This window comes from Vombatus ursinus, unplaced genomic scaffold, assembly GCF_900497805.2.
Source record: "Vombatus ursinus unplaced genomic scaffold, bare-nosed wombat genome assembly UNPS02014821.1, whole genome shotgun sequence".
NCBI classification, from domain to species: Eukaryota; Metazoa; Chordata; class Mammalia; order Diprotodontia; family Vombatidae; genus Vombatus; species Vombatus ursinus.
The window spans coordinates 15724745-15862658 of record NW_020954599.1 but is presented as its reverse complement, the minus strand read 5'-3'; the positions used below and the strand labels follow the sequence as shown (position 1 = coordinate 15862658).

Genomic DNA, 137914 nt, shown 5'->3' with positions numbered 1-137914 from the left:
GCGGGGGGGGGGGGGGGGGGGGGGGGGGGGGGGGGGGGGCGGGCGGGCAATGAATAGCTTGCCAGTTGTCATACCGAGGATGTAAACAAACGTGGGACTTCTTGAATTGGAAACCGTGTTTTAAGCTGTATTGTATCTCCTGAAGAGAACAACTTGCCTTGAGAAGAAATATTTTAAAAAATTTTTTATCATTCTATAATTAAAACATGCAGACGAGCCAACCATCCCTCCCAAAGATGGAGGCTTAGTAAGATTGCAAATGATTTGTGAGCCAAACAACACTTTCCAAAGCTGACATATGTAAGATACACTAAACCAGAAGATTCAAGTTTTTTAAACATCACTTTTGAAGAAGAAGCAAGCCTTTGGTAGGTGTGGAAGAGAGGGCATTTAACATTTCCTGATGCATTTCCATCTCAAAAACTCTTTTGTTTTTGTTTTTAGGGGATGCTGGACAAAATGTGACAGAAGTGGATGCCTTAATTGGAAGGTAATAGGTCTTTTTCTTGGTGAGGCAGTTAGGGTTAAGTGACTTGACCAGGGTCACACAGCTAGTAAGTGTCAAGTGTCTGAGTTTGGATTTGAACTCAGGTCCTCATGACTCCAAGGCCAGCTGCCCCAATAGGTCTTTTTCTAATAAAGACTCTTGGCTGGTGCTAATGGCAGAATGAGGAGAGGGTTTTAAAGGAGCCTGGGGAGATCAAAGCATTAAGAGCTAACTCTTGGAGCTGAGTAGAACCAAGTTTTATTAAATAGATGAGTTGTATAGTGGGTGAGTGATGATACTGCTGACCCCTTGGGAGTGAGAGCACTTTGTAAACTGAAAGTGTTCATAGTGTAATTATTAAATCCCACATCAGACACTTTGTAACTATATGACCCTGGATGAATCACTTAACCACTCTGCCTCAGTTTACTCATCTGTAAACTGTGATGGTTGGACTCAAGGCCATTCCAGTTCTTTGATCCATGGTCCAACGATGATGATGATGAACCAGCTGTTCTCATGGCAGATGGAAAACTAGCCTGACCCAGGCTTCCATGAGAGAAGAAAGCCTGGTATCTACAATCTGGGATGGGATAGTCCCACAGTAATTGATCCTGGCCAGACCATATCTGGAACATGTTTAGTTCAGGGCGCCGTGGAAAGACATTGACAAACGGCAGTGTGTCCGGACGACAGGAACTGGGAAGATGAGAAGGTTTAAAGATAGGTGACTGAGAAGGAACTAAAGATGGTTAGCCTGGAGAAGAAAGGACAATACTGTTAGAAAAGTGCAGCTAGAAGGAACATCAGGGGGCCCTCATTTTACAGATGAGGAAACTGAAACCCATCGAGGTTAAGGGTTGTCATGTGGAAGATGGATTAGATTTACTTCTGTTTATCCTCAGAGGGTAGAACATGGACCAATGAATAATGGATGGAATAGTAAATAATGATAATAATAATAATAACATTTATAAAGTACCTTAAGATTTTCAAACCACATTACAAATGTTATTTCATGTTATCCTCACAACAGCCTGGGGAGATAGGTGCTATTATTATCACTTTACAGATGAAGAAACTGAGGCATAAAAAGGTTAAGTGACTTGTCTAGAGTCACATAGCTAGTAAGTATGTGAGGCCAGATTTGAACTCGGATCTTCCTGACTCAAAAGCCCAGTGCTCTAACCACTGTGCCACCTAGTCAGCCAGGATAGAATCTCCAGAGAATCTCCAGGTGAATACAAGGAAAAACTTTAATCATTTCATTGTTCAGTCTTTTTCAGTCTTATATGACTCTTTGTGACTCCATTTGAGGTTTTCTTGGTAAAGATACTTGAGTGGTTTGCCATTTCCTTCTCTAACTCATTTTATGGATGAGAAAACGGAGGCAAATAGATCAAGTGACTTGGCCAGGGTTAAGCAAATACCCGAGGCAGTAATAAATAATACATACATACATACATAAAAAAGATGAGCCTTCCTGACTTCAGGCCCAGTACTTTATCCACTGTGCTCCTAGCTGTCCTTAAAATACACAGGGTTACAGAGAAATTCATTTATGTTGAAATGTGGTTATCAAATATTTTTAAAAATTCATTGACCTTTTATTAAGAACCCCTGCATTAGGAGCAGGCCTAATTCTTTGGCCACGGAAGTTATGAAGAAAGACAAGAATACAAAATGGATCTCAGTCCTTTGTGGCTCACTTCTGCTGTGACTGTGACAGAGTAGGAGGAAAGATGGGTAAAGGGTGCTAAGTTTCTGGCACTTCTTGAAAAGTTTGATGCAGGAGTTTTAACGTGTGTGTGTGTGTGTGTGTGTGTTCTGAACCTCTTTGGCAGTCTGATAAAGCTAATGGACCCCTTACAGATTCATGTCTTTAAATAAAATAGAAAGGATTGCAAAGGAAATAAATTATATATATTTTTAAATGATTTTTCCCCCAATTACATGTAAAAACAATTTTTAACATTTTTTTTAAAGTTTACAGTTCCAAATTATATCCCTCCCACCCATTCCCACCCCTGTCCCCTTCATGGTAAGCAATCTGATATAGGTTAAACATGTGTAATCGTGTAAAACATCTCCATAGTTGTCATTTTGTGCAAGAAGACTCTAACAAAAAAAGAAAGGAAAAAAGAAAGTATGCTTTAGTCTTTATTCAGACAGCAACAGTTCTTTTTTTGGAGGCAGATAGCATTTTTCATCATGAGTCCTTTGGAATTGAGAAAAGCTAAGTCAGTCACCGTTCTTCCTGGTACAGTATTTCTGTTACCATGTGCAATGTTTTCCTGGTTCTTTTCACTTCACTTTGTATAAGTTCATGTAAGACTTTCCAGGTTTTTCTGAAATCATCTTGCTTATTATTTCTTGTAGCACAATAATATTCCATCATAATCATACCACAACTTGTTTAGCTATTCCCCAGTTTATGGGCGTCCCCTCAGTTTCTAATTCTTTGCCACTGCAAAAAAGAGCCGCTACAAATATTTTTGTACATGTGGGTCCCTTTCCCTTTTTTATGATCTCTTTGGGATACAGACCTAGGAGTGGTATTACTGGGTCAAATGGTACGCACAGTTTGTTTGCCCTTTGGGCGTAATTCCATATTGCTCTCCAGAAACCGGTTGGATCAGTTCACAACTCCACCGACAGCACGTTAGTATCTCAGTGGAAATCAATTATTTTGAAATAGTTATCAGCATTTTTCTTTTAAGAATTCAGGACCCCAGGTTAAGGACTGCTTCTCTAAAATTATAAGTTGGAGAGAAGGTGCTGACCTACATTGGTAGAAAGTGTGTTTCCTTATCTTGGAGTTTCCCTGGAACAGGGAATTTACAGGTCCATTCCCAATCCCTATACTCTTTATTTGCTGTCTATCCTGATAGAATATAAGCTACTTGAGGACAAGGACTATTTCATTTTTTTGTTTGTTTGTTTGTTTCCCCACCACCTAACCCAGTCCTTGGCACGAAGGGCACTTAATCATCCTTATTGATAAATTAACTGACATTACTTGGTACAGGTACTGGGTGAATTTGACTCACACTTCTTATTCTTTGACTTTTCATGAACAGTGACTTAATTGATCCAGCAGAAAGGTACAAAATGGATCACAAGAGGAGAGGCATAGCTTTGATCTTCAATCACGAGCGGTTTTTCTGGCACTTGACTTTGCCAGAAAGGCGTGGCACCAGAGCAGACCGAGAGAACCTTAAACTAAGGTAGTCTACACATCTTATCCTATCTTCTATCAGAAACAAATTGTCATGTTGGAATGCGTGTCTTATAAAATTTCTAAGTGGCAATCAGATAGTAAGGCAGGAGAGAAGATGGCTCTTTTTGGTGAATAAAGATCATAGAATCATAGATTTCAAGGTGGGAGAGACCTTAAGGTCATTTAGTCTAACCCCCTAAGTATTACAGTTAAGGAAACTGAGGCATGAGGAGGCTCACTGCTTTGTCCAGGATCACCCACTGAATGGCAGAGTCAGGATTTGAACTTGGGCCTCTTCCTTCAGAGTCCTTTTCCATAGAAAAGGGCCCCCCTGTTCAGAAATAAGCTGGAAATGCTTTCTTTCATAAAGATGTCCCTATTTTATCTATTTAATTTCACTTTTAAAAGAGGTCATTATTAGCCTTAATTTGGGAAAAATTCCTTAAGCACCTATTAGGCCCTTTAGTAGGTGATAGGTTGGCTTCAGAGTGGTGAATTTTTCAACCAAAGCAACTCTTAAGACCATCTAGATAAATAGAAGAGGGGAGGGGTCAAGATCAGTGTCAGTTGAATGGGTTGAAATATTACTTATATTTATCAGTTGTTTGTTTTTACGGAGTTGATGTTGGTCTGAATTGTTTTCCTGATTCTTCCTACTTCACTCTTTATCAGTTCATACAAGTCTTTCCAGGTTTCTCTGAAACTGTCCTTTTTATCATTTCTTCCACACAGTAATATTCTATCATATTCGTATACCTAATTATTCAGCCATTCCCCAATAGATCAGCACTCCCTTAGCTTCCAATTCTTTGCCACCACAAAAAGAGTTGCTGTCGGTATTTTTGTATATATGAGATCTTTTCCCCTTTCTTTGATCTGCTTAGGGTTTCAGGCTTCATAGTGGTATCTCTGGGTCAAAAACCCGGTTAGTAACTTTGTGAGCATAGTTCCAAATTACTTTCCAGAATGACAACAGCTTCACCAAGTCCACACCCTCTCCAACGTTAATCTTGTTTTCTTTCTTGTCAGCTTGACCTGTCTGATGGGCGTGAGCTTTAATTTGCATCATTATCACTTTCTTAAGTTTAGACAATCAACAATAACAAATCAAGTCCTGATTTGTAGTATATGCTGATTTCTGAGGTCATAAGCTGGTCTGAGCAGGTTTCAGCACATCTCCCCCCCTCCATGTGCCCAGCCAAGTGCCTGAATGTGATTTGTTTTTTCATTCATTCATTCATTCATTCATTCATTCATTCATTCATTCATTCATCAATCAAATATTTATTAAACTCATCCCATATACTCTGCGTTATGTTAGGCCAGGGACAGGGGATAAAAAGCAAAGAAATAGGTCTTATCCTCAGAGGTTCAAGTGTGGTTGAGAAGTACAAGCTGTTTACACAGGAAAAGATAAAACTTTCATACTTCAGTCCCCTACGGACTGACCAAAGGTCTGATGAGGGAGGGATAGATAGCAGATGTTGTAAGTAAGTGAGCATCAGCGGGGAGGGACTGCGGCTTGGCAAAATTTGGTTTTCTCCCTTTCTGTTGAAATGAAAAGGATTTTCAAATAGTCCCCTGGGAGACTCCATGCATGGGCTTGGGGTCTGTAGCTGATTGCTTTTGTTGGCCACCGACAAAACTGTCCTTTGAAATTCTCATTTCCTTTCCCTGCAGTTTACTTCTGGAGAAATAGTTTCTCCAATTGCTTTAGATTAACCATTAAGATGGGCTCAGACACCATCTTCTGCAGGAGACTTTTCCTATTTCCCCTCCTTGTTAGTACCTTCCCCTCTAATGTGACCTTGGGTCCACTTCCCATCCTTCTTATATATACTGCTATGTGTACATGTGGTCTTCCCCCAGTAGAATGTAAGCTCCTGGAGGGCAGGGGCTTTTTTTTTTTTTTAATCTTTGCTTCCTCAGTCTTTGGCACATAGTAGGTGCTAAATAAATGTTTGTTGATTGATGGGGGCATGTGAAAGGAATAGTCGCTATATCAGGTAGACTAGTCTGGCAATTTCTTTATATATAATATCATTATATATGTGTGTGTATAAATATATATTTGTATATATAAATTATATTTGTATGTTACATATAATGTAAATATGTTTGTATGTCATATAACATGTAATATCTTATCATACGATATATTATATATATACTGTATTATACTATATATGCTATATTATGCTTTATATATTATATACACTATGTTATGCTTTATATATTATATATACTACATATACTATATATGCTATAGTATACTTTATATATTATATATACTATATTATACTATATATATTATACATACTATATTATACTATATATGCTATATTATACTACACGATATATTATATATACTATAGTATACTATATATGCTATAGTATACTTTATTACATATATACTATATTATACTATACTTTATATATTTATATATGCTACATATGCTATAGTGTACTTCATATATTATATATACTATATTGTACTATACTTTATATATAATATTATGCCATATATGTCATATTATACTTTATATCTTATATATACACTATATTATACTATACTTTATATATTATATGTACTATATTATACCATATATGCTATAGTATACTTTATTATATATGTACTATATTCTACTTTATGCATTATATATTATACTATATATTATAGGTATATAGATGTATATATAGATTTATATCCTCAGTACTTTAGAATGTAAGCTCATATTGAGTAGAGATGTTTTTATTCTTTGTGCTTATATCCCCAGCACTAGTACAGTGCCTGACATAAAGGTAGGTGCTCAACAAAGACTTGTTCATTTCCCAATCCAATAAACATTTGTTAAGCACCTGCTATGTGCCAGGCACTGCGCTAAGTGCTGGAGATACAATTAATAAAAAGCAAGAAAGTCTGTGCCCTCAAGAAGCTTACAGTCTAAGTGGGGAGACAACACACAGAAGAGGCCATGAAAACGGGGTGGGGAAGGGAGTGGGCACCGGGGGTAACCCCGCACAGGGGAATCTTGATCTGTGGAATTGAAACCAGGCAGGGCAGCAAATGCAAAGTAGAGTGGCCTGTAGTTGTTTAATTAATTGAGTTGTGTACTTGATAGTAGCAAGATGGTCCAGAGAGAGCTGGGGAGCACTGCGAGGGCTGCATGGAGAAAGGGGCACCTGAGCTGTTTCCTGAAGGAGGAGATGGATTGAGGGGACCCTAGATCAGGCCCGGGGACAGTTTATCCCAAGCCAAAAAGGCAGAATTGGGCAGGACCAGGTTAGAGAGCAGTGGAGTGGGGGTGAAGCGTGCACGAATTGGGGCTGGAAAAGCAAGTTGGAGCCTAACTATGGAGGGCCTGGAAGGTGTTTGGATTCCCTGGGCAGGACTTAACATTTCCCCTACTCTGTCTCCAGGCTCTCAAAACTGGGGTTTGAGGTGAATTGCTTTGATGATCTTAAAGCTGAAGACCTGCTGATGACCATTCATAAGGGTATGTGCTTTCTCCATCATATGTATCTCTAATTAGGAAGCAGCCCCATTGGAAGTTGAACCCAGGGGTGTGATAATAAATGTTTAACAACTGGATCTCTGTGGGAAAAAAAAGTATACAAGACATACTTTCAAATTTAATCTGCATCTATAATGTTTCTCCATTACTTTCTTAAGTCTAGGCAGTCAACAAGACAGTAAGTCAAGCCCTGATTTGTAGCATTTGGTCAAATTCCAAGGTGTAAATGCTCATACTGAAAATTTAACGTCAGCTCTCGTGAGCACACCCTTGCTTGAGCCCTGTCTGGAAAGAGCTGCTGCAAAGATAGAGGATGAAGCATGTAATGTATAGAAGTGCTAGAACTTGGGAGGGTTGGAGGGAAGGAGGAAGGGCTTTCATTGGATGTCTTCAGATACTCCCAAAGTTCTAGTATCATCAGAGCCACAGTCCCTCCACTGGTGCCTATTGCAGCCCTTCCACACCTTTGTAGATGGTTCTCATCAGTCACCATGACCAGAGCATTCCATCATCTGGTGGCAAACCTTCTGGGGACGAGACTGTTTTAACTGAGCTGGACAATAGACGGTGTCTTTCACTAGACCCACGTTTGAAACTTCGTATTTAGTAATCCCTACCTGAGCCTGAACTCAGCTGCCACAGGGAACCCTGGGTCACTTTACTGTCATGGTGAAATGCCAGGTCAGTTATTGGTAGAGTTTTCTTTGGATTGACTTTGTCCAAATCATAGTGGTCGGGAGACGGGGGTAGAATCCTGGGTTCATAGATTTTTATAGCTGGAAGGGGCCATCGAGGCAGCTAGATAGCATGGTGGATAGAGTCCTGGGTCTGGAGTCAGGAAGAGCTGAGTGTGAATCCTGCCTCAGACCCTGGGCAAATCACTTAACCTCTGTCTGCCTCAGTTTCCTCAGCTGTAAAATGGAAAAATAATAATGGCGTCTACCTCCGGGGGTGGTTGTGAGGATCAAGTGAAATATTTATAAAGTGCTTAGCACAGCGCCAGACACATCATAATAGTCATATAATAAATGCTTGTTTCCTTCCTATCCTCTTCTTTCCTTCCTCTCAGCCATCCGTTCTTTCCTTAGTGCTTAGCATAGTGCTTAGCATAGAACCTGGCACATAATAGGCATAGAATAAATACTTGTTTCCTTCCTTTCTTTTTTCTTTTCCTCCCTTCCTCCCTCTTTTCCTTCCTTCCTTCTTATTCCCCTTTCTCTTCTCCTTCCCCTTCTTTCTTTCTTTCCTTCCTTCCAGTCCAAGCCCTTCATTTTATAGGTGAAGAATGAAGCCCAGAGAGTCTTAAGTGACTCTAGCCCAGTATCACACAACTAGTAAGTGTCTGAAGAAGGATTTGAAGCCCAGGGTTTGCTGACTGCCCATTTCCGGGCTCGTGATGTACAGTTATGGTACTTTTTGGTTGCTGTCTCTGTGTTCACAGAGGATTAATACTGCCGGCCAGAATTGGGACTCTGGCAGAATAGCCCTTCACCTTGTTCCTCTCTGGCTTTCAGCATGAGTACTAGGTGTCCAGGCGTTTAGAGATAAGGGTTCTTGGCTCAAGGAATCTGATAGAAAAGGGATTTAACAACATGAAACCACTGACTCAAAAAGCCGTACTCCGGAACATTCCATTTCAGTGAGTAACTGTGAGTAATCAGTGAGGAGACTTGCTTATGAATGGCCTAAGTCCCTCGTTTTGAAACCTAAACATGTTCTCTTGTTTTATTTCTAGGAGAGTCGGAGAACAGCATAGGCATCACCGTTATATGAATTTTATAAACCTCATCTCTTAACCTGTTCTTCTCCTGGCTATAAATACCCCACTCAGGAACAGTGATTAGAACTGAAAGGTATCTTAGAGGCCATCTGATCCAACAGCCTGATTTTACAGGTTGGGAAACTGAGGCCCAGAGAAGTTGAGTCATCTCATTGTATGGTTGATATATGTCAATATATAGTTGATATATATCAATATATATCTGTTATAGAGTCGAGTGCCTGAGGTCACACAAGTTTGTAAATAGCGGAGCTGGAGCTAGAACCTTGGCCCCTTTTCTCCAAGTCCACTTGTCTTCACTGCGTTCTCCATTTTGGTTTTTCTTAATTAGTCTTTTTTCTTGATCCATAAATCATCATTTTGACTTACCTCATCCCTTTCAGGTTTTGGTGCCTGTTTATTCCCCCATCCCTCCTTCTTGTATGAGCTCCATGAGAAGTCTCCTTGGTTCTTGAGGCATCAAAGGGCGGCTTTTGTAACAGACTTCCAGCTACAGAGAGCATTATAAAACAGTCTTTTTTCCAGTCCCTGCCCCATTAAATAACTCCCTGCTGCTCCAGGGAGAGACTGGATGGCATTCCTGAAATCATGTGGTGGTGGCCCCCTCTCTCCCATTTCACATCTGCAGAATATCAAATGGTATCAGTTATATCTTCTTTTTTTTTTTTTTCTTGGTTCAGTGTTAATCAGTGTTAATCAGGGTTAAGTGACTTGCCCAGGGTCACATAGCTAGTAAGTGTCAAGTGTCTGAAGCTGGATTTGAACTCAAGTCCTCCTGACTCCCGGGCCAGAGCTCTATCCTCTTTGTCACCTAGCTGCCCCCAGTTGTACCTTCTTTCTTTTTCTTTTTCTTTCTTTTTCTTTTTCTTTTTTTTTTGGCTAGGCGATAGGATTAAGTGACTTACCCAGGGTCACACAGCTAGTAAGTGTCAAGTGTCTGCGGCTGGATTTGAACTCAGGTCCTCCTGACTCCAGGGCCAGTGCTCTATCCATTGCTCCACCTAGCTGCCCCCAGTTGTACCTTCTATAAGAAAAGTCAGTGAACTAAGTAAAAAGCTTGCTAATTGGACTCCACTCAAATCCAGTTTGTTATCAGACAATGGTATAAATGATTATTGCTGACTAAAATCTGAAATAATTTCATAAATGGAAACACTACTGACTAGAGTCAGGTGATGGCATTTCAATTCCTACTTCTGTGACCTTAGCTAGGTCATTTAATACTTCCTCACCCCCCCCCCCCCCAGTTTCTTCATCAGTAAAATGAGAGGATTGGATTAGAAATCCACTGAGATGCTGAAAACTGAAAATTAATTAATTAAAATTAAAAAAAAGAAAGAAAATAAAGGACGAACAACAATTAAAAAAAAAAAACACTGAGGGCCTTTCTAGCTCTGGATACATAATCCTGTGATTTATATGTTTAGGATACATTTTAAAATTAAATTTTTTCAGTTATGCATTTATTTTCTCTTCTCTCTTCCTCCCACCCCAGGCCCACACTAAAAGAAATAAAGAAAAAAAATAAAAGGAAACCCAAAATAAATTCCCACATTGGCCATGTTCAATGTCCAGATGTATGTCTTATTTGGCCCATGTCCATCTGTCTTATTATGGACTCTTATTGAGTCCATCACCTGTCAGGAGGTGGGTCACATAATTCCATCACTGGTCCTCTGGAATCTTACTTGGTCATTGTGTTGATCAGCCTAAATCTTTCAAAATTGTGTTTTTTTTTTTAATATATAATGTCAGTGTAATAGTATAAAAATTGTTCTGTTCTTTTTGCTCTGCATTAGTTTATACAAGTCTTTCCAGAGGTCTCTGAAATTGTTCCTTTCGTCATGTCTTAGGGGACAATAGTATTCCATTGCATTAAATTCCATATTTGCTCAGTCGTTCCTCAATTGATGGACTTTCATGATGTTTGTCATTATAATGCATTATTACATACTTCCCTCCAATGGTGTCCTACCCTGATGCCTCACTCGTACACGAGAGTAACCCTGGGCCTTGATGACTATGCCACTGAAGGGCAAATAAGTCCTATAAGATGGAAAAGTTTCTAATAAAGACTAATGATAGACTGTGTGTACATGTGTCGTCTGAGGACTAACTTTGCTAAGCCCATTCGGGGCCAACCAGTGGGCATAGTGGATAGGATGCTAGACTTGGAGTCACGAAGACCTGAATTTGAATCCTGCCTCAAACACTTACCAGCTGTATGATCCTGGGCAATTCACTTAGCCTCTGTTTGCCTCAGTTTCCTCATCTGTAAAGTGGGGGTAATAATAGCCCCTGCCTTTCAGTTGTTGTGAGGATCAAATGAAATAAGAGATGTAAAATGTTTGTTAAACCTCAAAGCACCGTATAAATGCTAATTTGTATCACCATATTGGCCCCTGGGGATGAATTTTTTGGCTCTGGCCAAACGCAGAGAGCATCTACTAGGTCACTGATAGATTGATGGCCTGTGCCGGTGGAGAAGGACCCATAGCAATGAAATCATAGATTGGTGAAGCATCACTTATGAGTAACTTATTTTCACAAGAGCGTAGATTTAGAACTGGAAGGGACCTGCTACAATCCAGTTAAAGGACCCAGTTTTATTTACATCAATAAGCACAGTATTGGAAAGCAGATTTTAAGATAACCCTGTATTTTTGCATTTCACTAAGCTAGATGATTTTTTCACCCCCTCCCACTCTATTCCAAATTACTGATAGATCGCCACTATTTTTTTTTTTTTTGGCGAGGCAGTTGGGGTTAAGTGACTTGCCCAGGGTCACATAGCTAGTGAGTATCATTGTGTGTCTGAGGGCTGGATTTGAACTCGGATCCTCCTGACTCTAGGACCAGTGCTCTATCCACTGCACTACTTAGCTGCCCCAGATTACCACTATTTTCACCCGTAGAATTGGATGCTTTGTTTTCCCTATCTGAGCTCTCCATGACCATTCCTTGCAGTGTCCACCTCTAGCCATGTGGATGCTGACTGCCTCTTGTGTGTGTTCCTGACCCATGGTGAAGGAAATCACATCTATGCTTACGATGCCAAAATTGATATTCAGAAGCTGACCGCCATGTTTAAAGGAGACAGATGTCAGAGCTTAGTTGGGAAGCCTAAGATATTCATCATTCAGGTAAGAGTAATGTCTGTCGTTTGGAAAAGTTCATGGTTCTAGTCATTTGTTTATGAAGGATTCACAAAAACCTTTTCAAGGGCAAGTGCCTTTTTCTAGATTTTCTTGATTTCTAGAATTTCTTTTTTCTTTCTTTTTTGCTGAGGCAGTTGGGGTTAAGTGACTCGCCCAGGGTCACATAGCTAGTAAGTGTCAAGTGTCTGAGGTTGAATTTGAACTCAGGTCCTCCTGACTCCAAGGCCGGAGCTCTATCCACTGTACCACGTAGCTGCCCCAATTTCTAGAACTTCTAGATTAGGAAGATCCCTGGTTAAACCTTACTATGTCTGGAAACCTTGCCGCCACCCCCAAACCGTACCCTGTTAAGGTTTATTTTTTTACTCAGTAGACTAGCTTCCCCAAAAGACCCCCTTCCCTTTTAGTTTATGTTTTCTTGTTATCTTTTGTTTTTACATTGCCTTCATTTCTTCATATCAATAACCCAAACAGAAAGCCATCCCTCTATCAAAGAATTTTTCTTAAAAGGAGGGAAAAATGCAATTTAGCAAAACCAGTGTCAGTCAAGTCTGACAGTATATGCAGTATTCTGTACTTAGAGACCCACACCACTGCAAATAAAGAGTGGAACTTTATTCTGTTCTCTTCTTTGGGCTCAAAATCTAAGCTCTCTACTTTCTTTTAAAAAATTTTTGTTATTCTGCAAACACTAACAAGCATGTACATTTCAATAAACAAAAGAAAAACAAAAAACATGAACATGAAATTAAGAATCTCTGCTATGAAATAGCTTTTTTTATTTTTTATTTATTTATTTATTTTTTTTGCTTTTTGGTGAGGTAATCAGGTTTAAGTGACTTGCCCAGGGTCACACAGCTAGTAAGTGTCAAGTGTCTGAGGCCGGATTTGAACTCAGGTCCTCCTGACACCTAGCTGCCCCTTGTTTCCTTTTTTTTTTTTGACTAGGCAATGGGGTTAAGTGACTTGCCTTGGGTCACAGAGGTAGTAAGTGTTATGTGTGGTATGTGTCTGAGGCTGGATTTGAACTCAGGTCCTCCTGACTCCAAGGGTGGAGCTCTATCCACTGAGTCACCTAGCTGGCCCTTGTTTCCTTTTTTGAAACTATATAATAGGGGCTGCTAGGTGGTGCAGTGGATAGAGCACTGGCCCTAGAGTCAGGAGCTGAGTTCAAATCTGACATTAGACACTTGACATTTACTACCTGTGTGACCCTGGGCAAGTCACTTAACCCCATTGCCCAGCCAAAAAAAAATTGTAAATAATGAGTTCAGAACATTCATTTCAAAGCTGTCCTACTCATCTCTGTCTCCCTCTGAACTGTCTTCTGTTCTTTTACATGCTTTTTCACTGCTCATAATTACATAATGCTTAGATTCAATTTTTTCTTGCTGTACTGTATTGAAGTTATTATGTATATTGTTTTCCTATTTCTGTTTATTTCTCTTTGCATTAGATCATGTAAACCTTTCCATGGTTCTCTGTATTCTTCTGTTTTATTATTTTTATTATCATTATTATTATTCTGTTCTGTTCTCTGTATTTGGGTCATCTCATAATGGCACATAATAGTCCCGTAAATTCAGTAACCACAATTTGTTTAGCTGTTTCTCAGTTGTTGAGAGCTCCCCACCCCCTCCCCCATTTTAACACAGAAAAAGTTAGCAAAACACATTGTCTGTAAGAATAGGCAACTTTTGATGTCTGTAGTCTCCCACCTCTAAGTTGTCTTCCCTATTAGAATGTATGTTTCTTTTTTTTTCTTTTTTTTTTGGTGAGGCAGTCCTCAGGGTTAAGTGACTTGCCCAGGGTCACACAGCTAGTAAGTGTCAAGTGTCTGAGGTCAAATTTGAACTCAGGTCCTTCTGACTCCAAGGCTGGAGCTCTGTCCACTGCCCCAGAATGCATGTTTCCTGAGGACAGGCACTGTTTGTTTTTTTGTTTGTTTGTTTGTTTGTTTGTTAATGTTTCTTTATATCCTCAATTCTCAGCACATAGAATTCATAAAGAATTAATAACCATTCAGACTACTCTTGGAAAGTATCAGTGTTCTCAGTTAGAACAATTTATACAATAAAAATAGTAATGTTAATGAAAACAGCACAAAAAGGCTTCTGGACTCAGATCAGACTTACGTTTGATCAATACCAGTTGGCATACAGTAAGTGCTTAAATAAATTTGTGTTGACTGACTGTTGAGGAACGTGGCATGTTTCATCACCTGTTCCTTGGAAACAGGACTGAACTTTGCATTTCATCTGAGCTGCCTCTTAGCATTGTCATTTTCATCTAAATGATTGCAGTTATTGTACGATTGTTCTCTTGAATTCCTGCCACTTCCTTTGCAAGGAAGAACCCTGAGCAGTTATTAATTCATTGTGAATTCTGTTGATATCTTGGTTTTAGCAAAACAAGTGCTTAGACTTAAAATATGGGCGACTCACAAAACTGCTCTTATGCTAATTCCCAGGCTAGTCCGAGGCTGAAGGCAAAGCAACCAAAAAGAATTGTCTGGTGGTTGGAACTTGACTGTTTTGGAAATGGATGAATGAGCATATCACAAATTTATCTTGGTTCTCTAGGGGCTACAATCATCACAGGCCCACTGGAAGAAAAGTTGATTAAAGAGCACAGACTTGTGAGTGCTTGTCTTTGCCTCGCCTCTGTTTTTTATTATTAATTATTAATATTTTAAAATTAATTTGAAAAGTGTTGCCCTTGTATTTTATTTTTTAAATATATTTTATCTCATTAAATATTTTCCAATTACATAAAAAAGTTTTAACATTCATTTTTTATAATTTTGAGTTTCAAATTCTCTCTCTGCTTCTGCCTCTACCCCACCCCTTGGGAAGGCAAGCAATATGACATTGATTATACTTATGAAATCATGCAAAATATTTCCCTATTAGCCATGTTGCAAAAGAAAACACATGCAAAACAAGGAAAATAAAGCAGTCAGAGTTCATCACTTCTCTGTCTATAGGTGGATAACATTTTTCATCATGGGTCTTTTGGAATTGTCTTGAATCATTGTATTTATTGATCGTAGTAGCCAGCTTTTTCATATTTGATCCTCATTACAACCTTGCTGTTAACTGTGTACAAAGTTCTCCTGACTCTGTTCACTTCACTTTGCATCAGTTCATATAAATCTTCTCAGGTTTTTCTGAAATCATCCCCCTTGTCATTTCTTGTTGCACAATGGTATTCCATCACAGTCATATACTACAACTTGTTCAGCCATTCCCTGATTGATTTGCTCCTGTATTTTAAACTATTTCTTGTGGGCTAGTCTGGAAGGAATAAGAAGGAAGTAAGTGGAAATCATTTTTTGATGGGGGATTTTTATCACAGTACACATAACAGGAACCACTCTTGCATTTGGGTCAGTTTAAACACTTTGGAGAGGTACTTTTTTTTTTTAATAATTTATTTATTTTTAGTTTTCAACATTCATTTCCATAAGATTTTGAGTTTGAAATTTTCTTCCCCTCCTTCTTCTTCCCCCCTCCCCAAGATGGCGTGCAATCTGACATAGGCTGTACTTGTACATTCACATTAAAACATATTTTCACATTAGTCATGATATAAAGAATTAGAACTAATGGGAGGAACCACAAGAAAGAAGAAACAAAACAACAAAAGAAAAGGAGAGCAAATAGTATGCTTCCATCTGCATTCAGACTCCTAAGTTCTTTCTCTGGATGTGGTACATTTTCTTTAAGCTTAAACTTGGTAATTTAAATTTGACAGCATTTGATTTAAATTCTTCCACTAATATTATTCCAGTTGTGTGTATTCTTTCCTTGATTTCTAGTTATTTTCCTTTCTCTCTCGTGCTTCATTGTAATCTTCTTTTTCATCATTTTTTACGGCGTAGTCATGTTCCATTATATTCATGTACCGCCATTCATTTAGCCTTTCACATGGGAGTTTTCTTTGGTGGCAATCTGCATTTGATCAATCAAGATTTCATTGTTTGTGTTAAAAAATTCTGGCTAAGTGGATGTGTGTGAGAGAGATTTTCTACAGTATTTCAGTGAGATAATCTGTTCTTTGGGAGACCCAGAGTCCTTAAATTATGTACATGTTCAGTCTTCAAAGTCAGTTGTTTTAGCTGCATGGGGCTCTCTTTCAAAGTTAACTGTGCCTTGCTTCTCTTCTGCCAGTTTTTCCTCTGCTTTCATATTTTTGACTTTCAAATCTGTTCTCTTTCTCAGAACTTCTGCTCCTTTGGGGAGCTCCTCCATTTTATTCTAAGGCGTCTGCTCTGATGCCGATCTTCCTTAATTCTACTTTTGAGAGCTTAGATTTCTGACCTAATTTCTAGCCCTCCTTCTGCAAGTTGTATTTCTCTTGGGAACTACCTGACTGTTATTCTGTGACCTCTGGGGATTCTGTAGGATTCTTAATCATTGAAGATTTTTCATTCTTTTTCTTTTGTAATAATATTCATAATAAATTCTTTTTTTACATATTTTTTTAAAATTAATGTTTATTTTTAAAGTTTTGAGTTCCAAATTCTCTCCCTCTCTACAGCCTCTAGCCCACCCCATTGGTAAGGCAAGCAGTATGATACGCATTATACATGTGAAGTCATGCTTAGTAATTTCATTGTGTTATTGCCCTTTAAAAAAAAAATCTCAGTGTTATTTTTGTGTTATTGCCCTTTTGAAAAATATTTATTCATTCTCTCTTTTGCCTTTTAGTCTCACTGATTATCTGTTTGGGAACCAGGCTTATTTCTAGATTCTTTCTCTTGGAGATATGTATATAGATAGATAGATAGATATAGATATAGATATATGCATTCTGCCCTTTAATGCTGAGATACTTTCTCCCATACAGACCCCTGCCATGGGGTATCTTTAGCCTCCCCTCTTTGGGGAATTTGGCGGCCTGACTGATGTCTTTCTCAGATTAAACCCTGAATAATGAATAAACTGAAAAATGAGTAAACCCTGTCAGTGCAGAAGACCGACTCTGGATAGGTTTATCATGCTGTTTTCCTTGGGCACAGAAGCCCTTTCCTCTTTAGCAGATTCTGCCTTACTTCATCTCATACCTACCCCCCACCCCTATCTCCCACCTCCAGTAGGACTTCCCTGTTCCATTGAATGGCTCGATAGAATCAGTGCCTTTTTTTTTTTTTTTTTTTTTAAAGAGGGGATGGGGGTGGGAGTGGTGAGAGAGCCTTAGTCATGACCATTGGGGACCTGGCAACTCCTTGAAACTCCAGCCTAGTTGCTGCCTTACAGTGACTGCCCCTCTGGCTGGGGCTGTCTGGAGACCAGGTTAGTTGAGTTGTTTTTTCAGTCATGTCAGACTCTTCATGACCCCATTTGGGGTTTTCTTTGAAAAGATACTAGAGCCGTTTCCTTCTCCAGTTCATTTTACAGATGAAGAAACTGAGGCAAACAGTTAAGTGACTTGCCCGGGGTCACACAGCCAGTAAATCTCTCAGGTCAGATTTGAACTCAGGGAAACGGGTCTTCTTATCAATCCATTGCACCACCTAGTTAACCTTGGTGAATAGGAACTGTAAATATTTAAAGTACTTGACTGTTATTTCATGAGTCATCCTTCTAGTTTGCATGGTGGCATATGTAAGGGTGTGCTTGTAAATGTTTAACAAGCAGCTCTCCAGGAAAAAAAAAGTGTTCCCAACACACTTTTAAGTTTGATCTGCCTTAAGATTTGTCTTTGTCACTTCCAGTTAAGTCTAGGCAGTCAACAAAACAATAATAAATCAACAAATCAAGGATTTCTGAAGTGAAAGACTGAAACAGTCTGCCACTAGTCTATTTCCAGCTGGTTCCAGCACACCCCTTGGTGTGTGTGTGTGTGTGTCTTCTTATCTTTCAGATTCAGCTTTATTTGCTTTAGATCTGGCTGTTTCCTTATTTTGAATTTTTTAGGTTGGAATACTGGTAGAAACAAATTCCTTTACTATCTGGGCAGTCACCTGACTTCCCATCCCCATCCCCAGAGGGGCATTTAGTAATTGTTTAATGTTTAGTAATGAACAATTTAGTAGTCATTCATTAGCTTTTTTTTTTTTTTAAGGCAATTGGGGTTAAGTGACTTGCCCAGGGTCACACAGTTAGTAAGTGTTATATGTCTGAGGGTGCTGATCTGACTCTTCTCCCTGATTCTATTAGGCATGTCGGGGAGACCAGCATGATGTACCGGTCATGCCTTTAGATGTGGTTGATCATCAGACTAACCAGGCAGATGTCAATGAAACAGAAATAGATGCTGCATCCATTTACACTCTCCCTGCCGGAGCCGACTTCCTCATGTGCTACTCTGTTGCAGAAGGTTTGTTAACTATTTCTAGGAGTGTTTGTTTGGTAGATTTTTTTTTAAATTTTTAATTAATTTACTGATTTATCAGCAATCACTTCTATAAGCTTTTGAGTTTTAAATTTTTCTCCCCCTCCCTCCCCAAGATGGCATACAATCTGATATAGGCTGTTCATACACATTCCTATTAAACATATTTTCACATTAGTGATGCTGTAAATAAGAATTAGAACCAGTAGGAGGAACCACCAGAAAGAGGAAACAAAACACAACAGAAGAAAAAAAAAAGGGCAAATGGTATGCTTCGATCTGCATTCAAACTCCATAGTTCTTTGGAGGCCTTTGGAGATGTCTTAGATCCTTGTATTGCTGAGAAGGGTTAAGTCTATCAATATTAGTCATCACACAACATGGCTGTTACTGTGCACGATGTTTTCCTGGTTCTGCTCACTTCACTCAGCATCAGTCCATACCAGTCTTTCCAGGTTTTTCTGAAGTCCACCTGCTCATCATTTCTTATAGCCCAGTAGTATTCCATTACATTCATATACCACAACTTGTTCAGCCATTCCCCAACTGATGGGCATTCCCTCAATTTCCAATTCTTTGCCACCACAAAAAGAGCTGCTATGAATATTTTTGTACATGTGGGTCCTTTTCCCATTTGTATGATCTCTTTGGGATACAGCCCTAAATTTTGATAGCCCTTTGGGCGTAATTCCAAATTGCTCTCCAAAATGGCTGGATCATATTGCAATTTGGTTGGTAGATCTTGCTCTTATTTTTGTCTCAGTTTCCATTTTGTGTGTTCTCCTTAGAAACTTTGAATCAAGGCTTTGTACCTAAATTGGTGAGTCACTGAGTATCATCGTCGTCATCTTGCCTATAGGGAAACCAAGGCCCAGAGACACGAAATCATTTGCCAAAGTAATGAAGATAGCAAAGTCCAGAGCTCTCTGATGCCCAAAGGCAGGCACTGGAATCCACAGACCAAAGTGAAGCAGCCCCTGTCCTCAGGGAGCTTTCACTTTAACAGGGGAAATAGCACATACACTTCTGTGTATATATGAGATATACAAAGTAGACACAAGGTGACCAAAGGGTGGGGGGAGGGGGACATCCTAGAGGTCATAGGGAACTGTTAGAGTATGTACTGAGTACACAGCTGATGCAGTTAGACCTTTGGTTCCATTTTGCCAACTGCTCAGAACTGTGTTGTCAAACTCAAATAGTATTTTCTTTTTTTTTTCTTTTTTTTTGGCTAGGCAACGGGGTTAAGTGACTTGCCTAGGGTCACACAGCTAGTAACTATAAAGTGTCTGAGGTCGGATTTGAACTCAAGTCTTCCTGACTCCAGGGCCAGTGCTCTATCCACTGCGCCACTTAGCTGCCCTGTCAAACTCAAATGGAAAACTGATCCCTGGGGCAAGTCACTTAACCCCAATTGCCTAAAAATAAAAAAAGAGTAGTGATAAATAGTACACCTGGAATTTGGCACAGAATTGAGACTAAAACATAATCTGGAAAATCACACGTGAAATCAGTTAAAACATCTAGTTTTAAATCAAGCCACAAACACAAACTACTTTAAACATGAAGTACTACTACTGGGTCCAGATAGCAGTCACCCCCATACATAGGCTATACTCCTACAAGGATATATCTATGACTGTTAGAAGATGTATCGGGGTGGGGGGAGAGTTGATCTATATTTGGACCCATGTCTGCATCTATGTTGTCATGAATGGCCTGTTTGCCAGTTACAGATGATGATGATCTCTTGGGGTCAGATTCTTGGAAAGCAACATCAAGACGGTAATGTTTCTCTTTGGTTCCTTGGCTCTGGAGCAAGAGATATCATGGACTCCTTTGGCCGTCTGGTGAAAACTCTGGATCCCCTTTCAGAATATTGCTTTTAAATGCATAAAATAAAGTAGCATTTCTTTTTTGTTTTGTTGTTTGTTTTGCTAGGCAGGGGGGTTAAATGACTTGCCAAGGGTCACACAGCTAGTTAAGTGTCAAGTGACTGAGGCCACATTTGAACTCAAGTCCTTCTGACTCCAGGGCTAGTGCTCCACCCACTGTGTCACCTAGCTGCCCCCATAAAGTAGCATTTCAGTGGAAGCCAATGACACCCAAATGGTTTTAAGAATGGATATTTGTTTTGTCTTTTTTTTTTTTTTTGTGAGGCAGTTGGGGGTTAAATGACTTGCCCAAGGTCACACAGCTAGTAAGTGTCAAGTGTTTGGTCTGAGACTGAATTTGAACTCAGGTCCTCCCGACTTCAGGGCCAGTGCTGTATCCACTGCGCCACCTAGCTGCCCCTAAGAATGGATATTTGTAACAGTTCATAGAATAGATCAATAACCCCAACCATAGAAGTAGGTCATCCTTGTCTCACTTTGTATTTCTCGGCATGGCACAGTGGATGAAGAGTTTGGCCACAAAACCAGGAAAACTTGGGTGCCAAGGCCAGCCTCTGACGTGTGACCCTGTGCATGGCTCCTAAGCTGTTCGGGTTCTAGGCAGTTCTTTAGGATTGTAGGTTGGAGAAAAAGTGCCAGCCTGCACTAGGTGCGAGAGTTTCCTCACCTGTAAATATCCAATTCTAGTTCCTCCCTATCCTGCTCACCTCAGCTTATATTAGTGCCCACCTGCCAGCCCTGGTCATTTTTTTAAAACAGTGAATTAAAATTAAAGGGAACGGATGCTGTCTTCTAAAGGAAATGACCTTACATTTACTCTGTATTTACTCTCTTCATATTGATTCTGTAAGTAGCGGTCTGTCTGTCCTTGTTGTCTTCCCGTTAGAGTAGAATCCCCTTGCAGATAGGGATTGTCCAATTTTCTTGGTAGCTGTATCCCTAGCATCTCACACGGCGCCTAACACATCAGTGAACATTTGTTGATCAGGTGATTGACTATGAAAGGACAGGAACCCCGAGATGGGCATCAGAGAGCTCTGCTCTTTGCTATCTTCATTACTTTGGCAAATGATTTCGTGTCTCTGGGCCTTGGGTTTCCCTATAGGCAAGATGACGATGATGATGTATAATAGCTAACATTTATATAGGGCTGACTATGTTCAATAGGGACAGCTAGACCCAGCAGATAGAACACTGGCCCTGGAGTTAGGAGGACTTGAGTCCAGATCTGACCTCAGACATTTACTAGCTGGGTGACCCTGGGCAAGTCACTTCACCCTGTTTGCCTCAGTTTCCTCATCTGTAAAATGAGCTGAAGAAGGAAATGGCAAACCACTTCATTGTCTTGGCCAAGAAGAACCCAAAAGGCATCACAAAGAGTCAAACACGACTGAGTCAACAACACTATGTACCAGGCACTGTGCTAAGTACTTTATAATTATTATCTTATTTGATCCTCAAAACAACCCATTTTACAGCTGAGGAAACAGGCAGAGAGAAGTTAAGTGACTTGTCCACAGTCACATAGCTAGATTTGAGGCAGGACTTGAACTCAGGGCTTCCTGACTGTAGGCCAGGGAACCTCTCCACTGGGCCCCCTTGGCTCAGCCGCCTTCTTCCTTTAAATCCCACGACTTCTATGATTCTGTCCCGCTTTACTCTTGAGCATTTAAGGCAAAATCAAACACTACGATGCCTCTTGAGAGCCACATAAACTTCTGACAAACCAAAGCTAGGCACCGTGCTAAAGTCTGGGCATTTTGTGTTTCTGTGTCTTTGCCAGGTTATTATTCTCATCGTGAAACAGTGAAGGGCTCCTGGTACATTCAAGACTTGTGTGAGATGCTGGGAAAGTACGGCTCCTCCTTAGAGTTTACAGAACTTCTCACACTGGTGAACAGGAAGGTTTCTCAACGCCGAGTGGATTTCTGCAAGGACCCGAAAGCCATTGGGAAAAAGCAGGTTCCTTGTTTTGCCTCCATGCTGACCAAAAAGCTTTTTCTCCTTCCAAAGTCTAACTAACGTCTGGGTGGCCACACGTTTTGGAGGTAGTCTCCTCCTCACTCTTTTTTTTTGTACAGTTAACATCTTGAGATGGGATCCAGTGCCTTTAAACTTTTTTAATCAGATGCCCATTTTGGGACAGAACCTCACTGTTCAGTGGCACAATTTTCAGTGGGAAACTGTTAACAGTTTTACCCAAAATTGGTACATCCATTAATCTTCATTTTTAGAGCTTTGGTCCTATTTGCAGATTAGCGTGTTGACAGCATTCTCAGGGAATATCAGGGAATCACCTTCCCAAGAGTTTATGACTCATCGACTTACATTCTATTAATCGGTAGCCTACCTAAATTATCAGGTGGTTCTAACTTGTACTTGTGGTATCTTTGTTTCTTGACCAAAGTCTGTTTTCTAATATTCATTCATAGCTTTTTTAGATCCTTGAGTGAAAAATAAAAACCAGCAAGTCATTTTCCACTAACATTTCAATTTAAAGGGAACACTTTTATCTTCTCTGGGACTTTTTGTATGTTTTTATATAAGACATTAAAAAAAAACATATTCTAGTTCAAATCCAGCCTCAGATATATAACACAAGCTGTGTGACCCTGGGAAAGTCACTTAACCCCATTGCTTAGTCCCCCCCCCCCCAAAAAAATGTTCTTACTTAAATCTCCGTGGTGTTTCATAAATGTATAATAACCACCAACACCCCTATCTCCCCCCCGCCACCTGCATACATACTTTCCAATAAATGGATACTTCCCCTGTCTAAACTTAAAGCTTGTGCCCCCAACCCATCAGAGAGCATTATCATTCAGCCTTTGTACATGTCTTCTCTTCCTTCTTGCCCCTCTCCCCGCCAAACCCCTTGGCTTCCCAGTGTTCTACACCTGAGACTGCCAAGGCGACTCCATCCCCATTCAAGACGCTTTTATTTTATGACATCATTCCTATGGGACCCACTTCCTGCTTTAATGGTGTTTCATCTGTGATCCTATTTTAGGGTAATGAATTTGTGATTATATAGACAAGGTATTTCTATAAGTTCTGTTCTCAGATTCTAAATTGTCAATTAATCATTGACAGGTTAAATACAATATATCTTGCAGAAGATTTTCATCATTGTAACTCCCCCTCCCCCAGATTTTCTAGTCAGTGTGCTGCAAATTTTAAATGAATCTTTGAAATTTTAGTGTTGCAAATTTGTAAACTTTTAAGATTCCTTTTCCCCCAGGACTTTCTTTAGATTAGACCTTTTAAAACATTTTTTTTTTTAGATAAAACACTATTTAGTGATTTAATAATTTAGTGATCACCTCTTTAGGTGGCCATACTAATACTGATTTCATTCACAGATTATCAAGTTAATGAATATATATTCTTTTAAACCACAGGTCTCTGAACCTTAAAGTGCTTTGCAAAACCAGCAACCTAGCTGTCAAAGGCTAAAGATGATTCATTTTGGTTTCTTATAATGTAGTTGAATATTTAAGCAGTAGTTTTCATGTCTTGTTCCAATTGGTTATTTCCTGGGAGAGGCTCTCCCACATGGCATTTAGGCACATACCTAATGGTCAGTGAGATTCTTGTCCTCCGTCCAGACCCAGCGGTTGGTTGGTTATCGGCAGCCAAAATGTTTCTGCCCTTCTCTTAATCTTAACTCCCCACCTCCTCTTCTCCCCCTCTCCCTGTGAAGGCATAATACTTATAGTCACCACTCTCCACTGACCCTGTTCCAAAGAGGCAACACCCCAGAATGTTTTAATTGGTGTACAGACCATGAACAATTTCCTGGGCTTTTGGGCAGATGTTATACATTTCTGATTGTCTCAGAGAAATTAAATGCTTTAACCACTGTACTGTCATTCTGTCTTAAATGTGATTATTTTAATAGTTTTTTACAGTAATGTACCCTAAGCTCAGTTGCTACAATAAGAACTCAGCTTTGGAAGCAATATGGATGGACAAAATTTTGTTTACATTTACTACATTGTTTTGATAATAATTGGGTGCTTTTGTAATAAAAAATTATGTAATTCTATGTTGATTCCTTTCATTTTCATTCCAATATGGTTGACTGTGGATCCCACCTGGGTAGAAAGAAGTTCTATCTTTTTTATCACCATACATTTCCATGGGGTCTCACAATCAGGCAGAACATTGTATTAACATACTCAGGGTAAGTGCCAAGTTTTCAATGCCCTAGGCTAGGCAGCTCACTCAAATTCTAAGTTGGAGAGGAGATAAAATTCTGAATTGATAGAAGTTGTCTCATACCAATGAAATCACCTGTCTAGTCCCCAAAAATATGTGTCCAGGTACTACTTGGAAGTTAATTTCATGAATGGGCTAGAAATTCAAATACCTTTACATATTTGGAATTTCTGGTGTCTTTCCTCTGTTGATTATCTCTAATTCATTCTGGATATATCTTGTTTGTATAGAAATATTTGCATGTTGTTTCCCCCATTAGACTTTGAGCACCTTTAGAGAGGTTTTAAAAGTTAATACTTTTATGCCTTTGTATCCCCAGCACTCATCACTCAGTAGGTGCTTAATAAATGCTTGAATTAGAAGTATCAAAATCTCATTGTTTGGGTCACTGAAGTCAAAAGAGCAGTTTACATCGATTGTAACTTACATCATGTCAGCATGCTAAAAACGCAAGTGGATGTTCAGGGGGGTGGTCCATTTACTTGGGGAAAGATAGAAACATTAAACACAGGACTGTCGGTGCTAGCATATTGGGTCTTGTTCTTGAATTGTGATGAGCGGTACCAGATGAGGACATGGGCTCAGAGATGGCGACTCGTCACAACTTTGTGCACCTCTGCCTCACTTAAATCCAATTTCATGCACACGGCAAGACATATCACCTGGGATGTCACTGGTCCTTAAACAAATAGTTGTAAATGCAGAGACAGAACCTGAATCATCAGATTGTTAGCTGGCATGAATTTATGCACCTTACTAATCTATCATTTTCATGGCAGTTTTTCAGGTTTGATATTTTGATCCCATCTATGGAGGTCCTCCTGATGCAGATTATAACTCAATACACACTCATCCAGAATGACTCTGTTCTTGTCTTCCCATAAATCTTTTCTAGAGCTTTTGATGTTACCTGGGTCCCACTAGACCACACAGGCTGTCCATGACCTCCCATCATCTCCTTTTCTACATCTCTTGGATTAGTGGGTCCGAAGGATTTATTAAGTACCTATTGTATACTAGGTGCTAGAGATAAGAGACAAAAATGAATAAATAATAGTCCCTGCACTCCTCAAATGAAAAAGTGATTTCATCGGGGCTAGAGGGAGTGGTAGTAGTAACCTGAGATTAAAAAAAGGCTGTTGTATGGCCAAAGCTGAGCTCTGAAGGAGATTTGAGATTCTAAGAGGTAGAGGTACCTTTTAACATCAGTTTTGATACACAATTCTTTGTTGGTAATATGCTGTGGCTCACCTGTGCCCACCATGTGTCTCACCATTGCTATTTAGATCACCTGTACCTTTAGTTTATGATTTTTTCCCTTGGTTGACCATCGCATATAGTAACACTAGAGAATATCAGTGTTTAAAACATGCATGTTTGGGGGCAGCTAGGTGGTGCAGTAGATAATCCAGAGTACTAGCTCTGGATTCAGGAGGACCTGAGTTCAAATCCAGCCTCAGATACCTGATCACTTGGTATTTACTAGCTGTGTAACTCTGGGCAAGTCACTTAACTCAACTGCCTTGCATTAAAAAAAAAAAACATACATGTTTGAGGGGAAAATTTATTAAAACTTCCTAAATGCAATCTAACCCATTCTCCTCTTACTTAGTTTCAAGCCTGTTTCAGTGTCCATCTTGGGAAGTGGCTACCTAAGACAAATGTACTAATGGACTATAGGCCTTTCATCCAACTGCATGATCATCATCTGAATAATTAGACATTCTCTCCCCCTCCCCCTCGCTTGGACTTGTCATGCGTTAATTGTTAGGCTAAACTTGAGTACTTACGAATCTTATTTAGGAGGCTTTGCAGGTTTCAGAAACTGGCACAATGTCTTTCACGTGTAGACATCCAGAGGCCCTCACCATTTACAAAGTTATAGGGTGTATGGGATGTTCAGGGAGGACGAGCACCTCTGGTGTGATGGCCTGCTGAGCCCTTTTCAGGGCTCTCATCCACCTTTGATGCCTACATGGCACTCAACTCTCACCTGTGGCTCCATTAAGCTGTAGCATGTGCAGCGGTCAGACCCTGGTAAAACTCAGCAGATGGGCTAAACCAGGTTGAGGGTAGCCAATGGGCCTCACACCTGTCAGCAAGTTAGGGGGTGTCTACCCCAAGTGTGTGAAGACCTCCCCTGATGGAATGGGCCAATGAGAACAATCTGTTCCCAATGGCCATGACGGTGGCTGAAGCAGGTGCTATGGGGCACTCAGAGCTTGGTCAAGCATCAAAGATGCCAAGGTCATCTACTGTGCCCTGGGCCATCACCAGTCATCCTGACTTTTGTCTTGCCATTGGACTTTGATGACTCTGGAAGACAGAGTGAGGCTGATGACTTTGTGCAACTCTGCCTCACTTAAATCCAATTCACACACAAGTCAAGACATCACTCTGTGAAGTCACTGGTCAGCTTTGAAAACAAAGGACAAAAAACAATTCTTTTGACTCAGCACTGGACAGCCTCCTTGACAATGGTAAACATCTGGCGCATACAACTCCCCGTCCTGTGCTCACCTAATAGTATTAAAATGTTAATCAAGAGAACAAGATATTAATATCAACCCAATCACTGAACAAAATCAGCTGGTTTTAAACATTTATGTGGCAGATACCTTCTTGAAGAGAAGGCTTTAAGGCAGAAATTTTTAAGCTTTTTTGTATCATGAAGCCTACAGACTCCTCAGAATAATATTGTTTTTAAATGCATAAAAATAAAGTAAAAAGCAAAGCAAACTAATTATGTTGAAATATAGTTATCAGCATAACTTTTTTTTGAAACAAAATTACTGCATGGACCCCAGGTTAAGAACTCTAAGGTCACATTTCTGTTCGATCAAATCCATTCTGTGAAACAGTCAAATAGTAAAGACTAAGGGAGTAGGGGAGGAGGTGGGGGATCCTTGTATTTATTTATTCTCTACCTTTCAGTCAAATACATGACTAAAAAGATACAGGATACTGGTATATCACTTACTACCTATTCTCAGATCTTTCATCAAGGATGCCCATGACACATGCATAGAGAAAGTCTCAAAGTTTTTGCAGAGATTGGGAAAGCAGGTATACAGATAGTAATTAGTGATATTTTCTTGATTTTCAGCTGTAATTACTTTCCAAGCAAGTTAACCCTGAAGTGCTCATTTAACCCTGGGCAAGTCATTTATCTCTCTGGGCCTCTTTCCTTATCTGGAAAATGAAGGAGTTGGACTAGCACAGGGGTGGGGAACTTGTGGCCTTGAGGCCATATGGCCCTCTAGGTCCTTGGGTGTGGCCTTTTCACTGAGTCCAAGTTGTACAGAACGAATCCTTTTATTAAGGGGATTGGTTCTGTGAAGTTTGGATTCAAAGGGTCACACTTGAGGACCCAGAGGGCCACATGTGGCCTCGAAACCACAGGTTCCCCACCCCTGGACACTAGAATGACCTCTGAAGTCTCTTCTAGCCCAGATCCTTGATAACCAAACACCTGTGTAATACCAGTTCAGTTGTGTCCAAGACTTCTGGAGTTTTCTTGGCAAAGATCCTGGAATGGTTTTGCCATTTCCTTCTCCAGCTCATTTGACAGATGAGTAAACTGAGGCAGAGTTAAGTGATTTGCCCACGGTCATACGGCTAATAAGTATCTGAGTCTGGATTTGAACTCAAGAAAATGAGTCTTCTTCACTCCAGGCTTGGCAGTCTATCCACTGTGCCACCTAGCTGCCCAGTGTAATACCAGACCTCTCATTAACTCATTAGAACTAAAATATCAAAACCTCATTATAAGATTTAGAATTCAGAATATTTCTATCTTCTAAAAAAAACTTCATTAACTAAAAAAGTTTATTTGTTCCTTATTGAAACATTCAAATCTATAATAACAGAGTCATTGACTATCCAGTTCCCAAGACAAAGTAATAAACATTCATAAAAGAATAAAAGCAGATGTCAATTCTTCCCTTTGATTTCCTGGATTGGTAACCGCAAATAGAGAGGCTGGCGCAGACGCTGCAGAGACTCTTCAGCCTAACAAAGTAAAAGACAGAAAAGGATGGAATAAAAGAATGAGAAACCCATCGGTAGCCTGTCTTGCGCTGGGACGTACCCACGTGTTCAAGGAATTCTTGGGCAAACTCAAAACGGCTTTTCCCCTGTACTGGGACAATGGCGTGTCATACTTTTCCTTGGCTGCATTTAATATGTGCCTAGTTTATCCTAAATCCATTACTGTATAATAAGCATCAGGGTTTTTGCGGCTATAAAGCAGAAGTCGAGGGACCTACAAACCTGGGGAGGTGTAAAGGCCTCCATTTCCCCTCCTTCATTTGTCCCTCTTTTACTATTCTGAAAACACACAATGGGTACCACCTGGAACCCTTCCCAGCAATACAAAGATCTAAGACATCTCCAAAGGCCTCGTGATGGAAAATGCTATCCACATCCAGAGAAAGAACTATGGAGTTTGAATACAGATCAAAGCATACTATTTGTTATTTTTTTTTCTTCTGTTGAGTTTTGTTTCCTCTTTCTGGTGGTTCCTCCTATTGGTTCTAATTCTTACAACATCACTAATGTGAAAATATGATTAATAGGAATGTATATGTATAGCCTATGTCAGGTTGTGGGCCATCTTGGGAAGGGTGGTGGGAAGGGGGAGAAAAATTTTAAACTCAAAAGCATATGGAAGTGATTGTTGATAAATCAAAATAAATGTTTATTTGACTTGAAAACTGCCATCTACACGGGGTCTTACTTTTAGGTTTAATATTAGTCCTGAAAGGCCACATGGTGTAATGCTTCTCAGTCTGGAAGGCCTGGGTTTAAGTCCCATTTCTGACACATTCAGGTTTTGTATCCCTGGGCCAGTCTCTTAAGGCTATGCTCTTCCACTCTTAAATTGTAGAACCAGTGTTGATTTACATTGGTAGAGAAAGCTGACTCACTGGGAGTTCCCTACACCAATGAAACCACAGCTCTATTTAAAAAAAAAAAAAATCTTATCTCATAGCAGGAAGAGCAATCCCTACCCTTCTAGGACTAGGATGCATTTGGTTAAAATAAACAACTCTTCACTGTTATCTTTTTCCTATAAACTGTACGTTTGCCCTGCTGCCTTAATTTTTTGTTTCAACTTTAAATTTTAAAGAGCCAGTTTGATGAGTTTTGGAGTTCTCTGCTAGCCAACATAATAGTGTAACACTTCCTCAACACCCTTTTAAGGGTGACTGTGAGTTAAAAGAGCTCGTCAGTTCTTTTATGATTTTGAGATAAGATGTGCCTAGCAGAAGAGTGGTGAGGAGCAATCTAAGAGCAATTAGCAGAGAAGATCCTTCATGTATTGCCTAAAAGGACTGATGACATCAAGACCACAGTTTTGAGTTACCCTGAGCGTATGGGATTTCCTCACTCGTGTAAGTGTGTGCTCACTCCTCCCTCAGACACTGACAGTAAAGTGTGACTCAGGTCTATGTGTAGACTTTGGTTTATTGATTATTCCTGAATTTGCTTTGAGTGAGTGCATGTGAAATTAAAATTATTATTATTGGGTGTTTTTTTTTTTTTTTTTTTTAGGAAATTGGGGTTAAGTGACTTGCCCAGGGTTACACAGCTAGTAAGAGTCAAGTGTTTGGTCTGAGGCCGCATCTGAACTCAGGTCCTCCTGACTTCAGGGCCGGTGCTCTATCCACTGCGCCTCCCAGCTGCCCCTAAAATTATTGTTATTGCTTTTATTTTATTGTTAAATAGATGGTTGTGTTTAGGATCTAGTGATTCTCATCACTGATTTTGTATAAATGGAGCACACCAGTGAGGGCTCAAGACCTCAAGTAGTAAGTACAGGGAGTATATTCTTGCCTAAATTACCTCTAAGAACTTGAGAAAGTATGAATAGAGGCATATGATGGTAGTCCTTATCTGAGAACTCAGTCTTGTCGTATAAGGCAGAATGGGATGAGAAAGCCAGCCCAGAGAGTAAACGGGTGGCCACCATCCCAAGTGAGAGAGTTACAGTATAGGGGGTGTACACCAACAGAACCATAATGTAAGGAAACACTGTAAAGTATAAAGCATCATTTAAATGTGAGCTATTCATATCTCTATGAAGACTATAAAACATGAGTAAATATAAAATTTTAAGACAAAAACCTGGGAGGAGGATAAATTGGTTTGGAGCCCCATTTTATATTTCAACATGTATCTTTTTAAAATGGGGGAAGAAACAACCCAAAATCATCTGGGAGGAACTTTGCAACTGGAAAGCAAATGACCGGATGACCCCGAGGCAAGCCATCACATATACACATCTGGCTTTGCGAACGTAGCTACAGATAAATGGAATTTTAAAGATACCTCTTCAAGATCCTCTTTTAACTTATTGTATTGTTGCACATCAAAATCTTTCTTCTTCAGTCTTTTGTGGAAGAAATAGAGGAACTGTCGGTTCTTAATGAGGGAGTAAGAATAATCCTAATAAAGAAAGAAAAAAGATTCCCCTCAATATTTTAATGAACTTCTGACTTCAATATTTGGCTTAATAAATATGACAACCACGGTAGAGAGAAGAATCAATGATTTGTTTTGAAAGTGGCATTTTTAAGCTAACATGAAGCAGCATGGGTTACTGAATAGAATGCAGAGGTTGGGAGTTGGGAAGATCTGTATTCAAATTCTGCCTCTGAAACCTACTAGCTGTGTGACCCAGGGCAAGTCACTTAACCTTTACATGCCTGAGAACTGCTGGGACACCTTTAGATCGAGGTCACAGACTGATTATGCTCCTAATATAGTAGAAGTTCTCTACTTTGATGAGATCTCTTAGGTAACACGAGGAGGTAATATCTGGCATCATTTCGGATCTACTGCTATTCTGGATGCTACTTTCCAAGACATACTTGGGAAAATAAGCTGACCAGTTTTGAAAAAGAGATTCTGGGCAAACGTCTTCATTATTACTGTGGTATTTTGAACTGAAGAGACCTCAAAGGTCATCTAGTCCAAGCCCCTCATTTTACAGATGAGGAGACTGAGGTCCAAAGGGATTAACTGAATTCTCCAAGATCACTCCTGGGTGTGAGCAGGAGAACAGGGATTTGAACCTAGGTCTTGAGACACTAGATGCAATACTCTTGACCTTATGCTCAACTGCCCCTATTCAATTTTATTGTCAAATGGAGGTGTAGTGAAAAAAATTGGAATTAAACTCGCCCTTTATGACAGTAATGGGTGATCTCTTCCTACCTGAGCATGGTACCTTAGCTAACGGAATTGCTTGTAGTTATTTTTTACATTAGATTTTGTATTATTAGTATTATTATTACGACTATTATTACCACCACTACTACTACCACCACTACCACTACCACTAATACAAGCTACCACCTCTAATACCACTACTACCACCACCAGCACCACTACCACAATAATAACAACAGCTACTACTACTACCACCACCACAATAACAACTACTATTACCATTACCACCACCACTACTACCACAATTACTAAAACAACAACTACTACTACTAGTTAGGATTTATATAGTATTTTAAGTTTTTAACGTGCTTTGCAAATACCTCATTTGATCCTCACAACAACCCTGGGAGGTAGGTGCTATTATTATCATCCCCCTTTTGCAGCTGAGGAAACTGAGGCATGCAGAGGTTAAGCGATCTGCCCAGGATCACACAGCTAGTAAATGTCTAAGGCCAGGTTTAAACTCAGGTCTTCCTGACTCCTAGTCCAGCTTTCTATCCACTTTGCCACCTCGCTGCTTGTTAAAGTGTGAAGGAACAAAAAATTAGCAAGCCTATCAAACCACTGAATCAAGCAGTCAGTGACTCAGATAATTTACATGAATAGCCGTTCTTAGCCATAAACAGACTGTCCTATCCAGAGACGCACCTGTCGAGTGAGCAGGAAATAAGCAAAGAAGGTCATGGAGCTGCCAAAAGTGATGAAGTAGGTCACGGGTTCCATGATGTCCCAGGAGTATACCCACCACGTGAGCCACGCCAGGATTCCACCCTGAGTGGACATCAAGGCCAGCCCCGTCCACAAGAGTCTGTTGGTTTTGGCCTCTGAGCCAGCTTCAATTTTAGCTTTCAGCTGAGGAAGAAAAAAAAAAAAACACCACCTGATTAATCGACTTACAATTGCAACACCTGCCCTTTTCTGGCCCAGAACCATGATTTTACTGGTGTAGGGCAATGGTTCCCATATATTTCCTTCATAATCCAAGGAGTTCGCGCTAAGAATTCTTTTTTTTTTTTTCAGTAGACTACTGATTCTAGTTGCTTGACTTTTAACATGACAGGGCAGGAAATTGTGAAACTTTTCTGCTGATGTATTTTATTAAGCTTTTAACATTTTAATTATTTTACTTCTATATCCATACTTCCCCAATATCCTCCCTTCTGCCCCTCCCAGAAAGTCACGCCTTATATCAAAGAATTAAAAAGAGGGAATAAACAGTTCAACAAAACGACCCACGCTAAGAATTCTTAATGATACCTTCAGAGTAAATACGTTCTAAGGAACTCTCAGTAAGAAAATGCCCTCTACTAATGCAAATGAGTACCTGGACTCCGACTTGTCTTAAGAGAACAGACAGGTGAACTTACTTGTCCATTATATCGTAAGTCCTTGAGGGCAGGCACTGTCTCTGGTCATTTTTTGTATCCCTAGCACGGGTGGGGAACCTGCAGCCTTCAGGCCCCATGTGGCCTTCTAGGTCCTTGAGAGTGGCCTTTTGACAGAACCCAGAAACATTATTTCAAATATTTATGGGAACATTTCTGTCAATTAAAGGCTAGGAACAATGACATGACCAAGGCACCATTTAAATTGGGCCATGCTAGGCCTTCTGAAGGGGTCACAAGGCCAAATGCATTCACGTATCCTTTTGCTCTTAGGTGATTTTGAACTTTGGCCAAAAGAGGGAGTGAAGAGCATTACAACAAAATTTAATATCTGAGATGGTAAAGTTTATTAAATGGATAATAAGGTCTATTATACTTGAAAGGCTTCCCATCTCCTCACTCCATGCCTTTGCAGAGGCTGAGCCCCCCACCTGGAATGCCATCTCTCCTCACTTCAACCTCCTGGAACTGTTCTTTGTGACTGAGCTCAGGTGCCATCTTCTTTAAGAGGCCTTTCCCAATTTCTCCAGTTGTTACTACCAGTCCCCACCCCCATCATTTTCTATTTATTCCATATATATTCTATATTTACCTATTACCATGTTGTATTATCTTACTGGTCTACAAGCTCCTTCAGGTCAAGGATTGTCTTACTTTGTATGCCTAGCCAGTCAAAAACATTTAATAAGAACAACAACAACAATTATAATAATTATATTATCATAGCTAGCATTTATATAGTGCTTACTGTGTGCCAGGTGATTTACAAATATCTCATCTGATCCTCACAACCACCTTGGGATACAGGCATGGAGAAAACTGAGGCAAACATAGTTAAGTGACTTGCCCAGGTTCATACAGCTAGTAAGTGTCTGAGGCTAGATTTGAACTCAGGTATTCCTAACTCCAGGCCTGGCACTCTCTCCACTGTGCCACCTGCTAGACATTTATTAAGCATCTGCTATATTCCAGGCACTGTGCTAAGTGAGGGTACAAAGAAAGGTAAAAGATAGTTCCCCAGCTCTCAAGGAGGCAGCTAGGGGGCTCCATAGTTCACAGAGCGCCAGGCCTGGAGTCGGGAAGACTCATCTTCCTGAGTTCAAATCTGGCCCCAGACACTTACTAGCTGTGCGACCTTGAGCAAATCACTTAACCCTGTTTGCCTCAGTTTCTCCATCTGTAACAGGAGCTGGAGAAGGAATCGGCAAACCACTCCTGTATCTTTGCCAAAAAAACAAAACAAAACCCAAATAGGGTCATAGAGAGTCAGACCCAACAGAAATGACTGAACAGCAACACTCTCAAGGATCTTACACTCTAACGGAGAGAGACAACACGCGAACAATTAGATAGAAACAAGCTATGACACAGAATAAATAGGAGATAATCAACAGAGAGAAGGCACTAGAGTTAAGAGGGCCTGGGAAAGGCTTCCTGTCATAGCAGGGGCTTATAAATGCTTATGTATAATTTATTTATATGTTTATATAGAATCATATTATATATATATAACCGATATTTTATTATGTAATATATTATACATAGAATATATTATGTAATATATGTAGAATATATTATGTAATTATATTGTTATATATTATTATACATTATATTATCTATATATTTAGTATAAAATAAATGCTTATTTATAACTTATCTTTAAATAGAATCATATCATATTTATATAACATATATTTTATTATGTAATATATGTAGACTATATTATGTAATTATATTATTTATTATATATTATTATATAATATCTATATATTTAGCATAAAATAAATGCTTGTTTATAAATTATATATTTATGTAGAATCATTTATTATGTTTATATAACATATTTTATTATGTAATATATTATATGTAGACTATATTATGTAATTACATTATTTGTTTTATATCATTATATATTACATTATATATAATGTATATTTAATATAAAATAAATGCTTATTTATAGTCAATACATTCCAACACCTACAACTAGAAAGGAGTTCAGAGGTCATCTCGTCTTTCCCCCTTACTTTACACGTGAGGAAATTAAAGCACATGGACTTGCCCAAGGTCACATAGCTATCAAATATCAGAGGCAGAATTTGAACCCTGGTCCTCCTTTGGTCTTGAGAACCAGCATATTTTCTACTCTTACATAACTCCCACATCAGGGAAGAGTCAACTGAAATGACTTTTTTCCTCTGCTAACATTCTGCTTGTACTATTTAGGTTATTAGAAAGCACTGGATTTGGGGCAGCTAGGTAGCACAGTGGTGACAGAAGGAAAGACAGAGAGAGAGAGAGAGGGAAAGAAAGAGAAAGAGAGAAGGAGAGAAAGAGAGAAGGAAAGAAAGAGGGAAAGAAAGAAGGAAAGAAAGAGAGAGAAAGAAGGAAAGAAAGCAAGAAAGAAAGAAAGAAAGAACACACATGCACGCACTGGATTCTCGGGTCTGATGCTGCTGTTGGCCTGCGCCCCTGGGGACCATATTCACAGCCCCTGCCCTCTGGACTGACTAGCTTTGGAAATCGCTGCTTGGCTCCCAGGTCTTGCCCGGCTCAGCAAAGGCCTTCTCTGTGGATTCTGACGCTCCGTGGGAATGGTCCCTCTCGCTGTCCGGCGAGCATGGCCAAGGGCTGCCTGGGCCCCTTGCTGGATGACCATCACCCACCTCCTCCATGGGCTGCAGCTGCTCCTTCAGTTCTTCAATCCTCTCTAGCAAGCTGTGTTCTGTCTTGACCTGATGCTCCTCCACGTGCAGGGCAGTAAACATTCTCTGTACCAAGGCCCTGATGTCATCCATGTCAGTCGTGTGCTCACTACTCAGTTTTTCTGAGAAAAGACACAACAGTGATCACCATCGAGGGACGATCACAATCACAAGTCAGGCCTGACGTACGCTGCCAGTCCAGGCAGCCAGTTCTCATTCTGACTCTGACAGCCCCAGGCCCTCGCCGCTGAACTGTCCCAACTCTTAGACAGGTACTTAAGGTACATTTCTCCTTTCTCCTCTCTCTTTCCCATCTCTTAAAACAAATGAAGAAGTGTTTCTATTGACTTCTTAGTTTTACCCCTCACAAAATAATTTATTTTCATTCTAATTTTAAATACCAAGGACGCTAACCATTCATATATAGTTCTACTTTCAATTTTTTAATTAACAAGCATTTTTTTAGTTTTTTTTTTTCTAAAGAACAAACATTTTCTCTTGCCTCATTGTGGGGAAAAAGCCTTATAACAAATAAAGCATTTACTTTCTCTCTTCCCCATCACTCTCTCTCCCCTGAACAAAGGAAAATCCCTTTGTAACATAAAAGATCAGGCAAATAGGAGGCTCTCTATTGAGAGCCAGGCTTGGAGTCAGGAAGACTCATCATTCTGAATTCAAGTCTAGCTTCAGATATTTACACGCTGTGTGACCCTGAGCAAGTCACTTAACCCTTCCCAAATTGGAAAGTCCCTAATCTTTCCTCCAATTAGAAATCAGATTATCTAATGTCCTAGTTGTTTCCTTTTATTTATTTGATCTTCTTTTATTACTTATTTGGCCTTATTTCATTGTTTTTAATGTATAAAAGTCTGTCGCCCCCCTTTTTTGGGGATCCTGGTCTAATGTGAGGAGGTCTGGTCCTGCCTTATTGGGTAATTGCCATGCACTGCTTAGTAAATCAATACGCTCGGAAGATTGAACCTTTGTTTCCTTAGTCATTTCATCTTTCACCTGTCACAGTATGTAGTATATAGGCTGGTTTACTGAACTGCATTTTTTTCTCTTTTGTTATTCTTGGTGACAAGAAACATCTCACTGGGTAAAAGTGGGGAGAAGGGAAGATGTATTCAAAAATAAAAGCAATATGAATATAACAGATATCTTTTTTTCCCCTGCTGTATTTTGGTCAAGTCTTTATTCATTAAAAAAAACAAAACTAGAATAATGAGTGTGTGGCAATGAAAAGGCATTTGGGGGAGCTGTATGAATGGCTAAATTAAAAATATGGGTAGGGAATGTTTAACTTTTGAGCACCTATAACAGTGCTTAATAAAATGCTCGTTAAATTAAATTGAACATATCATTTTTTAAGAGGGGAAAGTAAAGCAAACTCAAATGCCTCCTCAAAAAGTACATCCATACACACATACAGAAAAGAGATGTATAATTTTTCTGGTTTTTGGTTTTTTTTTTTTGGGTGAGGCAATGGGGTTAAGTGACTTGCCCAGGGTCACACAGCTAGTGAGTGTTTTGTGTCTGAGGCCGGATTTGAACTCAGGTCCTCCTGAGTCCAGGGTCAGTGCTGTATCAACTGTGCCACCTAGCTGCCCCAAAACCAGATTTTTTTTTTTTGGAGATGTATAATTTTGATGGCTATGGTGGGATGAGGAAGCCAAAGAGTTGGGATACTGTTCTCCTGGTGCTAGATAGCAGAGATGATAGCATCCATGGCCAGCAGAGGTCTCAAACCCATGAGCTAAGTCACTCGCTTGGCTGGCCAACAAGTATTTGATGAATATTTACTATACAGACACAATACAAACACTTGGAACACAAAGTATAATGATGAGATGTGTTCTCACTGTTGGAGGGGCTCACTTAATGTAAGAATTAATATAAATACACAATAAGTCCAGAAATAAACAAACAGACCTCCCGAGGAAGGGAAGCACAGGTTATGCTGCGATTAACGGGAATACCTTCTTAGAGAAGTGATGTCTGAGCTGCAATTTAAAGGAGAGGAAGGAAATCTAAGAGAATTCTGACCATCCCCACCCAACTGGATTACTGGAGGAAATAGGCAAGAGTCAAAGCCCAGGCTTTCAAAGTTAAAGTGGATAAGACAGGGTTTTTTTTGTTTGTTTGTTTGTTTGTTTTTGGATGAGACAGATTTTAAAGGACATAGGGTTGGGGAGGGAGGACAGTGAGGAACTATGTTTGGAAACCATTTTACACATAACTGGCTGAAAGTTATAAAAATATGGATTCTTCCAAGATCTCTCGATCATTTGATGAACCCAAACCACCTGTACCCCAAAGCCCCCCAAACTCAAGGCAAAAATGAAGATTTCTGGATGCCTGTGGCTTCTTACCTTTCCTAGGACACTGAACATCATATGTCATGTCATTTATCATCAGTTTAAAATCATTCATAAGCAAAATCTCCATTGGGGTTGAAGTTGGAATACTGTTCCCATCTGCAAAGAGAAAGACTTGAAAACCAGCTCCTTGAGTGAAAGCAAAATCAATTTTCCAGCTCAGAGATTTATTTTTACGAGTTCCCCGTAATAAGTACCCAGAGAGTAAAATAAATTAATCTGACACTCTTAATTACCTTTTGTAATCAATACTGAGAATGTTGTTTTCACGGCTAATCCAACACTGCTGACCTTGTCCAAAGTGGACTTTTCATTCTCAGACAAGATTTGTGCCTAAGAATGACAGATGAGGAAAACAACCCAAAGTAGAGATGCTGACCAAGCATGGGAGGCAGGAAAGGTTTTATTCTATGGGGAACTTCAAAATCTCAAGAGTTCATTTCAGAAGAAATGTTCTGCTTGCTTGGAAGACCTCTGTGTTTTGCATTATCTCCTTACACAAGAGGCAGTGTGGTATGGTGGAGAGGGTACTAAATTTGGGAGCCAAGAAGACTTGAGTTCAAATCCCACCTGACCTTGGTCAAGTCGCTTTAAATCTTTCTGAACCTCAGTTTCCTCATCAATAAAATGAAGGGGGTGGCCTTGATTTGATGACCCTTAAGGTCAGTTTTGTCTTTGATCCTATGATCACAGACAATGTCAGAGCTTGATGGAATCTCAGCTGTCTACTAGTCCAACCTCTTTCCTTTTTTTTAGAGAGGCTATGGGATGAAGTGACTTGCCCACGGTCACACAGCTAGTAAGTATCAAGTGTCTGAGGCCACATTTGAACTCAGGTCTTCCTGAATCCAAGGCCGGTGCTCTATCCACTGTGCCACCTAGCTGCCCCCAACCTCCTTCTTTTAAGAGGTAAAACCGAAACCCATCCAAGTGGAGTGATTTTCCTGAATCAAGTATAAGCTCGGTGGTAAAAAAAAAAAAAATAGCTAGCAGCTTTATTAAACAATGAAAAAAGAGATCCTCTGAAATTTCTCCACCCTCTTTATTCACTGCAAAAGTCTAACTTGTTAAATAACGTAATACTGAGAGAAAGGTTAAAAGAATATTATCTATAAGCTCATCATCCACAAATGAAAACAGAGAATCAAGAAACTTCCTTCAAAGATACTCATAGTGATGTTTGCACTGATGGAAGGCAGCTACTTTTAAGTTATAACATTCTAGTCATCTGTCCCTTTGCTGCTTATGCTTTATTCTTTCAAGGAGGCAGTAAGTCAAGTCTCCACCTGCCTCCCTCCTTTTGGACCGTCTCGTTTCCTGTTTGTCTGCTTTGGATGAGATTATAATACGCTCAAACTGCCAACTTACTCAACTGTCAACCCACACAATGGATAAAAAAAAAAATGCAGTAGGCTCAAAACACCAATTTCAAGCACAAATTAAATACAGAGGCAGACACCTTGCCTGTGCGGCTGGCCTTAAAAAAAAAAAACCAACAAAAAAAACCCCAACCCTGTGATGCCCTAATCTTTTCATCCGACTTTGCAGGTGACATTTAAAAACATTTCCATTTAAATGAGTTCCAACAGCCCTTTCAAAAGGATCTCACTAAAAGAAAGGAATAATTTGAATATGATTTATGGAGTGTATTACTACATTACCCTATCTGCTAAAGTGTGAGCACCAAAATCCCAAGAAAGCTCTTTTAAGGGGCCAACAATACATTTTTAAAAATAATTTTTCCTCTTTAGGAGAATGCAGGCTAAGACTCCACCAACAAGGAATTTGTTCTTAGTGCAAAACCCATATTAAGTTAAAGTGTAACCTGAAAAATGTCCAATATTTTCAATGTATTGATGGATTTTGCTGAATTTTGTTCCTCTTTTTTAATTAAATAAATTGTTAAAAGGGATGGCTCTCTAAGAGGAGTGATACAGGGTAAAAATCTAGGCAAATTTAGAGATGATGGGATTTGAATAGGTCGTCCTGACTCACAAGGCAGGTCATTCTTCTTCCATTATACATAGAAAAATGACTCATTTCACAAGAGTTAACCACCAACCCTGCCCTTCTGCTATATATTTCCTGACCACTCTTTTTAGTCAAAAACAGATTGTACTATAGTTAAAACATAGAAAAGATTAATAACCAAATCTGCATTTTGATTCTGTGCCAAGGACTTTAATTAATCAGCTTAACTTTATTTTATTTTCTAATGATTCAAGTATTGCTGCTTAGTTTATAAACTACCGGATAGTGCTACTGCCACACATCATCACCAGATTTTTCACTGACATAATACGCAGATGAAATCTTATTTAGTCATTGAAATTTGCATTATGGTCCTTTCAAGCAGATTTAGGGAAAGCTCTCAAGTCTGAGGGCCTCATTTCAAATCCTGCCTTTCACACTTGTCCTGCCCTCAGGGAGCTCACTTTCTAATAAAGAAGGCAACTATGCTAGCTCTGTGACCCTGGGCAAGTCACTTAAACCCAATTGCCTCACCAGAAAGTGGAAGAAAAAAAAAAAAAAGAAAGCAAGTATGTGGCCTTAGGCCAGTCACTTAATCTCCATAGGTCTTGGTTTCTTCATTTCTAAAATGAGGAAATCAAACTAGATAACTCTGTGGTCCTCTCTACGTGCAGACCTAAGATCCTAGGTGTCTACACTCAAGTTGTTTTTTGTTATGATTTCTGTATAGAGCAATTACTTTGCTTAGAAAAAGCAAAATATTCAAGGCATGATGATGATAATAAAGTAAAAAGGTTTAGAAAGAGCCCTCCTTTTTTTTTTCCTCTGCGGAGAAACAGAGAACCAAAATAAAGTTTGGGAGGCAGGGAACGAGGACAAGACGTGGGAGTAAGGCACAAAGAGAGGTTAATTAATACCTGTGGAGAAGACCGCTGCAGTTTTAATACCTCGGTCCTCATTCTGGACGTCCTGGAGGAAGGAACCAACGGTGGTTAACATGGGTTTGACTGTAAAGCGACAGCGCTCCTGTCTTGATGGCAAAGTCAGGGTTATCATCGGAAGGCCGTATCTGTAATTAATGACTACCTCTGTTAAAGAAAGAAAAAAAACAAAACAAATTATAATGCAGGAAGGGATGAGATGTTTCAAAGCTACTTCTTCCTTTTTGGAGAAAAGCAACAGATACTAAAACTAAGAGAAAAGCTAAAGCTAACAGAATCGAAATGCTGATTTGGTCATTAATCTTTTCTATGTTTTAACCATAGTACAATTTAACCAAAAAGAGTGGTCAGGAAATGTACAGCAGAAGGGCAGGGCTGGTGGTTAACTCTTGTGCCTTTTCTTTTCATTCCCCAGTACACTGTCCAGTGCCTGGTATGTAGTAAGTGTTGAATGAATGCTTGCTGATTGACCAAATTAAATAATATACATGTACTTAGTACTTGAAGCTAAACCTTGTATTAGCTTACCATATTTCACCGCATAATTGTCACTGATTTTATGCCAATTCTTTTGCAAAAAAGTGGGATGTAACCATTATGTGAAACTTGCCCTTTTCTTTTTAATTTTTTTTTTCTTCTTAATTTTTTAAAAAAATCTGTGCTGGTGTAACTAAAAATTATTTATTACTAAACTGTCTTTGGTGCAAGATTAGGATGCATAGAACACTTGTGAATATATATTTAAACTGAATACTGACAATGCGTGTGGGCTGACAATTCATAATGCGAGACAGATAAATGTGTACCCATATGTCACTGGTAAATACACTGCTTCTCCGTTTACCTTTTAAGAGGCATGACGAATAGAATTATATACAACGATTATGTGATGAAAAGTTATAAACCAATTTTTGGACTGGAAAAACAGGGTGCAGCAATTATGCAGTGAAATATGGTATACTGTACGTAACTATTTATAGTAAAGGTCTTATCTCCTCTACTCAACTGTTGTCAAGTCAAAAGGCATGTAATGAGCACTTACTATATACCAGGCACTGATGGAAGCGTTCAGGATACCCCCAAAAAAAAAAGGCAAAAAAAACCCCCAAAACCCCAATCTCTACCCTCAGGGAGTTCCCCTTTGAATACAGGTAACACGTAAACTAAGCAGAGATGATACAGACAGAAAGTACTTTGAGAAATGAAGGAATTAACAGCTGGGAATGAACCCCTGGAGTAAATGGGATTTGAGCTGAGTCTTAAAAGAAGTCAAGAAGAATGAGAAGGCAGAGCGTCCCAGGTACGGGGGAAGGAGATAGGACACTGCGACCTGGCCGTGTTACTAGAAGGCTTCAGAGGGTGTGAAATAGAGTCATGTATAAGGTGTCTGGGAAGGTAAGAAGGGACCAGGTTAGGAAGAGATTTAACTGCCCCAAAGAGTACACACACACACACACACACACACACACACACACACACGTAAATAAATCCTGGAGGTAACTGGGAACCATGGGAGCTCACCGAGAGGGTGGTGACACAGTCAGACCTCACCGGTTTTAACTCAGAACTTTAAATCCATAGCTGGGACTTTATTTGGGAAGTACATAACCAATTAATTAAAGAAGAGGGTAAGAGACCTACCATCAGATGGCACCCGTACACTGTAAAGGCGTGATTGATGGTATGTCCTATTTCCAGTTAGCCTTACACACAGTATCTGGAAGAAAAGAGAGAAACCTTGAGCTGGGTACTTCTCTATCAAGAGTCAGGAGACTGGAAAAGCACAAACACCAACCAATCAACGAGCATTTATTAAGCACCTGCTGTGTGCCAAGGCACTGTTCTAGGTGCTGTAGATATAAAGATGGAAATGAAATAGTCCTTGCCTTCAGAAAGCTGATGTATTCCTGGGGGACATGGATAAAGGTGGATTTTTTTCAGAGCTGGAAGAGTAAATTACTCAATACTACAGCAGTTTCCAAACTGGTTTCCCTAACCCCACATCTCTTGCTTGATAAGGAAGAGTCCTACACAGTGCTTCCCTGTTCACGTGATTCCCTTCTTGAGAAATCTTTAATGATTCATCTTCCCCTTCAACACCATCTTCATAGCTAACATCAACCTAGGACTATATGCTTAGCACTTTACAAATATCTCACGTGAAGCTTAGAACAACCCTGGCAGGTAGGTGCTATGATTATCCCCATTTTATAGATGAGGAAACTGAGGCAAACAGAGGTTAAGTGACTGATTGACTCTATAGATAATGACTATATATGCAGCTACGGTCAAGCAGTGGATCGAATGCTGGGCCTGGAATCAGGAAGACCTGAATTCAAATTCACTCTCAGAAATTAACAATCTGTGTGGCCTTGGAAAAAAACCACTTCACCCCGGTTTGCCTCAGTTTCCTCATCTGTAAAATGAGGATAATAATAGCACCTTCCTCCCAGGGTTGCTGTGAAGCTCAAATAAAAACTGTAATACGCTTAGCCCTGTGCATGGTACATAAGCACTATATATGTTAGCTATCATCATCATCATCATCATCAACATTACCATCATCACCACCATCACCACTATCACCATCATCATCATCACCACTATCACCATCATCATCATCATCATCATCATCACCATCACCACCATCACCACCATCACCACTATCACCATCATCATCATCATCACCATCATCATCATCATCATCATTAACCCCTGGATTGTTGTGAGGATCAAATGAGAGAAAACTGGCAAAGAACTTCAAGGCACACAGCAGGCACTTAATAAATGCTTGTCCCCTTTCTCCCTCCCCATACATTGTGCACAGTAGATGAACAAATGAAGGATCTCTCAAGTGGAGGGAACTCCTAGTTTGTGAATTGTCCCCACCGTTGCAGATTGCAACCACTCCCATGACTCTGTAGAATCACAGATTTAGTACTGGAAGGGGTCCCAGTCCAAACCCCTCATTTTAAAGATGAGGAAACCGAGGCATATGAAACAGACAAATCTTAGGGAACTGCCCAAGGCACGTTCAATTCAATGCACTGCCTAGGGTTAGAGAGCTAGTTGGTAAGTCTGAGAGGTGGAATTTGGACCTGGGTCTATCCACTGTGGCAGGCTACCTCTATATATGGAAGTTTTTCATAAATAGAGGTTGAATGAAGGAGTGTATGAATAAAAAGGCTCCACCAACAAATAAATCACTTTTTCATATAGTATGGACAAGTAGTTACTTTCTCCAAGTGTCTCACCACTTACTCACTGGTAGTACGACAAACACCTATTACTTCTCTCATATTTAACGAGCTAGATGGGTACCTTAAAGGCAACATGGTAGACCAGAGATAGCAATGGACTTGAGTCAGGAAACCTGGATTTCAAATTGTTTCTGAGACACCATCTGTAACCCTGGGTGAGTCACTTGTGTTTGCCTCAATTTCCTCATCTGTAAAAATGAGGGGATTGAACAGATGGGCTCCAAGGTCCCTTTCAGCTCTAAATCTATGAGTCCAACTCTTTGGGCCTCAGTTTTTTCATTTGCAAAATGATAGCTGAAATCACATTTAGAGCTGAGAAGCCGCAGTGATTTCTTTAAAAAGAGATTGTCATTCCCACCGGACAAATGTCAGATGTAATAACGGTGGCAGAGGTTTTCCAAGTGTCAACGACAATCTTCAGGGATCCCATGGGAGAAGTTACGCCATCATAGGAAGTAAAACATGAAATGAAAGAGAAAATGGGAAAGAGAAAAAGACAATACAGTAGAATTGATTCTTCAGCCCAATCCCAGAGCCTTGTTCTTTCAATGCAACTAAAAACAGCCCCGCTATGGTTCTTCCTACTTCCTGAGTAGAGATGTTCAGTTCAGCCACCCTCAAGCGCTCTACGCCTCCTAACCAAAGACAAGGCCAAGGGCCAAATCAACAAGTATTGGGTTTTTTTTTTAAACCTCATAACGAATCCAATCTACAATTGCAAACGTCTCCCCACTGCTATGGACAGATAGGCGGTGCAATGGATACAGCACTGGGCCTGGAATCAGGAAGACCTGAGTTCAGATCTGGACTCAGATCTGTGTGACCCTAGGCAAATCACTTAATCCTGTTTGCCTCAGTTTCCTCATCTGTAAAATGAACTGGAGAAGGAAATGGCAAACCACTCCTTTATCCCTGCCAAGAAAACCCCAAATGGGGTCACGAAGAGTCAAACATGACTAAAATGACTGAAAAACAACTCCATTACTATATGAATGTTACATTTGTGGAACTGGAAAGGGAAAAAAAAAGCAGGCCTGGGGTTTATGGGTCTATTCAAAATAGGATTTGACAGAGTGAAACCAAGAATTCTAAATTTGGACAGACCAGGCACTGAATATACAAGATGCAAATTTTACACATAATTTATAATGACTGGAAGGAGCCAGGAGGCGGGAGGATGGAAAAAATGGGAATCTGGAAGTGGTTTGGGTGAAGTAAGATTTGTACAGCCTGGTTGATTGACAGATGTGTGGAGGATGCTTTGTTGAATGCTAAAGATGGGGTTGCTCTAGACAATACTAAAGAAAATGAGCAAAGTAGTGTTGGAACTCAGGTATTAGGTAAACAGAGGCTCTTATGTGTCCGGACCCCTTTAGCAGAGTGGTGAAACCTATGGACCCCTTCTCAGAATCATGCTTTTCTTTTTTTTTTTTTAAATTCATAATTACAGGTAATGCTAAATTAGAAGGTAGTGAAAATAAAGATGTAATTTGTTCCAATCCAAGTTCAGAGATCCTCTAAAATCTATCCATGTAGCTTTGGGGGTCTAAGGACCCTAAGCTAAGAAACCTTGAGTCAGATCCAAGTTTTCCTGCAGTTTCATCTAATATTATTTAACAGCTCCCCAAAAGTCAGACACATCCCATTGACCTCCTTCCTCAAAAGACCACCTCATCCCAGAACCAAGCTGGGGTTAACATCCATAATTGGGGATCTTTCTATCTAATCTAAGTTGCACTTACTCACATTTGGACCACTTTTATTCTGTTATGCCCTTCAAGGAGGTAGCATGGTGGAATAAACAGAATGTGGCATCTCGAGTTGGGGAGATGAAGATTAAATCCTGCCCCAGAGAGTGTGACTGCAGGAAGGGATTTAACCTCTTTGCTCCTCAGTTTCCTCATCTTGAAAATAAGGGGATTAGACCCAATGACCTTTAAGGTACCTTTCCAGCTTTTTATCTACGATCCTATGATAACACTTTGTAAACCTAAAAACACTATGTAAAAACAATCAGCACAGTGTAGAGGAAAGAGCTATGGATCTGAAGTCAAAGGACCCTGGGTTCAAATTCTGACTCTCTCACTTAACACCTGTATGGTCTTGGTCAAGTCACATCATTTCCATAGGCCTCAGTTTCCTCATCTGTAAAACAGACTAGGGAAGGGGATGGGTGTACTCCATAATCTCTAAAGTCCCTTCGAGCTCTCCATCTATGTTCTTAGGATCATCCTCCACATTCTATCAATCAAGATTTACATGCAAGGCAGTTAGGTGACTCAGTGGATAGAGCACTGGGCCTGGAGTCAGAAAGACTTGAGTTCAAATCCAGCCTCGGACCCTTAATAGCTGTGTGACCCTGGGCAAATAACATAAGCTCTATTTGCCTCAGTTTCCTGAACTGTAAAATGGAGATAAAAACAGCTTCTACTTCCCAGGGTTGTTATAAGGATCAAATGAGGTAGTATTGGTAAAAGCGTTTAGGACAGTGCCAGGCACACAGTAGGTGATGTATAAATGCTTATTCCTTTCCCTTCCCCTGTACTGGGTTTTTAAATTATTATCTTCTTTAATATGCCTGAAAATAGTAGACAGTTCCCAATATATCTTTTAGTTGAAAAGTATTTACTATTTCATACAGTAGAGAAATAATTCAAATCTGAAAAAATATCTGATTCATTCCTTAAAAGAATGTGCATTAATCATTCACTGACTATGAGTAGAAGAATATAGCATATCCACAGAATGGAGAGCCTACCCTTGTCTAGATTCTATTGCAGCCAGCTTATGTTTGGCTCCAAATTCCAGCCACTATCTTAGAATGGGCACCTAGCACTATAGACGAAGGGGAAAAGGGGAAGGGGGTAAGCAATCTATATGGCCCCTACTACATACTACTGTGCTAAATGCCATGTTGTACAACCTAAACCCCTCGCTTGGCCTCGGTCCAGGGTTACTGTGGTGCGCCTCTCCCAGGCTCCCTACTTCTCTACTTTTCATTCCCCTAACCCTTCGCCTGCAAGGACGTAGACTAGACTTTCTGAGGGATGAGCCATGCTGTTTTCAGACAAAAATGTCCCCCCACTAGGACTTTTCCTCTGTGTATCCCTGCCCTAAGTATTTTTGCCCCTAGACTTCGCTTGACAGTCCATCTATGGAGTTATTATCCTACGCTCCCCCAAATCAGTCTGCTCCCTACATGTTTTCCTGGCCCCTGGGTCTCGGCACTTCAAATGGAATTCCTTCAGATGGAATAGTTTTTTCCTATTCACCTCTTCCTACCAAAATCTTTCTAGGTAGGTCGAGCTCAAATGCCTGCTACACTAAGCCTTCCTTTATCTTCTGAGGCCACTTAATTTATAGAACAATGACCCACACTTAATTGAGAGCTCTCTTTGGTGCTTAGCTCATACTACCATGTAACCTAGTTAACACGAATGAAAGAATCTAGATGGTGATATGGAAAAAAAAAAAAACAATTTGGGAATCAGAGGACCCAACAATGAATCCCATCTCTTCTACTTACAGCCTGTGTGACTTTGGGCAAGTCATTTAACAGGTTATCTCTGGGATTGTTTCCTCATCTGTAAAATTATAAAGGGTCTTTAAATTCCCCTCCAACTTTAAAGCTGTGATCTTGGATGATTTCCCACAAGAAGGTAAATTTCTCAAGGGTAAGAACTACTGATTGATCTCTGTGCCCTTCATAGGGCCTGAGTATTTAACAAATATTTTGTTGTTGTTGAATAAGTGAACTTCACCCAGATTTAGTAATCAAGAAGTCTCTGGTCAAAATATCTGTGCCAGGGTTCCCTGAGGTCAATCCCAACCCCTTCACAATTTTTCTGCACAGAGAACTTTAATCATTTTTAATGTTTTCATTTGGGCCTTCTCCAAGAAGCCTTTTTAAAGTCTTTTTAAAAGAATGCAAGAGGGAGGTGTTTCTTTTATCTGCTAATTGTCTTATGTATTATAATAATAATAATATCAGAGTATCTGCTATTAAGAGCTTAAAAGTTGCATTTATTATTTTAAATAAAAGCATAAACAATATAAGTAAAAGGGACTAAAATGGAGCAACAGACTTTAAGTTATAGTTTCATTTCTACCACCAGAAAAGAGAAAGAGACAGTATGTGTGTTTTATGTAAGGGTGTAAGGGGGGGGGACAGACAGACAACAAGGTAAGTATGGATAAATGATTCCCAATTTTGATTATTCAAAATGTAGGGTCTCATTTTGAATAGCTGCTGTTGTCCAACCCTGTTCCAATCTTCCCCTAAGCTGTGGTTTAATTCTATTCAGCACTGGGGAATTCAGCACATGGTGCCTATAATTGAGTTGCTATTAACAAATACATTGAGGTGGGGGAGAAAGAACTAAAAACCAACATCGCTAATGAATTCTGATGTACAACTTTCAAAGTAAATTTTAGAAAAATGAATACAGGAATATTTTTTTTTAATTATTCATGATGACCAAGTTGGATTTATCCTAGGTGATGAGGTCTAGGACCCACATCTTCTTTTAGCCAGAGAAAATGTTTTATGAGGGATGGGCCATACAGGCCAGACTCTTAAGGAATCTGAAGATTAGTGACACCCATAAGGACCAGCGGGCATGAGGAAATTTCAGCAATTAAATGGGGGTCAGGGTGGATCTTATATATACTCAAATAATTTTGGGTGTTTGGAGGAAGGGCTGGGAGAAAGATCCTGAAGCTGGGGTGAGTTTAGGGAGAATTCTGATGGGAATGTCTGGGAGGTTGAATAGACAATGGGAATAGATAATGAAGGGAACTAGAAGGAAGAGCTTTGAATGGGGTCTGGATAAGATCAAAAGCTGGAAATATACCAGGGTCAAAGACTAAGCTTCATTAGGTTTTCAAAGGGAGATAGGGAGAGTCAATAAGGAAAGGCCTCTGAGTGGACTATAGCCTCAGGCAACCGTTTGAGACCAGAGTGAGATCAAAGGGTTTTCTGGGGCCCACAGACAAATTAGACCCAAATTCTTTTCGGGGCAAGGAGCAAAGGTATCGGCTTGGGCCCATACCCCATCATAGGGATATAAGGTTGATTCAATATTTGGAAAACAATTAGCATAATTAATTATATAACCAATAAAAACAACTATACACATATGATTATATCAATAGACTCAAGACAAAAATAAAGCATTTGCTTATTTAAAAAACCCTATCGGTAAGAAGACCCTTTGGAAGAACTCCTCTTCAACATGACTAAAAGTAATATCAAAAATTAAGAGCTATAATTATTTGAAATACAGAAATATTGGAAGCTGTCCCAGTAAGTTCAAGGATAAATCAAGGATATCTCCTTTCCCTATTATTTGATGTAGTACTAGAAATGCCACCATTAGCAGTAAAACAGGAGAAACTAAAGAAATAAACATTTTCAAAGAAGAGAAAAAAATTATGTTTATTTGCACACAATTTAATACTTTACTTAGAGAAACCCAGAGAATCAGCAAAGAAACTAAATAGTTGCAACAAAGTAGCAAAACATAATTTAAAAAAATCATCAGGATTTCTGTTCAGCATTAACAAAAAAATCAGAAACAAAAAAGAAAGTTCATTCAAAACACTTGCAAAATGCAGAAAATATCTATAAGTTAATGTACCAAGAGATACTCAAGACTTATATAAATACAACTACAAAGTACTCTTTATAGAAATTAAGGAAGATTCAAATAATTGGAGAGATACTCATTGTTTATGGCTAGGACACACCTATACAATAAAAATGATGATACTTGGAATAGCAATGCTATATCAATCAAATTATTCAGGGGCTATTTTAATAACAAAATATATTTTATTATTTAGAATTTCAAGAGAGATTATGATCAAAAGTAGGCATGAAGGAGGTTTGGTATTACCAGATCTTAAATTATATTATAAAGCAACAATCACTGAAACCATTTGCTTTATTGTTGTTGTTCCGTAGTTTTTCAGTTATGTCCAACTATGTGACCCCATATGGAGTTTTCTTGGCAAAGATACTGAAGAGGTTTGCCATTTCTCTCTCCAGCTCATTATTCAGATGAGGAAACGGAGGAAAATAGGGTTAAGTCCCTGTCCAGGGTCACACAGCTAGTTTGTGTCTGAGGCTGGATTTGAACTTAGGAAGAACAGTTTTTCTGACTCGAGACCCAGCACTCTACTTCACCACTGAGCTGTCCCATATTTGCTACTTGTTTAAAAAAGAAAGAAAGAAAAGCAGATTAGAAAAACAGATGCAGAAGCAATCCAGTGTTCAATAAATACAATATCACAAGCTATTTGGGGGAAAAAATCCCTATTTATCAAAAATGACTGGAAATGACTAGAAAGTAGTTTGTCAGAACATTGCTTTAGACCAAGTAACTTGCTTCCATAAAGCACAGTAAATAAATATAAACATGAAATAAAAATAAATAAGCAATTTAAATATAAAAGGTCACCTCAGAAAAATCAGAAAATCTTTTATAAGTATGATTAAGGGAGAATTCATAACAAGGCAAGGGATAGAGGAGATCACAAAAGACAAAACAGACAATTTCAATTTAATTCCACATAAACAAAATTAACACAGACTAAGAAACAAAGCTACAAAATGGATAAAAATGTTTGCATCAAGCAGTTCTGATATCTCAAATCTAAAAGGATTTGACACAAATAAACATGATAAAAAGCCACTTCTTAATAGATAAGTTATTACCGTGAAGTCACGTGAGGGGAAAGTTATCTGAATCCTGTAACTAAGATAAAATAATGGTGCCCAAGGTCCACTGGGCCTGAGGCCATTCATTGCAGCTTCGCCAATGAATGGGTAATTGGGAGTGGATACACCTGAAAGGACCTTGTACTGAAATTCAGAACAAGAAAGAAGGTGTTGTCAGGCAAAATAAGCCAGATTATGCTGGGGCCCAGCCTCAGAAAGGCATCGGGGGAATGGAACGCAGACCACTGGGTCATCACCATTCCCTCACCTCACATATCCAATCAGTTACCAAGTCTTGTCAGTTTTACTCCACTAAGAGGGCCACCAACCTAGTTCAACCTTGTCACCTGGACTATTTTTTTTCCTTCTAAATTTATTGTTTTTTTACTTTAAACATTCATTTCCTTTTACATTTTGAGTTCCAAATTTTCTCCCTCCCTTCCACCTCTCCCCCACTCACTGAAAGGGTAAGCAATATATCATTTATACATGTGAAATCATGCAAAGCATAATTCTATATTAGCCATTTTTCAAAAAAGCAAGAAAAATAAAGGAAGTGGGAAAATTCTACTTCATTTTGCACTCAGAGTTCGTTAATTCTCTTTCTGGAGGTGGACGGCATTTTTCATCACGAATCCTTTGGAACTGTCTTGGATCATGGTATCGATCACAGCAGCTAAGTCTTTCACAGTTGATCATCGTTACGACATTGCTGTTACTGTGCACAATGATCTCCACGTTCTTCTCACTTCACTTTGCATCACAGAGGTCTTGCCATGTTTTTCTGAAACCACTCTCCCTGTCACTTTTTTATAGCACTAGCAATCCATCACAATCACATAGCCCAACTTGTTTAGGGGCATGCCCTCCATTTCCAATTCTTTGCCACCACAAAAAGAACTACTACAAATATTTTGGTACATATAGGTCTTTTCCCTTTTGCTTTGATCTCTTTGGGATACAAACCTTGCAACAAACTTTCTAATGGGTCTCCCTGCCTCAAATCCCTTCTCCAAACCATCCTCCACAAACCTGCCAACGTGATAATCTTAAAGTGCAGATCTGACCACATCACTCCCCTACTTCCTAACCTCCACAGACTCCTTTGCATAAGCTGTGCCCCTACACCTAGCAAGCATTCCTTCCTCCCCCTCTTAGAATTCCTAGGCTCCCTCAAGGCTTGGCTCAGACAACACCTTCAACATGAAGCCTTTTCTGATCCCCAGCGCTGCTAGTGGATGCCCCTGGCCCAAATTACTATTACTTTGTACTCATATTATTAGTTGTTGTCAAATTAACATCACTACGTCAGGGTCAAGGTACTGTGTGTCCAACTTTGGCTGATCAGACCAATATGAGTTTGGATGGCTCTACCACAGGTCAGACCCAAATAGACCATATGAACATGTGGAGTGGCCATGTCTCTAAATGTCTCATATTTCTTTTGAGTTCCTGCAATTCTGCTTTGCTCACAGAGCACATCTGTATATGCCTCCCCAGATAGAATGTCAGCTCCTCGAGGGCCGGAATAAAATGTTTTTCTTTATAATTCCCAGTTCCCAGACTGACTGGTTTGTAAAAGGAAGGGCTTACTCAGACTAGATAATCTGTAAATTTTCTTCACCCTCCAAATTCTTGATTTTGTGATTCTGGGTTAGACTGCTCATCCATGCTTATCAGAATCTATGTGCTAGTCACCAAAGCAGGTATAAATATTCCTCTTCTATAATTTAGTATTTCACCCAAACTTTTGCTTATATCACACACAACACCCACAATACCTCTCCATGGGTTACACAGTGTCTGTGCTTGCTGGTAATCATGTTGAATAACTTACTTTTCTAAGCCCTTCCAGGGAAAGAATTGAGAGTTGATTTTAATGATGATTAACCAGACTGGGAAACTCAGGGCTGTTAATTAGATGGCAGCCTATTATTTGCTGGAAATGCAATTTATGCTATCTGGTCCTCAAAGATGAACCTCAAGGCAACATGGGAAAACAATCATACCCATCAAAGAGGATAATTACATAGCTGTTTGATTGAGAAAAGTTTGCGGGGATGTGTGGCATGATCATTAAAACCCAGAGCCCATCATGAGCTGCAAAGGAAAAGAAGGTGACGCTGTGGGTGAGCGGATGAGTTTCAAAGAAAAATGGAGGAATTTACAAAGCAATACATACCATTATGTTTGAGTCACTCATTCTAAAGAAGAGGATCTTATGTCAGGGGTAGGTAAAACAAGACCCAATTGGGGCTGAATTTAAAAATCAGCCACCAAACTAGTGACCAGTGGTTATGTATGTCATGAAAGACATTGTCTGGGAGGAACACATCCAAAAGGACAGAGTAGCAATCACTACTAATTAAAAATGGCCTACGTATGTATGTATATATGTGGGTAGCTAGGTGGCCCAGTGGATATAGCACAGGAAGACTTAAGTTCAAATCCAGCCTCAGACACGTATTACCTGGGCATACCCTGGGGTCTATAGGCTTCACCAGACTTTCATGAGAGTCTAGGTCAGACACACAAAAGATTAAGAAGCTCTGCATTATACAACGCCTAGTATTTTAAAATTTTAGGTGCAAAGATAATGCTGCATATTGACATTAAAGGGGTACCAGCCAACCCTTACATTTCTCCCTTAAAGGTCACCTGCAATAATATCTGTGAAGCACCTAGCACACTTTAAAGTGCTATGTAAATGCTAGTTACTATTATTATTATTATTATTTTAACAGTGACATATAGGTACAGTGAATTAAAATAAAGGCGATGTATGCCTAAAGATAAGCATTTGTTTGAGGATTTTAATTACAGCCCTGCAAAGGCACTCCATCGGAAACTGGTCTCAGCATGAGGCTTCTGACAATAACACATGGTGTTAAGATTCACCCTTTCCACATGGGTGACAACTCAATTATTACTGCTCTTTCTCAGGGAGCGCACAATTGTATACCAGTGGTCTCATTAGATTGTGTAATTTACTTAAAATGTCTTGGAGCAACAAGCATTTTAAAAAAACAACAACCAGGATACGAAAGGAAAAAGCATCGCATACTGCACCCAGAAAATGAACGCGTTAAGTCTTGTGATATTTCTCTCTGGTGCCCCATAAAGGGTGAACTGATGAGGTCTCATGCAGGAAATATCTCTGTGTTGGATGCCTGACAGACGGCTACAGAAAAGGGCAAGACTGATTTCCACATGTGGTTTTGGGAAGCAGGAAAATGTTGTGGTGTTTCAAAGAACTGAGGCTAATGTTCTAATTTAGTTGGTCAGTCTCTGCTGATGTTTGTTCTAAATAGAATTGGGAGTGCTTTCATGCTGGGATTTTAAAAATGAGTGGCCATGGACATGAAATGTGGTGTGAAATTAAAGTGGGACTTCCCCGAAATGTTAAAAGATGCTCCTGGGGATGGAGTAATGAAAGCAGTAATAATTAACTGACATTGCCATAAACATTTTAAGTTTGGCAAAGTGCTTTACACACATCTCATTTGAGACCCACAGCAACAATAAGAGCTATCATTTATAATAGTACTTTAAAAATTTTACATTTAATTTTTTTCTCAATTACATGTAAACAAAAATTGTTAACATTTAAATGTTAAGTTCCATATTCTCTCCTCTTCCCTTTCTCCCCGTTTCTTCAGAAGGCAAGTGATTTGAAATTGATTATACACATGCAGTCATGCAGAACATTTCCGTTATATAGTACTTTTAAGATGAGTTTAATTCCATGATACAGTACTTTTAAGGTTTGCAAAATGTTTTACACATGTTAACCTCACAACAACCCTGGATGGTGGCTGCCATTATTATCCCCATTTTGCAGATGAGAAAAGTGAAGATCAGACAGGTCTGTTGACTTCTTGTCCCACAGTTAGCATAAACCACTGGCAGAAGTCAAAACCAAGTATCTTCAGACTCAAAGTTCAGCACTCAAGTGATGGTCAAGATGCATAAGATTTCAAAGAGGCAGGAAGATATCCAGGTGATATGTGAAGATGTAGTTGAATACGCAAGCCACAGGGCTAATGAAAATCTTCCCGAAGTGTGAAAAGAATATTGGACTTTGGAGTCTAGAACCCTGCTATTGTTAAGTTGTATCTGACTCATTGGGCCCCTGTGGCCATACTGTGCATGGGGTTTTCTTGGCAAAGATACCAGAGCAGTTTGCCGTTTCCTTCTCCAGTAGAGTAAGGCAAATAGAGGTCAAGTGACTTGCCCAGGGTCACACAGCTAATAAGTAACTGAGGCTGGTTTTGAACTGATGAGTTTCCAACTCCAAGGCCAGTGCTTTATCCACTGCACCGCTGGCTACTCTGCATTTTTTTTTTATTAATTTATTCTGATTCATCCGCAATCACGTCCATAAGCTTTTGAGTTTTAAATTTTTCTCCTTCTCCCTCTTTACCTCCCTCCCTAAGACAGTGCACAATCTGATATAGGCTACACATATACATTCCTATTAAACATATTTTCACATTAGTCATGTTGTAAGGAAGAATTAGAACCAATAGGAGGAACCACCAGAAAGAGGAAACAAAACAGAAGAAAAAAAATAGCAAATAGTATGCTTCGATCTGCATTCAAACTCCACAGTTGTTTCTCTGCATGTGGACAGCATTTTCCATCATGACACCTTTGGAGATGTCTTAGATCCTCGTATTGCTGAGAAGGGCTACGTCTATCAACATTAGTCATTAAACAACGTAGCTGTTATTGTGTACAACGTTCTCCTGGTTCTGCTCACTTCACTTAGCATCAGTCCATACAAGTCTTTCCAGGTTTTTCTGCAGTCTGCGTGCTCATCATTTCTTATAGCACAATAGTACTCCATTACATTCATATACCACAACTTGTTCAGCCATTCCCCAATTGATGGGCATCCCCTCAATTTCCAATTCTTTGCCACCACAAAAAGAGCTGCTATAAATATTTTTATACATGTGGGTCTTTTTCCCATTTGTATGATCTCTTTGGGATACAGCCCTAGAAGTGCTATTGCTGGGTCAAACACATTTTTTTTTTAACAGGTAGCAAATAGAGAGGAATTGGTAAAGTAGTAGATAGAACTGGCCCCGTCCCTCATGGGTCTGAGACAAAACAGAGCAGTCTTTAGCATAGGATCTCTAAAAGGACATGCGTAGCCTCTCAGCTGGCATGAAACCCCAAGTCCCCTGGGAGGAGTGTGAGGATGAGACACAAGAGGAAAGCTTAGATGGAGAAGCCGCCATTACAAGCACTACCCAGGCTTTCTGAGAAACTTCAGCTCAATCTAGAAGAAAGGAAAGAGGATATGGAGGTAGGGATGGTGGTGGTGGTAGAGAAAAAGCTCCCTTTCCTCAAACAGCACTTGTTACTTATTCGTGGCTGATCATTACTCATTTTATTTGGATCCCTCCCAGAATATCTTGGATTCAGTCTAGGGGTCTCCCCCTCCCTCCATATGATATTTTCTTTATTTTGATCACACGGCTTGTATTTCAGAGCACCTGTTTCAGGAATGGGTACCCAAGAATTAAGCGGACTAGATCCCAGGCAATGTGCAATGGTAGCAGGTGCTCCTGAGACTGGCAATGAAGGCAGGCACAAATGGAGACCCATGAAAGAATCACAGAATTTTCTCTCCAGAGACAGAAAAATGTAAGGACTCCCAGGAATTAGCAGCTACAGCAACATCTGCTTTATCTCCTAATCCACCCAGAGTCAGTTTCAGGATGAGAAGAGTCCACAGATAGGAAATATTTGAGGAGAAAGGGAACTCATGGACCCAGACCTGGAAGGGGCCTCACAGGCTTTCTAGACCAGCAATGTCATTTTACAAGTGAGGAAACCGAGGGCCAAAGAGGGTTAGTGACATGCCAAGGTCACATAGATTAAGCAGGATTTAAACCCAAATCCTCTGACACGAGGGTCAGCATTCTTTCTATTTTAAGAAGTCACTTAATCTGTCTGCCTTAGTTTCCCCATCTGTCAAATGGGGATAATCATAGCACTTACCTCCCAAGGTTATTTGAGGATCAAATGAGATAATATTTGTAATGCAATTTGCAAACCTTAAAGCACTATGTAAATGCTATTATGATGATGATTAGATAATTATAATATCCAGGCATATAAGAATTGCTATATGAAACTAATCTTATTAACCAACATGTCAAGTAGAAAGGGGTAAGCTAATGAGAGATATACCATGAGACCCTGAGCAAGTGGCTTAACATTCTCAGTTAATACCTTTCGACCTTTTCCTTTTAAAAACAAATTGATATCACCTGGCTGAATGACAGTGACAAACACATGGGATGGGGTCTTGTGAGCAACAGAGCTAGAAACCCTGAACTCTTGGGGTTTCCCCCTAGAATCCTCAGAATAAAAGAAGCATTCTCCTCTTGGTGAACCCAATCTGCTACAATCCATACAGGAAAAACCAAGTGGATGAAAAATGCTTATTGTCCTGACTATGAAATACAAATGGACTCAGAACTAAATAGAAGGGAGGGAGCAGGCTGGATTGCATTTTCAAATATACAATGCTTTCAACCACCCCAAACTCTCTTCCATCATGAAAACTGAATTTTTTTTAAAAACATAAATGTTGTCCCAATGATGCTATATGGCTGTGAATACTAGAATACCCTAATCTCTGAAGAATCAAAGTTGAAGGTGACTGAAAGGGTTATGGAAAAATGCATAGTCCTAGGATTATAGATTTAAAACTGAAAGGAACCTCATAGTCACCTATTCCAACCCATTCACTTTACAAATGAGGAAATTAAGACTCAGAGATGGACACTGTCTTACTCAAGGTCACAAAGGTAGTAAGTGTAAGAGCCAGGATTTGAACCTAGGTCCTTGACCCAAAATCTGGCACATTTTCCACAACACCACAATGCCTCTGGTGTGAGCATAAGTAGGCTTCAGCACATTTATGTAATTTTATTTTTTCACATGGTTATAAATGATTTTTTTTATATTATTATTATTTGTTAGCATTTGAAAAGGTTTTATTGATATGTTTTGTTTTCACATTACATATATTTACAGATTACTCCCATTTCATGAGAGGTCTCTTATAATAAAGGATCATTTTTAATTTAGAGGAAGTCACAATTCAATAAGGTAATATTAATACACACTAGCACATGACAGTGTGGTATTACGTGCTATAAACTGAGTATGGCACAGGAAATAAATGCAAGGAGAGTCTGGAGAATTCAGACATTTTAGTGATTTCCTTTATGTTCCCTTCTCCCTCTTTTCCACCCCCACTTCCAGCCCTTCTTCCTCCTTTCTTCTCTCCTACCATGTCCCTTTATTTTCTCACAGGGATTCTTTTTAAATCCATGGATATAATTTGCACGTGCCTTATGTCTGTGTAGTTTATGCTGTTTCCCACTATATATGAGTGCCTGATAGATTTACTTTTCTATCTTTTGCCCCTCGTTGTGCTGGTATACATTAAGCACTTAATAACTAGTTATTGAATGAATGAATGGACCACATTTATATCTTCTGAATGAAGGATAGAATATCAAAAGATTAAAGTTAGAAATACTTCAATGTGGCCAGTTAATAAGGAAGAAAAACAATATAAAGTTGTTTGGCCTATGATGATTAGTCATAAGAGTTGTTCATCTATTAATCCAGCATGTGCTAGTAACATCTATCTTCTTATGACATATCCAATTGTCTACCATTCTTAATGTGCTATTTCTCATTTTTACCCTTACTCCATAATGACTACTCTCAATGTGAATTTGCTTTGTGAAAGGAAAGAAGACAGGAAAGGGAGAGAAGAGAAGGAGAGGAGGAGGGAGGGAAAAAGGAAGGGAAGGAGGAGAGGAGAAGAAGGGAAAGATGGCAGAAGGGAGAGGAGAAAAGGAAAGAAGGCAGAAGGGAGAGGAGAAAAGGAAAGAAGGAAAGGTAGGAGGAAAGAAGGAAAAAGGGAAGGAGGAAAGAGAAAAGGTGGGAGGAAGAAGAAAGGTTAGAAGGGAAGGAGAGAAGAAAGATGAGAGGGAGAAAAGGAGAAAAGAAAGGAGGAAGAGAAAGAAGAAAAAAGGGGGGAAAAAATCAATGTTTTAATTGGGATTTAACCAAACCTAATTCACAACCACTGTATCTCAGCTTAGCTTAGCCAGTAAACATTTTCCAACTTTAAATGCTACCCCAGCCTCCTCGAAATAGAATTCTTCTTGGCAACTCAAATAATGAACAGCAGCTCCCTTAACATGGACGCCAGCTTCCATTTAACGTAACATCCAGCCTAGCTTTAACATTCAACAGCTGTTGGCACTAGCAGCCACCCCCTTCCTTGTTTCGGCTGTTTGTTTGAAAGCTGAAGTTGAGCTAGCTTCCCAAAGCAAACATCTGAGATCTCAGTGCATCCTCACCGGGGTAATTAAGTCTGACTGGTTGAAATTACAACTAGGCATCTCAGCAGTAATTAATGTATCGCCTAACGTACCACAAACATGACTTCTTATTAGTAATCTGCGTTGAACCCCTTCCTCTCCTTTCCCAAGACATAAAAATAGGCCATAAAAAGACTTCAGTGCTTTACAAACTTGTTTTTGGATTCATTTGTATTTTTCAAAAATTTGTCCAGAAAAAAGGCATTACCTTAGGGACGCCTTTCAAAGAGAAAATATATGGGTAATATAGAGAAATCTGAGTCATAGTACACAATCATAGGCCAAAGTTCTCCAATTTCTGTTTTATCTACCTTCAAATCAAGGGATTCAATTCTGTCCGTCTGCAAAAGGCAGACCGGTGGTGGACATAACATTTGGAACTGGAATAAAGACACCAGATTTCTAGTCTCAACTAATTTATTTTATGCATTTGAAAATATTCTGAGAAGGGGTGTCACCAGACTGCTAGTGGGGGCCCACGAGATAGATTTAGATGCAAAAAAACCCTACACTCCAGGCCTGTTTTCATGCCTCGCCATGGCACAGAGGTGACCCTGAGTTCTCAAAGGTTATGCCAACATAATACTACCTCTGGAATGTCCTACCAAGCTGGAAAGGCCTAGCAATGGACCAAGAACCAGCCCTCATTAAGACTGGAGAGGCTCATTGATGTTCTAGCTTTACTTAAGGTGATCATTTTTTTTTTCAGTCAGAGAAACTCATGAAGGTCCAGAGGGGGTGTGTATGATTTGTACCCCACATGGTTGAAATCACTGACCCTTGAAGTGCAAAAGTAAAAGAAGAAAGCTGATATTTACCCAGGTTTAGAAATGAATTAATGTGCTGACTGGAAAAGGAGGTGTGGGGTGAGAGGGTCTCTTTTGCTAGGAGTTAAATTCTTGGACACTCAGTACCTGGCCTGTTTCCCATTTCCTAGGCGCATTTTTTTTTAACTTCCCTTAGTAAACACTGTCCTAATATATGCATAAAATGGAATAATTGACATTTACATATCATTTTAAGGCTTGAAACATACTATACATAAATTATCTCATTTAGGCTGAAAACAACCTTAAAATGCTATGAGGGAGGTATACCCTATTTTTTTTTTTTTTACATATAAACTGAGGCTTGGAGACATTACGTGACTTGAGTGCTAGAGGCAAGACTGAAGGTCTTCTCAATTGCCAGTCCAGCACACTAGCCACTGTATCCACAATGGAGGTCTCCATGGATTCAGGCTCTTTTGAAGTCCAAGCCTCTTTGTGGTCCACTTGGATGAGAAAATCAAGGATGAAGGTAGGCCTCAAGAGTCTAGACCCACTGAGACTTCCAATGACACTGACAAGAGCTAACATAATGTCTTTTAAGGGAGTTCTTCAGCTCCGAGAAAAACTGAGGGCCACATTAAGTGTGTCTTTCATGCCATGGACCATATACTAAAAGATAAAATTTAGGACAGGTTCTAAAAGGGTAGCTGGATGGCGCAATGGATAGAGGAGTCACAAAGACTCATTTTCATCAGCTCAAACCTGGCCTCAAACACTTACTAGCTGCATGACCCTGGACAAGTCACTTAACCTTGTTTGCCTCAGTTTCCTTATCGGTCAAATGAGCTGGAGAAGAAAATGGCAAACCACTCCAGTATCTTTGCCAAGAAAACCCCAAATGGGGTCAGGAAGAGGCAGATATGACTGAAACAACTAAACAATAACAACCCAAAAGGGACCAAGAATCCTGGCATTGCTGCCAACCTTCATCTATTTCAGTTAGAAGTCAAAGAATTCAATCGTACCCCAAAGACAGTAAAACTAGGAGTGGACTTCTTTTTTTTTTCTTTTTCTTTTTTTTTTTGGTGAGGCAATGGGGATCAAGTGACTTGCCCAGGGTAACACAGCTAGTAAGTGTCATGTGTCTGAGACTGAATTTGAACTCAGGTCCTCCTGACTCCAAAGTCAGAGCTCTACCCACTGCACCACCTAGCTGCCCCCTAGGAGTGGACTTCTTAAGAGGCAAAACTGAGACAGGGAACAGGGGAGCAAAACTTTTCTGAGTTCACATATTAAAGACAAGAATTTCCTTGTCTCGAGTTATTGAGATGTTACTAACTTTAAAAAATAAAGTTATCAACTTTATAAAATTTCCCTGCTGTATGTATGTGACAACTATGCGTTTCTGTGATTATTATTTAAAAAAAAAAAAACTTAGGAAACCTAAGGGAAGATTAGATGGTTCCTTCAGAGAAAGGGAGGAGGGAGAAACCTGAATCTCATTCTCTTTAGGGTTACAGGGAAACCAGGATGGAAAAAAGGATGAAAAAAAGAGAGAGAGAAAGTGAGGAAGCTAAAATGCTGGACCCAAAGTCAGGAAGGCCTGTAATAAAATCCCAATTCCAATACTTTTTTTGCTGTGGGCAAGTCACAATGTGTCTGAGCCTTGATTTTCATATATAGAAAATGGGGATATCACTTACTTGGGAGAATGCTCTGAAGTTATATGAGATATTTGGTGAACCAATTTGAAGGAACTGAATTCAGAGGCTTCTAATTGATGGCGCAAAGGATTTGGGTAACAAATTTTCTTGTAAGTCGTCTATGCTACTATGACTAGGAAATATTCTGAGTTAAAAATCTAATGTATACAACTCTTCTGTAATTATAGATGTACCAGATTTTAAAAGTTAGGCAAGAAGTCAATACTGGAGGGGAAAATAGTAATACTGTAATCAAGTACTAAGCGTAAACACTGCTGGCCGATCAATATTTTCCATTACACTCAGTAGTCTCAATTTTAACTGGAATCCCAATTCAGGAGTTTAGGACATGAGCTGACAACAGCTCCAATCTATTACAGTCATTTCTTAATAAAATCAACAATGGATAAAAAAAATTCAAGAATCAAGTCCTATGTTCTCCCCTAAGCTTTAAGCTTATTGAGATATAATGGACTAGACAGCAAAGAATAGAGAAAAACCCAAAATAATATTAGCTGGATAATATCTAAATGATAAACGATGGAATAATATTTGTAAAATAATGTTACCTTATATTTACTTTGCATATATTCTGTATAGAAACATAAGTTATAGTGGATGGAAGGCTGTCCTTCCTGTCCAGAAGACCTGGGAGTGAGGCTCAGTTCTGATACATACTGGTTGTAGATGGTTGGATAAGGCATTTAACACTCAGAACTCTAGGCCAGAGGTGTCAAACAAGATGCCCCAAGGTGTACCTGACTAAAATGTAACTGATAAATATTAGATAAATAGATAAAATACTTATAGATACATATAGATAAAATAGTCATAAGATAAAAATACAATAGAACATAGACAATGTTAACATGTGGTTGACTTTTCTAAGTCAATAGGAGGCCTGCATTCAGTGGTTCTTTTCTTTTTAAGTCTGATACCACTGCTCCGGGCAACTTTCTCCTAGTGGAACATAAGCTACCTAAGGGAACGGTAACACTATAATGTTGTTTCCTTCTTCAGCTTATTTTACAGATGAGGAAACTGGGGCAAACAGGGTTAAGTGATTTGCTCAGGGTCACACAGCTAATAAGCGTGACTTGACAAAATAGCGCAGTAATATGGAGTAGGGATAATTAGAGAATATAATTGGTTATTCAATGATACAGGAAAATTTTAATTTCCTCACACTAGGAGTCCAAGAGCAAAGTCTAAGTAGGGCTGTTCCAGAAGCTTAGACAGTGAGGAAATGAAGTACCAAGTGACCTGCCCAGTCCAGTAATAACAGAGATGTAAACTCATCCATCCACTCACTATGCCATTTTTGTAAGTGAGCCTCGTGGGACAGGTGCTATGCAGAAACAGTGTTGCATTTGGGTTCACTCTTTGCAGAAACCCAGGTGATATGAGGGAAAAAGAAGATGCTCCTAGGAATTAAGGGGAAAATGCTTTTAACTTCTGTGCTGGCTATACTTTCACAGTAAATAAACCTTTGTAAAAGCTAATTAATGTTAATTTGATAAATGGACCTGGGCAGTGGGGGGAGAGTTATGGGAAACATACTCAAATGGGAGTTTAAAAAAATTGTACTGGAGAGGAATCACCTGAACCCCAAGAACTCTGAAGGAGGAACAAAGTGGAAGCCCGGAGTCACTGCTACACATTCAGTCCTCCTGTGTTGACTCATTTTTAGTTTGAAGACAACAAATCAGCAAAGATCTCTTTTGTTCTTTGTCTTTAAATGACTGATACAAAAGATAATTATATCCCAGGATCCTGGATTCTACACATAGTGCTGAGGTTTCTATTAGGGATCAAAAGCATTATTGTTCTCTCAAGTTCTCATACTATCTCTTCTCTCAAAATATCAAAATAAGGCTGGTATTTTCTCCTTTGAAATGTTTGCCACCCTTTGTGTAGAAATCAATTCACATCTTAGTTTTCAGTCACTCTGAACACCTTTCCTAAAGAGGAATCAGGGCATCCTTCAGCTAGAATTGTAGAAATATTACTTTTCTCTGTCCTTTAAAAAGCTTTTTTTTTCTTTTAGATTTTAAAGACAAGTCATATAACCTCTCTGGGCCTCAGTATCCTCATCTGAAAAATGAGAGGACTGAGCTAAAGGATCACTAAGGTACCTGAAGGAAAGAGCACCAATTTTGGAGCCAGAGAACCCGGGGTCACATACTACTTTTATCATTTATTCCCTAGGTGAGCTTGTCCAAATCACAACCACTCTGGATCACAGTTTCCTCATCTTAATAAAAGGAGGAGATTTCAGCAGGAAGAAATGTTACCCTGAACAATACCAAACACTAAGGTTATTAATGATCACAAGTTTGTTTGTTTTGACTGGAGAGATGCATTATAAAAAGAGACTGAATAATGGACTGAAAAAGGAGGAGAAGCTCTAAGGTTCTTTCCAGCTCGAGGGCTGTGATTATTTACACACACACACACACACACACACACACACACACACACACACATGCATACAAACACACATATACATATGTATAATATATTTTTGGGGGGGCAAAGCAATTGGGGTAAGTGACTTGCCCAGGGTCACACAGCTAGTAAGTGTCTGAGGTTGGATTTGAACTCAGGTCCTCCTGACTCCAGGGCTTGGCTTCTATCTACTGTGCCACTTAGCTGCCCCTAAGGCTGTAATTTAAATCTACAACTTTATTATTTTTTTCAGAGATACAATAGAATTGATTATGATAATTTCAAAATAACAAGCAAAAAACCCTATGGCAACACAAATTTGGAAAAAAAAAAAAAAGCCTCACAGCCAAGTGCTGTCAAATACTAAACTCAACTTTTCTTTCCCCTGTGATGTATAGGAAGAAGTGAGAAAGAGATATGGGTTTCATAGTGGGCATTGCCACAAACTGGCACACCCTATATGGCCACTTCCAGGATGAGTGAGTTAAATGGAGCGTCTTTTCCCGTCTTGGTGCTGCCACGAGCAGCTGACCACAGAGACCCTATTCTATAATGGTTCATGCACTGGTCCCAACAACATAGTTCGGTCTATTGATCCCTGAAAACATCCCCACAGATTTGCCCTAAGACCTGTTATGGTAATCCATCTGGCTGCTTCAGCAAGAAGACATGTGACCCTGAACAATACCAAACACTGAGGTTATTAATGGCAACAAGTTTGTTTTGACTGGAGAGATGTATTAAAAAAAGAGATTGAATGATGGACTGAAAAACTGGGATCTATGATAGATCAATTTGGGGAAAACAATAAGTACATCCTCCAAGCACCTTACTGACAGCAATGTTGATAATTTTCTTTGGCTACACGCAATTAGGTGATGAGAAAGACTGGCCCTCCACTGAGAAGCATCAGTACTTAAAAGGGAAGGCACATATTTGAAGCCTAATGCTTTTTACTGGAAATCATCCACTTACAAACGTCACCCACCATTTCACCCACACTGCATTTCTAAGCTCCTGAAAAAACTACAGGACATCTCAACCTGGATATCCCACCAACACCTCAAATTCAACTGTGACCCAAATCAAGATTACTTTTCTCCCTAAAATTCTTCTTCCTTCTAAGACCACAGTTTTGGAAAATGTCAATCATTTACATTAGGATTTATCAATCCTACATTCAAAACATTAATGTCACCCTTAGCTTTTTGAACTTCCTTATCTATCATATCTAATGTTATCAAGATCTGGTGATTCTAATGCCTGCAACTCTCTTTAAAATTTTTAAAAATTAAATTTTTTTTAATGAACAAAAAATAGTTTTCTCTCCCTCCCACTCACTCCTGGACTAGGTTAAAAAAAAAAAAAGGCCATTCTCCGCCTCATTTGTTAGTTAACGTTAATCACTGCAAGGGCATTGCCTCAGTGGAACTAAGACCTGTTAAAGGCCTTAGTTTAATTAATTTATTTATTTTTAGTTTTCAACACTCACTTCCACAAGATTTTGAGTTCCAAACTTTCTCCCTATCTCTCCCTTTCCCCCACCCCACGACTGCGTGCATTCTAAATATCCCTTCCCCTAATCTGCCCTCCCTTTTATCACCACCACCCCTTCTCTTATCCCCTCTTCCCCTTCTATTTTCCTGTAGGACAGGATAGATTTCTATACCCCACTGCCTGTATATCTTATTTCCCAGTTGCATGTAAAAACAATTTTTTCAGGCAGCTAGGTGGCACAGTGGATAGAGCACCAGCCCTGAAGTCAGGAGGACCTGAGTTCAAACACGGCCTCAGACCAAACACTTGACACTTACTAGCTGTGTGACCCTGGGCAAGTCACTTAACCCCAACTGCCTTAAAAAAAAAAAAGAATTTAAAAACAATTTTCAGCATTTGTTTTAAAAACTTTGGGTTCAAAATTCTCTCCCTTCCTCCCTCCCCACACACCCTCACTGAGAAGGCAAACAACTTGATTCAAGTCAATGTGTAGTCATGCAAAACACCACCATAATAGTAAAGACCTTAGTTTAAGGTCCAAGGCTCCCACTGCATCCAGGGCCATCTCCAGTCCTGATCTATATCTTGCCACTGGACCCAAATGGCTCTGGAGGACAAAGTGAGGCTGGTGACCTTGCACAGCCCTCCCTCACTTAAATCCAATTCACTGTCAAGTCATGGCATCACCTCCCTGATGTCACGGTCCTCTTGGAGAAGGAAGGAAAAACAACAGCAACCCACTCCTACCACCGGAAAAACAAACCAAAACCCTTGTTACAAATACACATCATCAAACAAAACCAATCCCCACACTGGCCCAGTCCAAATAATATATCTCTTATGTCTCATTCTCTGCAATCCTCTCTTATATCTCTCCCAGAAGTTGTGCTCCCACTACTACCACCCCAATACAGATTTTCATCGCTATTTGCCTAGACTGCTACAAAAACCCTCACTCTAATTACTGTTGCCAGACCAATCATCTTTATATACAGGGCGGGTCACGTTACTCTTCTTCAAGCCTTATTTCATATTATTCCCTACCATGGACTTCATGGTATAGCCCAAGAGTTCTCAACTTGGGCTCCATTTTTCAAAATGTTTTTTCAACTGTATTTCAATATAGTTGGTTTTCTTTATAATCTTATATATTCTATCTTATGCATTTACAAACATTATTCTAAAAAGCAGTCCATTAACACACAAAAAAAATTTAATAACTCCTAGTCTATCCAAAGTAAACTTACTCTCCAGAATATGCTTTCTGGTGTCCTGCCTCCACGTTCTCATTCAGTGTTCTGATACGGACTGTCCTTTCACTGTTTTTGCTGAATTCTTACCCGTTTTTAAGGCCAGACTTGAATGCTTCCTTCATGAAACCAAGATACCAATGTTGCCAATGACCTTTTTCCCTCCTCAAATCTCATGTATGTTGTATACCTCTCTAATGCATTTATTATAATGTATTATATGTATATATATTTATATATATGTATATATAATGTATCATAGCGATCTATGTATAAAGCTGATCCCTCTACTAAACTATAAACTCCCATGAAGGCAGGAACTATGTCACTGCCTAATATTAACTTTGTTTCTCCCTCGGAGCTCAGCACAGCACTCCGCATAGAGTAAGTCTTTAATACACACTTTCTGAACTTAAATCCATCCTTTTTCTTAGCCCAGAGATTCTATAACTGCTATGCAAAGAATTACAATTAATTACCAGGATCTGTTCTCAACAAACTGGTCTGTAACCCTACTTCCTCCCAAGTCTGGAATGTTTTTGTTTTTGTTTTTTCCCTAAGTGATAGAGTGGACATGCTATGTGTATACAGGAGATAACGACTGAGCTGAGAGACAGTTGAATTGACCAGGTTCCTACCTAGGTTAGTGGAGTAGGGATTTCTTTGGATTAAGAGAGACTGCCTTGGGGCAGCTTGGGGTCCAGTAGATGGAGCACTGTCCCTGGAGTCAGGAGGATCTGAGTTCAAATGCAGCTTCAGACACTTTTGACACTAGCTGTGTGACTCTAGGCAAGTCACTTAACCCCAACTGCCTCACTAAAAAAAAAAAAAAAGAGAGAGAGAGAGAGGGAGAGAGAGAGAGATTGATTGCCAAGAGAAGAATTCAAGAGGGAGTACAAACTTTTAAATGGTGGATGGAAAATGCCGGAGACTTGAGGGGAAGCTAACCTGTACCCAACATGTCCCTTGACTTCCAGCTCCTTCAATCCTCTAGGCTGCTCTCTCTCCATGAAATCATTCTCTCTTATCTCCTTACTCAACTATATCCAAGAAGGGTATTCTATCTATTCAAATCTTGATAGTCTAGGCACACAATGCCCTCTCTTTTTAGAGGTTCAGAATAAAGCAACTTTAAGGGTGGGGTATATCACTTAGCTTATTCTCATAAGTTTAGCTCCCTTTCAAACACCAGTTACACAAAAGACAACCACGATCAACTGGTATACCTTCTTTTTTTAATATAGAATGTTTTATGAATTTGTGCAGGGGCCATACTACTCTTTTCTGCATTGTTCCAATTGTAGTATATATGTTGCTGAAGTGAGCACGCTAGTATACTTATTTATCAAAATAAGAAGTAAACAAAAATTGGAGAAGTTGTACACATTAGAGGTTGGCAAACCGCAGCCCATTAGCCAGTTGCAACACATACCCATGAGCTAAGAATGATTTTTTACATTTTTAAATACAATAAAACTTTATGTTAAAATGTAAAAATCGATCTTAGTGCAGGCAGTCCATACAAAACCAAACAGCAGCAGTCTGATGATCCCTGTTGAAAAGCATTGAAAAACTCTTCAAATGCCAGGGAGACAAAACTCTGTTTGGCCAAAGGGAGGCCCCCACCCTAGCTGCCTCAAGGGTTGCAAGCACAGGAAATCAAGAAACTTATTATTATTAATGTATTCTGGAGGAAATTAAGTACACCGTAATCTTTTACAACATTCTACTACTAATTAGTGAAAGAAATCTCTCTTTCTTTAAGCTTTCCTGAGGCTTGTTTTCCCTCCCCATTTTAAAAAATAATAATGTATTGTCAGCTCCCTTCCCTTTTTTCTCTCTTATTACATATCTGGTTTAAATGTATTTTTGTTCCCCAATTAATAAATGGTCAAAGGATATGAACCAGGCAGTTTTGAGAGGAAGAAATTAAAGTTGTCTACAGTCACATGACAAAATGTTCTAAATCACTGCCGATTAGAGAAATGCAAATCAAAACAACTCTTAAGGTACCACATCACACCTATCAGATTGGCTAACATGACAAAACAGGACAATGATAAATACTGGAGAAGATGTGGGAAAATTGGAACACTAATGAATTGTTGGAGGAGTTGTGAATGATCCAACCATTTTGGAGAGCAATTTGGAACTATGCCCAAAGGACTATAAAATTGTGCATACCCTCTGACCCAGCAATACCACATCTAGATCTGTATTCCAAAGGGATCATAAAAATGGGAAAAGGACACAAAAGTACAAAAATATTTACAGCAGCTCTTTTTGTGGTGGCAAAAAATTGAAAATTGAGGGGATGCCCATCAATTGGGGAATGGCTGAATAAGTCGTGGTACATGAATATGGAAAAACTTGTATGAACTAATGCAGAGTGAAACGAGCAGAACCAGGAGAACATTGTACACAGTAACAGCCACATTGTAGGATGACTGACTTTGATAGAGTTGGCTCTTCACAGCAATGCAGGAATCTAAGACAACTCCAAAAGACTCATGATGGAAACTGCTATCCACATCCAGAGAAAGAACTATGGAGTCTGAGTGCACATGGAAACATGGTATTTGCTCTCCTTTTCCTTTGTTGTTTTGTTTTATTGCTTCATTCTCGTGGTTCCTCCCATTAGTTCTAACTGTTCTTTACAACATGACTAACGGGAAAATATGCTTAACATGAATGTGTTAAGTAGAGCCTATATCAGATTGCACGCCATCTCGGGGAGGGGGGAGGAGTGGAAGGGGGAGAAAATTTAAAACTCAAAATCTTATGGAAGTGAATGTTGAAAACTAAAAATAAACAATTACCAAAAAAAGTATTTTTGTTAGGAAATATAGATAAAGTAACTTCAAACTCCCATTTTTATTTCTACTATAATTAATGAAGCTTATGTACTCTTTACAAAATTCAACTACAAGTAATAGTCTGGAAATAAACAATTCTGTTATGAACTTGTGGTTCTAACAACTACAGAATAATCAAAAATGAATGTTGCAAAATTACAAAGAACAAACTAGACCCCAAAGAAAAGATATAAGAAATCAACTCTCCATATTCCTTTGCTGCGGAAAGAAGGAGAGGGGACTTACACAGATGTGGACCACTGAATATATTATCATATTTTTAACATATATTGATTGGTTTTGCTATTTTTTCTTTTTTTCCTATATTTCTTTAAAGAAAAAATCTGTTACAAGAGACAAGTTTCCTGAAGGGAAAAGAGGAAAGAATACATGGGGAAAATTAATCAATGTAAAACATCAATAAATTTTTTAAAAAAAACTTATGGTTTTGCCAATGCAGAATTATTTTGCTACCACTTGCACAGATTTCTGTAATTGTGTATTTTTTGTTGCTAAATTACCCACAATCTTGTTGGTCTCTGAAAGATATTATTTTTACCTCCAAACAATACGATTATATTTGCATAATATATAATTTTGGGATCTACTTCAATGTTTTGAAGACTTCTGTACATTTTTTCAAGCTTCATCATTTCCCCCATATTGGCAATGAGAACTCAAATGATATTCTGATTGGAATTTTTCAAAGGTAATTTATTTTTATATTCCTGATAATTAGCATACTCTTTCCTTACCATTAAAATCATTAAATTTATCTTGCTTTAGTCAGGCATGGGAAATGTTACAAGTAGGATATCTCCAGGTTAGTGTCCTGTAAATTCTATTTGTGCAGTGTTGCCTAAATTTGTCTACTCTAGAAAGATTACCCTAATTAGGTTCTCAAATGTGGTATCTTGGGTTTGTTTTTTCTTTCTCCTCCATTATATTCTAGGCAAGCTTTTTGATTTTATTCTTATTATCTATGACTCTTCACTCTACTTACCTTATTCTGCTGATTTTTTTTTCCCTTCTTCGTTTTTATATGCATTTTCACTCATTGCCTTTTTGCTGAATTTAACTTCCTTTAACTCCTTCAATACATTTATTATCCATTTTGGTAGTTTCTAAAGAAGCTTCATTCGTTGGATATAAAATTAGAGAATTTCTTTACTGTGTCAAGAATTTTGTTTTGAGCAACCACTTGGATCTCTCTCCTAGGAGTTGTGGCGGCAGCCGTGGTCTGGCACTGGAAGAAAGGGCAGAAGGTGGACCAGGGAATACAGCCGCTGCAAATATCAAAGAAATGAGAATGGGACCCTGGGGATGAGCACTAATGGAGGGCAGGGAAGGCTTGGCTGGAAAACTAGAACTGTACATGTGCCATCAAAAGGTCTGTGCTCTAGAAAGGGATGGTGCACATGGTGGCTGATAGAATCTAGACCTGTGGCAATGGCTAGCTGGCCTATCCACTGCTAACCAAAGGTCAGAAACATGGTACTGGCCTTCATTGGTTTATTTTGAATTAACTTCTAGAATGCCTGATGAAGATATTTAAGTAAGAAGTAAAAATCAAACGAATTTTGTATTTAATCACAGGACAATGAAAGAGTATCGGCTCTTGACTCAGAAGACCTGAGTTCAAATACTGCCTCTGATGCTTATGACCTATGTGACCTCAGACTTAACCTCCCTGGGACTTGGTTTCCTCAGCAGTAAAATGAAGGAGTTAGAGCAGATGGCTCCTGAGGTTTCTTCCTACTTCTACATCTGTGACTCTATGGTCCATCACTTCAGACAGTTTTAATAACCTAGATGGTTAATAATTAAGATTAATGACCTAGGTTTAATAAAGCAGAACAGCAGTAACAAGTGTGCACTGACAATGACCCTTAGGAACACATCATCGAGCTCCATAATTAATCTTAATTATTAATTACTAATTAATCTTAATTAAGATCACTTCATCTATAGAAACAACTAGGTGGTACAGAGGATGAAACACTGGACTTCATATCAAGAAGACCCAAGTACAAATCCAGCTTCAGACACTTTCAAGCTGTGTGGCCATGGGCAAGTCGCTGAGCCTCTGTCAGACTCAGTTTCCTCATCTATATAATGGGAATAAATAAGAGCACCTGTTGTGAGGATAATATTGGTAAAGTACTTTGCAAACCTTAAAGCACTATATAAATAGTGCTATTATTAGCACTATATTAGCAGTATATAAAGAGTGCTAGCTATTCAGTTATTATTTACACTATTTTCAGTCCTTCTGAACACACAGACATGGGGGCAAAAGTTTTCATCAAACAAATTAATTTCTGAAAATAACATCTTATCTGATTCACCTTAGGCACAAGAGTTCTGCGACTAAACAGTACCATTTACCTACTTACTGTATTTCAATTTGGGGATAATTTAAGTGACTGGCTTTACCATATCAATTTGTATCTTTCCCACTTTTGTTCTAAGTGACAAAGATCATGAAGGACTGGGAGGCAGTGACGAGCTAAAAAGAAGGAAAAATCTATTTAAGTAGGACTTAAACGGAGGAAAATGGGCAGAAGTGACCTAAGTACAAATCTCCCAAAGTGATATGATTTTGGCTTGTAATCTTCAATCAATTAACTCTCATCCTCATCTTTTTCTTCTTAACCTTAGAGCTCCATCAATCAAGATGTATATAACAGCAAATTCCACCAGGCATTTTTATCTGAGCAGGCCGCCTGATTTTGTCAGTTCCTACATTGCTCTGCTGTTTTCCAACTAGTTGGACAGTCAGTTATCAGGTGGGCAAATTCAAGACAATCATGTTGAGCTCTCTAGCATCATTCAATAAAAGGACCTCAGTCAAAAGCTCTGTCCAGCTCATCTCTATTTTGCCCCTGCTATCATAAAGCAGTAGAAGAAAATACAGCATTCTGCTTTGTTTTTTATTTATTTTTTAAGGAGTTCTGAGAGGGCAAAATAAATTATTGGCTCCAATAAATATGGCTTAGAAGTTAATTTATGGATAAGGAGATGAGAAAGAAGCACAGCTTATATCAAGGGCGAAAAAAAACCCAACATGTCAGAGTATTTGAGTCAAATAGCAACAATTCTCATACTTTTTTTTTTTTTAGTAGACAGTGTCAGATTTACCATAACCCAAGGAGCTGGTTGACTGAATGGTATAATTGATCATTCCACCTGTTCTTTTAAGTCCAACAATAAAAATAGGAACAGTGTCACCAGAAAGTCATCAGTAATATGCATCCCTTGACACCCAAAGAGGGGCACCCCATCCACTCTTTATCATCTTCTGTGTACAAGGCACCAGGGGGGACATACAGAGATAAGTAACATACTTCTTACCCTCCAAAATCCTTTTGTATTTCTTTGGAAACATGTCAAAGGGGATTGAGACAGGCCTCTTGTAGAAGTGGAATTTTAGCTGGGACTTGAAGGACGCCAGGGAAGGCAGTGGTTGGAGGTGAGGAGTTGGAGAATTCCGGGGATGGGGGACAGCCAGTGAAAATGCCCAGGAGCTGGGAGATGGAGGGTCTTGTGAGAGGAACAGCAAGGAGGACAGTGTAACTGGGCTGCAGAGTACATCGAAGAAAATGAGGTGTACGAAGACAGGAAAGGTAGGAAGGGGCCAAGCTATAAGGAGCTTCAAAAGCCAAATAGAGGGTTTTCTACTGGATCTTGCAGGTGATTATTAACCACAGTTAATAGTAGCGAGATGAAATGGTCAGACTTATGCTTTGGGAAGGTTAATTTAATCAGTGAGTAAAGGATGGCTTGAAGTGAGGAGAGACGAGGCAGGGAGACCCAACAGTTGGCTATTGCCGTGATCTAGGCATGAGGTGATGAGGGCAATATCACAAGAGGAAGGGGTACATATGAGAAATGGTGGGAATGCAGAATCCACTGGACTTGGCAACCAACTGGATATGAGGGTGGGGTGGTGAGAGAGAAAAGCCAAGGATGACACTCAGGTCACAAGACTGAGAGGCAGGAAAGATGGGGGTGCTCTCAACAGTAACAGGAAAGCTAAGAAAAGAGAAGGGCTTAGGGGGAAATGTACTGAATTCTGTTTAGGACACAGTAAATTTAAGATGTCTGGGACGTCTTAAGAAGGGTTACCTCTTCATGGAAGACAATAGTGAAGGAGAGATTGGTAGATGGCATCTGAGTGATGTGCAAAGGAGCTCTCAACAAATGGCTTCTATTTTTTTTTTTCAGTGAAATGTGAAGCAAGATTCTCTTGCTTCATGACTAATGTGGAAATATGTTTAACATGATTGTACATGTACAATCTATATCAGATTGCTTGCTGTCTTGGGGAGGGGGAAGGAGAAGGAGGGAGGGAGAAAAATCTAGAACTCAAAATTTTACAAAAATGAATGTTGAAATGTATCTTTAATGTAATTGGAAAGTGGGAGGAAGGGAAGCCATGGCATGGCTGAAGAAGGATGAAAAGGTTTGAAAAAGCCTCATCAATCAGGCAGGTATAAAAGCTCTGCTGTGCATCCAGTTGAGATGCTGTAACAAATTTGTAGTGGATCCAGTCAGCATGATTTTGTGAAACCACAGGATTGATTACTGCCTGGGCATTGGAAAGGACCTCAGATGACATCTAATCCATCCCCACCTCCATTTTACAGATGAGCAAACTGAGGCCCAGAATCTTGTAGCTTTGAAAGAATTTGCGTGTCACGGATCCCTTTGGCACTCTGACGAAACAAATACCTACAGGCCCCTTCTGAGAATAATGTTTTTAAATGCATGAAGAAAATCAATTATATTGAAATAAAGATGTAACTTTTTTCATCCAGGCTCATAGACCTCAGGTTAAAAATCCCTGTTTTACCTGGAAAGACTTACATGAACTGAGCAGAACCTGGAGAACATTGTATACAGCAACAGCAACATTGTGTAATGATTAACTATGATAGACTTAGCTCTTCTCAGCAATATAATGATCTAAGACAATTCCCAAAGGCTCGTGATGGAAAATACTATCCACATCCAGAAAAAGAACTATGGCATCTCAATGCTGATTGAAACATACCATCTTCACTTTTTTGTTTGTTTTTCTCTTTTTTCTTTCTCATGGTTTTTCCCTTTTGTTCTGATTCTTCTTTCAAAACGCGACTAATGTGAAAATATGTTTAACGTGATTGTACATGTATAACCTATATCAGATTGCTTGCCATCTTGGTGAAGCAAGAGGAGAGGGAGGGAGAAAAATTTGGAACTCAAAATCTTACAAAAATGAATGTTGACAGCTATCTTTATATGTAATTGGGAAAAAATATTAAGGGGGAAAAAAACAGTTTTAGTCCAACCTTCTCAACAGATGAGGAAACCAAAGCCCAGAATCCTCTAATCCAACCCTCTCATTTTATGGATAAGTAAATGAAGGCTCAAGAGGTCATAGAACTAACTTGCCCAAGGCCACAAGTCATAACTGGGATTTCAAATCCAGATGTTGGGACTCAGAGATTACTGCTCTTTCCACTACTTTAACAGATCACCCTTCGATAAATACAACATAATCCTGAGTTACTGCTTTATTTTCTTCTTGTTTAGTTAGTGGCAAAATATCAAATGTCCCATGGCTGTCATTCTTCACTGGAATGGAATGGATTCCATCAAAAAAAAAAAAAAGAAAGAAAGAAAGAAAGAGATCTAACTTGCAACAACTGAAGTGTTTTTTTTTAAACACTGGAAAAAAAAGTGCATTTTCAGTTCACTGGGAATCAAAGTGGGATTCTACCTACATACCAACATAGCTGATTAAAGCATGTGGTTTTAGCCAAGCAACTCCAATTTATCCATTAGTACCTTTCTAAAGGGGCAACCTTCATGTCTCAGTGCATAAAGTGCCGGGCCTAGAATGAAGAAGACCTGAGTCCAAATTTGACCTCAGATACTTACTAGCTGCATGAGACCCTGAGCAAATCACTTCCCTCTGTTTGCCCCAGTTTCCTCATCTGTAAAATGAGCTGGAGAAGGAAATGGCAAACCACTGCAGTATCTTTGCCAAGAAAACCCCAAATGGGGTCACAAAGAGTCAGACAAGACTGAAATGACTCAACCACAACAGCAAAAGATATGGGATGAGGAAAGGCTTCACATAGAAGAGAGTTCTCAGAAATGTTTATTCTCTATAGAGAAAGTTTTCAAGGCCTCAGGAATATTCCCTAAGATGAACTAATTCCTTTTCTCTGTTATCTGCATGTTCATCAAAAAGGAATCTTCTGATTAGCTTCAGTGCTTTGAAAGCTGAAAACTGCTTTTAATAAATGTCTGTTGAACGAATACATCTACTTATTCAAATGTCTAAATCAGGAGTGGGGAACCTTGGGCCTCACGGCCACATGTGGCCCTCCAGGTCCTCAAGTGCAGCCCTTTGACTGAATCCAAAGTTCACAAAACAAATCCCCTTAATAAAAGGAGGCCTGACTCTGAATAGTGTGAAGGAGGGCTGTCCTGGTGTTGTAACACAACATCTAATCCCTAGAAAGGCATACCTCTGATTATAAATTTTAAAAATCTGCATCCAAGTAGATAAATAGATCTCTTGGGAGTTTGGCAAGTAGGGATCAATTCTCATCAGAATATAAGATCTCTAGCGAATTAATAAAATTAAACCTAGGAAGAACAGTGACCACACCAAAAGATGACAATCCTCTTACGGAATGATGAGATGTATATTTAAGAGAATGAAAAACTTCTGACTTTCAAAACAGAATAAATGCTCATTACTTGGCTTCACACATTCACCACTTTTTTTTAAGAGTTCCCAATACTCCCTACAATGTCAGCTACTGCCAGAATATGCCACAGTTTACAAAAGTCTCGATATTGCACAGGCAGGCTTTCTAGCAAGCAAACACCAAAATGAAGTCCTAAGTGGAAGTTACATAAAATCAGTTCAATATATTTTTTTGATTTTGGCTCTAGGCAAACTTCAGCATTTACAAATTTTACCCCAATTCATCATATTCAACACTGTTTTGAATTGGAAAAAACATCTTTATGAGCTTCCTGCCAAAAATCTAGAATGCATTATTAAAGGGATGATTATTCAAGATTTAGAAAAGGAAACAAAGGTCAGGAGGAACCAATGTGTTTTCATCACTAACAGGTCATACGAGGACTAACTTCATTTCCTTTTTTTGACGGGGTTACTAGACTGATAGAGCAGGTAGAGAACAGAAGTGTTGTATGCCTAGGTTTTGTCCAAACAGCTCATAAAGCTGTTCAATGCTATTATTATGGTCACAATGCCAATGAGGTCATCCATAGAATAGGTAAACAGATTCTCAACAACTTGAGTGGCCAAACACAGGGTCAAAACCAACTTACAAGGTCTGGTGGAGTACCCCAAAGGATGTGTGCTTGGTCCTGTGCTACTGACTTAGAAATGGCCCTAGAAAGCAAGCTTATCAAATTTGCAGCTGATCTGCAGCCCAGAAGAAAAGTTAACATGATAGGTGACAGTAAGGATCCAAAAAGATCTTGATAAGCTTGAAAGTAGCTGGAAACTCCTAAGAGGAAACTGCATAAGGAATAAATGTAAAGTGTTTTAGTTGGGTTCAAAAAATCAATTTCATAAGTGTAAGATGGGGACACATACTGTTGGCAGTTTGTAAAAAAAAAAATCTGGGAGTTTCAGCAGATAAAGCAGCCCCAGAGGTTAATGAGCTAAATTAATAGGCTAAATTAAGAAAGGCATAATGTTTAAGGCAGGAAAAACTTCCTATCAGAGCTATCCAGAAGAGGAAGCAGGTTTAGGAAGTAGCAGGCTTCCACCTCACTAAAGGTCTTCTAGCAAAGTCTGGATGACTCTTGTCACTTATGTGGTAGAAGAGATGCTTGTTTGGTACAAAATGGACTGCAGGACCTCTAACTGGGAGACTCGAGGATTCCTTCTTCTTCTGTGTCAATCCCCTAACCCCTCTCAATAACATATTTCATAAGACTCTGAGCTAGAACAGTCCTTGAAATTCATCTAATGTGACCTGCTCACTTTATGGAGAAAGAAAATTAGAAAATTCAGAAATTCAATGATTTACCCAGTCAAACAGGTAAGAAAAAGAAGAGCTAAGGTTCAAACCTAGGCCCTCTGACTCCAAATCCACTGCTCTTTGTACCACACCTTGCAACCACCCCCCATACTGATATAAAGATAGAAAGCTAGAGATAGATATAGATATATGTGTATGTGCATGTATATAGTTTTGTTTTGATATCACCTACATTTCTCAATATATCCCTTCCACCTCCTCTTCCCCCTCCCAGAATTGACCTTTATAACAAAAAAAGCCAGGGGTCGGGGCAGAGAACAGTTCATCAAAACTAACCAACATATGAACCAGGTGTGACATATTTTGTGTTCCTCACCCCATAGTTCCCCACCTCTATAAAGAAAAAAAGAGGGGAGTATATTCTCATGTCCCTTCCTGGGGCCAAGCTCAGTCATTATAATCTCACAGCATAAAGTTGTGGTTGTTTTACTGTTTTCTTTCCATGTTCACTGTGGTTGTCATTGTGTATCTTGTTTTCCTGGCTCTGTTTATTTCATTTTGCATCATTTCATATCAATCACTCTAGGCTTTTCTGTATTCATCATGATGGCACTTGGAATGAACTGCTAGATTTGAGGTCAGGAAACCTGAGTTCAAAATAGCTCCTTGGACACTCCATAGCTGGGTGAATTTGGTTAGTAGCTACTGAACCTTTCTTAGCCTCAGTTTCTTCATTAGTAAAATAGAAATTAAAATGGTATGTACCTCAAAGTGAGAATTAAATTAGATAATATATTAGATAATATAATTATCTAATTAGATAGATTAAATTAGATAAAATTATAATAAAGCTGTAAGAATGTTATTTATTATCACTGCCACTTCTTGCAGCACATATCCTCTTATTTTCACTTATCACAAACTTGTTTTGGCATTCCCCAGTTGATTATCTCCGATTCTTTGCTACAATAAAAATGTTGCTATAAATATTTTGATGTATATGGATTCTTTCTTTTTTGCCAATGACTCTTTCGGTTAGTATCTGGAGGTGGGATCTCTGGGTCAAAGACTATAGAAATTTTATTTACTTTCTTTACTTAACTCTAAATTGCTTTTTTGAATATTTCGACCAGGGGATAGTAGGACCTGTTAATAGTTTTTATACTTTTATATAAAATTGCAATGTATTTACAAATGTAAAAAACCACTGTGGTCCATAAAAAGTAAGCCTGGCTTACTCAGCTCCCAGTTTAAACCAACTCATAACCCCACCAACAATTCACTAGCATGCGTGCAGGACTCTTTTTAAAAGTTAAGTAGATCTCCAAATTCACATGCTCTGTTGATGGTGTCTGTTCTTTCCTCTAGAGTTAAAATCTATGCATCCTTCAGAGATGATAAATGCCTAGTCTGTTTCTTTAGACACAATACTTGGCTCATATACAATAGCTGACTGTACCATTAAAAAAAAAAACCATTAATTCCAAGTAGCTTATGCTCTGAATACTTGAATAAAGCAGCCTGAATATATTTATATATCCAAAGCTGATTGCAACTGTATCTTCATTTTTGCAATCATTCCTTTTGATGTCTTTATAAGCTTGCAAATTCTGAGGATGAAACCGCCTTAACAACTTCAGCTATGAAAAGAATATGCCTTCATTCATTTTAAGAGCACAGAGTAATCAGTGAGAATCAATTTGAGTTTCCCACATCAAACCAGGCTTTTCTGGAGACTTTTCACAGCATTTACAAATGCTTCTCAGCACACAATGTTAGAAATGGCTAGTTTATTTTGTGAAATCAAAAAGAGTGTCTCCCCTCCTCCCTTTAATATACAATCGGAGCAAATTTCATTTAACAGGAAACAGTAGGCATTGAGATCTTATTCAGTTCAGAGTATACTAGGCACAGTTAAATATCAGCCTCAGGCCATCTTTAGTGTCATGAAAGTGGGTCAGCATCACATCAGAAACTCACATCTGGGCAGCAGCCAAATCAACATGCATTTATTAACTATCTACTGTGCGCCAAGCCTCTGGGGGAGACAAATGGTCTTTGCCTTTAACAGGGGCAGTCTGAGATTCACAGAAGAAGGTTCAGGGTTAGGGGACACAGATTTGGAAATCAGCTGCAGAGAGGGGGTTATTGAAGCCATGGCAGTGAACGAAGTTGTCAAGGGAGACAGTGGGACCCTTGGAAAATATTCACCTTAAAGCCAGTGAAGGAAACAGGGGAGGTGTATTCATAGAGGCAAGAGAGGGGCTGATCTCTGAAGACAAAGGAGACAGTAGGCTATAGAAGGAAGTGGTCAGCAATAGCAAAATCTGTGTGGGGGGCAAGGATCATAATCACCAGTCAATAAGCATTTATTAAGTGCCTGCTATGTCTCAGGCACTGGGCGAAGGCCCCTTCCAGAGCTCAATCTAGAAATCTCTAATCACTTTAATAACCATTTTCAAAGGATTCAGAGCTGGAAGGACCCTTAGAAAGCAAGTCAAGTGAACATGCATTTATTAAGTGCCTACTGTATGCCAGGCACTGTACTAAGGTGCTTTCCAACATTCAATCTATGATCCTCTAATCACAAAGGATTCATAGCTGAAAGAACCCTTAGAAAGTAAGTCAAGTCAACAAGCATTTATTAAGTGCCTACTGTATGCCAGGCACTGTACTAAGGTACCTTCCAACATTCAATCTATGATCCTCTTTTCACAGAGGATACACAGCTGAAAGGACCCTTAGAAAGTAAGTCAACAAGCATTTATTAAGTGCCTACTATATGCCAGGCACTGGGTTAAGTGCCAAGGATACAAAGAAAGTGAAAAACTTGTTTCTGCTCCCAAGAAGTTCACAGTCTAATGGGGTTCAGGGGACAGGCATAAGGTCATAGATTAAGAGCTTAGAGGTCTAACCTCATTTTTACAGATAAGGAAAACTGAGGTACAGAAGGGTTGGGATTCACTCAGCTATTAATTCTATCTGAGACAGAATTTGAACCTAATTCCACGTCCAGTGCTCTATCCACTATGCATCACTGAAAAAAAAAAGGCCAATGGATTTGATGGGAGAGCAGTTTTCAGTCAAATGACGAGGGCAGGTATTCAGAGAGGAATTGAGGAAAGAGGAGATAGTGAGGAAACCCCCATTTTAGGTATAAATGGTTGTTTGTGAAAGATAGCAGAGAAGTAGCTAGATGGGATGGCAGGGTCAAGGATTTTCTTTTTAAGAATTGGAGGGACCCAAGCAAGTTTGAGAGGTAGTATAGCACAGCAGAAAAAGAACCAGGCTTGGAATCTCAGACCTAGGTTTGAATCCCACCTCAAACACTTGCTAGCTGTGTGACCCCGGGTAAAACCACTCAAGTATCTTTCAGACTCCATTTCCCCACTGTTAAAATGGAAACCCCAACAGCATCTGCCTCCCAGGGCTGCTGTGAAGAACAAGTGAATTTACTCTATGTAAAAGGTTTCACAAACGTCAAAGTTGTCGGACTTGAGCCATTACTATTACCATCATTAAAAAAGTCAGTAGTGAGAGAGACACTGAAGACAGATCAGGGCAAAGGCCTGGAGGAGACCAGAGAGAATGGGATCCAGGGACAGGTCAAGGGATGAGTGTTAGCAGGGAGTAATCATGGTGCCTTTGCTTCTGTGACCACAGGGAAGGAACACAGAGAGGGTAATGATGCTGAAAAGATACTTAACTTAATTTGTAAATCCCATATTGAAAAAATACTGTTTTCTGCTCATCTCCCGAAGATACCTAAAATCCCAATTTTGGGGGGAAAATAGTCAAATGGGTGACAAAGGGACTACCAATTTTAAACAATGGTAATAAAGGCAATTCAGTCACTGGTCGTCCATAAAACTTACCATAAATAGTGGAGTGAGAAGCAGGGAAGCTGGGTGTGAAGGGGGGGGATTGGGGTGCTTCGAGATGCACAGAGGCACCCCAAGATCACGGGAAAAAGCCCAGATCGCAGCACGGGTCTGCCTGAATGAATTCAACTCAGATCTTCTTCCAGCCAGAGAAAAAGTTTATTAAAGATAAGCATATAGGCCAGACTCCAAAGGAACCCAAACATCAGGGATCTAAATGGGGGTTAAGGTGGTCGGTGCTGTGCGAGGCAGTCTCAACCTCTTGGGCGTGAGGAACGCTCAGCGTCTGAGTGGGGGCTGGGGTGAGGATGGGTGGGGAGGAGGGGGTCTCAGCTTCTAGGCTTGAGAACAGCTCAGCATCAGAATAGAGGTAATTCCATTTGGAATGTCTGAGCGATTTGAATGACAATGAGAATATATAACGAAGGGAGCTAGCTTTTAAAGGGAAATAAGGCAGCTTCTAAAACTTTAAGGGTTTCCTGGGACGGGTAAATAAAACTGAAGCCAGGTTCTTTTTAGGGGCTGGGGAGGAAAGATGTCAAAGAGATTTGATAAGTGAGTCTACAAGGAATCTAAAAGCTTTAAGGTTTTTCTGGGAATTGTAGGTAAACCTCTTCAGGTGGATACAGCACTGGGCCTGAAGTCACGAAGATTCATCTTCCTGAGTTCAAATCCAGTCTCAGACACTTACTAGCTGTGTGATCCTGGGCAAATCATTTAACCCTGTTTGCCTCAGTTTCCTCATCTGTAAAATGAGCTGGAAAAGGAAATGGCAAGCCACTCCAGAATCTGTGCCAAGAAAACCCCAAATGGGGTCATGAAGAGTCAGACAAGACTGAAAAAACAACTGAACAAACAAGTATCCATAGTGCTTGCCATTGAGAGAAATGATTATTAATAACCAACGATTTGGGGAGATCCAGAGTTCTGATTTTAAAAGTTCAGTCTCGAAGGTTGAGCTACCCTTCTGTTCTATCTAGACCCCACCCAGGTGGGGCAGCCAGTGTGTGAACAGGCTCAGGCTTGGGTGCGGCATGAATTCTTTGAATAGACTGCCCAAGGCTGAAGGGAGCTTAGAAGTAGATGCCATAATCAAAGTTCAGGTCCCAGGGCCACAGTAATATTCATTCTTTCATTAACTGTTAACCAGTAAGGGTTGATTGCCACCCTGGGGAATACCCACTCTTCAAAGGTCATAAAAACTGTGAGCCCACCACCATGATTGTCTTTGGTCTAAGAGAAAGACTGCCAACTGACCATCCTTTTATTAAAATGCTAGTATTATTTACAAAATGATCAAATTACTCAGAAATTATGTCTCTGGAATGTTTTTAATCACCACAGCATACAGTAGGTGTTTAATAAATGTTTAATGACTGGTTGATTAACCTGGGTTCTAATTGAAGGAGAGAAGTCTTTTTACTCATCCCTAATTGACTCCCTAGCTCATTCTCTTCCAGACCTACTCTTCTCTCAAGCTTTCTCTTCCTCCCCATTCCCCATGAAGACTTCATGTCATACTCTACTGAGCAAACAGAGGGCATTTATTATGAGTTCCCTCTTTTTTCCCTTTTCTCCTCTTAACACCTTGATATCTCTCTCTCTCTCTCACACACACACACACACACACACACACACACACACACACACACACCCCTTTCTCCTTTCTTCCAGGCTCAGATGGCCCTGGTCTTCATCAAGGCCAAGCCCTCTATATGTACCCTTAATCTTATCCTCTCCCTTCTTCTACAGAGGCCTGCTCTCTTAATCTCCCATATCTCTAAATCTTTAATCTCTCCCTATCTACAGGTTCCTTCCATACCAACCTCAAACAAACCCTAATCTGCCCCATCCTTAAGAAAACCCTTACTAGATTCTACCATTTCTTCTAGCTACTGTCCTATATATCTCCTCCCTTTCTCTGCCAAATTCCTACTGTCCTGTATTTCCTCTCTTTCTTTGCCAAATTCCTATTAAAAAAAAAAAAAGGTGTCTACATTCTCTGTCTTCACTTTCCCCCTTCTTACTCTCTTATCCACCTTTTGGGGTCCAACTTCCAACTCATCACTCAACTGAAACGGCTCTCTCCAATATGAATGAACCTACCATGCCCTTTACTCAAAGAACTCTACTGATTCATTATTATCTCTAAGATCATATACAAATGCCTCCGTTTGGGAGTTAAAAGCAACCTGACTCCAATCCATCTTTCCAGCCATACCAATCAATTGATAAATATTAATTAATTTATTTATTAATGAATTAAACTACTATATACGAAGCATTGTACTAAGTGTTGGGGATACAAAAAGAGACAAAAGATTGCCCCTGCCCTCAAGAAGCTTACAATCTAAAGGGTGAGATAACAGGGCAAACAAATCTATACAAAGCAAGCTATGTACAAGATAAATAGGAAATAATTAACAGAAGGAAAGCACTGAAATTCTGAGAGGTCAGGGAAGACTTCTGCTGAAGCTGGGATTTTAGTTGGGACTTGAAAGAAGCCAAGGACATTACTCTCTTTTGTGCATTCAGGAAGGAAGGACAGCAACAAGCATTTATTAAGCACTTACGGTAAGCCAGGCATTATGCTAAATGCTTTACAAATATTATCTCATTGGATCCTCACAACAACTTTTTGAGGCAGGTGCTATGATTAGCAGCATTCCATTTGACAGAGGAGTAAACTGAGGTAGACAGTATGACTTGCACACAAGTAAGACAATCTTAGGTCAGATCTGAACTCACATCTTTCCTGACTTTAGGCCCAGCTCTCTCTCCACTGAGTCACCTAGCAGCCTTCTGCTGGTACTTCATCTCTCGTCTTGAATACACTCTGTCTTTACTTATACCTCTTAGACTGCCTAGCTTCTGCAAGACTCAACTCAAGGACTACCTACCTTCTTTTTTTCCCCCCACATAATAGTATTTTATTTTTTCTAATTACATGTAAAGACAGTTTTCAACATTTACTTTTATAAGATTTTGAGTTCCAAATTTTTTTCTCCCTCTTTCCCCAAGATGGCAAACAACCTGATATAGGTTATACATGCACAATCACATTAAATACATTTCCACATCAGTCATGTTGTAAAAGAAGAATCAGAACAAAAGGGAAAAACCTAGCCATTCTAAAAAAAGCTACCTCATTTATTTGTGAGACTGGTGTTAAAAGGTCAAAGAAGCTCTAAGTCAGCAGTCTGACTGGACTCTAGTTCTGCCTCTCACACCCCAGTCCGGGAAAATTAACTGGGGAAAGGTTAATGTTCGGGGTGCCAATAGATAGGAGGAGACTGCTGCATCTGGGGCAAAGGGCAGGGATGAAGGCCACCAGGAGCAGAGCAGAAGCAAGAAAGGAGGCCAAGGTTTGACTGGACAGAGACTGAGCCCAGGGAAGCACCCTATCCGTGGAGTGGGAGTTAGGCAGTGTCATCAAACCAGGGGGGCTGGGCTGAGAGCTGACCATCAAGGTAAGGCAGAGGAGGCCAGGAAATCTAGGAAAGCAACTAGCTTACCCTGAGGTCCCATGTACTGGCAGGTACCTGGACCCCCAGTGTAGCTCCCTGCTCTTCTCTGCTATCACCTCTCAGTAGTATCTAGGAAGGAGACTAGCAAATGAATGGCAGAAATATTTCTTTAGTGTGCATTAATAAGATGACTGAGGAAAATGCAAAGTCACAGACAGATATCTGAAAGGGACCTCATAGGTTTATAGGTTTAGAGTCAGAAGGAGTCTTGGAGATGGTCCAGTTCAAACTTCTCCCTGTACAATGGAGGAAACTGAGACCCAGACAGATGAAATGGTTTGTCCAAGGTCACCTGGATAAAAGCAACAGGGCTGGAAATGGACCCAGATCCTCCGTTTTTGTTTTGTTTTTTTGGCTAGACAATGGGGTTAAGTGACTTGCCCAAAGTCACACTGCTAGTAAATGTTGTATGTCTGAATCTGGATTTGAACTCAGGTCCTCCTGACTCCAGGGCTGGTGCTCTATCCACTGCGCCACCTATCTGCCCCTGAACCCAGATCCTCTGATTTCAAATTCAGTGATGTTCCACTGCCTGGGATTGCCTCCTAACAGAATCCCATCACTGACTGCAAAAGAAGAAAAGAAACGGATACCCCCAGATTTGTACAATCAATTACCATACAAATCTACCCATTTCAGAGAAAATTGCTAGAGGAACTTCAGTTGTTTTTGTTTTTTGTCCTTCCCTCTGGAAGAGGACCAATGACATCAGGAAGGTGATGTCTTGATTTGCAAGTGAATTGGATTTACGTGAGGCAGAGCCGTGCAAAGCCACCATCCTCACTTTCACCTCCAGAGCCACCAATACAAGAGCTGAAGTGAATAAAGGCTACAGGGAGGCGAGGCCTTTTTGGAAGTCAGAACTAATTTTCAAATAAGTCACAAAGAAGAGATTTCATTTGAAGACTCTGAACAGAGTCTGCTAAAAATAATAACTTAACCTTTGAACAACTAAAAGAAAACATACAACTCCCTGTTCAACAAACATCCTTGAGGGCATAAAAGGAGATAGGATGCCCATTTCTAGAACTATGAAACAGGAACAGATCTCAGCAATCAGCTAGCCTTAAATCACTGCCCTAAAGATGTTTCCAAACCAGAGACCAAGCAGTATAAGCGACAACTCTTTCTCTTCCTCTCAGATATCACGGCAGTTTTAAGACATGTTTCAAAATTATCTTCCTGAAAATGGGAGATAAAGGATGTTCTAAGTAATATTCGGTCACAAACTTAATGGCATCAGAGTACCTACATCTGTATTAGGAAATTAAATCCACATTTCTAATGTGTTGTAAGCACTAATAATCAGACAGGTGATGAGCATTTATTAAGCATCTAATGTATGCCAGGTACAGTGCTAAATGCTTTACAAATATTATCTCATTTGATCCTAACAACCTTAGGGGAGTAGGTGATATTACGACCCCCATTTTAAAGATATGGGAACTGAGGCAGATTGAAGTTAAGTGAGTTACCCAGGGTCACACTGCTAGTAAGTGTGTCTGAGGCTGGATATGAACTCATGTCTTCCTGATTCCAGGCCTATGGCTCTATTGACTAGTTGCCACCTAGCTGCCTCCGTGACATGACATGCTCATGTTTTACTCAACTACTCCAATGGCTCTGTCATCTCATTGTTACCGAGGTTCTCTACAACAAAGCAGACTTCATCAGCTCCAGACTGGACAGTAATTTGGAACCCCACCCAAAGGGCTATAAAACTGCATAACCTTTGATCCAGTAATACCACTACTAGGTCTGTATCCCAAAGAGGTCATAAAAAAGACACACAGACCATAGTCTGAATCTCCCCCTACCTCTTATACTGACCACTAGATGTTCTAGACTTCTCTGAAAACTCCCTTGTTTTCCCGTCCATCCTCACACAAAGCAAACAGATTGAGGAGGGTTAGGACCACGTGGCCAACCAGCAGGTGGTGCCATTTTGGACCTTTCAACACTCTGGATGCCTGATGCTCTTTTAGCCAAAACATGGTGTGTGTTGACCTACCTGAATCCCTTTACCTACTACAACAGATCCTTAGCTTTAGAAGCAAAGAAAGCTGAGGTCTAGAACTTTTATACCATCTCCTTCCTTCCACACTGTCCAAGGCATGGAGACCTCCATTCGGACCTCCACTAGACCTTTCTCTCCTTTGTCACTGCCTCCATATCACAACCCAACCCTTCCCCCCTTACACACCCACTTTGAGGGGCAGCCCTTCTGCCCTGTACCTCCTATTTTATCCCCCCCATCACGGTCAGGCCAAGCTTACCTGGGTTACAATAATGTTCAACGGGCACAGGCTATGGGAATTCCTTAAAACCTTCTCCTCAGGGTGCTAGTCACATATGTGAATTATATAATTCAGACCTTCTGGAGAAAAATAAATTGTATTTGGTCTACTATACTGCACTAATTTGCATAAATTAAAGTAATTTAAAAATCTATAAATCAATATAGATGAGGTTGAATTTTCCTGCCATTCACTGAAATACACATATACATCTATTTATCAGTTCCTTCTCTGGATGCAGATAGCATCTTTCTTAATATGTTCTTTATTTTTAATTTGTGTATTTATAATAGTCAAAAGGAGTTAGTGGCTCCAAGTCATTCTTTTTTTTATCTTTTTTTCTTTTAATTAATTTTTTAAAAATTTTTTCTCCGTAAAGTATTTATTTTTAGTTCTCAACATTCACTTCCACAAGATTCAAAGTCATTCTTGGAACAATATTGCTGTACTATGTACCATGTACACTGTACATTCTCTTGGGTCTGCTCACTTCATCATTTCGTGCAAGTCTTTCCATGCCTTTCTAAGATCATTGAGCTCATCATTTCTTAAAGCATAGCAGTATTTCATTACAATCATACACCACAACTTGTTCAGCCATTCCTCAATTGATAAATTAAAAAAAAGAAATACACATATGCAAACTAAAATATGGAGGCAACATGGCGCAGCGAAATCAGAAGACCTAGGTTCAAATACTACCTTTGACAGTTATTATGTGTATGACCTTGGGCAAGTCATTTAAGATCTGTTGGACTCATCTGTAAACTGAGGGGTCTGGGGGAGAGGGCCTTTAAATGGTCTCCTCCAGGTGTAGATCTATGATGCTGGTAAAATATCAGATAAGAATACAGCAAACACTGTTAAAAAAAAATCATATTAAGCAGCTAGGTAGTGCAACAGAGAGCACAGGACCTGGAATTATAAAAGACCTGAGTTTAAATCCTGCCTCAGATGCTTACTAGTTGTGTAACCCTGGACAAGTCACTTAACTTCCATCTGCCTCAGTTTGCTCATCTGTAAAGTGAGAATAACAAAAGCACCTACCTCACAGGATTATTGTGAGGACAAAATGAGATATTTGTAAAGTGCTTTCTTTGCAAACTTTAAAGCACAATGTAAATACTAGCTAATATTATCATAATATTCAAAGTATATTATTAAAAGTGGGTGCCTTCCTTTAAAAGGATGGCTTCCAGATTAGAACATTCGAGCTACTGATTGTCAAAGGAAGAATATTCCGATTTGATCAGAATACTTGCATTCCACTAGCTTTACAGCTTCTAGTTTCCCCATCCATATAATAACTGTCAAGACCAGATGAACAATTTCATCTTTACATAACACATTCCTGACCAACCCCCCCAAACCCAAAACTTTATGAATCTAAGCAGTGAAAGCATTATCATCCCCATTTTACAGATGAGGAAACTGAGACTCTGAGTGACTTTCTCAGTCCAAGACCAGCGTTCTTTCTGCTATACTCATGTCCTTTGCCTAAGGTTCCACCCAACCTCCACCCAGCTCTAACATTTCTTCTACTATTTTCTAACCTAGATATCCTGTTTCTTAAATGGTGTTAAGAAACTTAAGCTAGGGCTTTTTGCCCTCAAACAGGAGAAAAGAGAAATTTAAGACTCTTGAAGGTACTGCACACATGTGGCTGGTCCAGAGCAAGTGCTTGCAGCACAAAGTAGGTTTACTGACTCAAAGATCTAGTCAATCAATCAGTTGGTCAACAATCCTTACTCTGTGCCAGGCACTGTGCTGGATTTGGAACTGAAAGGGATTTCAAAAGTCATCTGGTTCAACTCCTTCATTTGACAGATGATATGATACGATACAACAAGTATTGTCAACAGGAAAACAAAACTTCACAAAACTTAAATGAAAAACTAGATTTATTACAAGAGAAATGAACATGTACGTGGAACCCTAAGCCAAAAAGTGCAAAAAGTTCACAATCCAAACAGAAGCTTGCATATTTATAAAATTACAACAAAGAGAGGAGGAGAAACAGAAATCTCCACCTAAATGGGAGTACCAGGGGAGAAGAAATCATGAATAATTAAGATGGCAAAAGCCATATTCTTTTCCCTTGGGAACTGCTTCCAGAGGTTCCCAAACTTATTTGGCCCACTGCCAAATTTAAAAAAAATTTACTTAAAAAAATTTTTTTTTAATTAAAAAAAAAATTTACTCAGCACCCCCCTGGAAATCTACTTTCTGTAACCCTTTGACAGTTTTTTTTTTTTAATGTGTGTCATTTATTATAGACCATCCTTGCTTTGGAGGAAGAAAGAGAGTAGGAAAAAACTCACTCTGCAGAAATATCTATAACAATATAATTCTAAATTTGATGTAAAACCATTAAGATGACTAGCCTAATTAACCAACGTTAACTGGTTAATGTGTTCATTTCGAGAAGCATCATGGTGGAGGAGATAGAGAAAGGCATCTTGAGGGTCAAGAAGATTTGGATATAAAACTCTGCCTCTGTCATACAATGACTATGTGACCCTGGGTAAGTTACTTCACCTTTCATTCACAGGTAGAGGGAGTTTCCTATAGTATCCCCAGCTTACTGGGGGACTGGAGGGGCAGGATAGCCACCTCAGGTTCAAGGTACTCTGTGGGTTTTCACTCCCAAAACTTCAGCTCCCGACCTCCACCTGGGGGTTAATCTTTACTGGTCTGACAGAGCAGTGGTCAAATAGAAACGGTGACCCTTAGAAAACCACAAATGAACATTATCTCTGTTGTACTATATTTTTATTTATTTTGTTAAACTTTTCCTAATTACATTTTCACGAGCCAGAAGACACAATTATCATCATCATCAAAATGAAAGCTATTATGAATATAGTATGTACTATATGCCAGACACTGTGCTAATAAGACCTTTACAATTATTACTTCATTTGATTCTTGAAACAACCCTTCAAGATAGGTGCTATTATTATCCCCATTTTACAGATAAGGAAACTGAGGCAAAGAGAGGCTTAGTGACTTGCTGGTAAGTGTCTGAAGGCAGATTGGAATTCATCTTCCTGACTCCAGGCCCAGAGCTCTATCCACTGCACCTCCTAGCTACTAAAACCAAAATTCTGTGAGACAGCACTATAAGATGAGCAGCTAACAAACACATGCCCCATAAATCTGAGGTCCACTCCCCCACAAACACAGTATCAGTGAGAAAAGTGGGCACAGGACAAAGGTAGTCAAGGTAACTCATACCTCTGACACTGCAGGGTCCTAATGTCTTTTTTTTTTTCCCCCTCATGGTATCCTCCCAGGCACGTCCTAGGCATGGCATCTCTTCTGACCTCGTCACTCTACTGGACTCCCTGGGCCTCGTCCCCACAAGGCGTAATATCTTATGAGTCAAGGAGTAAGACGCTGTGGTCTCTGAGTGTGCAGGAGAAGAGAGAAATCCCCACTCCTCCCAGAGGTGAGGACTGATTCTTTCTCAGGAGCTGGGTTCTTCTTTACATAACTGGCTCTCTTCTGGACTGCCAGAGCACCTCCTCCTTTGACTCACTTCCTTTAATGTGACTGTCGTTTGACTTTGCAGAGCCTTCCCTCACTTAAATCCAATTCACTTGCAAGTCACAGCATCACCTCCCTGATGTCATGGTCCTCTTCAAGAATGAAGGACAAATAACAACAACCTTTGATGTCCACTATAGGCATGACCAATCCTTCACTATCACCCTCTAATTCCATCAGGTTTGACTGAGAAACTTCTTCTGACCTTGGAAAGGGGTAATATTATAAATACTCACTTGCACTTCCTTTAAGACCTCTTGCCTCTGTTACCTGGCCCTCACAGTCTGTCATGTATTTGGCCAAATGGGAAAAGAAGGGAATCAATTAATCAATCCTTTCCTCCCCACCCCCCATCACATCCTTACCAAGAGTCTATGCCAACAAAATCACAAGTCCAGTAAAGAAAAGTAAAGTTGGTAATCAGATAGTACTTCTATCCATTTGAAGTTTCTTCACGTTAACCTAATTTGGCCATTACCCACATTACCTCATTTTACATCTATCAGTTAGAAGCTCTTATTACAAGTCTTCATTTCTACCGAGCCGACTTGGGCAGATACAAGACAACAAAATCATCATTCATTGCTTTTAGCAAAAAGGAAGTCAAGTCATTTTCTAAAAAGCATGCAAATTTAACTCATTTATATGGCTTCTAAAATGAGTCCAAATCCATTACAGGAGAATCTTGGAAAAAGGATTCAAGATTGAGTTTTTAACAACTTTATAAACACAAACTGGATGTTTACTGTGCTAGTCTCTTAACATCTGTTTCCCATTAAGAGGCTTACTCTGTTTACTTTCCAGAGAATGTGCCCAATTTTGCATAAACTTCTCTTTCAGAACTATTGCAAAAAGTAATCAAAGGAAGTGTCGATATTCATCATCTGGTTTCTGGTACCCTTACACATAACTGCTCTGTAAGCCAGATTTTTAAAACATTTAGATAATGACAATCACTTAATTCAAGATAAGACTTGCAACAAAAAATACCCCTTTACTTGGCATTGCTCCTTGAGGAAAGGAAAGGTTTCGGGTTTTGGGGTTTTATTTCCCCCCTCTCAATCTCCAGTGTTCAGCATAAGTGCCTGGAATACAGTATCTTTTTGTAAGTCCTCCAGAGAGATTCAACTCCACATATGATAAGCTGTCTTCTCCATCTTTCCAAGACACCAGTGGGACACTGAGCTGTCCATCTGTCATTCCTCTCTCTTGCTGCATCACCTGATGTCGTGGTCTTCTTTGAGAACAAAGGATGAATAACAACAACGGGCATAACTAGCCAATGGGGCTCGATGGTGTGCGGCTACTTACTTACATTACACCAGTTAATTAACTCCTAGGTCTCAATATCCTCATCTGAAAAATGAAAGGGTCGGAACAATTTATGCATCAACTACATCACTGTAAAGGACAACTCTGAGAGGCTTTAAGAATTCTGATCAATGAAAGGACCAGTGGTGTCTCCAGAAGGGTTATATATGCCTCCATTTCCAGGCAGAGAGATGGAAGATTAGAACAATGATTTTGGTATACAGTTTTGTTTTTGTCCATCTGTTTCAGGCACGTGCATCTCTTTATGACCCCAGTTGGAGTTTTCTTGGCAAAGATACTGGAGTGGCTCGCCATTTCCTTCTCCAGCTCATTTTACAGATAAGGAAACTGAAGCAAACAGGGTTAAGTGACTTGCCCAGGTTCACATAGCTAGTAAGTGTCTGAGGCCAGATTTGAAATCAGGAGGATGAATATTCCTGATTCCAAGCTCAGTGCCTATCTACTGTACACACCTAGAAATTCATTTCACCTGACTGTATTTGTTTATTATAAGAGAGGGCTTTTACTGGGAGAGGGAGTATAATAGAGAGTTCATTTCCTACCTGGCTACTCTCCTGGATTTCATCATTGCCTCCAGAAACTCATTTTCCTACAAAGATCTCATCAGCTCTGAAACTCACACCTACTCAGTAGCCCCTGCCCCAGATGCCCCTTGCCCTCTGACTGGAGAGGGTGGAGGGTGGACATCAGAGAGCTCCTCCATAAATGGAGGAGCCCTCTCATCATTTCCCACTGGTTGCAGGCCTTAGTCATGCCCCTGTACCAGACATCTTCCTCTGTTTCTCCTCCTCCTTCCCCTTTTCTGCTATGCTATCATGTCCTTATTAGACTGTGAGCTCCAGATGAGGAAGGGCTATCTTCTGCTCTTCTTGTATCCCCAGCATTTAGTACAGTGCCTCGCACACAGCAGGAGCTTAATAAATGTTTAATGATTGACTAACAAACTATAGAGATGAGAGTGGAGTTGATAGTGATGCAAAAAAAAAAAAGATATGAAAGTAAATAAAATCAATGAAATGTGAAAAAATAAAAATACACAGAAGCCAACATGTTAAAAATCATTTATATTTTTTAAGACATTAAGCTTTATATGGAAACTGATGATTTCATAGGCAATCCTCTTTTATCTTTTTTTTTCAAGGAAATGTTCATGACTGCTGTTGACTGTCAAGTTCACAATAAAAAATGTATTAAAAATGAGAGGGTCCTTTCCTCTATATAAAAATTCTCACTGGCAATATGCCCACTTACTCCTAACATTATCCTTTCTCTAGCCACAAATATTGTGGCTGAAATTTTGATTCTTTATTCCATAATACATGGTTGAACAGCATCACTGGGCAATTAAAAAGATGGGCTTTGATGACAGAGATTATTAAGAGTTCTGTACAATTTCCTTACATATGCCCTATGTAATATCCTGTTACAATAATTAGCTCTGTTTAATTATGCTGAGCTGAAAAAAACAGTCCCCTGTAACAGATCAGTTCCACAAATATTTATTTTTAATTTATGGAATAAAACAAGCATTTTCATAACAGTACAATAAAAAGACCATTACGCACGAAACTGCAAAACTGCTATGCACAACTTGCAATTCCTTTCAAATACACAACAAAATTATCATGTAACTATGCACAAGGCATGGCTCTAGAAGTTATCTAGAGAACAAGGGGCTAGTCTAGGGGTGGGGAACCTGCGGCCCAAGGCCACATGGGGCCCTCTAGGTCCTCAACTGCAGTCCTTTGACTGAATCCAAACAAAAGGGATTTGTTCTGTGAATTTTGGGTTCTGTCAAAGGGCCGCACCTGAGGACCTCGATTTGTTCTGTGATGTTTGGGTTCCATCAAAGGGCCACACTTGAGGACCTAGATTTGTTCTGTGAAGTTTGAGTTCAGTCAAAGGGCAGCACTTGAGGACCTAGTAGGCCCCATGTGGCCTCGAGGCTGCAGGTTCCCCACCCCTGGACTAGATGGTATCAGAGGTCCCTTCCAGATTAAATGAAGAAGTGGTGAGAGGGTCTATAAGTGGAGAGCCAGGAAGACTTGTGTTCAAATCCTGTCTCCAAAACATCCGAGCTCTGAGACCAGGAGGAAATCATTTAACCCCTTAGGCAATTCTCTAGGATTCTAGTTACAGGGGGACTTGCGGTTACCTCATGGGAAAGGTGTTCCTTACACAGATAAAATCAAAAGGCTAACCTTGGCCTCTCCGCTCCATTCCCCACCCCAAAAAATTCTACAAAAAAATCAAGATATTTTTACTGTCCCAAAAGTTAATTCATTGGTCCTCCAAGATTAATCAGTAGAATTGTGAGAACTGAGTTTCACGGATCCAAAGGAAGGAAGAATAGCACAAATAACACCATGTGAAAACATAACTGAATGTAACCTCCTAGAAGACAGAAAATGTTTTGGTTTTTCGCCTCTATATCCCCAGGGCCTGTCACAGTTGGTACTTAAAAATGCTCAGTGACTGACTGAAAACACAGCAGAAGGTCATATCCATAACAACTTTCCATGCCAGGAGATGTCTACTCTGCTAACAAATGACCAAAGAGTCATGGAGGTTTTGCAACCTGTTAGCTAACCCAGGTTATAAGCAAAAAGCTTCCTTTATTCCTTTGGGAGAGTGAAATCAGACACGTACATCAGGACCTCCTCCTGTAGGACACCCAAGGCAGCAGGGCTAAACCTCGATTTATATATTTACGGCTAGACAAAGAATCAGTGTAGGGTAGCAACAGCGGTGAGGCACACAGCAAAAGTGAGGCAAGGTTGTCTAGTGACAAAAAGTCGCTTCACAGCAGGGCTTCCCACCTGGGCCTGCTGGTGCATGCCCAGGCTCAGGGACCATCAGTTCTGCGTTAGTTGCAAGTGTTCACCCAGAGCGTAAGCACAAAGGATTGTTGTTATACTAAGCTCTGGGCACTTCTTGCTAGGCCTTAGCTCTCCTAACAGTAAAAAGAGAAGGGTGGTCTTGGATCCTGACACCGGTATGTCAATAATATGGCATTGGGGAGAGGGGGTCCCCGGGGAGCCCCGCTCATCACCCCACCCTCAAACTAAGATGCTCCATTTTTTACATAGAAAAACAGAATACATTTGTCACGTTTATCTTTAAATTTGAGTCACTGCTCGCCTGAGTCATTTGCCTCAGTGTGCATCATAACTTTACTCGTGCCCCTCCATCACTCATTTACCTCTTTCCATGTCAGAAATCAGACAACCGGACACCAGGTTCAGCCAGAACCCTTCTCCGGCTTCCATCCGTCAGCCAGTCTCCTCACAGTCACAATTCTTTCCACTCCCCAGCAGCTGTCATTTGCATACACAAACTTGAATTCTGACCTCAAATTCTAATCAAATAACCATTACAATTCTATTTTTCCTCCTTTCCCAGGCTCTTCTGACACACAGTACAACCGAGAGGCTGTTCTCTTTCCTCTCGAATGACAGCCTCGAGGGCAGCTTATAATGAACCCAATGAGATGTCAAATAGATTGAGCTCACTTTACTGTTCTTTTACTAAGCATGAATTTTTTTAAAAAATGCTGAGCTTCCATTTTCTCCACCCAGAAGTTTTCAGGGAAAAGCTTACAAAAGTCCTTCCCAGGAAAAAACCATTTCGGGGTGGAGGATGGTGTGAGGCCCCGGTGTCACAAACACACGCTAAAAGTTCTGTTTCTGACCAGAGACATGGAAAGGAAAGAAGAGGTGATTCCCTCTGGCTTTATCCTAGAGTATGAGGCTGGAAACATTGAAAACATCAAAAAATTTTCTACACACTTGGTTAGTTTTGATGAATTTTTTCCTCCTTCCTTTTTTATTCTTTATCATATCTGAGAGGAAGAGAGGGGACACATTGGGAAATGTAAGTGATGTAAAAACAAAAGATAATCAACAATTTAAAAAAAAAAAAAGGAAAGACGTGAGAAAACACAGCCAAAGCACTGAGTGAGCTTACGTTCTTGTATTCCTGGTCAGTAAGTCAAAACAATATCTATAGGAACTTAATAATGATGGCCCCCAAGAGAAATCAACTAACCTGAGGAAATTAATCCATCCAACAGGCCTTTTTGTATCTGTTCTTATCGTTTCCACATGTTCATTTGCCCACTATTTATGGCCCTTGTCCCAGTAAGAGCAGGGTTTCTCATCACATGACTGCTCCTTTCCCATCCTCCAGAGAGACACCCAAATCCAGATCTCTGCACCTCCACCACTTCCCACTTCCTCCCCTAATACCTCCTACATCTGCGACATCCCATCCTCCTCTTTTCCCTTATTGCTTCAGAAGTGATGTTTGTCCTTTGTTCTCAAAGAGGACCATTGTGAGGGATTGTCTGATGTTGGCTACTGCCACGTGGGGGTTGTGGCAAAATGGGGTAGGAACAAGATATAAGGAAGGAACCGGAGCCCGAGGCAGGGGGCTGTGCCATGTGGAGTTGCGGTGAACTGGGATAGGAACTGGATACGGGGAAGAAACCGGAGCATGTGCTCCTGAGGCAGGGGGCTGTGCCACGTGGGAGTGGGACGGCAGAAAACGAGTTCGTCTAGTCCTCTCCCTAGGTGCAGCGTTAACCCCAGACATCTCCTTCCTGTATCTGGTCCTAGCCTCCTGCATCACGTCCTCTCCCTAGGTGCAGCTCTAACCCCAGACATCTCCTTCCTGTATCCGGGCCTAGCCTCCTGCGTCACGTACTCTCCCTTTGTCTAGGCACTAACCCCAGACATCCCCTTCCGGTATCTGATCCTACAACGAGTCACTAGCGGGCAGGCTGAGGAGGAGGGACGAAGAAGGTACTTAAGGGACGGTAGGGGTCGGAGCTTGCTCTCTCTTGCTCCTGCTCTCTTGCTCTGGCTTTCCTGCTTGGCCTTGCTGTGATGGCCTCTGAATAAAGCTCGAGTGTTTGCACCTCCTGATCGGCTCGTCTCTGTGTTTATCCGGGTGGGCACCGAAGACTGGTAAGTATGACCTTGGCAGCCTGCTCCTTATAGGAGGAGAGTGCAGGGCACGACCGGCACAACCATGACATCAGGAAGGTGATGCCATGACATGCAAGTGAACTGGGTTTAAGTGAGGGAGGGATGTGCAAAGTCACCAGCCTCACTTTCTCCTCCAGAGCCATCTGGGTCCAGTGGACAGATATAGGTCAGGACCAGAGATGGCCCAATGTTTCAGATGTGAGAGGCTTCTAGAATGATCTTTGTTAAATTCATTTTGTCTGTCTCATAACCCACAGACCTCTGCACACTCAGGTTGTTGACCAACCCTCTGTCTTTCGTTACAGCATCGCCCACAATCATCTCCAGCTCTCTACAGTTCCTGCCAAAACCTTAGACTAGACACAGGTCATGGTTCCTCTTAATGACTTCAGTCTTCCCTTTGCTTAGGATTCATTCATTCATTGATACTTGTATCCATTCATTCATTCACCATGTATTTATTCAATGCTTACTGCATTCAAGGTACTGCGCTAGAAACTGAGGAATGCCAAGTATAAGATCTCATCCCCGATATCTAGGAATTTGCAATCTCTTAACATTCTCAGCCCTCCTTGCCTCCAGTCTCTGGGAAGAAGTCTTTTCATAGCCAAACCTTCTTGTTCACTGAATGCACCACCACTCTCCCCAGTAACCAGATGCCTAAACTCAGAGCCATCTCTAACTCTTCCTTCTCATCCAAGCAGTTGCCAACGCCTCTTAATTTTGCTTTCATAAACTCCCTCACGTCTATCAATCGAGTCTTTGTTAAGTGCTTACTACATACCAGGCACCGTACCAGGTGCTGAGGACAGAAGGACCCAGAATGCCTGCCAAGGTGTGCAATGTGCCTAGTCTAACCTGTGTCTAGTCTAAGGTTTTGGCAGAAGCAATAGAAGGCAGGAGATGGATGTGGGAGAAGTCATAATGAAAGACAGAGGGTCTGTTGATAACCTGGATGTGCAGAGGTCTGTGGGATATGAGACAGACAAAATGAATTTAACAGAGATCAGTCGAGAAGCCTCTCACTTCTGAAGCAGTAAGAAAGAAGAGAAGGAGAGAGAGAGATAGGAGGTATGAGGGAAGGCAATGAGGGAGAGACGGAGGCTGGCATAGGGGTGCGGAAATCTGTTCTATAAGAACTGGGGCCCTATAACAAAACTATTCATTTGGGCTGAGAAGGGCTTGCCACACTTGTGAAATTAGGGAGAGATTTCCCCCAGCTGTTCAGAGAAGACAAAATAGTGACACTGAAATAAAGTGCACAAATGGAAAGGAGGAACACACAAGTAAAGCATCCTTGAGCAGTTTTATCTTCTAAAAGGTTTCATCCATCGATCTTAAAAATGGCTATTAACAGTCCTGAGGAATTTTCTTTGGTATAGGAAAACAGAGCCTTTGCTTTAAGAGTTTCTCTTGATACATTTCCAGTAAGCAATGCCAATCCACTCACTAGGATAGCACCTGCCCTTTAAAAAGTCCTAAATAGGGGTGGCTAGGTGGCGCAGCGGATAGAGCACCAGTCCTGGAGCCAGGAGGACCTGAGTTCAAATCCAACCTCAGATACTTGACACTTCCTAGCTATGTAACCCTTGGCAAATTATTTAACCCTGACTGCCTCACGATTTAAAATAAAAAAAAGTCCTAAATAGCAGATATATCCACCAACACATCAGCGTAATGGTTAAGAACACACACCAGGCATTACAGAATGCATTGCTGCAGTCCACAGTTTTGCAAACACCAATGTGGTGACTCATCTCAATTATGTGGGTATACAACTGTCCATGATTCCTACTGGCCTATAGTCCTAATGTTGACAGATTTGTGCTTGGAGAATGCAGGACACATTGGGAAAAGTAGGTGATATAAAACAAAAAGAAAATAATTTTTTTTTTTTAAAGGAAAGACATAAGAAAACATAGCCAGCACACTGAGTGAGCTTGTATTCTTGTCATTCCTGGCCAGGTAAGTCCAGGTAAGACATATAAATATATATGTGCTTTTTGGGGGGTGGAGGAAATCAGGGTTAAATGACTTGCCCAGGGTCACAGAGCTAGTAAGTGTCAAGTGTCTAAGGCCACATTTGAACTCAGGTCCTCCTTGACTCCTAGGCCGGAGTTCTATCCACTGCACCACCTAGCTGCCCCCAGGTAAGATATTTTTAATATCACAGTAAAAGAAAGAAAGGGATAGAAGAAAACTGAATATTAACAGTGGTCATAAAGTTTCTAGCCAGATCCAAATATAGACTTGTTACTCATTACTTATATTGCTAGAATTTAAGCTAAAGGGCAGATCCCGTTTCCATTTTGTCTTTGTATGCCGAGTGTTCAGCACAGTGCCTGGCACACAGCAGGCACTTAATAAATGCTTAATGATGGATCAACTATATAATTATATATGCCCATATTGTCTCCTCCATAGAATGTAAGCTCCTTGTTGTCAGAGATGACTCCACTTTTGCCTCTGAATCCCCCGAACACAGCAGAGTGCTTTGAAGTCAATAGATCAACAAGCATTTATTAAGCACCTACTACGTGCCAGACACTGTACTAAACAATGGCAATACAAAGAAAGGCAAAAAAAAAATCCCTGCTCTCACGGAGCTCAGAGTCTAATGGTTGAGGCAACATGCAAATGACGATGTACCAACGCAGTCCAAGTGGGAGATGATGAGGGTCTCAACTGCGACAATGGCTGTGTGTAAATGGACAGCAGGGGACATTATATGAGAGATCTTGTGTTTATCAGATTTGATGAGACTTAGAATCTAACTGGATATAAATATGACTCGGGGGAGGTGGGAGAGGAGGGGCTCCTTGCTAGTGAGGTCCCAGTGCTTAGAACATGCCCAATATGCTTTGGCTGCTGCAGATGCACATGGAGGACTGGTGAGGCTATTTCTGGAAACGTATGATAGAGGGCTCCTTTCCCTACCCCACCCCTTTGCCGAGGTAGGAGGTCTATGAGTGCGTACATTTTGAGACTTTTTCAATGTATAGCTCTGACAATTCTTTTTATTTCTTTTGTTGTACTTTCACCCTGTTATTTTTTGCTAATTTGATTGTTCTCCCTTTCCTTTTTTTTTTTAAATTGGGAATTTAACCAGCATCACATAAAATTAGTCAATAAACATTTGTTAAATAATCAGTTTCCCTGATTTTTCCCCTTTCTCTCCTTTTTTTTTCCTTAAAAATTTTTTGTTATATGGGATGGTTCTCTGGGAGGGGAAGAAGAGAAAGAATACTAGGGGGATTTTTTAAAATCTTTAAAAAAAAAAAAGATCAACAAAACTTTATTTAGAAAAAGAAGTGTGGACTCAAGTTTCCTCATCTATAAAATGGGAGGGGGTTCAACATGATGGCCTCTGAAGTCTCTTCAGCTCTAAATTCAGATCCTGTAAGTGGTAAAAATTCACTGTAGTTATCTGCCTGTCCAGCCACAGGAGGCTGGGATAGAACTGAATGACCCTAACTGCAGCCCCCAAGCTTGTCCACTACATATGGCATCTTACTCGGGGAAAATAAAAAGATACTGGAACTAATTTGTAAGGAAAATACAAGCTGATAGAAGGGAATTCAAATTCTCATTTTTTGTGAAAAAACCATTTCAACGACGTGTCATTTAAAAACAGGCAGGCTGAGGACTCACTTCAATTAACACAATATTCCTTTTACTTTCTCCCCTAAATGGTTTGACTGATATCTAAACTTCCAATTGGCCTTTAAGCAACTTAACCATAGGGTCACTATTGATTCAGAAAATGCACCTCTCTATCTTATAGTAGCAGAGATTTAATTGAGTTGGAAGTCAAATCAGATTTCAAAAGGAAGTCTGGGGTCATCCAAAATGCCAAACCCCGGAGTAAAAGTAAAGTGCAGAATTCCAAACAAAACCCCCAAGACCCAGGTGAAAATTCCACCTGGGAGTCGTTAAGGCTGGAGAACTTTCCTTTGCAGTTTTTTGCCCAAGAATTATTGTCGTGTGACCCAATTTCTTATGAAGGCCTTCCTCCCACTTCCCTCAAGTAATACTCTGAATTATTTAACTTTTACTACTTAAACTTTCAATGCAGACACTAATTATTCCTGGTAGTTGCATGGCTGGAGCACTTTGTGGATCTGACATAAATACGACCTAATACTTGCACAACCCATTTTCTGTGAAGAATTCTTCGCCCACATGTTAACAATGCTGCTGTTGTTGAATCGTTTATCAGTGGTGTCTAACTCTTTGGAACCCCAATTGGGGTTTTCTTGGCAGAAATACTGGAGTGGCTTGCCATTTTCTTCTCCAGCTCATTTTACAGATGAAGAAACTGAGGCAAACAGTATTCAGTTACTTGCCCACAGACACCAGTTAGTTAGTATCTGAGGCCAGATTTGAACTCAAGAAGATGAGTCTTCCTGACTCCAGGCCCAGCACTCTATCCACTGTGCCACCAGAGTTAACCTGCATCTTTTCACACTAGATTATTTTAAGGTATCTACTGGATATTTGGATAAACCTATATATGTTATGCATGTAATACATATTTGGGTAAAATATAAATATATGCACATAGGGTAACAAAATCTAAATAGATATATATGTATATAGGTAAATAAATTTAAATAACAACGTATTATAACATATTTGATAATCCTATCATATTCTCAGTTTTATTAAGATATAAGTGCTTAACTAAGAGATGACTATAAGGCTCTGATAATTCTTTTTTTTCTTTTGTTCTGTTTTCACCTTCCTCATTTTTGTTAATTTGATTTCCCTCCCACTCTTTTTTTTTTAATTGGGAACTTAACCAGCATCAAATAAAATTAGTCAGTCAGCATTGTAGAGATTAAAAAAAAAAAAAAAGACAAAAACAATCCTTACGCCTCAAGGATCTCAAATCCAAAAGAAAGAGATAATATGCAAAAATAAAACTATGCAAATACAAGATATCTACTCAAGAGATAACTCAAAAGGAAGGCGTTAGCATACAGGGTGGATGAGGCAGAGAAAGATTGTGAGAGAAATTATTATTACATTATTACATTAATAACTAATTAATTATTAAATTACAATCCAGGCTTTTCTCCTATTTTCTCTCAAGGCTCAGCTCGCGTAAAAGGTCAGTCCTTCTCTGAAGGATATGGCTAGCTGATGAGATTACTCATAGCCTTCAAGGAACAAGGTCAGATTGACCTCATTCAATGAGGAAACCTAATTTCTGTTTAGAGTATAAACAGAATCCAGTCATGGTGAGCCCCTGCCCTGAGGTAAGGAACCCTGTCCTTTTATCCCTCCATTAGGGTTAAGGGGTCCCTGCTCACAAAGGAGAAAGCCAGCCATAAAGGTCTGGATGGATGGATTCCCCTATCCAGATTGCTGGAATGGCGGACTCTCACAGTCAAGCCATGTTCTCTGCAGGAGGAAAAAAAACTTTTAGCCCACCACCCCATTAAATAAATGTCCACCAATCAGGGTTGAGTTTCACTTGTCAGGGGGTTATTTAAGGCTTACAGAGTCTCTGCTGGGGGCTCTTTTGTTACCCAGAGAAACCACTGACCATCAACTTACTGATTGCTGGGTAGACTAATTGATGTCAGTTGATTACTAATTACTCAGAAACTCATCTCTCAGGGTTTTTCATTTGTTTCAGTCATCCATATGCAAAGTAGAAGAGAGGAAAAAAACTAACCAGATGTTATACCTTTATTCATCCTGATTAGAAAGAAAAGGGAGTGTACAAAATATATATGGGTGTGTCTAAATATACATATATGTGTGCATACACACATACATGTGTATGTTATTTATATATACACAAATGTATATTTGTGCATGTGTGTGTATATATATACACACATGTATGTGTGTGTATATATATCAAAAGGGATGGCTGAGGTCTTGAATCTATACCATGGACAGCTTACTTTTCAAGTATATAATAAATTAAACAAATTATTTGCAAAGATATCCTGCTTATCTGTGCTCCCTTCTGGCCTTCTATGCATTTTCTAAATCCTTCTATGACCCTCTTTTCTTATCATTTATCCCTGATTTGGTAACTTTATCACTTAAGCTCTGTTCTTCTCCTTCATTTCTTCCAGGCCAAATGAAAGGAAGGAAGGAAGGAAGAAAGAAAGAAAGAGAAAAAGAAAGAAAGAAAGAAAGAAAGAAAGAAGAAAAATCTCATGTGTTTAATCCAACAAAAGAAAGAAAGATGAAAATTCTCATGAGTTTAATCCAACAAAATAAAACCCCACAATGGCCACATCTGAAAATGTACAGTTCACTGTGCATCTTGAATTTATGCCCTCCCTATCTAGAGAGACTTAACATCACCAGCCCTTTGGAATTACAGTCGGTCACTGCACTGATCAGATTTTTGGTCACTTTTCTTAACAGTTTGCTATTATATGAATTACTGTCCAGGTCCTGCTCACTTCATTCATATAAGCATTCCCAGGTTTGTCTGACAACCATCCCTTTTGTTATTTTTAATGTTCAATAACATTCCATTGTAATTTGTTCTGTCTTTCCAAAGGTCAGGCGGCCCCTCGCTTTCCAGATCTTTGCCACCACAAAAAGAGAAGATATATATATATATATATATATAGATGCAGATAGGTATCTATATGTATAGATATCTATCTATAGCTATAGAGAGAAAGAGGGAAAGACACACACATTCTATACACTCCCTCTTCTTTCTAATCAAGATGAATAAAGTTATAACAATCTAGTTAGTTTTTTTCCCAAAAAATCAGCTTTTAGTTTTTGCATTGTTGTTTAGTTTTTTAATGCATCTATTTCTCCTAATTTTCAAGATTTCCTCCTTTATCTTTCCTTTGGATTTGTAGGTATTTTCATTTTTAATTACATATTCAATTCATCAATCCTCTCTTTTATTTTGTTAATATTTAGACATTCTTAGGGCTATATAAAATTTTTTTTCCTGAGGAGTGGTTTAACAGAGTTATGGAAATACTGGTATATTCTCTCATCACTGTCAATGTCTGTGAATTATTAATAGCATGTCAATGTGTTTCTATGAATTGTTTTGACCCACTCATTTTTCAGGATGTCATAAGTCTCCATTTATGTGTCTGTCATTTGCCTGTGCTTTTTTCATTTATAATCTCTCTGTGTCCTAGTACATTGTCATTAACCTGCATTTTATCAGCAGCCAAAAAATTATTAGCATTTCAGACTGCCCACCTTCAATAATTGTTTTCCTATTTCTTTCTTTTTTTTCCGGGTTCCAGAACTGTGATTTAATTTATGTAAGGCAGAGATGTCAAACATTCCTGCCCACAACACTCTCAAGTGAGACACTCAACCAGATTAAAATGTAATTGGGAAATATCTAACAAAATAAATAAAAATACAACAAAACATAATGTTATTTTGAGGTTTTCTAAGTCAATATGCAGCCCACAGGGATCTTTATATGTGGTTTGTTCAGTTCAGTCCTACTCTTCATGCCTTGATTTCGGATTTTCTTGGCAAAGACACTGGGATTGTTTGCCATTTCCTTCTCCAGCTCATTTTTACAGATGAGGAAACTGAGGCAAACAGGATGCAGTGACTTGCCCTGGGTCACACAGCTAGTACTGTGTGTCTGAGGCTGGATTTGAATTCAGGTCTTCTTGACTCCAGGCCCAGCACTGTATATCCACTGTGCCATCTAGTTGCCCTTATATGTGGTTCAATGGCTCCCACTTCTATTTTGAGTGTGACACCACTGACGTAGGAGTTTCCAGTGTGGGGACATGGGTCCATCAGTGCAGATAAGCAACTTCATTATCTACCTTACAGTTGTAGAAAATTAACAGGGGCACTGCCAGGATGTGATTTGGCCACAGTCACAAGGCCATGAAATATTAGCAATAGGAAGTTGTACCCAGTATGGCACAGGACACAGCAAGTCCAAAGACTTGGCATTCAAATCCTAGCTTTGTCACTTACAACATACCTCTGTGACTCCGGGCACATCTCTTCACCTCTCCTGGCACAAGGCTTAAAAAGTCAGCCCTCTGAATATGCCATTCTGACTCTAGCTTTCATTAAGTTATGCTAATTGTCTTTTTGAAAAATGTCCTGCTATTTGAAAGGCCAACCAGACTAAATCATTTTGACAAATTATATATGTGCCTGCTGGTTACTTTTTATCAAAATTACAATATGTATCAGGATGCTTTCAGGGGACCTTTAAAAACCTCCTAAGTACTCAAGGAGAGCCATCGCCATACTTCTAATGCATACATTGGTCTTTCTACCTGAAAAATTAAAGAGTTGAGAAAGCTATTAAGGCTTAAAGAGAACACATCTGTCTAATAAGTACAAGTTAGTTCCAGAACTGTATGCCTGGTCACTGAGACGAAACTAAGAAGTCAATTTATTGGTGTAAAATAGTACTAATGATAACTCACATTTATATAACATTTTAAGTTTTCTAAAGGGCTATTCCCATGTTAGGCAGACAGATAGTTTTATCTCCTTTGCTAAAGGTAAGAAAACTTCAGGCAGAGGGGATGTAATTCTTTCCCCAAAGTTTATTGTTGTTTTTCTGTCATTTTAGCCACGTCTGACTCTTCATGCCTCGATTTGGGGTTTTCTTGACAAAGATTTGCCATTTCCTTCTCCAGCTCATTTTACAGATGAGGAAACTAAGGCAGAGTACAGTGACTTGCCCAGGGTCACACAGTTTACTAAGTGTCTGAGGCCAAATTTGAACTCAGGAAGATGAGTCTTCCTGACTCCAGGTCTGACACTTATCTACTGTGCCGCCCACCTCCCGAAAATATATGGCATCAATTCAAAATCCAGTGTGTCTCTGTAGGCAAGGTGGACAACTAATTAGCAGTAGAGTCTGGCCCTATACCAAAAGCACAGAGGTCCGGATGATCTTGGGATTTAGAACTATTTTAGGGAAATTAGAGATCATCCCAAATTCTGATTCTAGTCCAATCCTCTTCCGTTTTACAGATAAGGAAACTGAAGTCCACAGAGGTTATCATTCAAGTCCACCCCGTTTCTACAAGATCAGTTGGTAACAATCATTTATTTGTTTAAAAGCTGGGGGGGAGGGGACTGTATTCTTCCCTTTAGGCCATATCTGTTAGAGACAACTTATAATATCTAGGTACTTCTGCTGAGAGACAGACAGATAGAGACAGAGATAAAAAGAGACAGAGACAGAAGACACAGAGAGAGATCCCAACAGGCATAGTTTCCCCTTGTTTATTGAAAATTTCTCTCACCCAACTCACATTCACTTACATTTTTACAGCAATCATGAAACAAAAGACAAAATTCCACAATAAGCTAAAACAGGTACAATGTTCAATTCTAGGGTCTTCTGTTTTGCTTAAACATAGTAATAGCAATTTCAATGTTGATACACCCCAAGATAGCACATTTCTGCCCATGGTGGCTCTATATCAGTAAGTTCTTTACCTACCTAATCCCAACCTACCCCTCCCCCAGGCAGCAATAGCCTTAATAATGGCCTTATGGTCCTAAAGTCCTGATCTCCCCTTCCCAACATTCCCTACAGAGAAATAATGTTGATATTTCCCCACCCTTACGGTCAATTTAGCAGCAACAGGCACCATTTTGTGCAACGTGCGCTGTGCACATAAATTTCTAACTACAGCTCTGCTAGGCCCACTCTCAAAGTCTTTCTATCTTGGAATGGCCTGCCAGACTTTACGCTTAGCTGGCATAACCCGCAAGACCCTAAATCCACCTCCACACTTTGATGAATCATCCGAATGGGACTCTAGTGGAAATTATTCGCTTACCACTTAGAAAAAAATCTGACTATTCTTTTGCTAAAAATTCTTCCCATTGGATCGTCCTGGCATCCACAGTCAATGAATTACATAAGCAAAGTCATATATTTCCTACATGGCTTTTTGGGAAGATTTCTTTACCAGTGTATAGCCTGAAGCTTAAGCCTTCCAAAGAAGCTAAGTCCATTATGTAACTGTCATAAAGAAATTTTCAACATATTCTAGGTCCCCTAGGACCTAGACTCCCTGCACCATTTAAATCCTGGGTGATTTTTATCCATCAACCTTACACAGAGGAGCCACATAACATAATAGAAGGTCTGCATCTGAAACTCTTAATATGAGAATATTAAAAGGAAATCAGTGTAGCACATGGGGTTAATCATTTATTGACTCAGTCTGGCTCCATGAAAGGCCCACCTCTACTCCCAGTCAGAAATGTCCTTGAGGGATATCTTTTATACCTCTTCTCATATACAAGTCACCAGATAATAGGCTTCCTTATACCCACCATGTCTCTTTCTATCACCATTTAGATCCTCTGAAAATAATTCCTCTGGGTTCATAGTGGCCTATGAGATGCAATCATATGGTACCACTGGGAGATGGGCTTTGGGAACATCAAGTAATTAAAAAATATAGTACAACTACCCAGGCAGCTCCAGTACACCCAATCGTGGTTAGTTCTGTATTCATTTCTACACCTAACATTTTTTTTTAAATTGATAAACCTGAAGGCAATGGTGAAGGAACTGGTGGCCATGCCAGTTGATAAAAGTTGAAGGAACCTGGAACATTTAGTTTGGAGAAGAGATTTGGGGAAATGAGAGGAGGGGGCAGGGCTAGAGTATAGAGGATAATAACTGTCTTCAAATCTGAAGGACTCAGATTGGAACCCAACCTTCTTCATTAATAGGAAGTTACAGATAGGCATATTTTGTCTTGACCAAGGCAAAACTGCCTAACACCAAGAACTGTCAGAAAAGGGTATCATCAAGAAGGCAGTACCAAGAAGGAAGCATTCCCTCTTGCTTTCTGATCTTTAAGCAGAGGCTGGGTTTATGAGAATGTATGAATTGTATGCTGGGCAGAAGAGATTAAAAGATGTGAGGACACAAAAATATGTACAGAAACTCTTTTCATGGTGGCAAAGAATTGGAAACTGAGGCGGTGCCCATCAATTTAGGAATGGCTCAACAAATTATGGTATATGAATGGGAGGGAATACCATTGAGCTGTAAGAAATGATGAAAGGAGGGGCAGCTAGGCAAAGTGGATGGAGTACTGAAGTGTGGAGGACCTGAGTTCAAATCCAGCCCTGGACGCTTACTAGCTGTGTGACCCTGCGCAAGTCACTTAACCCCATTGCCTAAGAAAGAGAAAGAAAGAAAGAACTGATGAAGGGGATGACTTCAGAGAAAGCTGGGAAAAGCTGTTTGAACTAATATCCAATGAAGAGAAGAGAACCAGGAGAACAATTTATATAATAATAATATCAGAAAGACAAACAACTTTTAAAGACATAGGAATTCTGACCAACAAAATGACCAAACACAATTCCAGAGGGCTCATGAAGAAACTATACTCTCCTCTACCTCCTGACTGAGAGGTGATGAACTTATGGTGCAGAATGAATTTTTTTTTAAGATGGCCAATGCAGAAATTTGTTTTGCTTGTTTGTAAGGGGTTTTGTCTTTCTTGCTTTCTTAATGGTGATGGGGGCGGGAGGGTGGAGAGGAAGAGAGAGGCAAAGGTAAAAGAGAACGAAAGTATACCTGAATATAAAATAAAATAAAATAATTTTAAAATGTAAAGACAATTCCTGCCTTCAAATATTTACAACCCTCTATGTTTTTCTCAAAACATAATGACCAAAACTGAACACAACACTCCAGATGGGTCTAACCCAGATAGAATATAGTGAGATTATTACTTCATTCATTTATTTATTTATTTATTGGTGAGGCAATCAGGGTTAAGTGACTTGCCCAGGGTCACACTGCTAGTTGTGTGTCAAGTGTCTAAGGCTAGAATTGAACTCAGGTCCTCCTGATTCCAAGGCCAGAGCTCTATCCACTGCACCACCTGGCTGCCCCTGACTTACTTTGTTTTGATTTGTACTATTATCAATGCAACCTAGTATTACTGAGGGCGTCTGTGTGGTGCAGTGACTGGAGAGACAGCCCTGGAGTAGCAGAGTGACTACAGAGCCTGCTTTGGAGGAAGGAAGACCTAAGTGCAACTCCCACATCCTGGCAGAGGTCCCTTAATCTGTCAGTGCTCCCAAGCAACTCTTGAAAATGACAAATGGCAGAAAGGCTGCTGCTCTACCCTGGAAGAGGGAGTTTCCTCAATATAGGCAGGTCTAGATCCCCCCCCAAAAATTGCATTAGCTTTTTAACTGCCACATCACACAATAAGCTTTCAGTCAACTAAATCTTCCAAGCCTTTTTCACATGAATTGCTGCCAATCTGGGTCTCCTGCATTCCATACTGTCAAAAGTGATTTTTTTTTTAATCCTTGTGAAATCTTTACATGTATCTCCAGTCAATTTTATCTTCTTAGGTCTGGTCCATTATTCCAAACTGTCAAATTTTTTCTGAAGCCTAACTTTGTCATTCAAAGTATCAGCCAGCCCTCTCAGCTCTGTGTCACATTCGAATTTGATATTTATAAGACTGTTGAACCAAACAGGGCCAAGGACAGAGCCCTGGGTCATGACACCAAGGACCTCCTTAAGTCTAGATTCCCTATTGCTGAATAATCATTTTCTTTTCTACAGAAATATGTATAAACCAAAATGTGCTTAATAAAATAAATTGCACAAAATTAAAATCCAGAAAGTGGATCCTGCACCAAGAATGACACACTTATTAAATGCAAGAGATAAAAAGATCAACATAAACTAAATTAACAAATTGTGAGGGAATAAAAATGTATTCACAAGTTTAGTTTCAAAAATAAAAAAAGGTTAAACTTTGTATTTAAGCCAGAAGTACAGGCTTGATTTTATTTTATTTCATAAATTTTAAACACTGCTTGAAAGACCTCAATTTTTATGTCAGAAGCACTGACACATATCAAGGGTTTTTCTGTCCAAAAAGCAGGGAGCTACAATTAAGAAATGCACAATTAAGCAGGGTCTTTTAGTGTAAACATTATTCATTGGGCACAGTAATGACTCAAGGCTGGATCCCTACCAGAATCAGCATCAGCATCAGCAGGAATCACCTATTGCCCTGACAACACTCAGCTGGGATGCTGACATGCAGAGATGCCGTCATAAGAAATATCCATGGATACTGCTGAGGCTTTGGCCACCAGCATAGCAGGGGCTCTTATTCAAATGGTCTCTTGAATTCCCTTTTTAGTTCTGTCATTCCTTTTGCTTCCTTTTTTTCTTTGTCTTTGCCTTCTCTTTTCTTCCCCCCTCTCCTTTCTGCTACATTAGGGCTATGCTGACAAACTGAGTTTTTCTACCTACAAAATTTTGCTAGCCAGTAGATTCCAGTCGATCAATCAGTCACTCAGTCAACATGCATTTATTAGGAACCTACTATGTTCCAGGAACTGTGCTAAACACTGCAGAGAAAAAGACAAAAACTTAGAGTCTATGCCACTAATGTAAGGGAAAAAAAAGAGAGAATATTTTCTACAAGTCACTCCACTTTCCTAAAAAGTACATTCAAATTTTGGAAGATGCCAGCACAAAAGGAAACACCTTCTAGGACGTCCCTAGGAACTTGTCTTTCCAGAATAGTGACTCATGAACTGTCAATTAGCACTGAAATGCTTTTTTCCCCTAACTGAATACTGTTTAGGGGCCTATGTCAAAGATTACTTATGGGGAGAAAACATAATGGAATGATAGTTTTCTACTCTGCCAATCAAATGGGCTTAAACACTTAACCACAGATCTTTTATCAAATGTCACTGAAGCAAGACCTTGAAAGTTGGTATTTCTAGTTAAAGTTCTGAGAAGAGGCCAGACTTCTTAAGGGATATCAGTATATTCTACCAATTTTTCACCTGGGTGTAGAGAGATAATCATGGGGAGTAGGAGAAGCAAACAAGCATTTTATTAAGTGCCTACTATGTGCCACTCTACTAAACAATGTTATAAACTGTTGTTCAGTTCAACTCTCCATGACTCCATTTGACGTTTTCTTCAAAAAGATAGTGGAGTGGTTTGCCATTTCCTTCTCTAGCTCCTTTTTCAGATGAGGGAGGCAAACAGGGTTAAGTGATTTGCTCAGGGTCACACTGCTAGTAAGATTCACTCATGAAGGTGAATCTTCCTGACTCCAGGCCAGGCACTCTATCCACTGCTCCACCTTGATGTCTCATGCCCTATGTAACTTTGGGCAACTCCTCTTTGGACATTTTCCTCACCTTACAAACAAGAGCATCAGACTAAATGTCTGAGTTCCATACCAGCTCTAAGAAGCTGTGATTTGGTTTCCCAGAGCTCCGTGTAAAAGAACCCCAATGTCCATCATTAGAAGCTGGCCTCTCTTTCCTCCGTACTTCTTAGCATCAGCCACCAATTAAGTTCTTGACCGAGTGCTGGGGAAAGGCAGCTCAGCCCGTTCACTTTAGAAAGGAGATGCATTCAATGCTTAAAAACCATAATGGAAATACAAACAGGCAAGGAGCTAATCATGCTTCTGGAGATTCATGTCTAGAGGTGAAATAGAAAGGATGAGGGGTACATGTAGCACATTTTTCGCCTCTGTGATGCACTCACATTTAATTTCCTATTTCTTTCTTGTCTCTGCTCACTTGAGAAGCTTAAAACCTAACTTTTCATTTTTGTATGCCCAGCAGCTATCACACACTAGGTGCTTATTAAGCACTTGCTAGATTGAAGGAGTGCCCACTAATCGTTATACAGTCTAAACCACTGAACTGCACCATTCCTTGTCTCAGGAACACAATCACTATGGAGGAGACAAACAGGGGTGCACCCTCTAGTAACAGATGGAGAATGTGGTGAAGGGACTTTGAGGGAGCATTTCACGGGTGATAGCAAACACGAGCATTGCAAAGTGCTCCCAGTCCAATAGGTTTCCCCCATTCTTCCCTAAGAACGGGCTGCTGGCAGAATTGTTCTACTGAATGAATGTGGTTTTTTTTTTGGGGGGGGGGATGTACAGGGAATACATTTTTAATGAATTCCCTGCACTACTGAGAACTCTGCAGCCCTGAACAAGGTGAAAGGAAAAATAAAATGAAAGCAGCAAGATGAAATCAAGACTGTACTTTTTCTAAACAAATCTCAAAGTTGCCACCATTTTGTACACAGCTAAAAGCCCCCAAATTAATCTGATCTTTAAAAAGATGAAAGGATCTTGAGCTTTATTAGTAACCCATTAAGAGCAAAACAAAACTAATTTGCCATTTGCCCTTAGGGTATGTCTTCAAATTGTCTCATTATAAGGCTCAGAGACTTCAGGATCCTTGGCTTCGGTCAAACCCTATTGCAGTCATCATTACTTGTGCTATGCCTTCTTACTACTGTTTCTTTTGAAAATCCACGCGTTCCCCCTTTTTTCCCCGTTTCCCTCTCCAAGAACTATTTCTGAATTGACTGTAAAACGCAGGTGTCAAACTTAGCGAGGGTGACTCATCCTCCCATTAGGGTCCAGAACAACAAAACCGAAGGAATCGTTCCTTTTCCCTTTGAAAAGGGAACTGGTCATGGTTTCTGAACATCCGGTTTCACAGCACCATTCCCCTCTCCTGACATGCCAATGCACAGTGCCATCACAAAGCACTGGGCAGAGCTGTCTCCTGCCCAAGTCAGCCCACTAGCCTTTCTGGTCGACCTCTCCAAAGAGTAACAACAGACTTCCCAACCCACATCCACCCAGGTGGGAGCCTCCGCCTGTCAGAGAGACAGCCAAGCTGGAACTGATGCTAACTCTCTTCCTCCCACAAAGATCAAAGGTGTTTTGTTTTGTTTCCCCGCAGGAGGTTTAGGGGGTTGCTTTGTCAGTTTTATTTGCTTACTGGGGGGGGTGGAGACTGGGACTTAGGTCTCCACCATCACTAGAACCAGCTGGGAAGCGGCTTAGGCTCGGGAGAACTCTGAACTTGGACCTGAATTCAAAGCCACCTGTGAGCACCTGGACAACTGCTCCTCTCTCTGGACCCTAAGACTTTCCTCTTCTGTGAAAATCAAGGGTTTGGGTTAGGGGGTGCTCTGGAGGTCCCTCCCAGCTCCTGATTCTAACTGGGAGAACCCGGGCAAGGCACTGAACCTGGCAATTGATCAACCAGCCCGACTGGGGATTTAAAAACCAAACAAACCAACCGAGCCCCAGCGCACACTCCAACATGCAAACAAACAACTCGAAGCAAACTGGAGGGGATCTCTGCACCATGGCAAAGTGCCCGGCGCTTGATTTTGCTCCTCAGTAAATGGGCTCTTCCAGGTCTAGCTCTCTGAGCCTGGCACCCCACGGTCTCCTCCCGGCCTCAGTATTGCGGGCTGGCCTGGAAGTCCCCCGGCACCCGCAGCGTGCCCAGCGCGGGCGCACACACCTCCCGGGCGCAGGCGAGCCCATGGGGCGCGGGCCAGGCGGCGCCAGGAGGGGAGCCCCGCTCCGGCCATAATGCCCGCGGCACTCCAGCGGCTCGCTGGTCCCTCCTTCCGTCCCCGCCCAGGCGCTTCCCGCTCCGGCCAGACAAGTTGCGAAGTTCCCCCACCGAAGCCAAACTTTTCCGAAAGCGCGCCTCGCTCGCCTTACCTGGGCAGCGGTGGACGCCGGGGACGCCCGGGGCAGGCGCGGCAGCAGCCAGCGGCCAGCCGGCAGCATCGCGCCGGGGCGGGCGTGGGGAGACCCCCGGCAGGCTCACGGCTGCAGGCGAAGCCCGGGCGCTCGCGGCCCGGCTCGGCTCGGCTCCCGGAGTGGGGGCTCGGAGCTAAGGCGGCACTCCCGCTCCCCGCGCCGCCACGCAGCCCCGGCCAGCGCCCGCCCCAGCCTCCGCCTCCCGCGTCCAGGGGCGGATTAAAGGGGAGGGTGTGGTCCTCGTTTCCCTCTCGGCTCTCTGCACGCTCAAAAGAGCAACTCGGTTTTCTTCCCGCCGACTAAAAACTTTCCACCCCCACCCTCCCTCCCTCCCTCCCGCGTCTTCAGTTTCGGGTGGAAGGTAGGGCTCTTGCCCTTTTCCGCCTTCTTCTGCCCACCCGGAGAGAAACAGCCGCGCCGCAGACCGCACGGGGAAAGGTCAAGGGGCTGGGCTCCCCCCAAGCGGAGCTGCTGATGGCGTCATGTCAGTGTCCACTTGGGCAGGACGGGGAGGGAGAAAAGAGAGAGGGTGCACTAGGTGGAGGGGCGCTGGGGCACGGGAGCCAGAGGGACCGGGAAGAGAAAAGGAAGAGAGGGGCCCGTGGCACAGAGACGGTCCTAAAGAGGACCTGGAAAGAGGAGAGAAAGAGGGGAGCTCGTGGCACAGGAGGCAGACCTAAAGAGGACCTGGAAAGAGCAAAGAGGGAGACTCGTGGCACAGAGACAGTCCTATAGAGGACCCGGGAAGAGCAAAGAGAGAGACACTGGGCTCATCTTGATTAATTTCAAAATGGTGAGCCTCCAAAGGCACCTCCTTAATGTAGAATGAAGAATTCAGATCAGCCTCTCCTGACTCACCCACTACCAGGGCACCATTTTGTAGCCCGAGGCCAACCAAACCATGACTCTAGGAGGATATCTCTGTCAATGGTACCATCAGCCAAGTCCTGAGAAAGATGGCATTGTGCACTTTGGCTTTAGGCGCTTGTCTTGGGAAAGGAAAAGACTCCAATTTCATACGAAATCTTGACCTCGGAAGGAACCTGAGGACCTAGCCAGTTCCAAACCCTTTTGCATTTGCGCATAAAGAGGCCGAGTAAGTGAACCAATGCATTGTCCACAAAGAAACAGGCCAAGAGAAGTCATGTGAATTGCTGCAGTTGAACAAACGAAGTCAACCGGCATTTATTAAGGGCTGAATGTGTGTCGCTGGAGATGCCGAAGTGAAAACAGCCCCTGCCCTCAAGGAGCTCACTGTCTAATGGAGGAGACCACCTGCAAATAACTATGTATGTACAAATCTGTGCAGGCTAAGTTGTCATTTCAGAGGGAAGCAGCAATATGACTAGACCCTGGGCATCAGAGCCAGGAAGACTTGAGTTCACATAGCAATATTGGCTGTGTGACCCTTAGCAAAGCAATTAATCTCTCAGCGTTCTAAATTGTAAGTTGCAAAGAAGGTGCCAAACTGTGCATGGGTAGATGAAATCAGATCCAATCTGTATCTTTTATCCTGGTCCAGAAACCAGGTTTCCAGGCCTATGCTTTAGGGCTAATGAGTTCTGGATAGTTAACAGTCATTCCACTGAAACCCGAGGAAAACAACTGATAATTCTTTGGAGCTAGTTTTTCCTTTGCTTTAAAAGAAAAAAAAAAATCAAAGATCAGTGCACTCAGCCCAGCCAGGCACCCTCTGTCTTCAAAGACCTTCCATTGTATTCCGAACTAGATTTGATGGTTCACTTCCTGGTGTGTATTTTTTCAATGAGTAATTTACTTTAATGTTTTAACACACTTGTTTTAAATAAAGAACACTACTGCTAACTTTTTCCAACATGGAACAAGAAAATGTATCAGACATTCCAGATCAATTACTATAACTCAGAAAAAATAAGTTTAATTCACATACAACTTTCTGGGTTTTTGTTGTTTGTTCTACAAGGGAAATACAGAGCTTTAAGCAATAGCAAAAGAGAATGAAATACATATTTTTTCAATTCTTGCCTAACTTTTATTTTTATTAACCTATTTTAAACTTAAATACACATTAGGACAAGAAAGAGAAACATTATAAAGTAAAATATTAAAACTTAAAAAGAATAAAATATTTTTAAAGAAAAGTTTGGCAAACCTGCACCCAATTTGGCTCCTTCTGACAGTGGCCCCTTGTGTTGAATTAATTACTCCTATGTAAGTTCAAGCTGGAATCACTTACTACTAGGAGGTTAGCTTCCAGTATTACATTTTCCTAACTATACATTATAGTAATGAGGACAGAATGGAGTGTTATTTGTATATGTGTACTATGTAACTCTTCGCTCAGATGCATAAACGGTTTAAGCCAGGGATGGGGAACCTGAGCCCTCCAGGCTACATGACCCTTTAGGTCCTCGAGTGTGGCCCTCTGACTGAATCCAAACTTCACAGAACAAATCCTCTTAATAAAAGGATTTGTTCCATAAAACTTAGATTCGGTCAGAGGATCACACTCGAGGACCTAAAGAGCCACGTGTAGTTCAGAGGCCTCAGGTTCGCCATCCCTGGTTTAAACAATGAGAATTTCAGAAGGTGGTCCAAAGTATCTCTATACTATACCTTTCCCTCCCCCAGATATCTCATTTGATCCTCGTAACAGTCCTAAGAGGTAGGTGCTATTATTATCCTTATTTTACAGATGAGGAAACTGAGGCAAATAGAGGTTAAGTGATTTGCTCACATAGCTAATAAATGTCTGAGACTCAGGTCTTACAGACTCCAGGCCCTGACCTCTATCCACTGAGCCACCCCCTTTTAGCTACTCCTCCCTTTTTTTTTTCTCCTGGAAAAAAATGATGGAAAACACAACTTTTTCTCCTCACCCTGATATAACTGTGTCCAGGAAGGCCAAAAACCAGAGAACCTGGAGTTTTTCCTACTTGGTGCAGGCCTTAGTGTGATAAGGAAAAGGGAAGAGGTAGTGGTCTGGAATCTTATGTGACCTTGGATAAGTGCATTTTACCCCTGTGGGCCTTAGTTTCCTAGATCAGAGGATTAGAGCTGGAAGGCACTTAGAAGCCTTGTAGTTTAACCCGATAATTTTACAGGTAATGAAACTGAAGCCGAGTGACTTACCCCAAACCACAAATATCATGATGATAGGAGGGTCCGACCACAGGTCCTCTGACTCCCAAGGTATCTAGTGTTCTCTACTGTCATCATAGGGCCTTTCTAACATTAAATCCTTCTTTGTCAGAGGATAAAATAAAGCCAATCCCTCCTGCACCCTTAATTCAGTCTCCTTCTTTTCTTTTCTCCATCAGTCTTCCCCTCTTTGACTGTAATGATGCTCTCTTCTGGTTGTCCTACCTCTCCAAATACTCCTCCTCTGTTTCTGATGGTTTTTGTTTCTCCTTCAAAGATGGACATCCCCGAAGACTGAGTCCTTCCCCCCCTATACTCTCTTCCTTGGCCGTTTCACTCTTGACCTCATTATCAACTCTGTGTAGATGATTTCCAAAGCTATATCTATCACCAGCCTAGGGAAAGGCTGCTGAGCCCTAGTTTCAAATTTCCAACTATCTGATGGACATCTCCACCTGCATGGCCCCATCTGCCCCTCAAAAATCAACATCAAAGAGTGAATTTATCATCTTCCCCCTAAAACCTGCCTTTCTTTCTTATCTCCTCTAGTTCTAATGCTGGCACTATTATTCACCAGGTCACAGGGGCTCAAAATCATGGAATCACTTTTGACCTTACATGTCCAATTACTTGCTAAATCTTATTGATCCTACCTAGGCAATATCACTTGCTTCCATTCTTTCTTTTCTACTCCCCCTGTAGCCGTACTGGTTCAGGCCCTCATCCTTGCTAACCTGGACTAGAATAATATTGGTCTTTTGAATGAGTAATAGCAAAAGAAGTTAAAGAAAGAACCCAGGATGGGTTCCTCTTGTTAGGGAAGTGGGAAAAGGAAGGGGAGAGAAAGTAGGAGCAGATGCCTACCTCCTAACAGAGAGGTGATAGACTAGTAAGCAGAATGAGACACGGACGTTGGCAAATATGAGAATCTATTTTGCACGACAATGCTTATTTCTTTTTTTTAAATAATTTTATTTGTTTATTTTTAGTTTTCAACATTCACTTCCATAAGATTTTGAGTTCCAAATTTTCTCCCCATCTCTGCCCTCCCTCCACCCCAAGACAGTGTATATAAATTGATATAGGCAAGGATGCTTGTTTCTTACAAAGGTTTTCTTTGTCTTTTCTTCAGTGGAAAGGTCAATTGGGAGGGAGAAAAAGATAAAAGATTGGTAACTGAAAAAAAATTAAATAAATATGAGCAGAAACCAAAGGGCAAGAGTAAGCTTAGTGTAGAATAGTTACGAGAAGAAAGGTAACCAGGGTGACTGGGGCAAAGGTTCCTTTGGGGTAGCAGTGGATGGAGAGAGAAAGGCCACATGTTTGGAGGATCTTAAGAGCCAGGCAGAAACATTTGTAGAAACAAAAAAAAAATTATGAAAGATGAGTTTCAGGATAATTGATTCAGCAAGAAAATGTTAGTTTTGAATGAGAAAAGAAAAAAGACAGGACCCAACTAGGAAATGAGCGATATTTCAAAGGAGGAAACAAAAGCATTTGGTGATGAGTGGGTTGTGAGGCAAAGGAGAGAGAAGGGTGAAAGATAACTCCCAGGTGACAAGCCTGGTATTCTATTGAGAAATGAGGCAGCCAGCTGCCTGATGGAGACAAAATGAGGTATGTATGCTCAGATCTGGCCCATTTTTTGTTTTATGTGTTTGATTTGTTTTATTGGACTATAACTGTAACATACAGGGTTTATTTAAGCTACTAAAACTTAAAACTGGGGCAGCTAGCTGGTGCAGTGGATAGAGCTCTAGCCTTATACTTGACACTTACTAGCTGTGTGACCCTGGGCAAGTCACTTAACCCCAATTGCCTCACCAAAAAGCAAAAACAAAACAAAAAAAACAAAACTTAAAATCACACTAAGACTTTGGGGACAATTTGTATTTGTTACAATGGAGGACTTTTACTAGGGAGGGGATGAGATAAGTGGAAGCATATGAAAAACCTCAATGTTGGTTTTTCTAACAATATTAAGAAACAAATGTATCTCTAGCATAAAAATCTTTTCTAGACTTGACCTCTTAGGTGGATAGACAACAAAAGATATTCCTAAGGAAAATGGATTCATGAGAGAACCCAAACTTTGAAAATAGAACACTTCTTGTTTTGTTAAGATATTTTTGCCTTCTCCATCCCTTGAATGAATTGGCTGTGACCCTTCCCAAAAAAAGTGCCCTCTTTTCCATTCAGAGGAAAGTGCCCTCTCTTTTGCTTATTCAGAAAAGATTGTGACGTTGATTAAATAGAGAAGGATCCAACTGAACCATACTAGTCTGTGACCTCAGGAAAGTGACTTGCTCATTTAATTGAGTCTTTCTGTGCTTTATGCAACTCCCTGAGAGTATAAATTACAAAGATCTTTTCAATCCTTAAAGGAAGCAATCAAGAGAAGGGATTGAGTAGTACTAGTAGAAAAAGAACTGGCACTATCACTGTAGGACATTAACCCAAAACTTGTATTTTAACATATGTGTTACTGTTCTTCAAGAAGCCTATAAATATTACTAAAAATTATCTTGGGCTAGGAAGAACTCCAAAGGCATCCCAGGAGAACCAAGACTATTTGGACATTTCTCTTTCAAAAGCAAGAAATGTCTTGGAATTAGAGAATATTGTTAAATTAATTTAATAATTGTTTCAGGCAGAAGTGCCCAAAATGCAGAGTACAGTATTAATATTTTTTCATCAACAGGTTAGTATGTAGGGATAGATATGCAGAAGCATATTCAAGTCTAGCCCATCATTTATTAAGTATTTACTATGTGCAAGGCATTCTAGGTGACCCAGGTAGATAGAATGCTGGACCTGGAGTCAGGAAAACTCGTCTTCCAGAGATGAAATCTGGTCTCAGACACTTAATGATTTTTTGACCCTGGACAAATTACTTAATCCTGTTTGCCTCAGTTTCCTCATCTGTAAAATGAGCTGGAGAAGGAAATGGCAAACCACTCCAATAAAAAAAAAACCCAAATGGGGTCACAAAGAGTCAGGACTACAATGACTGAACAAAGGCATTCTGCTAATCCCTCAGAATACATCAATCAGAAAGTCCCTGCCTTCAAGGAGCTTATATTCTAAAGTGGGAAGACAGCACAGAAAAGGAAGCTGAAGAACTGAGGGGCATGGGGTTGGGGTGGTGAAAATGAAGGTACCCAACATGGGGACATGGTCGAAGAAATCCTGTGGAACATCTGTAGTGCAGTCTGGAGAAAAATCAAGACACCTTCCTTAAAACAGAGGTTCTGAGAGAAGCAGCTAATTAGAGGGAGAAGCCAAAGGATCAGAACATGCTTGGAATACAAGAAGTAGTCCTGGGCTGGGGAGTTTCCAATGTGAAGAAGTTCTTATAACATGGTAGAGAAAGTCCTATAGAGTCAGAAGCATAGTTACTTTTTCAACTGAAATTATAAATATTTCTCTGGTCTAAAAAGCTTTTTCCAGACTGTTCTCTGTTTGCAAGTTTGTAGAAGGCAAAGAATTGAAGGGCATCCTTCGGGGCAATCAACTTTTATCTAGTAAAGATTATTGACTCCCCACCCCCTGGATGCCATTGGCTCTGTGGTCCACCTAAGGCCAGCATCCTTTTTGTTTTTTATTCAAGGTTAAGGACTTGGAGGAGAGTGGTCCAAAAAAAAAAAATCCAGTAGTTTGAGTATTCTGAAATAACTATCTGGAATAGTAACTCCAAACTATATTTTAACATGTTAGAACCTTTCCTTTGCAAGATCCCTATAAATGTTGTTCAGACGTTTCAGTCATGTCTGACTCTCTGTGATCTCATTTGGGATTTTCTTGACAAAGATACTAGAGTGCTTTGCCATTGCTTTCTCCAGTTCATTTTATAGATGAGGAAACTGAGGCAAACAGGATTAAGTGACTTGCTCAGGGTCACACAGCTAATTATTGTCTGAGACCAGATTTGAACTGAGGAGGATGAGTCTTCCTGACTCTAGGCCTGGTACTCTCTCTATCCATGGCACTACCTAGCTGCCCTATAAGTGTTATGTCAAGGCTGAGACTTTCTCATGCCCACTTGTCCCTACGGGCGTTACTAATGTTCAGATTCCTTAAGAGTCTGGCCTGTATGGTTTATCTCTAATAAGCTTTTTCTCTGGCTGAAAGAATTCATTCAGGCAGGGCCCGCATGTTGTGATCTTTGGGTCCCAGCACCCCTAAACCTCTAGACTTCATCATATGGTTCCCTGCACCAGGAGTAACTGGCAAATCCCAAATTTTTCTCCAGCTCTGACTGGAAGATATTAGGAGAAAACTACAGAAATTGGCAATGGGACCCCAAACACCTGAGGCCCAATTATTGGAGATTGCCTTTGGAGTCTTTAACAACAGAGACCTAGTTGCAGCAGAGGAGAAAGAACATAGGCAGAGGGCTAGAGACAAAGAACATGCTCGATTCCTGGCTGCTGCCATGGTCAGGAAAAGACCCAAGGGTGTTCCTGGCAACTTGGGCAGTGGGAAAACCTGCATTCGATGCCACCAGGAGGGTCACTGGTCCAAGGAGTGCCCCTCCAGGGCACCCCCTTGGAGGAAGCTCCTGGGGTGGACACCTCCAGGACCTTGCCCAAGATGTGACCAGGAGGGACATTGGAAGAAGTATGTCCTCGAGGTAGGAGAAGTGGTAGAGCAGCCCCCCAGTACCCTGTCCTCCAGTCTTCTCAAGATGGGGGAGGACAGGGGAGCCTAGGTCCTGGCAACACTCCCACTTTCTCCATGTCTCTCGCCAAGTCCTGGGCAGAAATCGCAGCCAAAGGGTCAGAGCCATCAACTTCCAGATGACTGCTCAGGCTATATACCCAACGTCTGACAGAGTCCGAGATCTGTAGCCCACTGAACTTGGCATTAGCCAGGTTCTAAAGTCTGACCCTTTGGAACAGGACCCAGAGAGGCAGGGACAGCTCTATGCCCTTGCCAGCAAGAAGCAGTTTCAGAAACCAATAACTTCGCCCCTTATCACCAAAAGAATTTGGGTCCCATTTGTTTGAGGGGGGAATGATGGGGTATGGGCCCAAGCCAAGACCTTTGCACCTTACCCCCAAAAAAGAATTTGGCTCCAATTTGTCTACAGGCCCCAGAAAGCCCTTAAACTTTTCTTACTCTGGTCTCAAATGGTTCCTTATCTCCCTTTGAAAGCCCTAGCCCCACCTTTTGATCTTATTCAGATGTCCTTCAGACTTCTTCCTTCCAGTTCCTTTTATTGTCTACTCTCATTGTCTATTCAATCTCTCTAACATTCCAATCAGAATTTTCCCTAAGTCACCTAGACCCTTTTCCCAGCCCCTCCTCTGGCCACCCAAAGTTACTTTAGTGTATATAAGATCCACCCTGGCCCCTACTTCTCATGCTGGCTTGTCCTATGGCGTTACTAATGTTCAGATTCCTTAAGAGTCTGGCATGTATGGTTTATCTCTAATAAACTTTTTCTCTGGCTGAAAAAAAAAAAGTGTTACGTGAAATCATGTTGAGGTAGTCTGTGTCAGAGGGAACAGGGGAACCATGAAATATCATGAAATGAGTTGGATGTTAGATTAATGTTAAAATAAATAAAATTGTTTCTGGCGGATTTGTGCCCATCATCCACAGTACAGTATTAACATTTTTCCTTCAGAGAAAGTTAAAAAAAACACCCCACAAATATTTTAATGTACAGAAGAGGACACAAACAATGGCTTTATTACTACCTTGATAAATGTAATATAAATACTTCTTTAAAAACGGTGGATGACTAGTTTACAGAGTGTTTTTGTTTTGTTTTTTACAAACTGCTCTTGTTTGTTAAAATGTTTTTTTACTTTCTTTTGCACTGGGAAAATGAGTGGTGTTACATCTGTTTAACCAATTGGGGCCTTTGGCAAGTATTAAATCCTTATAGTGTGTCTATACCAACTTTGCCATGATCAATGTACACTCATCTGACAGTTGTTTAACTGCACTACAACAATTCTGAGCTTTTGTTTTAAAATATACACTCCCTGGAGCAATATGCTATTAAAAGTGTATATATATATATATATGTGTGTGTGTGTGTGTGTGTGTTGTATTCTATACACATATATGTACATATGTGTGTGTGTGTGTGTGTGTGTGTGTATGTATTCCTACTTTCATATCTGAAAGTCTCCTGGTGTTCAGTTTCAGATTATTAACTCTTGCTTTGGTGCCCACCCTACTTGAAGACAGGATCAGCCCCTACTGGTCAAGGGTTGGGGGCAGTTTGAGTTTCAACTGGTTTTGTTTATTTGTTTGTTTGTTTGTTTGTTTGTTTTTTGTTTTTTGTTTTCAGCTGGCTTTTAAGAAGTCTGTTCGGGGGGGCTTAGGCTCCGTTTATAGGATTTCCTCTTTTGTCTCCAAACTTCTGAACTATAGCTTGTAATTATGAGGAAATAAATTTTTCAGTATATAATGAAAAAAATTATGTTTGTTAGTGACTGTTCTTCAGTCTTCATGATTCTTCGTGTGGAGTTTTCTTGGCAAAGGTCCTGGAGTAGTTTACGATTTCCTTCTCCAGTGGGTTAAGGCAAACAAGGTTAAGTGAATTGCCCAAGGTCACACAGCTAGTGAGTGTCTGACATTGGATTTGAACTCAGGACCAGTGCTCTCTCCACTGCTCTATCTAGCTACCTCAGTTGGTGATTATAGTCCAGTGATTAAGTGTGATACCTCTGCCAAACTACCTCGAACTATACTGTGACTAATGAGTGCTTTAAAATTAAATATTCATCTACTAGTCTGCACTTCAGTTAGGGCAGCCATAAAATGTAGGGGATAGACTCTGTTTCCTTCTAGCCCTAAATCTAGTTCTGTGAAGTAAGTCCAGCCAAAGATACTAACCAATCTGATATTCCATGACTTGTTTTTGCAATTCCAGCAGTTAATGACTTTCCCAGTTCCTGTGGTGGCTGTCTGTTTCAGCCCAATCACTTTTGTAATCATTAACTTCAAAACCATTTATATCAAAAGTGGATTCCCAGGAAAATAATTGAACTTAAGCAGATGGCTCATCAGAGCAGATAGTTTTTTAGAGCAAACTGAAATGACTCAAACTTTAAGACCATATAATTTTAAGGTCATAAACTTAAAGCTGGAAGGAACAGAAGATGTCACCTGGACCAACCCCTCCATTTGATACTCGAAAGTGGGGCCCAGAGGGGTGAAGTGACCTACCCACATTCCAACAAAAGGATAAGGAGCAGAACCAGAATTTAAATGCAGAACCCTAAATGTCATTTTCTTTCCACTGTACCGTGTATAATTTTGTGAAAATATAGAATGTGAAAAGATCAAAATTAATATTACCTCTGATTTCTACTGTATTGATTTTATAATGTAATCTATTTTATGCAGTATTGATTTTTATAATTAAATTCATTTCCTCGCTCAGTTTCAGTTTTCCCTCAGACCTAGTTTAGAAGTATGGTTGAAAGGGAATGTTGTTATCACTGATGCAGTTAGCCCATGGGACATCTGCGTGTTGTCTGTAAGGCCTAACCAGCTGAACCTGGTGCCGTCGCCCCAAAAAGACAGGTCTGTCTGTTCTTACCTGTCCTTGTGCAATTAAGGGAGATTTCATCTCTCCCCCAAGGGGACTGCTGATCTGGTGGTTATGGATTTCCTAGCCAAGATTATAAGAGGTAGATGAGTCCCATAAAACAATTAACATTCCTTAATTGTCAGAGAGGGGGTATGATTAGCCACACCTGATTATTGACAAAAATTGTTTGTATAATTATTAATAAAAGGACAGAAATTGTTTTTGGGTTTTGTTTTGTTTTTTTGGCTAGGCAATTGGGGTTAAGTGACTTGCCCAGAGTCATATAGCTAGTAAGTGTCATATGTTTGAGAATAGATTTGAACTCATGTCTTCCTGACTTGAAGGCCAGAACTCTATCCACTGCGCCACCTAGCTGCCCCAGAAATTGTTAATACCAAGTGTAATGTTACCTGATATTCCCTAAATGACCCCAGCAATGTCAGAATGTCAGCATTCCCAGGAAAATGGTGTCAATTAGGTTGAGCTGAGTCAGACCTTAAATCCTATCCTTAGATCTTGCTTTGTGGGCGTCAACCTGGATCTAGGTCTTTGATGTCCTTGCCCACTTCCATTGGAATTCATGACATGAAGGACAAAACAGCCACAATGAAGTGTCTCCTTGGTCAAATTGCTGGGGGTGGCTGGGGTCTCATGACCAGTCCTTGCTACCTTGTGCAGCCTCCGCCCCCTTCCCTCCGAAGGGTATAAAAGACTTTTCCATGGGCCTCTAGTTTGGGAAATGCACTGGATATCTCCCAGGGTGACAGGTTTGCCACGGTGTCATCTCAATTAAAGACGCTTTATTCCTCAACTCATGGTGTTGATTTATTTTAGGACTTGATAATGCCAACCCACTTTCCCTAGTGTAGCCTACTGTAATATTCCCCAGCTATCAAGACTCCATCCTTTCTATGTCAATGAAGAGTATCCCCTCCCCCCACTTTTCATTGGGGCATTACTGAAGTGGCCAGTTTGACCCACTTTATTAACAGTTATACATGTCACAAGTAATAGAATGATTATGCTTGGAAGCTGTACCTCAGTTTACCCTTATTGCATTTACTGGCTGCAGTGTTCTTATTTAGTATCGTTTGTTTATGACAGGTTATCCTAATATCAACCTCATAAGATGACTCTTATTAGAAAGCTGACTGAGGTGGAGCCAAGATGGTGGAGTAAAGGTGGGAGAATAGTAAACACCTCTCCTTAGATCATACCACCTTGGAAGAACTGAAAACTTACAGGTCCCTAAGAAGTATCTCTGAAAACAGCTGCACAAAAACCCCGAAGCTTGTAACAGTGTGCCCTCCACCCTGGAAGCAGAGCCCAGCTTTAACAAAAAGTTAAAAGTCAAGTAATAGGCTGGGAAAATGAGCAAACAACAGAAAAAATGTCAGACTATAGAAAGTGACTATGGTGACAAGAAAGATTAAAACACACACTCAGAAGATAACAAAGTCAAAGCTCCTACATCTGAAGCCTCCAAGAAAAATATGAATTGGTCTCAGAGTGTGGAAGAGCTCAAAAAGGATTTTGCAAATCAAGTAAGAGAAGTAGAGGAGAAATTGAGAAGAGAAATGAGAATGATGCAAAGAAATAATGAAAAAAAACAGTCAACAGGTTGGTAAAGGAGACACACAAAAAATACTGAAGAAAATAACACCTTAAAAAATAGACTAGGTCAAATGGCAAAAGAGGTCCAAAAAGCCAACGAATAGAAAAATGCCTTAAAAAACAGAATTGGACAAATGAAAAAAAGAGGCACAAAAATTCACTGAAGAAAAAAATTTCTTAAAAAGTAGAATTGGAAATAAATTCATTTTAAAAAAGAAAAGAAAAATAGAATTGGTTGAATGAAAAAGGACGTACAAAAGCTTACTGAAGAAAAATAATTCCTTAAAAATTAGAATTGAGCAAATGAGAAATCAAGAAACAATAAAACAAACCAAAAGAATGAAAAAAATAGAAGACAATGTGAAATATCTCATTGGAAAAACAACTGACCTAGAAGGTAGATCCAGGCAAAATAATTTGAAAATTATCGGACTATCTGAAAACCATGATCATCTTTCACGAAATTATCAAGAAAAACTGCCCTGATATTCTAGAACCAGAAGGTAAAATAGAAATTGAAAGAATCTACTGATCACCTCCTGAAAGAGATGTCAAAATGAAAACTTCCAGGAATATTATTGGCAAATTCCAGAGCCCTCAGGTCAAGGAGAGCTGTGTGAAACGCTGCTGCTTTAGAACATAAACCCTTTAAGGGTGGGGACTGTTTTCTTTATTGTACTTGTATCCCCAACACTTAGCACAGTGCCTGGCACATACTAGTGGCTTAGAAATGCTTGTTGATTGATTAATTGTTCGAAGTTTAAAGTCAGTGAGTGGGAAAAGCTGGGAAGACATTTTTTTTCTTGAAAAAAGACTCTCTATAGAGTGAAAATGAGATGATAGGAGTTAAATCCAGAATGATTGACCAGTAAGGAAATGGTAGCAGTGAGCTGGTGATGTAGACAGGCAGCTCTTTGTGGAATTGTGGCTTGGAGTTCCCCTGTTCCCCTTTCTGATGTAGACTCATCTGGCTTAGAAAAGGGTAAGAAAGAGAAGGGACAGCAGGATGAATTCAAGATTTTCGGAAGATAGGAAAGACCTGTACCTGAAGGAAGGCATTTTGTTGTTGTCCAGTCATTTTCAGTTGTATCCAACTCTTCATGTCCCATTTGGGGTTTTCTTGGCAGAGATACTGGAGTGGTTTGCCATTTCCTTCTCCAGCTCATTTGACAGATGAGGAAATTGAGGCAAACAGGGTTAAGTGACTTTACCAATGCTAGTGAATGTCTGAGGTCGAATTTGAACTCAGGTCTCCCTGACTCCAGGCCCAATGCTCTATCCACTGTGCCGTCTAGCTAAATTAAGAAGAAAAGACCAGAATATTAGAGAATGGCGATAAGTGGGAAAGCAAACTGCCTTAGGAGAAGCAGAGATGGCCTGTAGGTCACAGGAGGGAGAGGGGAAGGGTTAGCTATAGATAACCTTTCATCTCTGTGTAATCCCAGGATTCCAGGCCTTCTTACTTTGTAGTAGACTAGAGAGCTTTACATTACTGCAAAGTTCAATAGGTAGGCCAGACACTGTGCCACTGAACATGACTTGTTCCCGGAATATTCCAACCACTAACTTGGTCACTGAGCCCCACTGACCCAACTCTGTATGACCCTGATTCACCTTCCAGTTTTGCACTCCCCTCTTTTATCTTTGGTCTTTTCAATCCAATGGGAAAAGCTATAATGAGCTTTTTTTTTTTCTTTTTCTTTTTGCAAAGTGAAGTCCACAGTTTGGTTTGTTTCCATCAGCTGTAAGAATAACAAGTGTCTTGATTAAGAAAAACAAAACAAAACAGAACAGAGCATACAATAAATTCTTTGACATTTTATAATACTTCACACATTCCTTTTTTCTCTTTCTCTGAGACAAGCAGAAAGAAAGAAATGATAGACAAAGATAAGTTGAAATGAACAGCATGGACAAAGGAACTCATCATATAAGAGCCTCAGTCTTCAAAGGAGGGATGAAGGTCATCTTTTGAGAGTAAGTATGAGGGAGTGAAGAATGAGAGCCCATCTGAAGTAAGTGTTGTGGGGAGTGAGGCTGGCAGTGCAGAGAAGTGATGAAAAATTATTACCAGTAAATATGAAATAAATATAAAATGGGGGATGGGGGACTAGATGATACCTGAGGTCTCTTCCTGATTTAAATCTATGAAACCGTGATTATGGGGTCTAACTGGAAACCAAATAGAAGGAAGTCTGACAGTTTGAATTGTAGCTGGCTAAGATTGTACTGAACTTGAATTTAGGAAAATCTGTATTCAAATCCTCCCTGTGCCAATTAATAGCTGTGATCATCATTCACTCTTTTTTTTTCTATTTTTTTTTTTTATTTAGGCAATTGGGGTTAAGTGACTTGCCCAGGGTCACACAGCTCATCATTCACTCTTATTTCCTCATCTGTAAAATGGTGATAATAATCCCTGTAGTACCTTCTTTACAGGGTTGCCAGACATTCAAATGAAGTACTTATTGTTTGAAAAATGTTTTGCTAAATCAACACACAAACACTATTTCCTTATCATTGTTATTATTAATAATAATTTTGTTTTCATCTTTTTATTGTTAGGGTTCAGATAGAAGCAGTCCTGGGATAAATCACTATCTTGCTACTATTCTTTTATTTTTAATATTCTACAAATGACTGAATGGGTAGAAAAAATGACTACGTTTTGTAGTCAAAAGTATTATCATTTAAGCTCACCTTCTGTAGGCTCACCGAAAGCACATTCTGTTCCATTCTAGAGGCAGACAGGACAATAGGGGAAGGGAAGACAAGCAGAAAGGAATAAGCATTTATTAAATGCCTGCAATGTTCCAGGCAATGTGCTAAATACTTTGCAAATCTCATTTGATCTTTGCAACAACCCTAGGAGGTGGGTGTTATTATTATTCCCATTTTACAGTTAAGGAAACTGAAGCAAACAGAAGAGTGATTTGGTTTTTGTTTTTGTGTTTTGAGAACATGCACGTCAGTTATCACATAATCTTGATCTCAGGGGCAGCTAGGTGATGCAATGGATAGAGCACCAGCCCTGGAGTCAGAAGGACCTGAGTTCAAATTTGGATTCAGACACTTACTAGCTAGCTGTGTGACCCTGGGCAAGTCACTTAACCCCTATTGCCTCAAAATAAAACAAACCAAAAACATAATCTTGATCTCCTCTCCTAGGTCTCATATTTTGTACGCTTATGAGTGTTTGATATGGCAACATCTCATAAAAATGTTGTTCTTAGGTTTACAGGGATCAATGTCCTATCTGGGCAATTGTGGGCAACAGTTCCGTTTATGAAAATGGTCCAATTCCAACTAGTTGAGTATTCTAGGATATTTGTATTTGTCTGTTATATACATATCTGTGTCTATAGTATGGGATTGTCATCCGTCAGTCCATGAAAGATATTGACTTCCAATGTATAATCCTAGTCACTAGGTCATATGTCATGTTAGATATTTGGGAGGTGCCAAATTTTTTAGCCTGTTGTGATATGTTGCACAGTGAATACCATTTCCTTATTTAATCTACATTGATCACTAAAACTGGGCTCCTTAAAGATTGTTGTTGTTCAGTCATTTCCATTGTGTCAGACTCTTCATTTAAGGTTTTCTTGGAAAAGATACTGAAGTGGTTTGCCATTTCCTTCTCCAGCTCCTTTTACAAATGAGGAAACTGAGGCAAACAGGGATGAGTGATTTGCCCAGCATCTCACAGCTAGTAACTGTCTGAGACCAAATTTGAACTTTGGAAGATGAGTTTTCCTGATTCCAGGCCCAGCCCGCTATCCACTGCCCCACTTAGCTGCTTTCCTTAAAGATAACCTTTCTGAAATATATCATGGCAATGATGATGTACTGTTGGCTAAATTCCTCTAGTTGTTGACCCCTGAAGGAACTTTTGATTCCATACTTGAATCTAAGCTGTTTCATCTACTCCAGTGGGAGGTGGTCACCTTACACAAAGCCATTGGGTAGCATGTACCTGTTATTAGCCTGCACTGTGACTTGGTGAAGGGATTATCTACTTATTCTAAAACTATTTCTGTAGGTTTTTGGGCCTACTTTATCCCATTCTCTAAGAATGTCTATCAATCTTTTTCCTCTTTAATATGATTAACATTAATCTTCCTCTAATTACCTTAGAGTGATGGGCCCTGTGTTTCATCAGTACTGCATAGGTTTTTGTTACGGCATCTTACAAATCTATTGTGCTCCATCTTACAATTCTAAAAATGTTCATTAAGTTGGTTATTGTAGCAGAACTTCTGGGAGCCAAGATGATGGAATAAGCAGTAAATCACCATAACTCTCCTATATTCACCTCCAAACAACCATAAAATAGTGCCCCAAATCAAATCCTAGAACAGCAGAACCAGGAAAAAGATGAGGTGAAACAATCTTTAAGTCCAAGAAACTTGGAAGAGCTACAGAAAAAGTCTGTCTCACACAGGTAAAAGGCGAGTACAGTTCAGGACAGGAAGCATCCCAGCAAGCCAGCAGCAAGCCCCACCTCAGCAAACCAGTGGTAGATCCTGAGCACCTTTGTGGTGGAGCAGACAAACACCAACAGCAGGACCTCCTACGTGCCTCAGCATAGCCAGGGGACTGGCAGAATCCAGCTCTGAAAATCCTCACATGCTTCAGAGTAGCCCCTAGCAAACAGGCAACCTCCAATGGCCAGACATCGACATGTTTCAGTGTTGCCCCAGGCAAACAGGTAGAGGCCAACCTTATGGGTTTGCTTACGCCTAAGCAAACAGGCAGCTTCCAGTAGCCAGCCTGACACATGTCTCAGTGTAGTCCTGGGGAAATGCAGAAACACCCCACCAGCCTCAGCACACCCCAGACACCAGCACTAGGACCCTGACTCAACACCAGGTAAGCTGCCAGACCTCTATGGCATCCAGCAGTTCCAGCCACCCCCAACCTCACCCCTTCAGCACAACCCCAGACACAAGAGTCCCTCATGGGCTGCAGGGCAACATCACTGCAGTGCCGGGTAAACATCCAGGGCCTGCAGCCCCTGGCACAAGAAGCCTGAGACAATACTCCTTGAGCAGAGATCAAATTTAAAATAAAGGAAAAGGCCGAAAGAGACGAGCAAAACAACAATAACAACAACAACGAAGGCTCTAACCATAGAAAGTTATTGTGATGACAGGGAAGATCAAGACACAATTTCAGAAGAGGACAACAATGTCAAAACACCTATGGGCAAAACCCCAAAGAAAAATGGGAAGTGGTCTCAAGCCCAGAAAGAATTCATAGAAGAGCTCAAAAAGGAGCTTAAAAATCATATAAGAGAGGAGGAAGAAAAATTGGGAAAAGAACTGAGAGTGATGCAAGAAGAATTCTGAAAAAAGAGTCAACAGCTTGGAAAAAGAAAACAACTGTTTAAAAAGTAAAATTGGCTAAATGAAAAAGGAGATAAAAAATCCATTGAAGAAAACAACTCCTTAAAAAAGTACAATTGACCAAATAGAAAAGAAAGCACAAAAACTAATTGAGGAAAACAACTCCTTAAAAGTTAGAATTGGGCAAGTGGAAACTAATGACTCTGTGAGACATTAAGAATCAATCAAACAAATTCAAAAGAATGAAAAAATGGAAGAAAATGTAAAATACCTCATGGGAAAAACAACTGACCTGGAAAATAGATCCTGAAGAGACAATATCAGAGTCATTGGACTACCTACCTGAAATGCACAATCAAAAGGGAGACCTGGACAGCATCTTTCAGGAAATAATCAAGGAAAACTGCCATAATATCCTGGAACCAGAGGGCAAAATAGGCATTGAAAGAATCCACTGATCACCTCAGGAAAGAGATCCCATAATAAAAAATTCAAGGAACATTATAGCCAAATTTAAGAACTATCAGGTCAAGGAAAAACTCCTGCACATGTCTAGAAAGAAACAATTCAAATATCAGGGAGTCACAATCAGGATTATGCAGGACTTAGCAACTGCAACATTAAAAAATCAGAGGTCATGCAACATGATTTTCCAAAAGGAAAAGAAACTAGGACTACAACCAAGAATTACTTACCCTGTGAAATTAAGCATAATACATCAAGGAAAAAAAATGGTCATTCAATGAAATAGAAGAATTTCAAGCTTTCATAAGGAGAAGACCAGAATTAAACCAAAAATTTGATCTCTGATATCAAGACCCAACAGAAGCATAATCAGGTACAAAGGGGGAAGAAAACATAAGGGATTCAATAGAGCTAAAATGTTTACATCTCTACATAGGAAGATGATTCTTATAATTCTTAAAAACTATATCACTAATAGTACAGTTAGAAGGAATATACATATACAGAGGGTACAAGTATAAGTTGAATTTGAGAGAATGACATAAAAAATAATTAAGGGATGAGAAAGAGGAGTACACTGAGTGCAGAAGTAAGGGCGAGGGAGAATGGGGTAAATTATTTCACATGAAGAGGCAAGAAAGATCTATTACAATGGCAGGGAAGATGAGAGGGTGGGTGATAGACATCACTTGAACCTTACTTTCATCAGTATCGGCTCAAAAAGGGAATAATATACACAGTCTGTTCAGTATAGAAATCTATCTTACCAGACAGGAAAGTAGGAGGGGAGGAGAGGAAGTAATAGGGGGAAGGGGACTGACAGAAGGGAGGGCAGATTGGGGAAAGTGGTAGACAGCAGCAAAACATCAGTGAAGAGAGACAGGGTGAAAGGAGGGAGAGGACAGTCAAGAGAAAGAATAGGATGGAGGGAAATACACAGGTAGTATTCATAACTGTGAATGTGAATGGCACGAACTCTTCCATAAAATGGAAGTGGAGAGCAGAGTGGATGAAAAACTAGAATCCTACGACATGTTGCTTACAACAGTGCTTCTTAAACTGTGGGTCGCCGTATGGGGTTGTGAAAAAACTGGCAAAAGTAAAAGGTTTCTGAATGCGCAACAACCAAAAATTAATTAAAAATCAAACCTCTAACGAATCCCGGTGTTTCTGATGTCATGCAACTTCACTGCAGCCTTGGTTCTGAACACAAAGCACAAGCACTTTGCACTGCACATGTCCTCAGGTCATGCCATACCAACAGACACTGCCAAACTGCAAAAAGGGGTCCTGAGTAGAAAAAGTTTAAGAGGCCCTGGTTTACAAGAAATACACTTGAAGCAGAGAGACACACACAGTGTAAAGGTAAGAGGCTGGAGCAGATTCTATTATGCTTCAGCTGAAGTAAAAAACAGCAGGGGTAGCAAATCTGATCTCAGACAAAGTAAAAGCAAAAATAGACTTAATTAAAAGAGATAAGGAAAGAAACTACATCTTTCTAAACAGTACCATAACAATGGAGCTATATCAAAACTAAACTTATATGCACCAAGTGGTATAGCTTCCAAATTCTTGGGTTTTTTTTGTTTGTTTGTTTTTGGTTAGGCTATGGGGTTAAGTGACTTGCCCAGGGTCACACAGTTAATAAATGTTATGTGTCTGAGGCCGGATTTGAACTCAGGTCCTCCTGAATCCAGGACCAGTGCTCCAACCACTGTGCCACCTAGCTGCCCCTAGCTTCCAAATTCTTAAAGGAGAAATTAAGTGAGTTACAGGCATTACAAAATGTAAAACAGAAAATTTTGATTATATTAAAATAAAAAGCTTTTGTATAAACAAAACCAATGAAACCAAGATTAGAAGGAAAGCAGAAAGCTGGAAAAGAATCTTTGCAGCAAGTGTCTCTGATAAAGTTCTCATTTCTCAAATATATAGAGAACTGAGTCAAATTTATAAGAATATAAGCCATTTCCCAATTGATAAATAGTCAAAGGATATGAACAGGTAGTTTTCAGATAAAGAAATCAAACCTATCTATAGGCATATGAAGAAGTGCTCTAAATCACTTTTGATTAGAGAAATGCAAATTAACTCTGAGGTACCACCTCACACTTATCAGATTGGCTAATATGACAGAAAAGGAAAATGATAAATGTTGGAGAGGATGTGGAAAAATTGGGACACTAATGCACTGTTGGTGGAGTTGTGAACTGATCCAACCATTCTGGAGAGCAATTTGGAACTATGCCCAAAGGGCAATTAAACTGTGCCTATCCCTTGATCTAGCAATACTACTACTAGGTCTGTATCCCAAAGAGATCATCAAAAAGGGGAAAGTATCTACATGTGCAAAAATATTCATAGCAACACTTTTCAATGTGCAAAATATTGGAAATTGAGGAGATTCCCATCAATTGGAGAATGACTGAACAAGCTGTGGTATATGAATGTAATGGTATTCCATTCCACTATTGTGCAATAAGAAATGTTGAACAGGCAGATTTCAGAAAAACCTGGAAAGACTTCTACAAACTGGTGCAAAGTGAAGTGAGCAGAACCAGGAGAACATTGTACACAGAATCAGCAACATAGTGTGACAATCAACCATGAATGACTCAGCTCTTCTCAGCAAGTCAAGTACAAAGGACTCATGAAGGAAAATGCTATCCACATCCAGATAAAGAGCTGATGGACTCTGAACGCAGAGTGAAGCGTATTTTTTTTTCACTTATTTTATTCTTTTCCCCGTTTTTTTCCTTCTGATCTGTTTCTTCTTTCATAACTGTGACTAATATGGAAATATGCTTTACATGACAGCACATGTATAACCTATATCAAACTGCCTACCATTTTCAGAAGAGAAGAAGGGGAGGGAGGAAGGGAGAAAAATTTGGAACTCAAAATCTTGTAAAAATGAATGCTAAAAATTGTCTTGACATGTCATTGGGAAAAAATTAAAAACTATTAAAAATCAGTTGCAGCCAAAAAAAAAAAAGGTTTTGTATAGATGTTAGTTACTTTAAACCGTTCATTCTGTTGTTTTTAGTTCAGTATAACCAGCTAGTTTCAGTGTACTTCAGCACAATCTTTCCCTTGATGTCTTTATGCTCAGATGTATCTTGCCTGGAGGAAACAAAGCTGTTATGATTCTAGATTTATAATTGGAAGGGATTGTAAAGGTCATCATGAACCCTCTCATTTTGCATGAAGAAATTCTGGCTAGAGAGATAAGTGACTTGCCCAGAGTCAAATAGCTAGTTAGTGTCTGAAGTGGGATAGGAACTTCAAATTTCCCTCTATCCACTATAGCTCTCAAAAGTTATTTGCAGGTATTGCCTTCAACTACCGGTTTAATGTGACCTCCAGATTCAAGGTTAAAGCCTCTAGTTTCTCTTTTTCCTTAGAGTATGTTAAGAATGTTACACTTATTGAGTCCAAATGCTATTTTGATATCACTGAGGACAGATTCTATGCAATGAGAGAGCTGTTTAATGTGTTTTCCAGTACAGCCTTGAAGCCATGGCATCTGTGTACAATAAATGTTTTGTAAGATTTTTTTGCTTCGACTCTCTTTATTTGGAAGCCATACTTATTTCTCATTAAAAGAGATGATAATAGATTTCTTGCATGTGGTTTCCACTTCACTGCCGTACCTCAGCTGCCTTCTACGCCTGGAACTCCCCCCAGTACCTAGGAACTTCTCACCTTGGATTATCCCTGTGCTCCGGCTCTCCTCGACCATTGGTAAGTTTCTTCTGGAGACTCCATTTTGAGGAGTGACCCATCCTTTATTTCCCTTCTAACTCTGCTTCTGGGTGCCCCACTGCATCCTGGGCCATCTCCAGTTGTCCTGATCTATACCTAGCCACTGGCTCCAAATGACTCTGGAGGAGAAAGTGAGGCTGGTGACTTTGCAGTGCCCTCCCTCACTTAAATCCAATCCATTTGCATCACCTCTCTAGTGTCATGGTCCTCTTTGAGAACTAAGGACAAAGAGCAGGTAGCAGCAGCAACTTTGCTTCTGACTTTTTTTTTTTAACTTCCCCATCATGTCCCCACATACCCCCTCATCCCATCATTTTCATCTCCTTTTTTACTTGTCTTTCTCCTCTAGAATATAAGCTCCTTGAGGGCAGGATCTGTCTTTTTTTTTCCTTCTTCTTATATCTGTACACTCAGCACTTATTCATGGCACACAGTAAATACCTAATAGATGTTTGTTGCCTGTCTATTGCCTGGATATAAGCTAGGCATAATTAGAATTAAACTATCTGCCCGAAAAATGCCACATTTTATTTGAATTGGTCTTGACATTATTAGGTTTGTGGCATGTTTTAAATAGAACACAGCTACGTGGTTCTAAAATAGCTCTCTCAAGTTACTTCTGCCATGGTGATGTTTGATTCCTGTCCTTCAAGGTGTCCCTTGATAACCCCATCTTTCCTCCCATGGTTCATACCGCTCGACAGCTCCTGTCTGTACTGCGGTATGCAGATCCCGAAATGTTTTTACAGCTTCTGTCAAATACCGTGGGAGAATATATTTATTCATGATGGTTCGAGCAGACACCGGCTTTTCCAAATGACTCTCTTTTGTCATCATTGTTCGGCTAGTTGGATTCATGCCATGAAGCTTCTTTTTGGAATTCTAATCCACGTATGCCCACATCCTTTTCAAGATCCTTGGTTATATTTAGGTTGTTTCAGGCTTCTGTTTTGTCATTAGGTACTGCATAATTTCTGAAGTTTACATGAAGTAAAGGTTTTCTGGGACCACAAAGTCTTTATGATTACTCTGTAGTGGTTGGTAGTATGGTGACTTGGTGATGCGGATACTGTTGACAGAAAGCATTGCCTGTAACTGATGAGATCTGCTTGTAACTGTGTCATGGTATAATATTGGCAAATAATGAAAGTATTTGTGTCTTCAGTTCATTTTATGGGTACCCACTGTTTTGTTGCTCTATCAGTGCCTTTCACTCTGAAACATTTCCAGCAAGGGGGCTATTGGTATTGCCAATTCATTCCAAAGTATCTTGCCTTCTTGAGGTACACTAAGGATCACCACTTGTTCCACTAACCTCCATGTCAAATTGATCACAATAATGGTTTTTTGATTAAAGCCAGCTGGCAACCTTATACTACATTGCCTATTGATCAGATTCAAAAGATCATTTTCATTACATTGGCGTGGGTGCTAACTCAATCAGAGGTATCACCAGAGTCCTATTAGCTAGTGTTTCAAAGTTCCTGCCAGAACTTCATGACTTCTATAGAGTGTTCAGGGCACACAGCATCCCCACCTGCCTATGATCCTTTTACTTTATTCTTCTGTTCCCTCCTTTTGTCTCCAGCTATGACATGGACAATGGGTTGGGCATTTGAAGGGTTGTTACTAAAAGAAGTGTTGTAGTAGTAGTAGTAGTAGTAGTAGTAGTAGTAGTAGTAGTAGTAGCAGTCATGGTCGTAGTCGTGTAATA

At 40.1% G+C, this 137914-nt stretch overlaps 2 protein-coding genes across 3 annotated transcripts in view; one reads left to right on the top strand and one right to left on the bottom strand.

Moving 5' to 3' along the window:
• Positions 1-24442, top strand: part of CASP6 (caspase 6) — a 32749-nt gene extending 8307 nt beyond the window's left edge. Inside the window, exons 2-7 of the mRNA XM_027837513.1 lie at positions 445-490; positions 3568-3714; positions 7128-7204; positions 11970-12145; positions 18325-18484; positions 22178-24442. Coding sequence (XP_027693314.1) covers positions 445-490; positions 3568-3714; positions 7128-7204; positions 11970-12145; positions 18325-18484; positions 22178-22416 — 845 coding nt within the window. The 3' untranslated portion in view covers positions 22417-24442. The remainder of the gene's footprint in view (positions 1-444; positions 491-3567; positions 3715-7127; positions 7205-11969; positions 12146-18324; positions 18485-22177) is intronic.
• A 3973-nt stretch (positions 24443-28415) lies between these two features.
• MCUB (mitochondrial calcium uniporter dominant negative beta subunit) lies at positions 28416-114387 on the bottom strand. Of its 2 annotated transcripts, XM_027837518.1 has the most exons (8): positions 114292-114386; positions 42873-42948; positions 41208-41378; positions 38314-38418; positions 35903-36063; positions 32500-32703; positions 30949-31065; positions 28416-28626 (listed from the first exon to the last, which is right to left on the bottom strand). In XM_027837518.1, the coding sequence occupies exons 1-8, from the start codon at positions 114358-114360 to the stop codon at positions 28549-28551; spliced, it is 981 nt and encodes a 326-aa protein (XP_027693319.1). In that variant the 5' UTR covers positions 114361-114386; the 3' UTR covers positions 28416-28548. The 2 variants fall into 2 exon arrangements, with proteins under 2 accessions (XP_027693319.1, XP_027693320.1); XM_027837519.1 differs by lacking the exon at positions 30949-31065 and having other exon boundaries at positions 114292-114387.
• Between the last annotated feature and the right edge of the window lie 23527 nt (positions 114388-137914).

Coding starts and splice junctions, on each gene's coding strand:
- MCUB (XM_027837518.1), bottom strand. CDS start 114,360: ATGCTGCCGGCTGGCCGCTGGCTGCTGCCGCGCCTGCCCCGGGCGTCC. Junction 32,704..35,902: donor AGCTGCAGCCCATGGAGGAG/GTGGGTGATGGT, acceptor TTTCTTCCTCAG/CTGAAAGCTAAAATTGAAGC. Junction 31,066..32,499: donor ATTTCCTGCTCACTCGACAG/GTGCGTCTCTGG, acceptor TTTCTTTATTAG/GATTATTCTTACTCCCTCAT.